Source organism: Citrus clementina, unplaced genomic scaffold (genome assembly GCF_000493195.1).
Source record: "Citrus clementina cultivar Clemenules unplaced genomic scaffold, Citrus_clementina_v1.0 scaffold_2, whole genome shotgun sequence".
Classification (NCBI taxonomy): domain Eukaryota; kingdom Viridiplantae; phylum Streptophyta; class Magnoliopsida; order Sapindales; family Rutaceae; genus Citrus; species Citrus x clementina.
Window position 1 is genome coordinate 34,134,247 of NW_006262688.1, and position 141,811 is coordinate 34,276,057.

Below are 141,811 nucleotides of genomic sequence, written 5' to 3' on the forward strand. Positions count from 1 at the left end.
ATGTCATTACCAGCCATAAATGTCTTAAACACAAGAAATGAATCCATGAATGGTGATGTTTGTGCCATCATCTACTCTGCTTCTCGACTTCTATCCTATTATGAGTCAATGACCTTGTCTTACTTCAGTGGTTTTGCCCTGATGGGAAGACAACATTACTAGCTCAGAGACTCCTATGGTCTATGGCTGACAACTGCTGATTTTTGAGTTTGAATCCTAAATAAATCGATTGGGCTTTTTCTATATTCAAATGGCGTAGAACCTTGTCATATGATGAGTATAGAGCAAACATATTTACATAACTTTTCTCCTTCTTAGATGTGTATGCTTGGTGATCCCTTCTTTTTTTCTCCTTTTGAGAAGAGTGCATTCTTGTGCGATCTCAGTCAAATTATCTTTATAATTCATTCAGTAGTAAGAATTGAACTCAGTATCCTTCCCATCACATTGTTCTTTTTTTATTGCACTTTGACAACAATAAAATAGCATAAATTCCCAAAAAACAAAGCCCCCAATTTATGGATCATGGTCTGCAGAGCAAAATTAGGCAAGTTCTGTTAGGTTAGGGTACTATACTAGAGTATAGGCTAGTTCTCTCCCTCCACCTCATCTCACTGTCCTCTCCTTTCTTTCGTTGCTTTTACAGGCAGGGGAAAACAGATATTAGCACTCTAGCCAATAGGCTTTATTTATTTTAGGCCTGATGTCATGAGATAGTGCAATTGCTGTCATTTTAACTAAAGTTCTTGATGTGTGGGAAAGAATGAAACAAACACAAAGGAGCAAGCTCCTAAAATAATTCTCTCTTGTGTTGCAGGGTCAGGGAGCATATTTGAGACCTTACGGCATGGTAAACCTTTGATAGTGGTGGTGAATGAAGACTTAATGGACAATCATCAGAGTGAGCTAGCAGAAGAACTAGCAGCGAGGAAGCATTTATATTGTGCTCATCCTCAATCCCTTCATCAGGTTATAGCTGGTATGGATTTGGAGTCTCTCCTACCATACCAACCTGGTGATGCCACACCAGTTGCCAAGCTTATAAACAGATTTCTAGGTTTCCCTGATGATTGACGAGATTACAGAATTAATGTTGATTAGAGAAACAACTAGGCAGGTGTTATACTTTTTTTTTTAATCTTTTTCTCCTCACCATACACTGAATTATGTGATGAGGTTTACACAGTGTTGTAGGGCAATTCAATATCCTATAACATTATTTAATGAGTGTCTCCCCTTGGAATTGTACAGAATTTTTCTACAACTAAATTCTTTTAATAGATGTTGTAGATCCATATTGATGGATCAATTAAATAGCCAGAATAAATGTTCGGTTAAGTTTATCGTTAGGTAGGTGAAGATAACATGATATCATATCTTGATGACATGCACATATGATAGAGAGGCTTTAACATGAGATTGTATAAGGAGTATTTTTGCCATCAGTCTGAAGTTGGCCCTGCTTGAAGTTAATTTCTGTGCCAGTCCAAATCTATTAGTACCAAAATGCAACTGCCACTTGACCTGTGTGGCTATCAGATGAGCAATTACATAATTTCACCCCTCAGAGGAGCGGTTTGGATGAGAAATTATAGATAGAGCTGAGAGATAGTGTCCTATCCCACAAGAAATTGACATTTTACTGACAAGTCTATGCAATGTCACTCTCATCTGTGCTAAAGTGAAACAGGGGAGATGAAGTTCATAACTTCATTTATAATTGGGATGAAATGGTAGATAGGTTAAGGACAACATTGTGGACTAATATAGATTATTTCATGATTATATTTTGGCTTAAGCTGAACTTGTGTCACCATCATTGTGGCAGATTCTCTAGTGAAAATTTTTCTTACTTGAAGTGATTAGAGGATTGAAATCTTCACTCATTGGGAGGAAACTTCCCATGTCGTAAGGGGTTTTTGTCTGGACTCATTTGGTTAAAAAAGGCACCCCATATTAGCAAAGGGGTAATTGCTCCTTTTGCAATTGTCGTGGTTTCGACAGTAAAGTAAAAAACTATGCTATGCTTTTGTAGTTTAATTAATGTTAATCTGGACTTGAGATTTATTTAAAATATAACAGCCGATTTTGCTGCTGAAATTCTAATGTGTAAGTTGACAGGTTTTGCTCCATGTGAAATTTGCATACTTGTCTCTTCCAGCTAAATTACAATGACAAGGATTGAACTTCTCTAAGCCTTGTACAAACATAATAATGTAGACAACGGAAACGGAGGCGAAAGCTTAGAAGCTAGAAAACCTAAAATGGGAGAGATTTTTGAAGTGTGCAACGCTCCAAAGTTGTATGAGTCCTAGTTTCTAAGCAACAAAACTGAAGTTGAGTGTCAAGCGGACAAGCAGGTAGAGGCCAAAAAATATTAAATGAGCTGGTGCCCGATAAGATTATCAATTTGACAAAATGGGTTTGGTCGTTCGGGGACTAGTAGCAGCTCATGTGAAGTTAAGTGCTCCCTCAATAAATGCAGCCATGGATTTTACAAAAACAACAATTTTTGTGAGCTTTCCGGTGAATGGATTTCAGTTATCCTCTTCTCTTATCAGAAAATTTTCCAATCGTGATGATGAGAATGGATAGTACTGCATATCAAACTTTTTATAATTTTTAAAATTTACTTGACAGATGAATATAAGTTGATTCAGTTAATAAAGTTTTTCTAGTGCAATAGATTTTGTCATCAAATTCTACTCATATCAAGATTAAGATGTGGGATATGATTGGATGATCAATTTTTACCCTTTGGAATCTGATTAGATTAGTATCTGAACAGAAGTGATAATATAATCAGAAATTTATGCATCATTCAACGGCAGATGTAGGAAATGTTTCCTTTCCAGAATCTGTATGTGGAGAGAGGCAAAAGCGTAAAAGAGTTAGTGAACTTGATTGGGAAGACTTTATTATAGAAACCCTCCTGCTGCATCAGGTGCAAGAAGTGGAAATTGAGACAGGACATTGCAAGGCCTTGCTGGACTTGCATGTGTTTTAACTCTGGGGTCATGTGAATATTTGAGCTTGGGGATCAAATTTTTCCCTTTTTTTGTTCAAGCAATCATTTATTTTTACTTCTGATAAGGGAGCATCGTGTAAAGTACTTATGTTAACGACTGCTTTTTTGAAGAGATTTTAGGGAACAATTGCAGTTGTAAACTTTTGCAGCTACGAGAATGTCAAATGTAAAAGTAATTAATATAATTACAAATCTAATTATTTCTAAGGCCATTAATATCTGATTCAAGTCATTTAACTTAGTATATTGAGCAGCTAATCAAAGATTGGCCATACACAGCAGCCCAGAAATATCAATAATCGGTTAACTTGCATTTCTAGATTGTTCTGGACAAACCAATTTGAGTATAGAAGGAAAGAGAGGAATTATTCTGGAAATTCCGGTGAGGTATTGAGGTAAATCTTTTCGGGCTGCTGAATTCTATTGCATCGTAAAACTATCATCAGTGAATCTTATTTGTTTTGCTAACACTGACATCAGAAATTTCAACAATCTTTGACGACAATTGTAAAATAGAAATGAAATGTAGAAGTGACAAAAGGATAGCTGTCAGGCTAGCTAAGCTGTAAATAACTGAAAGCACGAGAACTTTCTCCGGCATTTGATAGCAAGCATCATTGGCCTGCGGCAAATGCTTCAATTGGGAAAGTCTTGGTGATCCCAGCGAGGCTCTTGAAGTGAATTTTCCCAGTGGGTGGATCATCAACTTTGATCTCACTGACCGGAGGCCAGAGCATAAGCTCCTTAGCCTTCACTCCCTTGAGCTTCTTGATCACATTCTTGTTAACATAACCAGTTATTTCAGTATCATAGCTCACAAGTTTTTTGACCATTTTGAAACTATGCTCCACCTTTTTCTTCTGCAGGATCCACATGTAGCCAGTAGTCTGGACGAAACCAACTTCAATCACATCAGCAAGAGGAAGAAGTCCCAGTGGCAGCCCAAACTCTTCAAGGAGAGAAGAAGCCATTTTCATCCCCTCTTCATGGCCCTTCTTGACAACACCTCCTTCCTTCTCTGACATGGTCAGGTTTTAGCTAATTTACTTCTTTGTTTTGCCTAAATTTGATACGAGCTTCTTTGAAGATAAAGTGCTATTTATGCTGAGTGAAACATGCATTATGACAAATTTGACGGAAAAACTTATGCGAAAATCTTTGTATAACTCCCCCAAAATTTTGTCAACCGGCCCTTGTATTCTTTTCAAACACAATTTTCCATGCATTCTCTCTCTCTCTTTTGGCTTATAATGGTAACATTTAGTATGCATGCGCGGTAATGAATAGAACAAAGTGCCCATAGGTTGTTAGTCGGACCCTGAAGAATCATAAGACAGCTCTGCTGCAGAACTTCATACGTTTTCGTTTCATTTTCTAAATGTAGCTTACGGAGACGTGGCGCATTCGGCGTATGTATAATGTACGTATATTTTTCTTTTTTGTTTATGCTTTTTCTTCTTTTCCTCTTCTGAAGAAACATGATTGCTTTTCGGACCAGCCGCGATTTTTATGCGGAAGATGAATCATATTCATTCATCTATGTGATCTGTACTGGCTGCAAAAGCAAGATCATGAAGGCCTCTGCAAAAAACTACTCACGGTAATTGGTAAATCCTCTTCCAGCATTTAATTTTTCCTAAATTTTTTTTATGAAACAAATGATTTATTAGCTCCAAGGTTTATAATTATATAATAATTTCGTTTATTCACAAAGACAAGAATTAGGTTGCATGCAAGGTAACTAATTTAAAAATTAAAAAAAAAAAAAACAAATTTTCTTACTAAACTGAAATTGAACCAACCATACGACAACAACAGCCTTAACGATTGACCATGGCGCCATTGTCAGCATTGACCGCTCAACGATTCCCAACTCTCTGCACCTAGCCAAATTGGCCAACCGAAGTAAATGACCGAAAACACCCTTACTTGATCAAACATAAAAACAAGGTCCGATTGGTTGGTCACCAGTCACCACACACACGTGTATCTTCTTCTCTCAGACTCTCCCTCATGGACGCGCCAACAGCAAACAACATTATTTTATTTTATTCACACCCGAAGATTTTTCTTGCCTCAAGTGTGTAACTGTCACATATATCTCTACCCTCTCTTGCTCGAACTTTTTTAGCTGAGCAGTGCTAAGAAAAATAAAATTAAAAATAATAAATATAAGTGTCCCAAAAGCAACGGGAGTGACCCGAAAGGGAAAGGAGAAAATTACAAAATGGGCAGAGCATGGGCTGCTGGCTGCTGCTATGTGGTACTACTACCGCTATGATTGATTTCGAAATTATAAAATTACGTTATGGCCACTGAATAGCATCGCATTGGGAACCGAGATTTTCGAATTTCTGTTATTTTACTCTTTTTTTTTTTTTTTCACTTTGCCCGTTCTCACTACATATATATTAATGGCAACGGCTTCTTTGATTCACGCTTCTTGTGGTTATTCTCTGAGACTTGGTGGTAGTAATAACAGAAATGGAGCTCACGGTCCTCTAGGCTCTTCGACGTCGTTTTCGTGTTCTTGTTGTTCTTCCACCAATTTGAATTTCTCTTCCGGTAATTGATCTCTTTCATCATTACGCTGCTCTTTCCTTTTTTCTTTTTTCATCCTTAATTAGAAAGATCTCTAATTCGAACTGAAGCTGGAAATTCAGTGCGGTTTTGCTTTTAAGCTTTTGGAATTGAAAATCTCAAATTTATAGTTGTCTTTGTGACGGTTTGATGTTTGAATGCCGGTTTTGATTTAACTAAGTAATAGAAATGAAGAAACGAAGGACCTTAGCTTCTTATTATTATCGTTATTATTAAGATGGGTAACGTTCATAGAATTTTATACCGTGGAAGCAAATAATTGGATGACTTAGTCCGTACTGAGAAAAAGTCTACTGCTGTAAGCTTATAGTCATAATTAACCAGAGAAATTGAGGTGTACAAGGGAACTGTTTCTGATGTTGAAAAGAAGCATGCTGAAGTTATGGCCTTGGTGGGGTGGTTGTAGGGAATTGTAGTTTAATTGATGCATTTTCCATCTTTTTTAGGAAATTAGATGTCACTCTTGTTATCATAGATGCTAAGATGTGCAAATCAATAAAGCTTCCTTATTTGCATTTGCCACTTTTGTTAGACTCTTGACCTTATCATCTATGTGGGCTGCATAGCCTGTCTCTAAAATTAAATTAAAGCCTTTGGTCTCTTATGTCAGGCTCTCATTACCGTAGAGTTATGTGCTGACTGGATCATTTTGCTTGTCCGAACACTGACTTGTGACATCTCTTGACATTGCTTATCTAAGTGTCTGCCTAGCGTACATCCTCTGTCCCACTAATAGTTCTGACTTTGAAGAAGCTGAATTTCTGGAGTGAAGCATTTCATAATTGACATCTTATATGTGATATGCTAATAAATACCAATATCACCTTCTTTTGAATGTGGAGGAGACAGTTCCAAGAAATATTCAGAAAATTATTTATAGGCAGTATTTTTCAAAAATAAAGGAAAAAAATAATGATTGAAAAAGAAAAGTAGCAGATAATGCAGAAAACTGAAAGAAAGTTAATATCCTGACTCATTGATAATGTGCACACAGTTGGATCAAAATGGAATATAAGAAGCTCTTTCTGATGGAGGGGTTATTATTTGCGATGCATTAGGAAGTAAATATAGCTGTTAACTTTTTATCATTATTCCTTTTTTTTTCTTGATTATGTGAGATGAACTTGGGCAGGGATCAATAATTGGAAACAGCAAGGTCTTAAAGCTCAAACAATGGGTACAACCACTCAGGAAAGTTTTGCATCGTCCAGGGGAACTTTGAATGGGAAAAATAAGCCTGATCATCTTCTTGTTCTTGTTCATGGCATCTTGGCTAGGTATATGTCAATCATATTCCTTTAACAATATAGTTAGTGCCCAGATAAAGAAGTAAAATCTTGAATAATGGAAGAAAGTAGTGAAAGAATTAGTTTCATGCTTTAACCATAGGTCTTGTTAATATTATGTATTCATTTGTTGTTAGTTTTTGGTTATTATAGATTATTTAAACATTAGATTTAATGTGCAAGGCAGCAAGTGTCATACGCTCATTATTGTCACAAAACATTAGAACTTGATGGGATGAGTACCACATTTACGAAGTTTACTGACAGTGCTGTTGCATAATTTAATCCCTCCCCTACGACTTCAAAATATTACGCTTTAAACAGAGTAATGTCATGGTTATTATTCTTCCAGCTTTTATTTTGGGTTGATACCTCTCTTCAAAATGCAGCCCAAGTGATTGGACATATGCAGAAGCTGAGTTAAAAAGACGTCTTGGAAGTAACTTTTTAATATATGGTACGTTTATCTTCTTTATTTTAGCATTCTCCGTTTTCAAAAAGAAAACCTAATTTTTGTTTTTTTAGGGGCGGTTATGAACATCCCATTTAGAGGAAGTATTTGTAACAACTGATCGAGAGATCTTGGCAATCCACTTAGAAGCATTTTGTATTTATTTGAATGTTTTGATGAAGGATGGATTGACTAGAAAGAATGGAGGTGGGGTTATTTTGATTAACCCAATTTATAACTCTTTGACTGAGAGACCTAATTCTCTATGAACCACAAAAAGGTTATATATCTGATGACACAAAATTGAGAGCCAAGGTGTTAGAAACAATGATAGTGGCTTGTTTGTGTATTGATTGTTTTAATTTCTTATTTTGTTGTTTGGGATTTTAAAGTTTTCATTTTCTTGATATGTGCAGCAAGTTCATCTAACACCTACACTAGAACCTTTTCTGGTATTGATGGGGCTGGAAAGCGATTAGCAAATGAAGTGAGTAGTGATATGCATGCAAGATTGTGTTTCATTTTTATTTCTGGGCTTGCAGCTTTGTTGGGAATGACCAGTGTGTTAGTTACATAATTGATGCTCTCTTTTCTCAATCAAAAGGTTATGGAAGTAGTGAAAAAGACAGATAGCCTCAAAAGGATCTCCTTCTTAGCCCATTCTCTTGGAGGGTTATTTGCAAGATATGCAGTTGCTGTCCTTTATTCATCAACTGCAGAAGAAAGTGGTGAACCTGTTGATCTTGCTGATTCAATGAGAGAAAATTCGCTAACTATGTGCTCTTCAAGACGAGGTACGATTGCTGGACTGGAGCCAGTCAATTTTATTACCTTGGCAACTCCTCATCTTGGGGTGAGAGGGAAAAAGCAGGTTTGTTCTGGAGGGTATTGGTTTTCATGCTTGTTTTATATTGTATAATTACTATCCGGTATAGAATGTTATTGTATTTCACTCACTAAGAATACTTGTACATGCTCATTATATGCATCTCAGAACTTTTCTGATTGAAAGGATAAAGCTACATGTCATTGTTGCTTGCTGCTTGTTAGAAAGCTAAAGATCATTCAGATTTTAAGGTACAAATTATGTACAGTAAATATGGGAATGCACCTTGTCTCTAAATGGTTTGAATTTTGAAGTCCAAAGTGAAAAATTGAGTTCTCTGACATTGATCTCGGTATTTGACAGCTAGTGTGTTACATCTTCTTTCTCAATTGTTTTACTAGTTTCAAAGCTAGGCCTTTCATTTCTCTTACTAACTCATCAAGCAATCAGACTCAGACGTATCGGAATCAAGGAAGTCATGCTGTAGCATTTCACAAATACTAGACTCCTACTTATGGTTCATTTGAGAACTCTAATGGCTGTGAAATCTTAGGGAATGCTCTCAGCGTAAAGGAATAAAATGATGAAGACCAATAGTGTTTTGAATAAATGGAAAATGACGAGGGCCAATAGTGCTTTGAATAAATGGAAAGGGTCATTCTATTGTCCGTTTTAAGATATATTATGCTCTTGTCAGGTCATCTGCATCTATTTCACTAGATGTCGTATCTGGTTATTATGCATGCAGATATTTGAAAGCAGGTTTTAAACTCCTTCGGTTGTGATGATTGAATAGGGTATATGGCTCTTACAGTGTGCATGCCACCAAACTCCTGCATATAACAATTGCAGATATATTTTTGTGCCCGTTGATGGTTGCATCTTTGTTGTATTGATATTTCTTTTTTGTGCTTTTATCTGATTGTTAAAATAACCAGCTGCATGAGAATCAGGTTCATGGATGATGAAAGTAAAGAATTTTGTTCTGTTTCTTTTCCTCATGTTACCTTCTTTGCATACGTTTAAGATCAAATCCATTCAAATAACTGTTCAATGAATCCTCTATTAGTGGCTGTGAATGACTCATTTAATTGATTACCTTCTTTTAGCATTTATATATTCTTATATGTTCATTTGTTTAAGAGGAAAAAAAGGGGGTTGGGGGGGCGGGGGGGGGAGGGGAAATTCAACCACAGCAGAACTATCACAACTGTGGCTTAATTCCTGCTTCCTGAATCTTCTTGTATGTACAAATATGATAATTGGTGATTAATGAGAAGTGACTTCTGCATGGTTCACTCACTAAATCTGACTATTGTTTTTCAGCTTCCATTTCTATTCGGAGTCTCCTTTCTAGAGAAACTTGCTCTACCACTGGCTCCAATTCTTGTTGGCCAGACTGGTAGTCAGCTGTTTCTCATGGATGGTAGACCCGATAAACCACCTCTGCTTTTGAGAATGGCATCTGATTGTGAAGATGGGAAGTTCTTGTAAGTGAACTGCATTACAGTAATTGGGGTATACTCTCTGGGCAAGCAAACTAATGGAATTAATGTGTTTTGTCTTATAGATCCGCTCTTGGTGCATTTAGATGCCGCATTGTTTATGCAAATGTATCTTATGATCGTATCCTACAGCGTATTAGTTCTTTGGTCTATGTTTCTTAAATCCAAGTATTTAGCTCTCTCAACCTTTTCGTTAGTAGTCATCACTTTCTCCGTGAAGTCAGTTTCTTTGACAAGAAAAAGATATGGTTGGTTGGCGCACATCCTCCATAAGGAGGGAAACAGAACTTGTGAAGGTGAGATGATTTTTTTCTTCAAATGCACCATTTGCTGATTCATCCGTCTTCTTCGACCCATTACTGGAAATGCATGCATTAAAGAAACACATTTTGAAGATTATTAACTGGAAGACTTAATAGGGTTGTCGTGAGTATTGCTTTTTCTCTTTGTGTATACATTCTCAGGCATATGCTTGCTCACGTGCATGCTAATAGCATATTTATGTTTTTTTTTTGGGAAAGGGCATATTTATGTTTTGTATACAAGTTTAAGTTTCTGGACTAGTTCTCAGGCATCTGCACCAGTAGTCATAATAATCATCCCTTGTAAGAAAGACATTATAATTTAGATTCTTTCGAACTATTTGTTTATTAAGTGGCATGCTTCAAAATATCTAGGTCAATAGTTTTATACTAGTAGAATGAGCTGTAAAAAATTGCAATTATTAAGCAAACCACCAAACCCTATGGCTGAAATTTTAAAAATCAAGTCAAGAATGTGTTTTACTTTGATGCATAATTTTGATATTTGGTAGTTAATGGACAGCCTCCTCGTCGATCTTTGGATGGTTACAAGCACGTTGTAGATGTGGAGTATTGTCCGCCAGTTTCATCTGACGGGCCCCATTTTACTTCAGAAGCAATCAAAGCTAAGGAAGCTGCACAAAATGAACCCAATGCACAAAATACATCAGAATATCATGTAATTATGGAAGGTAGTTCTTTACGGCAATGGTAGCTGAACATGTAGTAATTTTTCAATTAAAGTCTGTGTGAGCAGAGTGTTAACAGTTTCATTTTGTCAACAGAGGAAATGATACGTGGTTTACAGCGGTTGGGATGGAAAAAGGTCGATGTCAGCTTTCATTCGGCATTCTGGCCCTTCTTTGCCCATAACAATATACACGTACTGACCCTTTTCCATTTGCATTTAGAGTTGAAGCTCCTTTGTTTCAGTGTTTAATATGTTCTTTGTGTTGGTGATTTAGGTGAAAAATGAATGGCTTCACAATGCTGGTACCGGCGTGATTGCTCATGTTGCAGACAGTCTCAGGCAACAGGAATCATCGTCATTCATTGCCGCTAGCTTATAGTCATTTTGCTGAAATAGGTTGTATAATAAACGAACAAGATTTCTGACTCATTTCAAATGGCAATGGAAGAAAAGAAAATATTTTTTTGCTGGTCATCTTTTTCTCCCTCACCAGTCACCAAGTGGTAGCTGGAATTTGAAAATTATAACTGCATCTTCTCTGTCAATTTGGACTGGCTAACGTGAAGGCACTCCACTATATATTTCTCTCAAGCATAAAATATATTTTGCTTCGGCTTACGGGCCTCATTTCAGAAACTTTCTGCTAAGGTTTTGCCAGCTATCAAAGGAGACCTAACCATTATGATCTCTAAATAGAAATTTTATCTTACAGATAAAATCTGCTGTCTTATGGAATTTAATTCATTTTGATATTTCCTATTTCTGAGAGGTAAGAAAAGAGTTCGGTACAATGATTTGTTAGTTACCATCTGCAACTCTTGCACAATTAGTAGAGTTGAGGATAAAGACGAAATTATTGATAAATAACTTGCAATTAGGGTTTGTAAACGCATAAACTCTGCAAGCTTATCATCAGAGCTAGTTTCACAGCGTATTAAAAGAGTCCTGGATGAAATAAAATAAAATTCAAGAGCCAAAAAAAAGGAAAGAAAAGGCACGGTTAATATAACTAAAGTTGGATGATGTGAGTGGTTTGTTATTTTCACTCTTTAAGTTTCGCTCTCGTATACAGTCATCACTTTGACCAATAATTTATTCTTTACGGATTGATCCGGTGCGAGCGAGAATTAATTCGTATTATGATACGAATTTAAAAATGACTCGTACAGTTGGAGCCCACTCAAAACTACCTCGTGGTTCAGATAAAAAAAAAAAGAAAAAAAAGACACGATTAATATATAAAATTTATGAGTTAAATATTTTTTAAATTCTTTAATTTTATATGAGGTTGTATGTATGATAGTACTTGTAGGCGAGTGCGAGTTACCGGGAAAAAAAAGAAAAAAAGTTACGGAGTACACAGCGCAACAGGTTGGTACACAATTAATAAACCATAATGCTGACTTGGCATCATCATTTCTGCCAATCCAATCGCATTCTAAATCCAATCCCGTGTGCATCACCCCCCAATCAATCAATCAATCAAAAACTTTACCTTCCGCCCTTCCAATTGAAAGTGCAATAAACATTACAAATCTCGCGCGTGTGAATAACTTTTCCAAACATCAGCCGGCCTGTCGTGTCCTGTCCCCACGCTCTCCACTTTTGGCCCCCCGTCACTCGCAAACGAAAAAGGTAAAGAAAAAGCTCACACGCTTTGAAAGAGAAGAGAAACAGCATCTTTTCCTCTCCTTCTGAGTTCTCAGTTCTCAGTTCTCACATTACAGTACTGCTGTAAAAGCAAAAGATTCGCCATGGACAAAGATCGTGAAAACTTCGTTTACATCGCCAAGCTTGCTGAACAGGCTGAACGATACGACGGTTGGTCAACCAAATTTTATATTTTTGTTCTTTTTTGGAATCACAACTTATTTATTCAGCTGTAATTTGCTTAATACTCTCGGTTTTGTCTATGCGCAAAGAGTTTTTTAAGCTAGATCTGATGATTGAGTAAGCAAATCTGGTGATTTTTGGTTTTTAACGGTTAATTATTCACAGAAATGGTTGATGCAATGAAAAAGGTAGCGAATCTTGACGTGGAACTGACTGTGGAGGAGAGAAACTTACTCTCGGTTGGATATAAGAATGTGATTGGTGCACGTAGAGCATCATGGAGGATTCTTTCGTCGATAGAGCAGAAAGAAGAGGCCAGAGGGAATGAACTTAATGTGAAAAGAATTAAAGAGTATAGGCAAAAGGTAGAAGCTGAGCTGTCGAAGATCAGCACTGATATTATGCAAGTCATTGATGAGCATTTGATCCCTTCCTGCACCGGAGGTGAATCCACTGTGTTTTACTATAAAATGTGAGTTGTCTCTTTTGCTGGTTGTGGGAAAGGTTTATTTCCATAGATATAAAATAAAAAACTTCTTTAGAAAAATATACCCTTTTATTTGATTTAGATTTTAATTTTTGTGAGTTTGTTTGGTTTCATGTTGTGGGTGCAGGAAAGGTGATTATTATCGGTACTTGGCAGAGTTTAAGACTGGTGATGAAAGGAAAGATGTTGCTGATCTGTCAATGAAAGCCTATCAGGTTTGTGATGGTCTTTGATAATGCTTTTGATTTTGATTTACATTCTCTCTTTGATTGATGAGCTTAAGTTTTCAAGCTTGATCAACCAAAATTACATTTAAGGTCGGAAGAATTGATTCTGGAGTTTATATTGGTTTTTGTTTTGGCTTGTGAAAGGAAATATCATATTAATTTAAAACTCCTACCTTTTTCCTATGCTTGAATGCTGAGAAAGTAAAGGTTATATCATCGTAGAAACAGAAAATGACATTTTTCACAATACTCATGTTGGCACATAATAGTTTGTTTGGTTTCAAACTTAATTTGGATTTTGAGTTTACTTAATGCTATGATTCCTCATCATAAAGCACCAGAATTTCATGACCTGTACCTTGAGCATTTTATTATATATTCTAGCTTTCAATTTCAGTATATGATGTTTGTCTTAATAATTTAATAAGATAGACAGTGTGTGAATCATAAATTGATTTCTGATCCTTCAAAGATATCTTCATGGACATATAGGCATGATGTGCCCCATAGCTGCTACTGGATTATGTTTGCTTTTAAGACAGAGCATACCCGTGTAAGTTTTGACCTCATTGTTCGGGATTGAACCTGTGATCCCTTTATGCATGGTTTGTGATCCGTGTTCTTCAGTTGTGTGTATGTGCTGAAAACTGTCATGTTTCTTCATCTTCTTGATCTTCTTGATCTTCAATTTCTTGATACAATTAATCATTCCTTATTCTTTGGGTTCTTATCATTTAATTATAAGCTTACTGGATGGTTGTGAAGCCGAGAGTGTTCAGAGATAGTTTAATACTCTGAAGTGCCATGATAGCACAACCAGTCTTAATTATATGCCAGCATGACTGGGAGTTTCATCACTGGTTTTCAGGACATATAGCTCAATTCTCCCACTAAACTTGTGGTTGTTTTGGTCAAGTTGTCATTTGCTTGTCCAATAATGGTTTTTTGTCAATTCTGCTCACCTATAGTACTATTTGTTTGCAGGCAGCTTCTACTACCGCAGAAGCTGAATTGTCTCCTACCCACCCCATCCGACTTGGTTTGGCCTTGAACTTCTCAGTTTTTTACTATGAGATTATGAACTCTCCTGAAAGGTACACATACCATTATATTTGTTGGGCCTTATGAGTTCTATCAATTCTCTTTTATTCTTTTGATGACCCATGTGGACATGGGAACATGCACTTCAGGGCATGCCACCTTGCAAAGCAGGCCTTTGATGAAGCCATCTCAGAATTGGATACATTAAGTGAGGAATCTTACAAAGACAGCACGTTGATAATGCAGCTATTGAGGGACAACCTCACTCTTTGGACTTCTGACATACCAGAGGATGGAGGTAACTCATTTATTTGAACCTGAGAATAATAGAGGTGGTCTTTTTCCTCTTGATAAATGCATCTAGGGACTAGTTGCATTAATTTTTTCCTCCTATTAGTTCTGCAACGAAGCCTGCAAATTAATGTCCAAAGATCAAATGTTGTTGAATTACTCAATGTTCCCATGTGTCATTCTGGCACATGACTAGCCAACCATGTATTATCAACTTTTAGGAAGTGTGGTTCAATTACTGTTCTTGCACATTTCTTGGCTCTGCTTCTTTTGGATAGGATACCGATTGTCATTTTTGTGCTGTTACATGGGATCAACGACATTGGAAGCAAGTTGTATTCAATTCAGTGTCGTGTTTAGGCCCTTCTAGATGCCAATTACAGAGGCAATTTTATGCCTGTAAGGTTGTGTTTACTTGCTGGAGTGGGAGTGAGGAGTGTGGATTCCTCCCACTCCAGCGTTTACTTGCTTAAAATGGCCACGGATTGGGAATCTCACTCCGTGGGCCCCACTCATTTTTGGAGTAGGGAGTGGGAGTGGGACTCCCCCTTTTTACCCTTTCATTTAATTTAATTTAATTTAATATTTTATAATTAATAAAATAAAATAAAATAAATAATATTTATTTGAATAATAATATTATATTTAACTAAATAATAATTTACATTGATTCTAAGTTAAAATTATTTTAAAATAATACTATTACATTAATAGAGAATTAATAAATATAATATTATTATATTTATTTTAAAAATAATAGTACTATATTTATTTAATATTAATAATAATAAATAGTTTATTCTAAGAAAATATTAATTTTGTACTAAATAATATTATATTATTATTTTATATAATAATAAATTTAATATAATTATATTAAATAAAATAAAATAAGGTTTCATTTTATATTAAAATTAATAATTTATTGTTCATAATTAAGAATATTAATAATTATAATAAATTTATAAATATAATAAAATAAATATTATTCATTAAATATATTTTTATTAGTTTTGTAATTAAAAACTATAATTCTTTAAATAAGGATAAAATTGTAATTTGAAACTATTTACTCCCAATCCAAGACAAAGTAAACACATAAATTGGATTCTGATCTCTATTCCATGCTTCCATTCTAGTGTAAGTAAACAACCTACTCCCACTCCCATTCCACACTCCTAATCCAAGGATTCCCACTCCTCAGGATTCCCACTCCAATCCAAAAAGTAAACGCAGCATAAATGAATAACATGGTAATCACTAAATAGTATAGGTCAATTTATGTTATGCCGGGTTCGTGATGAGTTGAGGTATATGATTTGCATGTCAAATATGTAGTCCACTGCTTTTCCAAATTGCCGTTTGAATGGCTGTTTTTCAATCTTGTTCAAAATATTTCTCTGTTGCACATAATGAGCAACCAATCTCCTACTTTTGATTTCCTTATGAAGAGATATATGCAGAAATGGCCATGTCTTGAAGTTGGTTTTTGAAGTATTCTCCTTATGCATAGCTAAAGTTCTATATCTCAAAGTCCATTTCATTTTCTCAATTCTGTAGTATCGTCATTATTGCCACCTTTCTGTCTTGTTTGTGTGTGTGTGTGTATAAAACCAGTTACGTTTTTTATGTGATTGGTATTCTAGGTGATGAAGCCCAGAAAATGGACATCTCTGCTAAAGATGGTGAAGGCGAAGATTGAAGAAGCAGAGGTGGGTTTGTTTTCCTATTTTGGAGCAGAGTTGCAATCTTTGTTAGTTCTTTTATAACATTCATAGATCTACACAGTTGTTTTCTGTCCTCAGTGAACCAGCCAGGAGCTTGGGAGCTCTAGCATATGATAGCAAGGAAGCTGCAATACCTTTATGACTCCCGGTGTTTTTCTTAGTTTACAAGAGACACTCAAGTACTGTTATTGTGCTGTTCCTATAATGTGGGTGTTATCTTCACTGTCAAGAGTTTCATGATTGGACTGCTTGTATCATTTGCATCCCAGAATCTTTTATATCTGCTGCTGCTGATCAATTTGGACTTAGTGTTAAGACCATTTTGCACTTTATTTGCCGTTTACTTCACAACATTTTTAATTAATTAATTATTTTTTTCATTTAAACTCTTGCAAAAACCTTTCCTTTACTTCTCCCTGTGTTTTCTTAAATAGCGGCGGCTTCCATTGAAAAACAAAAATGCTAATAAGCCGCTAATTGATGAGAATAAGGTTAGCATTTATTCGGGTCTCTGTTATTTTTCGTTTTTCTTTAATTCGTGCAACAAACACTAGAACCTATGTGAATGGATCAAAGATGGTGAATTGTTTAAACATGCTATTTTATGAACTAAATAAGAGCCCTTCAATGGCATGAGTATGAAATTTCAACATACTTCACTCATTTGCACGAATTCCTCCAGTCCTGAACAAACTCTAAACTTGCGGTATGCTCGTCACTACTTGTCATGAATTGTTTGAAACAAAGAGAGACGGAAGCGGCTCCAAAGTATCGTTTAAACCAATAGTAAACAAACGGCTGATGTCAACCTTACAAAGCACAACTAATACAAGGCACATATACATAATGTAACAAATTCTGCAATATTAAGTTTTTGAAAATCCCTCTTATATAAAGAAGCCTCACCATAGTCCTCTGAAACAATTCTCCATCCAAATATTAAGAAAAAAATACTTTAAAAAAAAAAAGAACCAATGGCTGCGTCTCCCAAGACTCGCATCATCCGGGCCCTTGCTTATTGCCTCTTATCTTTCCTTGGCTGTAGCCCATGGCGGGGTCTCAACTCAAAGTGGTGGGCACAGTTTACTGCGACACCTGTCGTACCCAGTTCTTGACTCATGTCAGCAAGATGATCCCAGGTGAGGTACTTGGCTTACATTACATATGTGACAACAATTTTTATGAGTGCAATATGGTTTAGCGATATGATGATATTGTTACAGATGATGCAAAGGTGCGGTTGGAATGCAGAAAGCGGAAAGAAGGTAAAGTGACCCACTCACTTGGTTGAGGGTGAAACGAATCACTCTGGAAGATACAGCCTTGCGGTGCAAGGAGAGCGTGGAAATGAGCTTTGCGAAATTGTTCTCGTAAAATAAAGCAAACCAGATTGCCAAGAGATCAACAGAAATGCCTTCCCATAAGAAGTACTGACAAAGAACAATGGCATTGCCTCTTCGGCACGCATGGCCAATCCTCTTGTCTTTATGAAGAACGAACCTATTCCTGAATGCAAGGAGATCCTAAAGGAACTTGGAATCCTTCCAAATAGACATTTTTAAGGAGGGAAATCAATTAGATAACTTAGCAGATTTAATTAATTTTTTCCCTTTTTCCCTCTCCGTTTTTTTTTTTCTTTTTCTTTCTAGTTAGGAATATTCCTCATAATCCAAGCAATTTTTTCAAGTGCTAAGGGATTTTAATGGTTCTTCGTGTATGTTCAGTTGGCTTGGGTTTGGTTGGTTTTTGTCATTAATGAAATGGCATTATTATTTTGACAAATGTCTTGTATTCTCTTAAAGTCTTCTGCATAACTTCATAAATTCATCTTCTATGTACTATGCAATTACATCATAAATCCTATTAAATAATTCCATTATATCTCACAAGTATCCGAAGTGCCCATTCACCTTCTTTTTTGGTTGTTGCTGCTGCTATTATTATTTTTGCAATATTTAATCCCTGTTTTAAATATTAGTAAGCATTAAAATTTAGCTAATATACTATCAATATCCCGTTTAAAGGAAAGTCGGAACACAAAAGATCAAAGAAACAATATTTACAATGTCGAGGTGGCATTGATCAGACGGCTAGAAATCAACAGGATGAGTTTAAAACTTATAAGTCCTAAAGCAAAAAGGTCTCAAATTTCCAAGGAGAAACTTTCCTCTAAACCTCTCAAGAAACCCCACAACGAGAACAGAAATTTCACTGACGACTATCTCTCACATTTAAAACTCAAAAGAATTAAAACAATGTCTTATGCTCACAAAGAAACAGTAGAGATATGCAAGAAACAAGAAGGGCTTGTGAGCTCGTACTACACGGCCACTGTTCTTGCGGCAATAGCTAGAACCAAGTATCTAGTTCGATACGAGACTCGTTTTTCTGAAGACAGAACAAGATTGTTAGTCGAGTCTGTTGATGAAGCCGACATCAGGCCACTGCCGCCGCCAAATCTTGAAGTTGCTGAAAAGGTTGATGCTTATGTTAATGACGCTTGGTGGGTTGGAAAGATTGTGAGAAAAGTTGATCCTAACTACTATGTCAAGTTGGATAGTACTGGTACTGTGGTGCATTGTCCTTTTTATAAAGTCAGGGTTCATCTTGAATGGGAACATGGCAAGTGGGTTTATCCTCCAATTAAGTATGTGCTTCTCGTTTAAAGTTTTGATTTTTTTTTTCTATTTTCCTTTTTGGGGGTCAATTTGAAATATTTGTTAATTCCTTGCTTTTATGACTCTTCTCCATTCATGTTTGTTTTGCAATTCGGAATTTTAGTTGTGAGTCCACATTGTGACTTCTGGTGGAAAATATATTTTCTATTACGGACCTTTTTTCTTATCAAAAATTCTTTCTTGCTCTGCTGGATGAAGAAACTGGAGGTTACTTTATTTTCAAGAAGATTCTATCTTGTGAGGGGTAGTTTAGTTTTCTGCGTTGGGTTCTCTCTTTCTTGTTATGTTAGTGGCAATTAAGTTCTTCAGGCAACTTAGTTGGGGGTTATACATAGGCGAGCTTGCATTTTGAATACAGTAGTTGGATTCAAAGGTCTTATAATTACTGCTGGCTTAAAGTCATTAATTTGAGTGGTTTGTGTTTGTTCCCATAGAGTTTGGGGCTCAGTTCCTCAGGTCATTTATGTTGAAAAGCCACTACTTTCTACCAAATATTTGAAGGTTATTCAGTGATGATTTTTCTAAGTGGGTTCTGGAATATGAAAAGAAATGTCATTTTGCAAGCTAACTTTGGATGCATATGATGGAATATGGACGGACTCTTATCCAAATCCATGTGCACTCTTTGAACCCTATGAGCTTGAAACTTAAAGCTACTTTACCCACCAGAAAGACTAATCCAATCCACAATGATGTACCAGAAAATGCGACATTTTTGTTACTCGACCAACCATCCGGAGAAGCAAATACAACGGGTACACTAATCAGTAAGATTGATGAACTAGGAACTAAGTTCCCACTAGACCAACAAACACATAGACCTGCCCTAGTTATTGGAACCCACAAATCTTGAATATGAAACAAAAGTAGTCAAATTTTCCCTGCGAGTCAAGTTGACGACTCAAAAGATATTCTTCTGTCCTTTCTATATGTGTCATTTATGCTCCTTTTGGCTATTACTATGCAATTCAAAGTCTCTAATGTGCATTGTACCGTCACCTCTGTTTTTAGTTAAGAATCATAACCTCTTTGAGCTCTCATCTAACGTGACTCCATTGTTTTGGTTTTTGGTAGGCCTCAAACTGACGAAGACCAATCAAATGCAATCTGAGCAGGGAACCTAGTTAGGATTCAATAATATCTTGGGGTAAAGACAGCGTAGCTTTTACTGTAATTTCAAGGCACATAACGCATTAGCATTGGTGAAGAAATTAGGCCCTGACCATTCGGAGAGCATCAGTTTCACAGGACCTGGAGTTTGACACACTGCATCTTTTTCCTTATTCTGATTGGCAAGATGCATAGAAAGGCATTATATTTTTCACTTTCTGGTTTGCAATTCTTCTGCTTCAAGCAGCCAAACATACGGACATAATTCTCGGATAATAATAGAAAATGACTAACTTGTGTACTTATGACTAGGAAAACATATTGGAAATAACCCAACTTATCTTTTGCTTCATATATTATGCTTGATCTATCGGCTGACGCACAATGCACACGTATTAGTTATTCTAATCCTTTTATCTCAGCCAACCCCCCAACATATTCTTCTGCCTTAAAGTGGCATCATTTTGTTCTTTGGTTCTCAATTTTTAGTCAGCAATCCAATGCAAGGCTCAATTCATGCGTGCACTAGGACCTGTCCCTGTCACAAATTTTTTTTTTTTTTTTTTTAACCGAAGAACTAAAATGCAATTCTAAGAGCAGAGAGTGTGCAGAATCAACTTTTTGGAGTTATTGTTCTACTTATTTTAAAATTATGAACTGGTTTCTATTACTGTTGTTGCAGAATAACGAATGTGGGCATGGATATTATGTAGTATGTATGCCACCATATCACATTTTCTTTACCTTAAAGATTTTATTTTTTGACTAAACCATACAACACATTTACAAGAAGAGAATTCAATTATCAAGGCATCTAGAAGCTTAGTTTATGAGGGCATAAAGATAAGATTTTTTTTCTCCGCAATACACATGCTTCTATTTTTGCCCAACTGAAAAAGCAAAGAATATAACAAATAAAATACAAATTCCAGAGGGTTAATTTCTTTCATTCCCTGTTCTGGACTCTGAGAAAGAAAAGAACTATCAACATCTCTAAAGATCGTCCAGACAGGACGGTGTCGCATTAAGTTTACTGGGAGGAAATTTAGTGACCGTCCTCATCATCTAAAATTATTTATCAGCGCCAATGTACGTAGTTTGCGCAAATACATGTATGAAAAAACTCATATTAAATAATCCTGATCTATCTTTGATCAAGATTTGTGTTACTCACTCGATCTGTTTCCAATCCAAAGATTATCTACACGACGTTTGATCTTATCAGTTGAATTAGGGTAATTTTTAGGGACCTCCCCTGAGGTTTAGTGTATTGACAGTCGGATGGAAAATATTACAGGGACTTCCCCTGACGTTAATACAAAAATACGTATAATGTTATCATGAAGGGTAAATACGTAAAAATAAATTTAAAATTTAAACAAAAACAAAATTCAAACAAACACAACTGAATGGAACAATGGCAGCCCCTTCTCCACGGGAAGAAAACGTATACAACCCCTTCTCCGTGATTAAGGAGGATAGATCGAAGATCAAGGCCAAGTTGATGAAGATCTATAGCGGGATCTTGAAATTATTGGACCAGAAATTGGTTCCCGCCGCTGCCACTGCCGATTCCAAGGTGTTTTATTTAAAGATGAAGGGAGATTATCATAGGTACTTGGTCGAGTTTAATCTATTTGCACTATGTTTATTATTTTTTTATTACTTTGAGATTATCAGCTCTGATCTCCCTCACGCAGCAATAGCCTTGTCTCCGACAACTGCCGTAATCGTCTTGTTAAGGCAACTCGTGTAGGACATTGTGCGGTTTATGAGTTGACTGTTAAGGAGTTGAAGCTCATTGTCCTGTAATTGCAGCCTTCGTGAAATCTCATCTTTAGTATGTGAGCTTTCTAGTCTCAGTAACTTGAACCTTGCTGACAATCTCTTTAACCAGCCTATAGCCCTATACCTTTACATCTTTCTCAGTGTAGCTTTTTGGAGACTTTGAATCTTAGTAATAATCTCATTTGGGGTACTATCCCAGATCAAATTTCTCAATTTGGTTCTTTGAAAGTTCTTGATTTGAGCAGAAACCATATTGAAGGAAAAATCCCAGAGAGCATCGACTCATTGGTGAATCTTTAGGTTCTCAACTTGGGAAGCAACTTGCTTTCGGGTAGTGTGCCTTTTGTTTTTGGGAATTTTAGTGAGCTTGTTGTTCTTGATTTGTCACAAAATGCCTATTTGATGAGTGAAATTCCTGCCTTTTGTTTTTTAGGAAAGTTTATCCTGTAATTGCAGCCTCTATGTTTATTTGTTTCAAAGAAAGAGAGAGGGGGAGTGAGGGAGCAAAGTGCTTGAAACGAACCGAGATTTGTTGCGTGAGGGAGAACAAAGGGTAGACTTGTTGTGTGGTAAGGGATAACGGCAAGGGCATTTTTGGAATTTCAACGGTCAACTGACAGTCCACTTAACGGAATACTAACGTCAGGAGAGGTCCCTGTAATTACATGAATACTTTCTATCTAATTGTCAATACATTAAACCTCATGGGAGGTCCCTGAAAAAAACCCAGTTGAATTAATCACAGCCTCTTGACTAAACACTGAATTCCGCTGTCCGCAGGAACCTCAATGATCATTCAGCGTGGCATAGAAACATTATTTCTTACAGCAGCCAGGCATGAGTAACCATTTATCATAGGGAACATGAATTATCCGAGCCAACTTATTTATTCTTTTATTATTATTTATTATATGCGTATACATACATACTGGTTAAGAGTGACTTATAAGTTAGAAGACTTTCTAATTTAATTGAAAACCAGCTGGCATCATATATGTACATACATCACTACGATCAAAATCAATATATAAATGATAATACATATATATATATATATATATATATATATATATATTTGGGTTAATATCAAATTATAGTTATCTCAAACGGATGGTTAAATGAAGAAATAACAAAATCAAAATCAACAAAGTTGACCACCTGAGTTGCTCCGTCGCCGCTTCACGGGGAAAGCATTTTGCAAACCTCCGTAGCCGTGGGCAGCTGCTGCCGGGTGCCAGTCCTCCACGAACACCCCCTCTAAATCAAACTGATCAAGCTGGTGGTGCAGTAGCTGATGATGATGATCACCAGAGGCGACGTCATACAAGCAACCATCCGGGAGGCCTCGACCGGGAGGCTTGGTCTTGCGGCGGCCGGCACCGACGGGGACATTGCGGAGGGCCCCGCCAGCAGTCCAGTATCTCTGACAGCCCTTGCAGAAATGCCTAGGCTGGTTAACGTTGTAGTTGTTGAAGTAACAAAATTTTGTCTCCATGCTCTTGCATCTAGGGCATGGTATGATCTTGTCTGGTCTTTTATCAACAACCGCTTGTGGCTGATCACTTCCTCTTTGGTTTGGTTCTTCTTTAACTTGACGTCCGTGCAACGTAATTGTTTTCCCAAACAGCTTGATTCCTTGTTCTTCTTCATCGTTCCCCATGATTAATTTAATTATTTAAGAAATTAAAAAGGAAAGATAATTAAACAACTGATAAAGAAACAGAGTGAGAAAGAGTTGCTGATGATTTTGTGAGAAATGTTTTTGTGTGTGTGTTATACATATATATGTATATCATATGGAGCCAGAGAGAGAGAGAAAGAGAGAGAGAGAGAGAGAGAGAGAGAGGATTCAAAGCTGAAAAAGTGCAAGCAAGAAATTAAATTTTGGGATCAGGGACTGAAAATTATAAATGAATAAAATATCCCTCACTATTAATTAAGGAATTAATTGTTACTGCTGATAATTATTATTATAATAGGTGGCGTGAAAAAGCTGAAGAAGTGCTTTTTGTCGACGTCAAATATTTCAATTCCTTCTCGCTGTGGAATCTGGATCGATCCCCCAATACGTGAATGATGAATGAAAAAAACGCATTCGCATTTGCATGGCTTTGAAAGTCCAAAAAGTGGGGCCTATTACAGCGAGGTCGCGTAGTACAAAGTGTCAATGACACTGCGGGAGCAAGCATCATCCACCCATAAAGTTGTCTTTGTTCTAATCAATTTTTCCTATTCACTTTTTCTAAAAAATGCCCTAACCCCATGGAAAGAAAAAAGATTAAAGATAAAGATAAAGATAAAGCTTTCGATCGTGTTTCGCTTTGAAAAGTTCTTAAATTATATTACTTTGCCACATCACAGACCAAAATGTTAACTGTATTGGCCGTGAAGGCCATGATAACTCTCAATTCAATTTCATTGGAATATTATAAGTAAGTGGGTTTAACTAATTCATCTTTTTTTAAAATAATAATAATAATAAGAGGAAGAAGAAGAGATAGAAAGATCCGGACATGATCTCGGAGGTGCTATTGCAAAAGTCGTCACTTTACAAAAGGTAAAGATTTGTTTAGTTCTTATATTTTAAATTAAGCGTGTTTAGTAATTATATTTAAAAGATACCTCAAAACACCCTTAGTAATTATATTATGATCATACCTTTATTTTTCTTTATTTTTATAATAATACTCTTGTAGCAATATTCTTAGAGATGGTAACGAAAATAAAAGAATATAAATTTATCAAATTAGTCTTAAAAGTAAAATAAAAATTAGTTGTTATTATTTTACTTTTAAGATTAATTTGATAAATTAATTTTTTTACAAAAAAAAAATACATTAGTGAGATTGTTGGTTGCAATGATATTAAACATTACTTTAAATTGGTTTATATTAATTTATTTATGAATAATAATTAGTAAGATTACTACATTGGTATAAAAAATTCAGTTGTTTCATGCTGATATTTATTTCTTAATTTGCTAATAATTAATTATTGGTTAACGTATTAAATAACTTTTTAATGGATCAACAATTAATGTAAAAAATATTATTGCAGGGGTATTATTGTAAAAGTAAAGACAAAGTAAGGGTAAGAGTTTAACATATGAATGTGGTTATTTGAATCCACCAAATTCCTGCCTACACCCATTTTAAAAAATAAATTCATTATTGAAAATTTAATATTTAAAGATCTCAAAATTGTCCTTTACTAATCTCTTTTTGTCTCTACCTTTAAATTGTATATTCTCCATCTGTTCTCACATTCTATAAATTAAACATTCAATTTCATTTTTTTTTAATTTTTTTCTTTTTTCTTTCTTATTAGATCATGATCTTTATTTCATACTTTTTATATACAATAATTTTTTTTTCTTTGATATTCATTAACTTTTATGGTGACAAAAATTTATTGATGTTAAATTTTAAATACTGGGTTTTGTCCTCATAATTTGTGGTATCAATTATTTACAACTAAAAGAATATATCTGAATTAATTAATAAAAATTTGAAAAATTGAGATGAGAAAGAGAAAAAAATGGTTAATTAAGTAATTTTATTAAAAATTATTTAGATAATAAAATTCTTAATTAGAAAAAGGGTATAGAGAGGAAATTGGTGGGTGTAAATAGTCCTACCCTTAACTTATTTAATAGTAAAGATATTTTGAAACATTTTTTCAATATATAAAAACTAACAGACACTTAAATTAAAATATTGTGCTAAAGGAATATATTATCCCTTTGAAAATTATGGTTAACGTGTGCTTTTAGAGAGGAAAAGGCTTGTAATTGAATGATCTAATAGATGCCATATATATTTCTGACTAACAGGATATGCAAATGCAAATATTCATTAACTTCCAATCTTATTTGCACCACGAAGCCAACAGCAGCGAGCCGGCAACCCTGCTCGTGACATTGCCATCTACTTATTATTCTTAATTATCAAATTACTAAAGTATATTTAAAAGATACTAATATTCGTACCAACCATCACAAGTACAAATTCTTTCAGATAAAGAAAGATGACAAATTTCTACTAGTTATTTATAATTGCCAATATGACTTTCGTTTTCTTGTAATTTTTTAAAAGAAATCGTACTATTTTCCACATCCAATTAGCTCCATTCAGGCTTTCAGGTAATTTTTATGGATCGTGTTATCTAATTTTACCCGTATTCTTTAGGTTCAAATTTTATATGTAAGCTAATAATTAAACTAGAATTACTGTTAATAATAGTAGTCTAGAAGATCATTTGACAACTATAAGAGCTAGTTCGGTATTCTATAGTTTTTAAAATAATTGTCGTTAGTTGTTCTTTAAGAATAATCAGTTATAAAAAGAATCAATTTAATAGTTAGTAAAATTTATTTTCAAAAGTGCTAAGAATTTTAAAAATAGTCGAATGCGTTTGATAAATCTTATTGATAAGATGTTATAAGAATGCTAATGACTGAAATGGAGATAATATTGAATAAATTTGTTTAAACATTTATAAATATGTGTAAGTAATATTCTTTATTGTGTTTATATAATGATTGACAACTAAAATAAATATTTTCATTTATTAATTTTTTTATTTTTTTATTTCAATCTAATTGATAATAATAATAATAATAATAATAATAATAATAATAATAATAATAATAATTCTCTATAAATTTAATGATTTTATTTCCTAAATGAATAAGGATAATTTTGGATTTTTATAGTATGTGTGAGGATATATATATGAAATTATTTTAAGTATAAAAATAATTCTAAAAATCATATTTTGAAAAGTTAACCTTTCCATACATTTTAAAATCTATTGTAGGATAGAGCGGTTTTGTTAATTTTTTTAAAAAATTATCAGAGACCAAAATTAATTTTTAGCTTTTCAAAATTACTTTTAAACCTCTCAAAAGTAATATGAAATTGGTCATAAGTTGTATTTGGAAGCGTTGGTACCTTAAATGTCAACAATATCCATTAGAAGGTTCATTTTTTTCCTGGTTAGCTTGTTTATACTATTTTACACACACAACATATGAAATATAGAGCGATGATAGAGGTATAAACTCTTTGTACAAATAAAATTTGTATAACTTGATATGGTATAACTTTATTAGTTGAATGAAAATATAAAATAATAAAAATAAATCATATAAGTCAATAGAAATTTAATCCAACCAATTTAATCATATCACATCAATTTATATATATATATATATATATAAAATTATGAAGAGATTGTAATCCTATCATCACTCATGCATAATAGAGAAATTAACTTATAAACTTAACATCAGTGATCGTAGTTACTCTACGGATTCTCTGTATTTAGGTAGTGTTTACTTTCTGAAGTGGGAGTGTGGAGTGTGGATTCCTCCCACTCCAGTGTTTACTTACCATTTTTAAGCGAGGAGTGGGATTCTCACTCCGTGGGTTCCACCCAATTTTGGAGTGGGGAGTGGGATTCCCACTCCCATGGGAGGAGGTGGGAGTGGGAATCCACTCCCCCCTCTTTCCTTTTTACCCTCATAATTAAAATAAATAAATAATATCATATTTATTAAAAATAATTATTATAACATATTTATTTTATTAAATTTAATAAAATAAAAATAAATAAATATTATATTTAAATTAATAATATTAAACATTAATTTTAATAAATATTAATTAATTATTTAATTAATAATAATAAATATTTTATTCTAAAAAATATTAATTTTGTACTATATTATCAATAATAATGTTTCATTTGTGTTGCTATTATTAATAATTTTTATTCACATAATTTAAATTAAAATTAATAAAAAATTATGATTTACATAATTAAGAATATTATTAAGTTATAAATATAATAAAATATTTATTTTATTTTCCAAATATATTTTTTATTAATTTTTTAATTACAAATTATAATTCTTTACATAAGGATAAAATTATAATTTAAAACAATTTACTCCCAATCCAAGACAAAGTAAACAAATAATTGGGATTCTAATTGATAATCCGTACTTTTATTTAGTTTAAGTAAACACCCTACTCTCACTCCCACTCCACACTCTTAATCCAAAGATTTCCACTCCTCAGGATTCCCACACCAATCTAAAAAGTAAACGCGGCATAGTTACTGGTCCTATCAGATTCCACCAGATGGCTATATATGTATAACTTGTTCCCTGGCAGGTGATGGACGTCACTTGCATTTACTCATATATGCAAAATCACTTTGTGAGAAAAGAAAAAGGAGAATGTGGGTCATAACCTAATTAGTATTTATAATCAAACAGGATAATTAAAGGGGATGTTGATATCTAAAGTTGGATGCTGTTATATTACTTTTTTGCTTCTTGCCACAATCTTTTCATGTTTCAGTGAATTTGATGCATAATAACCTTTGTTGCATGCCTAAAATTATTGATTGGGTGTTCATGGGTAGCTTTCAATTGCAAATGTAGTGGAAAGTAGTTTTTTTTTTTAATATGGGATTTGTTTAATATCTTTACTTTAATAAAGGAATCTAATTTGATTAATGCATGCAAAAGTAAGTTCATTTCCAAAGAAACATTTTCTTCTTTATTTTATTTGGAAAGCGCGGTGCACTTTTTCTTTAGGATGCTTTATTAGAATTTAGAAGTCTCTTTTTGATTAAGATACTATAAAGTACACAGTCATTTGCATGAGTGCACACTTTTTGATTTGTGGAGCGCCCCATCTTATTGATTAGCAGAAGCTCGATTTCCAAGTGCCATAGTGTATACAATATGTATACGATCATTTGATGTGATAAATTCTGATAGATGATTATTAGGTGTTAAAACAATGATTGATACCCACTTAAAGATTCTAGTACCGTTCTCATTATCAGGAACAGATGGCTAAGGGGTTTGTTGGTTTAGTTGGTTCATTGTTGCTGTTGACAAGTAGCTAAAGAAGTGCTCTAATCAAATTATGTTAAGTAATTAAACACGAAAAAAAAAAAAAGATTTAAGTGGCATGTTGCTTGCTGGTGGAGCAAATTGCTTTATTAAAATGAAAGCAAAAAAGTCTAAACTTTCCTCTTTGTTTGTTATGCCAGCCCAAAACCAGAGATTAAGCTGTAGAGATATGATTGAATAAATTAAAGAAGTATTGTTTCTAGATGCATGCATTTTTGGTGTGGCCATTATGTTTCAATATGGCTGCTACAATAATGTCCCATCCCACTGGGTTATGTGTCTCTCTGTGTTTGTGTGTATATATATTTAGGTCGTTTCTATTTCGAAAACAGAAGGAAAAAGTTTACCACGTGGCAAGGAAGGTGAAGTGATCAAGGTACAAGAGCATAAAATCATTTTGCATATGAAATTGCTGTCACCCTCCCCTTCCATAGGAGAATTGAACAAGCACACGAAAATCCTGCTTGCCTCTGTAAATTAAATTTGAAGCATAAGTTTTGTTCCTTTAAACATACAATTTCTTATTTAACACATAAAATCTCAAAGTATGAGATTGAATTCTACTCCCACCAAAAAGAGCTTTTGGAAATTGAATTGCACTCCCACCAAAAAGAGGGTTTAGAAATTATGATTTCTTGGTATTCTACATATTAAGAAAGGAAAAAAAAATTGTTTTTGGTATACATTTATTGAAGAGTAAATTTTGGATTATCTTCTCGTGAATTGATTATTTTCAAATCACCTCATTATTTTTGAAAATATTAAATTACCTCCTAAAAGTAATTAACTTTAACGATTGACTACCGCTGACTTGTTAAAATACGAAACTAATATTTTTTAATAGTTTTTGTTAACTAAAAATTTCAACATTAAAAAAATACTTTTTTAATTAATAAAACAACAAAATACAAATGATTTGAGTTCCTTAAAATTTATCAAAAAAAAAGTCTTCTTAACGTCATCTCCACAAAGTTAGAACCACTATAAACCCTAAGTGAAATACCCATAAGTTATCCCATGATTTTAATTGGTTGGCATGGTCTCGGATCAATACAAATGATTTGGGTCTTAAAATTCCAAAAAAAAAATGTCTTCTTAACGTCATCTCCACAAAGTCAGAACCACACTAAACCCTAATTGAAATACCCATAATTTATCCCATGATTTTAATGGCTGGCATGGTCTCGAATTCGGTTCCATGGCCACGATTTGGTTTCCATTTGGTATCCATGAGTGGGGTTTGGTTGCCTTTGAGTTCTTAGAATCTTCTCAACCATGGTAGGTAACTGTAATTGATAACTATTCAGGGTATTCAAATCTGAAATATTGACTTCAAAACTAATTGGGTTATTGTAAAATTTGTTTAGATTTTATAGTTAACTTAATTTTTATTTATGGGTAGTTGTTGAGTACTGGAGAATACATATTTATAAAAGGTAAAATTATCATTTTGTACTTCAAGTCTCACTATCATTTATATTTTTATGAGTTTAAATCCTCTAAACTTTAATAGTGTTTGTTTTATTATAATTTATGTATTTTAAGGGTATTTTGGCCATTTCAAAATTAATGAGAAGTCGGAAAGCAAAACGGATGGCATTTTTGAGCTTGAAACAGTTGAAAGCCTTAGAAGGAACATAAAATGATATATGATATTGTTCATATATACGGCATTGTTCACATATATGCTACTATTCATGTTTATCGTATTGTTCGCATTCATGGTATGATAACATGACATTATCTAATGATGTGACAGTATCCTATTGGATCAATAATGTGACATTTGATTGATGACGTTGTTAACATAAATATGTTAATAATATTGATTTTGATGATAACAAATTTTAAATGTATTTTGACATAAATATTGGAGCTATTTCTTAATAAACGAAAACTCTTTTATATTCACATTTCTCAATTTGGCCATACATGTAGGGGGAGCACATATTAAGGGGGAGCTAAACATTGAATGAAATTTGTCATCATCAAAAAGGGGGAGATTGTTAACATAAATATGTTAATAATATTGATTTTGATGATAACAAATTTTAAATGTATTTTGACATAAATATTGGAGCTATTTCTTAATAAACGAAAACTCTTTTAATCATTGCCTTATTTCTTCATAAAAGATGGTTTTTCAAATTAGAAAGAAATTCTCTGCAAAAACATGTTTAAAATTGCAATTCTGGTTATAAACGGTGAACCGGTTATTTTAAACGGTTAACCGATTATAGGCAGAGAGTAACACATTTCCTAAACCTCTAACCGTTTATGAAAAACCGAAAACACAATGGATAGGGAGGTTACTGGAAATTAACGGTAAACCGTTTGCTTTTAAACGGTTAACCGATTATCACCAGAGAGCAACATATTTGCCTAAGCTCTAGCCGTTTATGCTTAACGAAAACACCCAAGATGGGAAGGCTACTGGACACTAACGGTGAACCGTTTATTTTAAACGGTTAACCGATAACGTCCAGAATTGAAGGTTGTCCTCCTCTGGCATTGATTAACGAAAACTGATAAGGCTAATTTATTGTGCAGGTTACTGGAGACAAACGGCAAACCGTTTATTTTTAAACGGTCAACCGATAACACCCAGAGAAGCCACTTTATGCAAACCCTTAACCGCTAAATGAAAACGGATTAACTGATGTTCATTGTGCAGGTCTCTGGAAGTTAACGGCGAAAGGGCAATTCTAAACGGCAAACCGTTTATTTGAAATCTGGCTCAACGGTAACTTTGACCAGCCTAAACGGTTAACCGTTAATGGCTAACGGCGAACCGTTTTCTGTCCGACAGTTTGTAACGGCTAGATTTTCAGCTCCAAATATAAATAAGCTCATTCAAATTCAAAGAAGATTGATCACAACACAATCATTGAGCTTATATTCGAGAATACAATCTTCATTGAGCTTTAAACACATTCTCTCTTCATCTATTCACACATTGGGCATTGATTTGTAATCTTAAATATTGTGTGAGAGAAAAATAATTTGTAATCTTCTACTTTGAGTGATTGTAAGTGTTGGGATACACTTGGGTTAAGAGATTGGGGATAATCTCTTGTTGTAAAGGTCCATTGACACCTTGGAAGTCAATTGTAAGCGTTTGAAGCCTTGGGAGGCTAGCTTAGTGAAATCCTCAAGCCCGGTGAGCTTGGAGGCGTGGACGTAGGCGGGGATTGCCGAACCACGTAAAAATCTTTGTGTTTGTTTTCTCTTCCCTTACTCTTTTAATATTGTGCATGATTGAATTTATTGTTTTCAATTTGATTAAGGCAATAGATTAAATTGTTGAGAGAATTGTATTGCATAATTTTAAAATCCCAATTCACCCCCCCTCTTGGGTTGCATACTTGTATTTCAGACGTGACATTGACTGATGATGTGTTACATCCAATAAAAACTTGTCACATGGCACAATCTTAAGTGTCCGAATTGTTTTCATCCGATAGCTATAATTTACTCATTGTATTTATAAGTAGGGGACTTTCCCTAAATTCAAGACCCCTGAATTTATTTTTAAGCTCATTTTTCTGTAATTCTCTCTTTATATTATATTTTCTACAATTTTGACAAAATTTTCATTTTGTCCCTATTTCAAAAATGAATATCTAATTTAGTTTTAAGCTTGGGTTAAAAGTGAAGCCTCAATATGATTTATGAGTTTAATTTAGTAAGTTTGTTTACTCTATCTCTTTGATTTATTGTGGTTGTTTTAACTCATCGTCGACAGACAATGTATTTTAACTAGATTTTGCACAGTATACCGGCTCTTTATTGAAAGATCGTTACTGTCTGGCACTATAAATACTTAACACCATATTTATTAGAGAGAAATTTTCCTCTAATATTTTGTGGGTCGTCTTGACTTTGTGTCGACAGAGAGTACATCTAAACTATTTAGCAGACGGTTTTGCCATGTTGTCGATAGAAAAATTATTATCATCTAGCACAACTTGTTCTTGAACCACGCTTAGTAGAGATCATTATCCTCTGGTATATTGAGCGCTTGATATCATATTTATTAAAGTAAGGATTATGTGGAGTGGAAATATCCCCTCATAAATTAATTAAAACAAAAAAAAATATTAAGCTGATGATGAGATATTGAGTTTTGAATCCAGAGACTCAAGATAGGGATGACAATTTGACTTGGTCTGAATTTTAGCCCGATTGACCTGACCTAAATTTTTTCGGGTTCTAACCCGAATTTTTGGGTTTTGGGTCGGGCTCAGGTAAAAAAATTAATGCTCGATCAAATTTGGATCAAGGTCGGGCCCTAGTCAACTCAGCCCAACCCGAAATTAGAAAAACAATTATGATTTTTTAGTTTTATGGAGGATATATTTACATATGCACATATATAAGAGTAATTTTGGGTGCAATGCATATGAAAATTATTATTATTATTATTATTACTATTTTATGTTGAGTTGTGTAATTGAATTGGGGAATTATGTGTTTTTATTTGTATAAGACATTAATTTTTTTCTTTTTATGAAAAATTATGGACATATAAATATATAATAGTTCTAGAACAAAGCAATTTTGTTTTACATCATTGACAAATGAAGCAAAAATGGACAAAGCAAAGTAAAATCAGACAAAACAAAACAAAATATTTTAGGTGAGAAAGAAAGCACTATGCAGTCTTGAAAAAAACTCAACATGACCTTGACCCAAATCAGAGTCGGGCCTTCAATTTCAGTAATCAAGTCGGGTCGAGCTCGGGCTTGGCCATTCCTAACTCAAGCGCTTTATTTGTATTGTTTCATCTATAATTTATTCCCGTCATTTTATTTTTAATCTTAAGATTAAAAAAAAAAACCACTTCAAACTAATTCACATACACACTTAGAAAATTAATTCTACACATAATAAATCTAACTTCTCATGAGATCGACACTTATTACCATAAATTTATTTTACAATAGATTCGTGCACTTGTAAATACTATAAAATTTGCACAATAGTAGTACAATTGCATTTACCTATAAAAGAAGGTGAGTTTTATTATATGAGGATGGATGTACAGCGAGAACGTGTAACTTTTATTAAAAGGTGAATGAAAAATAACAAATGAATTCTGAGAATTTTGACTTTTTGGAATTAGATTAAAATTTATATTAAAGTACATTTTTATCCTCCAAAATATAAGTAAGAGGTGATACTCATTGTATCTAATAATAAATATATAAGAGTGAAAAAAATAAAAAGGTTTGACTTCTTTCAGTTAACTGACCTTTGAAAATATTTTTACCCCTTTCACGGTTTCGCTGTTAAAATTGACTTAAAGATAACATATTTTAGAATTAATTTAATTATTTTAATAATAAGAGTGATGATTTAAAAATAATAAATTCACAAAAAAAAACTCTCAAATTTACCCTTCATTTAAGTTGCGAGCTACTTGTAAATAAATAAAAATTAATAATACTGGGTCTCGGTTTTCCTCAGAGAACTGGTGGCTTAGGTTCCACTATCCTAGAAGTTGAAGACTAACAGAACAAGGCTCACATCATTACGTCGAACTTTTATTTGGCAATTTCTTTATTCATTCATATTTGTCCTTCATCCCTTGATTCTTGTAAACATCAACCTTTGTCACACTAAACTACCTACATAGGAAGAAATTAATTAGTACCAAATTTGTTTTATGCCATTATCTTTAATTTTTCCTTAAGAGCTAGCTACTTCAACTTACGGTTTGCTTTATTTATTCATTTTTTTTTGTAAATCATGATTTTGACAACATTGATGATTAAGAGTGAAGAAAGGTATCACAACATACAGCTTGACAAACAATTCAGATGTGAAAATAACAAAAGATATTTAAATTCCATCCTGCGCGTTACAACCTCAGGCAGTGACTTGTATAATACATCGATGGACAACGATGGAGGTAAATTTATTCTTTAAAGCACATTCTTGAATAATCTTGGACATTTCAATAAATAATCGCCTCAAAGATAAGATTACATATCATGTCAGAACTAATCTCATTGTTTACAACATAAATTTTAAACTCAAGAAATTAATGAAACAATTGCAAATAGATACAGGAAGAGCCCTACAAATTAGTTACAAAAAGAAACTGGGATTATGCACATATGTATAACAGCATTGCCCAATGGCCAACATCACAGAGCCAGAACAATAAGAAGATTGGATTCTCTTACCGAAGTTATGGCATCCCAAAATTATCAAGTATCACTCCAGTTATCATCGTCCTCACCATCATCGCTAGCCACAGCCTGCAAGTCCCGCAGTTATTAATTTTATAGTCTGATGCTCTGATTCATGGGAAGGGAACAAAAGAAAACAAATTTTGATGGAAATTGGGGGAATACATGATGAGAAAAGAAGAAGACAAATTATAAACCTGTCGGATTGCATTTGCTTTCTCTAAAATTGCAGTGACTTTGACGTTTGCACCGGGAGCTGGAGAGAAGGTTGGCCTTGCTGCTACTGTTGGCCTCAGGCTGAATGACTGATAAAAAAAAACAGAAGACAACAAAAGTCTTAGATAGATTAACATACATTATTTTACACCTTTTTTTGCGGGAATTAGGACCACCTTGATTTATTTATTTTTAATTAAAACCGAAGTACTAATTCACTGATATATATTTTGAACTCTTCAGTCCTTTTGTTCTTGTTTACATTTCACTTCTGTCCTTTTCTTCTATTGTTTTAATTAGAAAGAAATTCAATCACATGAGTTATATGATCATTATCATTTTCGCAATTTGTCCATAGATATGTTGTTATCATTTTCGGAATCTATCCATAGATAAAAGTAAATTGAGAAAGTATTCCTTATCTACTTACTTTTGTTCTGATTTGATGCAAAAAGTCCTCTTTTTCATCCATCCCCTTGCCATTTGCACTCTGATTAACTTCCTTCTTCCCATTCAACTTCTGCTGGTCCTCCAGCTGCACTCAGAGAATTCCATAAGTTTGTAAATTGGCAGTTCTGACTTCCCAATATGTTCTATGGAATATGAGAAATGAAAAGTTAAAAAAAAAAAAAAATTCAGCAATGCTTCCATGATACCTTGCTCTCTCTTATGTGTGCAACAACCTCCTTGTTAGTCAATTGTTGATCACCAGGGCCTGACTCACGTTCCTGAGACATGGTACATCCTGAAAGTTCCTGGTCCAATGCATGTCTCAGGGCATCTGATACATGATATTGTTTTTCAGAATATTGTTTGTGTTCTGCCACATATGAATGGGGTTTCGAGAGGCGCCATTGCATTGGAGGGAGAGGTGGTGGCAATGGGCTAGACTCTGTATGATTTGGATCAGAGTCAGTTTTTATTTCTCCCTGTAGTGCAGGGTTAATAGCATCCAAGCTTGGGAGAGCAGGTTCTGCACCATTCTCAGTATGTGTACTCTGAAATCCGCTGTGAGCAGGCATGCCAATTTTCGGTGCTCTTTCTACCTGCACGGTGCTTGAAACAGATTCCAAGGATGACATTCGACGTAAAGCATCATAAAGCTCATGGTCGTTGCTTCCTCCAGGAGATGATTCCCACTGCTCTGAATTTGACTCAGAGTGATGGCTGGCACAGTCATCTGACATATATGGAGATGATCTACAGAAAGTGTCGTCATCAGAATCAGAAACATAGTCACGCAGAGGAATAGCAGGCTCAGGGACCAACTGAAACGAAGGAAACGTGTCTCTAACGCTTTCAGGGCACTGACTCCCATCAGGAAATTTCAGTTTTAGTTTGGAAGTCTCAGAGCTATCTACAGGGTTGAAAGATATTTTCATATGTTCAAGTGGTGGTGAAGAAGTAAGTGAACCTAGAGGAGATCCGCATCCAAACCTCTCCATGAAGGCTGTCTTCGAAATTGTCTGATATGCATCATGGTGGTGCCCACTTCCCCCATCAAATACACCAGTCTTTAGAGAGCTAACTGCTTCAGACTTGTCATCATGCACAAGTGACAACTTTTTATGGAAACCGTTTATAAGTAACCTATGGCCAAATCCAAACACCAGAGATGAGTTACTATCATTCTCCTCATTTGCTCCAGTAGATGTGGCCTTGACATCTGATGCCAGCTCAGTCCCAGATGCAGCTGCAGCAGTTAGACTCAAACCACCTCGATGACCATGCTCGAATTTGTTGCTATGAGAACCAGTGGGTTTTTCAAGTTCGGAATCAGAATCAGCAAATGAAACTGGAACCTTTCCAACACTAGCACTTGAAGCCTTCTCATAACTTTTAGCATTCACATCAAGCTTTTCATTCTGCCCTTCAACCTTCGGAGAGGTGGTATCTGGAGTACCAGAATTACCTCTGACCACAACATTCAGACTATTGCCATTTGATACAGCAAAATCAGGAGGCTTTGAAGGCTGAAGTCCCAATAGGCCACCATTTGTCCAGAATTTAACAGAATGAACACTGTGAAATTCATCAAGAGATTCTTGAGAGTCACAAAAACTACTTGTGGTTCTTTCTCCTGATTGTTCATGTAAATTGGACATTCTGGAGAGAGAGGATGATGGGTCACTGAGAACAGACTCCACTTTTGGACCATCAGTGATGACCGGTTCTACTTTTGAACTATCAAGACAATCAACACTTGCATAGATATCAGTGCCTGGTGAATGGTCTGAATCAGAAGATTTTGCTGATATTTGAGGTGTTTGTTCATGGACAATACTGACTGAGGGAACTGAGTCAGGTAAATTACCAGTCAATCCATTACTTGAAGGACCACCCAATACAGTTTGAGATTCAATGCTAGAAGAATATTGGACAGAACTATGTTCAATAAGCTCTTCAATTCCATCTTCTGTTTTGCAATTGTTAACACTGGAGTAACATTCCTCCACTTCCCATTTCGTTTGACAATCAAGGTCATTTTCAGATTCCGATTCTATAGTGTTAAGGGCATCCATGTAGTTGTCTGTTTCACTTTCTACTTCATCAAGCTGGTCTCCATTGGATATAGATTTTTGAATGTCTTCATCAGCAGGAAGGATATCCATTTGATCAACATTTTCAAGGATGGCAGTTCCTCTTTCCTGAGTATCTGAGTCAAAATTAGCTGAAAGCACCTCCTGATACTCTCTATCAAGCAAGATATCCCTTTGGTCAACACTTCTAAGGTAGGCAGTTCCTCTGTTCTGTGTATCTGTGTCAAAACTTGCTGAAAGCATCTCCGGAGGCTCGCTATCAAGCATGATATCCATTCCATCAACATTTGTATGGTTGGCAGTTCCTCCATCCTGCGTATTTATGTCAAAATTTGCTGAAATCGCCCCTGGAACTTCATCGCTATCACATTGCTGACTCTTAGGCTCCACTATTTCTTCTTTTTCATCCCAGGTAACACAAAATGAACTAGGGATAGTTTGTTCTGGTGAGGAACTGTGTGGTCTGTCATCAACCATTTGATTTGATTCAACACAAAAACCTGAATCAAGTGTATCAATATGCTGCATCAACCTAGAAGAGGATTCCTCGGACCCTTGTTCTCCAGGTTGCAAGGAGGAACCCAGATTGAAAACACAATCTATATAACCCGACCCAGTTCTGGAATCAAAAGACTTTGAACGGTCTCCGAAGTCAGATTTCAGTGTCATGTCAACGATGGAGGGAGTTTGAGAAGAAGTCTGCCCATTAACGCCTGGAGAAGTCAGATGCATTCTGCATTGCATGAAATCACAAATGTCACACACATTTCAATTTCATCAAAGGGAATTGAAGACGTTTGGTGTTCATAATATAGATTATAGATAGAGATTACCTGCGACTGTGATTAGATATCGATGCAACACGTGATATTTCTCCATTTCTTTGAGATGACCTTTTCTTCTGTCCATTAAGACATTTTACATTTAGACATAATCAGAAAAACAGCAATATATATATATGTTCCGTAAGAAAGTATGTCCCCACGTTTCCATTAAAAATGTCTCGGAGGCAACTATATCCACTATTATAACTCATTTAAAATTCATTTGTGGAATAAAATAATTTCATGAACATGATTACATGAATTTGTGAGGCACATCACATGACTGGCAAGACAAAATCATTATGGTTGCAATTCTCATCTCAGTTCATCTAAATGGTACCTTTTTACGAGCCTTCTTTTCTCTTTGGATTTTATCGGCAGTTGCATCAATGGTGCTACCGGATACTCTTCTAAAGAAGGTTGGATCTGAATACCTCTTCAGACAAGATCCTGGACCCCCTGCATCAAATCTGATAGGCAAAGCAGAGAAATAAGTATCTAAAATCAATTTTTAAACCTGATTATCTGATTACAATGGTTGTCAACTTAAATAAAGAGTAATTAAAAAATGAAACATACCTATCAAGCAAGTGCAAACGAGGAGCATTGTGACATTCTTCATAGGAATCCATAATAAATCGTGGCAAGTCATTGCAGATGAAATGATTTTGCTCATTTTGAATGCGAGGATGCCACTCAGAACCTGCAAAGCAACTGCTCTCCGTAAAGACTGGAATTATTTGTAAATCAACATAGCACATAAGATATTAGCGAATAGGCAAAATAAACTTCCATGAGTTGGCTCAAAGCAGTGGACCAAGAGCCATACCAGCTGTGTAGGCAAAATGTATGTGGCTTGTTTGAGCCAATACAGCCTTCTCAAGGGGAGGAAGTGCAGCCTCAATGCGTTGCACACGAACTGTCAACTTATGGCTTCTAGAAGCAGTAGCCATCACTTGCTCCTGTAAGCCATGAAAAACCTCAGCTGCAAATCTACAACATGTGAAAGACACTCCATCGTTTAGAATATTCTACAACTGTTTAGATGCACAATAAAAACTAAAAACTAAAAAGAAAAAGAAATGGATACTAGGAAAGAAAAATTAAGGGTTAGCAAACCAGATAAGTTGTCAAAATTATGTTTTGGAAATCCATGTCAAGTTGTTAAAATGTTAACAGAATCAGGCTGGTGATTTACTTACAATTTCTCCAGCATTATGCTTTCGAACGTGGAATGCATTAGTAATCTAAAAATAGTGACATAACCTCCTCACTATGGTGGAATTTCTCACCACTGTTTTCACTTTCACATGATATTAAACATATTCAATTCAAAGTTATTCCTCCAGTTTAGAGTTTACACTTGCTAGGATCCCTTTCGCCCTAGCTCATCTCTCAAAAAACATCAGAAATTGTAAATTACCAAATACAGACAACTCAAGAGATCAGAGTTACACTGAAGCTAATTTTTTTGAAAAAGATGAACATAATTGCACAGTAAATAAATATTGTTTTCGTCCTAATAGAACACTAAATATGAAATACAGTATGGTAACACAATTCGTTCTCTCCTTGAATAAAATGAAATTAGGGAATGAGCAAAGTGAATGTAGTAGATACATAAACGAATGAAGAAATTAAGCAACACGAAACAACATACTCAGCAAGATCGCCTAATTGACGCAAGATCCCAACGAGGCCGGCCACGGCGACGCCGTCAAGCACGGCTTTCGGATCTTCTTTGTTCGCCTCTTTGTACAGCTCCGGCTGGCCAAGGCCGTACTCGTTTCTCACTCCAAACCTCACCAACGGCATCGTTGTACTGTCTTCTCTGAAACTTGTGTGTAAGTTTTAAGAGGGACGGATGCATACATGTAGATGCCGTGTTATTGTGAGTAAATACTAATGCAGATGAATGAATGGAGTTAATGAGTGAACAGTACTAAATAAATGAGAAGAGAGAATTCTTGTTTTGTTTTTATAATTTTTCATTTAATTGAAAAAAAAAAAAAAGAGGGAGAGAAAGGGGGAGTAGAGTAGGTGGTTAGATTGGAGCAGCTTAACTGCCGAGAGAGAGAGTGTGTTCATGGCCTTGAGGCTTAGCTGCTGAAGACGACATTGCCAACACTGCAAGCCATTCTCTCTCTTGTCTCTCTCAAAACACAGTGATTTAACACCTAGAGACGATATTACCCTGATTTGTTCACTTAATGACTGTGGTGCCATCTCGTGAAATGACAATTTTGGGTTTCGCTTTCCTGCGATGTTGGCAGAGGATGGAACGTGGGTACCATTACTGATTACTTTGACTTTGGTTGCTTGCCAAATTAGTCTGGTTTTTTGGAAACAAAAGGGTTAAGTTATTCCAACTTAAATTTTTAATTTAAAATTTTTATAAAAATCCTAAGTTATTGATTTTAAGAAATTTAGTAGTGTATGAACAGTTATGATTCGATGTTATTTCCTCAATCAACTGAGACCCAAATGTTTTATTAGACCATGTGAAAGGTTGTAACTAAAATAAAGGTGGGTGTAAGGCCGTAGACATGGGGAATGCCACGTTGATCCCACGATCTCCTTGTTCTTGATTTCCTGTTGAAGACAATCTTAAAACTTCTCTGAAGCTACTACACTATCGAAGCTGGCTTTGCTTGTTTTGGTTACTGGTCGGGCTTTTGGCTAGCGATGGGAGATTAGTTAGCGGAAGAACTTGCAGGCTTGCTCCTTCAAAAGCTCATGCAGTGCGTCTCCCCCGATGGACGAGTGCTTAGGTTGCTGATAGGGGGGCCCTACTGTCCCTCCCCAATCTCAGTCTCGTGGAGAGAAAGACTTTATAAAGCCAAAATCAAGTGCAAACACTTCCTGATCATTAAAAAAATCGAAAGCTGAAACTTAACAGCAAAAGCAGCAACAACTCGACGATCTCAAGCGTATCTTCCCCAAGAGTCCACATGCATTTGAGGTCCAACGAAATTTCCGAATTGAGTTGTGTTTAATTTGACTAGTTAGGATTAGAAATTTAATTAGGCTGTCGTCAGTTTAGCAAAGTAAACTATGTCATTTGTTGCTCAATTAAAAACTTAATTAAACAATTACGAATAATGTTAAACTAATTGCAAGTGACATAAAGTAACATGAGAGCAAAGGTCAGCGATATCCCCGTCTAATAAGTCATAGAAAGTCATCGATCTGGACGATAAAATCTCTCATTCAAGGAAACGACAGCCTGGTAGATGATACTACTGCGTATGCAAACAGTTGGGGTTCTGTTTTTCAGTTTTCCTGTCGTTTTCAGTTTTAATAAATTACCCTTTTATCAAAGGCTTACTTAGTTAACAAATATTTGTGATTGATATTATGAAAGCGATTTGGAGGAAATATTAATGCCAAGAATTGACATCTCTCGTAGCCCTTTGGTAGGAGTAGGACTACCATCAGCTCACTCATCAATAATGTAGATCTAACTTTTATTCTTAAGTGCACAATTCTCACAAAATTAGATGTGTAATAATCATAGCTTAATTTAGAAATGATACCCAAAAATACATCTAAATTCTAATAAAAAGAGTTTGATTGCTGTGGCAGAAGATGGGCAGCTCCGATTCATGGAAACAAACATCGCTGTATTCAAACAAAAAAGTTATAATGATAGGAAAGACTAGCGAAGAAGGAAACATTTTGTAATTATATAATCACAAGAAGGATATTTTCATAAAAGCTTTTAGTGCTTGTCTTAATTTTATTGAAGATCACACTTTCATCTCATATGGGATAAATAAGTATGCTTTTTCTCTCTCTCTTTTTTGCCTTGTAAATTGTATCTCGGCTTAGATTTTGTTTGGGAAATTGGAATCCTGCAAAATCCTGCTTTGACCTTTTTGGTCATTTTATTCCTTCTAAACTTTTGTTGGTAATCTTTGTCTCCTTTCTTTTCTTTCGGCACTACAAAAAAATAAAAACAAAAAGGAAAAGACGGGACAGGTCACAGGAGGGAGAGACGAGCGCAATCATGCACAAACTAAGAAGTTAAAAAATGGGTTCCTAAATTATATCATTTATTGAGATGGGCCACCTCATCAGCATCACATGAATTGCGATTTTGTGACCACGAACGGTAAGAGATTAAGGTCCAAGTCCGACGATATCTGTCCGTCAAATCGTTGACCAGCTCCCATATGTTGACCCAGAGGGAATGCCTAAATTACATAAAATAAAACTGAAAATAATGAATGTACACATAATAATAAAATGTGCATAATAATTTCGCATTAAAATACCCAATAATAAAGGACAAATCTGTGGTACCACTGTTGTATGGTACCATAGATGGATCCAACCATTGGATCTAGCCCACAGTTGTCACCAGAGCTAGATCCAATGGTTGGATCCAGCTGTGGTACCATACAACTGTGGCACCATAGCTGGATCCAATAATAAATGTTGTGTACAGAAAAATTGCAAGTTTATTCACAAATTAAGACGGCTTAATGATGGACCCACCACGCACAAGTACAGAATCTTAGTTAGCTTAGCTCTCACCAAATCCAATATTATTTATTAATGCGAGATCTGAATTTGATTAATAAAATCGACCATTTCAATTACTGATAAATTTTTTGTTTCCTTTTTTTAATGTAGGTAAGTATAAACTTATCAGTTAATGTTTCGTACTTCATAAAAAATATTTTAATTTTTTTTTTTTGTAACTTTCCACTTAAAGTTTATATAGTGTATCATTTTTTTTAATTAATATCGTCGAAAGATTTGACAAAATATTAAAAAAATGCGTATGTTACCTCTACCTCTAAATGAAAAAAAGAATATTTATTTGTTGTTATTTTGGTAAGAATGTATTATTATTTTTAAATTGATGGGAATAAACTAATAATTCTAAGTTCTCCATAACTGATTTTATATTGTTATTCTTTTATTGACAGACACAAACTATAATACTCACAATTTCTCATAACTAATTTCATGATTATTTTGAATAATTATGACTGTTTTTATTTACTGGCGTTGATGAAGATATGTTATTTATGATAGATTATACGAGCGGAGGTTGTAGTTTAATGTTGTAAATGAGATAAAAATTAGTTAAGATACTTATTATAGTGATTTTATATCTTTAAATCAACAAATTTAATTAATTTATATAGCTAATTGTATAGCCAGTATGCGATTACAAAATGAAATTTTTTTGTCATTTAAATATGATTATTATTTTTTTCATATTTATAAATAAAATAATTATTTTTTTCATATTTATAAATAAAATAATTATTTTTTTCATATTTATAAATAAAATAATTATTTTTTTCATATTTATAAATAAAATAATTATTTTATCAATGTTCTGTTAAATTATCTAACAATGTCAATAACACAAATAAAAAAGAGATACAATTTGTAAATTTTAGATAAATAATCGAAAAAAAATTGATAATTTTTTTTATAAAGTGTTGGCATGAGGCTGTGGCTCTTACAACCTAACTTAGCAAAAGCCGACAGCCCAATCCGTCAGTGAACAATAATGACCATGAAAAAAAAGGACATTCAAATCAATTATTACTGTTCAACCATTATTGAGATATATAATATATCTATTATATATCTTTAGGAATCTCAGTAATATGATAAATTAATAAAGCAATCCCTATCTTACATGCACGTAAGATACATCTCTCTCATATAAATAGTGTATGTGTGGAACTCATATATTATTCATGTGAGAAGAATGTATCTTACATGCACGTAAGATAGAAGGACCCAATTAATAAATGTCTTGAAATTTACAAGCTGTAACTGTATAACTTTCAATATTTTTGTTTTTTCTAAGCTTGGGTTAGGGTCTCCAACTGCGTGGCAGACCAAGTACGTTGTTGGATCAAAACGTGCCTGTTTGCTAATTGCAACCGTTATTTAAAAATTATTATTATTCCTAGGACACCTAGTTTGACAATTAAAGCTTAATTAACTATCAATTTGGACGGTATCGTATATGTCCAAATTGATATATCACATATATATACATATAGGCTTTGGCTAAGTTACGTTAAACGTAACTTATGTCAGATACAGCAACAGTGCTAGTGATGGGACTTGTCACTGTTGCTGTGCCTGGCGTAAGTTACGTTTAACGTAACTTAGCCGGCTCCATACATATAAACATATATTCAATTTGGACACGTAAATTATTAAAAAATTGTGGGGCAAGTGAAGTCCATAATGAGATCCAAAGTCTAATAAGCTCTTAAGAACTAAATAACATAAAGCAGTTCCCAATGAATTAGTAAACTATCAACGGATTTGAGTGAGGACTTTTTTTTTATTACATATTTATGTCACACAATTATAACTCTACTTATATTTATATGAGATATTTATTGAGATTATTTAGATTAAGTTTTTTTATTATATAGCCTAATTTCTACTCTTATAAATATTAGAGGAATATCCATTCCATCCACAAACAAATAGAAGACATATTTATCCCTACTTAACTAAGGGTATTTGCTCTACCCATAACCCAGTAGAAAAACTACCTACCTCCGTCCAATTCTTAATTGGGAGTTGAATAAAGAAGTCCCCGACGGACACTCGGCCATCGGTCACTAGGCCTGAGTGAGGTCTTTCATTTGGTTAAAAGCTCGAAGCCATTATTAAAGCTTGCGCTGACTCTTTTTTTGTCTTGTAGGGTAATCTATTATCAAATATTGGGATTAGATACAGTCGCAAGTTTTTAATAAGGTTCGTAGCCTGAAGAGAAGTTCGACTTCAATCCAATGAGCATGAGCAACATTGGTTGGGTGGGATAAAGGAGAGTTCAATGAATGCTTGCTTTACGGTGGTGTTGTAAAGCCAATTATCAAATAGACGGTGGGGCAAATTCTTAACGTGAGCCAAGCCAACGACCATCCATTTGCAGCCCTCAGGCTCAGTACATATAAATGTGCTAATCATGAGCATAGGAAGGACTAAGGAGAACTGATGAGATGCACATTTGTCTTGTCTAAACGAGCTGCAGACAGTGCGGCCCATAACTGCGTCCAATCAAGTTTAGTGCATGAGGTGACCAGTGCGGTGACCACTGAGCGGAGAAATAAATGACGAGGCCAAGTCGAATCATTCTGAACCTAACACCTTACACGGGCTAACGGCTAGGCCCATCTTCAAAATCATAATAGATTTGGCCATTCGGCCGATTGAAAACCTCTTCAACTTCCTCCTCTTAAGAGTATTTAGGCTTGCTCGCTTTTGCCAAGTTACATTGGCAGCCAACTTGCAGCTTGTTAAATTAGTGAAAATATAGGCGACGATGGAGGTCACCTTCTATTCTAATATGGCTTGATGGCAAGTTACAGAAAATGCAACTTAGCATGAGCCTTCTTTTAATACAGTTAATGATGGGTTGTCACTCTGATAGGGGTGCTTCTGTTTGTGGATCCACGGCAGATTTTCTTTCAATTATTTGGACTAAGATGGGGTGTTTTGAGCTCAAATTTCCCGGCCCAATATAATCTTTTATCGTAAAACAAAAGAATCGTACAACTTAGTTAAAGCATAACAAATTGTCTTTTTTTTTGTATATACAATCAGAGATCAACTCTCCTAAATAATTTTATTACAACACAATTTAAAAGTTAACCCTCAATTAAAGCTGTGGAGAGATCTACACTCACTGTTAACATTGAAGAGAAATCGATTCTACTCCAATATGAAGAGATAAATAAATCTTTATTACAGAGAGAGTCGAGTCTCAATATTGTGCTACCGTTAATTGTAATATATCAATGTATATATATATAAAAAAAAAAAAAAAAGTGCAGGGACTAATTCAATAAAAATAAAAAAAAGGGTGTGGGGACTAATTCAGTATCTGCAGAAACTGTCAAATGAAATGAATGAAGGAGAGGCCTCATAAATGATGAATCCTAGATAGAGATTGAAGAAGATGGAGAGCACGTGGGGACCTCAACGAATTAAAAAAAAAAGGAGAAATAACGCAATAAGAGCAATATTTTTTGTGAGATCTTATTCAGTACGGCATTATACACGTGTCGAGATCTGAGGGGGGAAACTGTGCAGTGGCCGGAGGGCTCACAGGCCCTTCGCTCAGATCTCGACAGGCAGGACGCACACAGGTGCGCACCAAATCGTTTCTCTTAACTTCTTGTGGGGAAATAGAGAAGCAGAGGGCCCTATCTATTGAGGTAGAAGCTGGAGACTGAGAGACAAAATGGAGAAGGCGGAATGGGGCCAGTATTCACGTGGGCTGAGTTTGAGTGGGGTCTCTCGATTTCTGTTGTTTTGTTAGGGGAAATTGAAAGCATTCGTCAATAAAAGCGTGGAAATTGCATTTGCACTGGCTGGCTGGCTTGAAATGTACTGTTAACCCACTTACCACTAACATTATTATTATTATTCAAACACTATCCCAATAAAAGTGACTTCATTTTCAGCGCATCACTAATTTTTGTTACCCTTTGCTTTTTCTTTGAATGACTAAATCACTGCAATTTTCCTTCTAACCCGGGCCCCTTTGTTTCCTCATTTCACAATCATACATCACATATCAACCCCATTTGCAATAATACTTTTCTTTTTCTTTTTTTGGTTGCCTTCATTTATTTCAATTTTTAAAATTTGTAATACTCTCTCTTTTTGAAAACAACCAAAAGAAAAGAAAAATATTTGGTCCGGTTGACAAATAATGGAGCGTATATATCATGTTATGAAAGAGAACCAGATTCTGAAGGAATTTGTTTAAATTTGAAAAAAAGAAAGCAAGATGAGAAAGAACGTGAAAGGAATATGCTGCAATTCCAAAAAGTTCCCACATTCATACATAATTTACATAAGTTTGCTAGTAAATTGTACAGTTGACATATTGTTCCAAAGAGGTCTCTTAAATTCTTCTCTTCCCTTTTGGTTCTTTGTGTTGCCTCCCTCGCGATGTATTTTCAATTTTGTAAGATTCATACACATAAATGCAAATATTAATACTACGAATTATAGAAAGTTTCTATGCTATTTGTTGATAATATAGATAACTATAAATAAATCAATTAAGGGTTATTTTTACATACCTCCCCTGAGGTTTCACGTAATAACAATTTAATAGAAAGTATGATGGTATTATTACATCCCTCCCATGTTGTTAGTATTTCTATCAGTATAATATCAGTATATAAGGTTTAAATTGTAAAAGCGCATTTAAAATTTAAAAAACTCAAAAAGTTAGCTGTAGTGGCATTGGTAAGTGTGAAATACCTACTGCATCACCCCATTTCCCAGTCCATTTCATTACCCAAAAGAAAAATCTCTTGACGAAAGTGTAAATTTTATGCAAAATGATGTACACTCATGCAACATTCACCCCTCAGCAGCTTAAGTGTGAAAACAAGCGAGTATTATTGAGTTTGAGGATCAAGAATCATCACCATTTTGAACTTACCCATGAAGAAGACAAGCTTCTATGCTGATAGAAGACTGTCGAGGAGCGAGTTTCCGCGGCTTTTCACGGCTCCAATACCAGTCAAGGTGGCATTTTTCCTCTCTCTCCCCGTGAGCCGAGAAGATGCTGATAGAAGACTGCCGACGAGCGAGGTCCGTGGCCAATCGAGGAGGCGTTTCCGCGGCTTCTCACTGCTTTGATCGGTGGCTTTCCAAACGCTTTCCGGCGGCAAGGACGGCATGGAGATGACCAGCGGCTCAAGGGCTTCCGATCGGTACCAAGCTCGACCGAAACGGTGGCCCGAAATCGGAGATCCGACCAGATCACGGTCACGGGTTGGGTTGGATCCGGTTCTTTTTCCTCTCTCTCCCCGTGAGCTTCTCTATTTTCTTTTTTTTTTCTCTCTATATAAAGGGCTGGGCAAAAGTCAAAGAAAATAGGGTGTGGATGTTTGTACTCGAAATTCACTTGTAGTCATACCCGAATGATTAGAAAAATTGGTGTTGCCATGTTGTGGATGTTTGTTGTAAAAGATTAATGGGTTTCGATGTATGTTGAATTTGCAGAAAAAATATTTTATATTAATTGATTTAATTTTATTCCATGGCTTCTGCACTCCCCATTCTCCTGTGCAATGAACAATGAGCGAGAGATTTAGAGGAGAAGAGGAATCTCTGTCCTTCATGACCAACAAGAACAATCTTTTTTTTTTTCCTTTTCTAATTAGGGTTACTTTTTCAGCCTTGAAACTTAAAAGGGTATTTTTGTCATTTTGTCAGTCCACAAACGGTCAACCGATGGAAATACTAACGGCGGGGGAGAGATATAAAAATACTGTCATATTTTCTATTAAATTGTTATTACGTAAAACCTCAGGGGAGGTATGTAAAAATAACCCAATCAATTAATATATATATTCATGAAAGCGCAAGACGGGAAGTCATCTAACATCGAGTAACTCTTTAAATGATCTCATAACATCATACACGTTGTGAAAATAAATAGGAAAAACTTCAATAATTGTTTGGTACGATGTAGACATAATTGAAACATTGGGGGTACAACACGATGGCCAAATTTCAATAGGTCAGCAAGGACCCCTCACTCGACCTCCTCTCATTCTTAATTTCTAATACATTTTGGGAGGCTAAGATAACAAAATATACACCGAACAACTCGAATGTAAATAATACTTTTGAAATAAAGATCAAACACACACAACACAGAGTCATGAAAAGATTGCCATTTTGTTGCTACCATGCTTCAGGAACGTTTTTATATTATGCACATGTTTATTTTTTAATTTTCTGCTCTTTGAGGAAGTGGGAATATTTTCGGTTCTGTAATAAGAGTCAAACTAAATGCAATCCGTTTGAGTTTATAACTTGTACACGTACATGGGGCATTTGTCACAGTGTCTCTAGCATACAAAGCTATATGTTATTTGATGGAACTGATCATGAAGTGAGTCGTGGAACTGTGTGATTCTCAAAATGACAAAGAAACAACAGGGAGCATGAAACTGTAATTGTACGAATACTGGCACCAAACCAGGAATCGAACAATTTTGCAAAAGAATTCAGTAGCACTTCTGCACCGATGAAACACAATTGTTCTTCGTTTTATGCCAAACACATGATCCCACAACCCACGTGTCATGGTGGAAATTCATCATATAAAAATTAAAGAAACCTGTCCCACACAAGATCTTCAAAATATATTTTCTATGTGGGCATGGCATTGCGTAATTAATCACGTAACTAGCTAGTTTCCAAGGCCAACACGCTAATACAAATTTTGTGCAAAATCCCTATCACCATCGATTTCCACAATGAAACCAGCGCATGGTGGCTGCAGCACTACTTATGAACTACAAGGTGATGCATCAACCTTCCTCTGTCTAACGGATTCAACGGTTTTTTAATTTTCTTATCAATTTAGCCCTCAATGATCGGGTTTCTTATTTTATTTATGTGTCTTTGAGAATTTAGTAATCTGCGCAAGACTCCACAGGTCAAATGACCCAGAATGCGGAAACAATTAAAACGACATTGCATTTAGCTAGACAGTGCTCTTTGGCTGCCTCTATAGGCTGTAGTTTTACGTTTGATTTTGCTTCGTGCTATGACTATTGCCGTAGCTAGAAAGAAAGCTAGCGTAAAAGTTTTTGAGATGGGGAAGGGTAGAAGAGGATATATATAGATTGATTTAACCTAGAAAGGGCAAATCAATAAATCTCCGACAAACAGTACCTTCATACGGTCATTTCTTTTCTTTAGCAGCATTATTTGCGTACGGGATTTAATTCACTTTAGAACCGGACACTTGTATTGTTTAAGCTGTTGATGACAGCATATATGTTATCCTTATAAATGAAATTTTCGCTTAAAGTCTTCTTATTGAATTGAATAAGTTTATTGCTGATCATATGTCTTTCAATTAACGTCAATCATAAAACTGTAACTTTTAAAATAATTACTATTAGTTGTGTTATTAAAATAATTAATAGTGAAGAGAATCGGTCAAATGTTCAAATATTGAACATAAAAGTTATTAGTTGTGTTTAAGCTGTTGATGACAGCATATATGTTATCCTTATAAATGAAATTTTCGCTTAAAGTCTTCTTATTGAATTGAATAAGTTTATTGCTGATGATATGTCTTTCAATTAATGTCAATCATAAAACTGTAATTTTTAAAATAATTACTATTAGTTGTGTTATTAAAATAATTAATACGTAATATTTAAAAATTTAGGAAAAATGACCCTTTAGGTAGTATTTGGTTGTAAGGAGAGGAGGAGGAAAGTAGTTTGAATTGCTTTCTCGTTTTCATTGCCTGGAAGATCATAATTTATAAAAATTTAATTTTCATTAAAATTTAATAACCATCATAATGTAGAATTTAGATTCTAAACTAAAGAGTGAAAGTTTTAAAATTTTCTTTTATTGGAAATCAAAACTTCCAAAATTACCCAGTCAGTCTTTTTTTTTTTTATGTTATCGAAAACTAAATTTTATATTATTTAAATTTAAATTAATGTTTTAAACAAATTAAAAAATAACTTTATTTAATTAATTAATTTTAAAAAATTTTAAAATCACAAGTTTATCATATTCTCGCCAAATCATTGTCAGACTGTCGTCACTGCTATTGTCGATAGCACGTGGAATGTCATCGCCAGTACTATTGGATTCACTAATCAAAAAACAACACCATTTTGGCGTCATTGAGGTGAAAAAAAAAATGAATGTGTTGTATTCAAATTCGGTTCCTAGCATTTGGATACTTTTTTACCTTATCATATTCGGACAATTATCAATTTTTTTCGGCCAAATAAGTTACTCCACTGTAGAGATCGTCAATTTCTAATCAATTTAATGTCATTTACAAGATGAGATGAGATAGTCGGCGGTGGTTTTGGTGGTAGCTCCATTTCCTTTTCTTGGGATTTTTAAAATGAATTTTAAAATTATAATATATTGATTTTATATAAATTATAATTTATTTCAAAAAAATTAAATTAAATATAATTCACTAAATTACTAAAATAATGCTATAAATTTTTTAAATAAAATTTCATTACACATATAACAAGCAAATCATCTAAAATAATTTTTATTAGTTACTTATGTAGTACATTAAATAATTTTACTGTTAAATTTGTTGAATTATGTTTATGATAAACATTGAAAATTTAATACTAAATGGTAAACAGTCCAAAAACAAAGGAATTTTATTTAACTCTATAATTCTATAATAAACTAGACATTATAAAATAATTTCACTTCATTTCCCTCCTTTTGTCTCCTCTCATTTGCTTACATTTTTTCAAACTAAGCACCATTTAGTTTTTACTCCCTATAGTTTGGACCAATTACCCAATTAGTTCATATATTTTCAAAAATTATCCAAAACATCCTTATATATAGTAACTTTCATATCTATTCAATCTAGTTGTTCAAGGATACAATAGTATTTTTGTCAAATATACCTTGAAATTTAAAGAAATCTAATACGCCGAGGTTGAAAAATAGATAATAATTAAATATATTTTAACGCAAACATTATTCAACATGGACTTTTTGGTATTTTTGAAAATATAAGGCCTAAATTTAGAGAAACTCTAGCTTAAACTAAAGGGACTAAAAAAGTATTTACCCAAAAATTCACTATGATGATGTCAAAGAATGATGTACTAGCTAGTCCAATCTAACTTGTAACAACACACAAGAGAAATCAAATATCAAAATAAATTTAATATATAGCTAAAATATTTGTGAAAGTAAAGTTCTATTTCTTCAAATTCTTAATTAGCCATATAGCTAGAGTGATATTATTTATGAAGCTCAAATAGGCAAGTATATATATGTATATGTGCGCGTGTGTGTGTGTGTGTGTCTATATAATGAATGCTCAACAACGAGTACAAATAAAGACACCAATCTTGCAATGAAACTCCAATTAAACAGCATTATATTAAGCATCACAGGCATATATACCAAGAGATGGACCCATCTCGCAAAGATGTCTCGTAAATTTTTATTATGTCGCTCCATCAATTCTTCTTTTCAGTGTCTTATATTTTCAACTCACAAATTTGTGTAAAGAGACCATATTATTGACCATGAAAATTAGAATAAATTTTTTTTCACCTTTATCTTGCTAAAAATGGAAATTTTTGGTATCCCAATATATTCTGCATCAGACAAAGAGACCATATTGTATAAAGAACCTGTGCAGAAATTTTGATGTAGAGCATATTGATCTTTTGTGGCTTTCACTTGAGACCTGTTCTAATATAATGGTCAAATATTAATTATTATCGGTCCAGTTGAGGTTCAGTGGTTAATTGAAATATCACAAGCGTACTGTAGCGGCGCGCTTAGTTGATTCAATTGAAAATAACACATTCCATTAATTAATTTTTGGGCCCCACGTGATCGGATTCTCGTTTGGAAGCAGTAAATCATGGCGATCCTGAAAATCTTGTACATAAAATTGTCATCATATTATGTCATGCAGGCACTGTCATTTCATTTCCTTGTCTTTCATATGCATGCACATGCACTCAATCAAAAACCTTCATTTTTCCAAGAAGAATTTAAGGGTATCACCAACCCAGCCTGATTAATAATCTATAAGCCAAGTCAAGTAAAGTCCAAATTGTAAAACTTTTCAAAAAGAAAAAATATCGCCGACAAGCAACTCAGGCAGCGATTATATTTTAAATTGGAGAACATGTGCCTCTCAATTTGAGTGGAGACTTTTAGTCTGGGTTGTGGTACGAGTTTAAAGGTGTCTCTTACAGTTGGGACCCTCCCCAGGATACATTATAGTCAAAACAAAAAAATATATTTTAAATTGGAGTGGGAATCTTAGAATTAGGAGTGTACAGTGGAAGTGAGAGTAGATTATTTATTTATATTATAATGGAAGCATGAAATAGAGATTATAATCCAATTTATGTGTTAACTTTGTCTTAAATTGAGAGTAAATAATTTTTAATTAAAATTTTATCCTTATTTGAAGAATTGTAGTTTTTAATTACAAAGTTAATAAAAAAATATATTTGATGAATAAATATTTATTTTATTATATTTGTAAATTTATAATAATAATAATAATTAATATTCTTAATTATATACATCATAATTTTTTATTAATTTTAATTTTAATTATGTAAATTAAAAATTATTGATAAGGGCAATATAAATGAAACATTTTTACTATTAACATAGTACGAAATTAATATTTTCTTAAAATAAACTATTTATTATTATTAATTATTAATATTAAATAAATATAATACTATTATTTTTAAATAAATATAATAATATTATATTTGTAAAAATATAATATTATTTAAAATTTCAAATAAAAATAATATATAATAATATTATTAATTCTCTATTAATATAATAATATTATTTTTCAATAATTTTAACTTAGAATCAATACAAATTATTATTTAGTTAAATATAATAATATTATTTAAATAAATATTATTTTATTAAATTTAATAAAGGAGGGTAGAAAAGAAAGAGGTGGGAGTGGATTCCCACTCCCACTCTCTACTCCAAAAGTATGTGGAGCCCATGGAGTGGAATTTCCAATCCAATCCCCTTAAAATATGCAAGTAAACACCGAATTAGGAGGAATTTATACTCCTCACTCTCACTCTAAAAAGTAAAAACAACATGATCATCGTATACAATTCGTCATGAGAAGTGGAGAAAATGGTGATAGTAAGATTTCTTAGGCGTGATGTGAATTTTTGCATATCAAAAACCCCATATCTTCTCGAATCCGATTCATTCACACACTTTACAGACTGACTGATCAACTCTTTGCTGGAAGATAGTTAGTTAATTAATTAATTAATTAACAAGCTAGGTATATATCACGTCACAGTGGGCAGTCAAAATAAATGAAAACGAGTGCAACAATGCAAGTGTATGAGTGCGCATATTAATCCAGTAGGCAGTACTGTGATGACCAATGATCATGATTAATTGAATGAAAATGCGATAATGCATGATTGTATTGATGATGGTATACAAATAATTATTTATAATTAGATTAAAAAAATATATTTAGTGCAAATAGTGTGAAATTAAAAAAAAAAAAAAAGAAAGAAAGAAAAATTAAAGAGGGAACAAAAGCAACTTATATAGGGCCCCATTAAATGTCTCCTCAGTAGACCCTAAGATGTGAATTTCATCTTTTCTTTCTGCATTCGCAATTTCACTATTCTTTCACCTCCTCTAATTTTAATTTCTCTGCCGTTTTTTTGGTTATTTCTTGCCAAGAATTAGATTAAAGGATATAATTAATTATTAACCATCGATTACCATGTCTGGCGCTGGTGGTGTAGCTAAAGCTTGTGCTGCAGCTGCGGCTGAAGGGTCGTCACGATCCAGTACTGGTACTACTATTTGTAGCGGCGATCGTCATCATCAGCCGCAGCCGCAGCCCCAGCCGCATCCGGTTCCTTTGAGCCGATACGAGTCGCAGAAGCGGCGAGATTGGAACACTTTTGGGCAGTACTTGAAGAACCAAAGGCCTCCAGTTTCACTCTCACAGTGCAGCTGTAACCACGTACTTGATTTTCTCAGGTATCTCGATCAATTTGGCAAGACCAAGGTTCATCTACATGGATGTGTCTTTTTTGGACAACCCGACCCGCCTGCTCCGTGTACTTGTCCCCTCAGGCAGGCTTGGGGAAGCCTTGATGCGTTGATCGGACGGCTACGAGCTGCTTATGAGGAACACGGTGGATCACCGGAGACTAACCCCTTCGGTAACGGAGCTATTCGGGTTTATTTGCGGGAAGTGAGGGAGTGTCAAGCTAAGGCTAGAGGGATTCCTTACAAGAAGAAAAAGAAGAAGAAGTATCATCAAATCAAGCCCAATAACGATGAGCCTGCTAAGTCTTCCAGACAATCAACTTAATTACAATTTGCTACTAGCCCTCTACCTCTGCTTCTTCAAATAAATGGTAATTAAATTTTACTTTATTTATATATATACTTTTAATTTCCAACTCCGCTGCTAGCTTCTTATATGAAAATATATATATATATATAGCCAGTATATATATAAACTGATGAACCTCATCATCATGAATTCATTATTAGAATTAATATAATTCAAGAATAAATTATCAGAGAGATAATTGAAACAAACATTTATTCCCCATATTTTGCCTTACAGGAACAGCTAACTGCAAACTGGACATTAATGATCGGTATATATATATATAGTAAGATCTAACGATGCTTAATCACTGTACGCTGATATTAAGCCAATTCTAGGTAAAACCCTAAACCCACATGGCGAAACCCTAGTCTGGGTACTGCCTTGGAAGCCTAGATGAAATGAAACGAACAATTCTTTCTACGTAAGAATTAAAATTTTTACTATTACAAGAGTAGATGCCTTGATTAGACTAGTGTAAGAAATTGTCAGTACGTTTGTCTCTGTCTCTCTTTCTCATCATGCAAAAAACACTGTACATGTATGTGGTGGTTCCCTAATTTAATATATCTATATATGGAATTGATTACTTTTTTCCTTTGTTTTTTGTTTGGGCTCTTTTGCGATTCTGTACGATTTTGTGCTCCCCATGAATGACCATGTGATATACGCATACGTTGCATGTGAATTTCATCAGCATTGACGTGCGTATTTATATATGCATTCCCATTAGTTTAACAGCAAATAATCTTGGATGACATTTTCTAGCAGAGGTACCGTAAAATAATTTAATGTTTTTGTTCTGGTGGAACTGTAATCTTCTATATATATATATGACGTGTGTTTGTTTCTGATCACTGTCAACAATCAGCGGTTTAACTGTTCGATTATGCTATATATATGTATACTTGATTGCTTCTCAGTATCGGCATTAATGCTAATCAGAGGTGTGTGTTTGGATGATTCATTCTAATAACAATCTCTGTTGTTTCTGGTTAAATTAACTTGAACCAAGTGTTACAGTGTCAGCACATTGATGTTAATTAGGATCTTCCAGTGTCAGCACTTAGTATATTGGTTATTTTGTTTCTCTATATAGTTCTCAACAACTAAAAATTGAGATCTACCAAAGAGCATAAGATTTGGAGTCAATGTAGAGAATGTTTGCTTGCAGATATTAAATGAAGATAGCAAAAGACCTGTAATTGGTCATTGACAATAAAATCATGAATATTTTCTTCACTTAAGGGTACCTAGGATCATGGGAACTTTTTAACGATGGTTTGTTTCCAATATTTTGTATAGCATAGCTGCTAACTTTGGCATTAATTCATCAGTTTACCACGGAACGTTCCCCTCATTTTCGTTTACCGATAATTATAGCACGTTTTGGCAATTGTCTTCTATCAAGTGACCTTTTTTTTTTCAGTATCATTATTAATTTCTTCGATCAAAAATTAATTTCCACTTAATTTGTTCTACTGAAAATTTTTGCTTAATTCATCAGTATAGTTAGGGTCTGGGAACGTTCCATGGAATGTTTGTTTCCCAGAAAAAGAAGGGGGAAGGCTATTTGATAGTTGGATCAATCCAAAAGGTGAGTGATACTAAAAGTGTTACATGTTTATAGGTATATTATATGTGAATTTAGTTACTATTGTGTAATTAGTATTATTTTACTGTGTCTTAAAAGTTATAGCTATTATGAATTAATGTTAGTGTTTGGTTAATATAGTTTTTAAAAAAATAATTTTGACAAATATAGTAAAATAAGTTTTTCATCAAACAATTGGTGGATAAAATCATATTACTTTTTTTATATTATTATCTAAAAGGTAGGGATGGCAAAGCCTAAATTGATTTTTTAGCCCCTACCTTGTTAAGAATGTTATTCTACATTGATTAAAAATAGTTATCAAGCCAATAATATAAGCTTGAGGCAACCTTTAACTCTTAAGATAGCTACTGAGTATTAGTTAAGCTCATGAACTTCAATATACTTTCCCCAAGATTTGATATCATGATTCAAATATAGGTGGTTAGCCAAAGAAAACTACTTGATCAAGCTCATTACCTTCCAAATAATAGTGATACGTGTTTACAAAAAATTGTAAATAGTTTAAAAGCCACACATTCTATTAACAGTGTTAGCCAAATAAAACTGTCTGAAAATTACTCAATCAAACTCTTAGAGACAAAATCACATTACCTTCTAAATAGTAGTTGCAAGTGTTTACTAAAAATATTAAATAGTTTAAAAGTCACATATATTAATAGAGTGTTAGCCAAAGAAAACTATCTATTTAAAAATTGTTCAACTAAGCTTCAAGGCAAAATTATATTACCTTCTAAAATGTCCTGATAAAAAGTAAGTTGTTTATAATTGTTTTTTTATGCCTTTTCTCAAAATTTTGTTTTGTTTTTTGTTTGTTTGTTTGTTTTTTTTTTTTTGGGCAAAGTAAGATTGTTAAAACTATTTCTAGATTTATAATTTTTTTAGTGTAACAATTTTAAGAGCTGAGGTAGCAGGATCAAATTGCAATGACGCGCGATAAGAGTTTTTAGTTGTTACCATTAATGAATTTGCAAATGACTTATTTCGTCATCAATTAATTGGACTGTTGATTCTTGGTACTTCTAATATGTATACGAATTCTGTGGTCGAATGTTTAAATATACACTCTATAATAATCAGATATTGGAATATTTTATAAATTTATAGGATGTGCCATACTAAAGTAAGTCTATATATATCTAGCTCTTGGGCCAATGGGATACCAAACGGCTAAGGCAATCCGATAGAAAGATGCCGTTCTTTTGTGCTCTATCCACAGAACCCGAGGGAAAGAGCTCATCGGCATGCAAGTCGATGCACAAACAAATATATAAAGTAATCTTAGTCTATTGATTTCTTATCTATGCTCTATGTATGTAGAAAGGATTAGGGTTTTAAACTGTTAGATGCAAATGTCAAATCATTTAAAAATGCATGTCTGAGTGTAGACAACATTGTCTGGCTATAAAATGTTAAATTATAGCTAGACTAGGAAAAGAATCAGTACTATAATTACTTATGGCTGAGAGTGTTTCTTGCTAATAAGCTTACAACTATATACTTTGTGCGAGAGATTGGTGTCTCTTTTACTTTAGTATATTCAATGCCGGCCATAGGATGATAATGTACAGCGTCGTAGTTGATGCTTACCAAAATCTACAATGTCTTGTGCTGAACTAGGTAGGTTAGAATGCATCGCATGCATTTGCACATATGCGTGGCAAGATGCATTTGAGAGCTTCACACTATTGAAATATATTTGTGTGTGTTCCCTAACTGTTGTTTCTTTAGATTGTGCTTGTGCTTCCACTATTTTAATCTATATATGAGCGAATTTTCATGTTTAAGTTGCAAAAATAAGTTGTTGTGTATATTACAACCACCTAAGAAATTTGATGACCCTTGTGTCCTCTAAATAACTTCAATTTACATAAATCATAACATTTTGACATTTGGATTTTGCATTTTCTTTCGCAGGTCTCGAAACATGATGGGAAGGGCATATAGATAAAGGCAAATTAATGTTCAAAGTCGTGCTTATGATATATCTGGAATCTTGCCTTCTTGATAAGTACGCAGCTGCTTATGGAGAAGTTCTGAATAATGCAGTTATTCTATATATATTTATACAGCATTAGCAATGTGGTCTTAAGCCACCTCTATGTAGTAATTAATTACCAATTTCCTATTACATCCTACCTATATATATATAGATATATACACATACAAGTATGTATGTATGTATTTCAAATTAGCTCTATAAGTACTCTTGCGCAGTAACCAAAATGGTTCTCTTACAGTCGAAATTGCATTTGGTTTCTGAGAACGACTCAACTATTTTCGTCGCTTTAAATTGAGTAGTGATTTTTCATGAAACCCATTTAAATGGTTTGTTTAATAATGTATGCACAGTGATAACACTAGAATTTCATTAAACCCTAACCGTCTTGGATCATCATTAAATACAATCCAGGTCTTCATATTCATTGCAAAATCGTTAAATACGACTCATCAATATCCACGAGTACATATTAGAATGCATTTTTCACTGCACTGTTACGATCTTTTTATTGATTATCGCCCGTGTAAAGTTCTAAAACATTAGTAACTTCCTTTAATGGGCTCGGTAATAAAAGGAGAGCTCAGGAGCTGAATGCTCGCAAATTTCCAGAATGGATGTTTGGCTGGTTTGCTTTAGAGGAACATCAAATGTGAGAAATTAAAAGCAAAGCAAACGCTTAACGAATGCAATACCTTGGAGAGTATGAAATTCAACTTGTGAGATTTTAGAGTAACTATGTTGTACTATATCCGCTTAGTGCATGTATGACATGCATGTATGAATTAAATATAGCTACCAGTTACATGATAATTTTTCAAAAAAAATGGACGTAGGTCATACATACATTAAGTAGATATAGACAATGGAGATACTTTAAAATCTCTCTTAATCCATATATATTAAGGTAGCATTTACTTTTCGAATTGGAAGGCGAGTGAGAGTATGTTGTTTATTTACACTGGAATGAGATGCAGAATAGGAATTAAAATCTCATTTATGTGTTTACTTTATCTTGAATTAGGAGTGAATTGTTTTAAATTATAATCTTACACTTATTTAAAGAATTGTGGGTTTTTATTACAAAGTGAATAAAAAAATATATTTTTAAAATAAATTATTTATTTTAATTATATAAATTAATAATAATTAATAATATTCTTAATTATGTAAATCACAATTTTTTACTAATTTTAATTTTAATTATATAAATTAAAACATTATTGGTAAGAGTAACACAAATGACGCATTATTATTAAAGATATAGTACAAAAATAATATTTTCTTAGAATAAACTATTTATTATTATTAATTATTAATATTAGATAATATATATTATATTAAAATTAAATAAAAATAATATTATTATATTCTCAAATAAAGAAAATATATAGTAATATTATTAATTCTCCATGAAAATAATAATAATAATAATAATAATATATTTAAATAAGTTTAATATTATTATTTTTAAATAAATGTAGCATTATTTTATTTTAATAAATATAATTATATAATATTTAATAAGAGAAGGGTACAAAAGGATAAGATGGAAATCCTCACTTTAAAATTGAGTAAAAACCACGGAGCGTGACTCCTACTCCCCTTTGTAATTCACATTTCCCGCTCCCACTCTAGTAACTAAACATAACATAAGTTGGAGTAGCAAATCCCTTTTCTATTGTTTGTTAGATTACTCACAAAATCTATGTTTTATTAGTAATTGCTGGAATATATGCTCCTAATGGAATAATGAAATAAGAGATTGATAGTGAATTATGTGACAAAGTTCTGGCAACGAAGTGGATAAGATTGTTTTCAGGGTTTTTTTTCTACCGGAGCTGATTTTATTCTTTTATCGAACGAACCAATGAATTAATCTAGAAAAAAGTATAAAAAGAAAATTGGTTCAATGATTATTTATAATTTCATGTGTACAAATGATGCTTTACTAAGAAACTGCGGAAAAAATAAAAGCCAAAAACTTAGGAAATTCATCGTCAACATTCCAGGATAAACAAAATGCCATATCACACCAAAATGAAACATGGGAGACTACATTTCTAATTTAGAAGTCTAACCGCCACAACTTTGATGAGCATGGGATGGGAGTCCTTTATTTTTAAAAGACAAAAAAAGACAAAACACACACCATTGAATGCTACAGAAAAGAAAGAAATCCTGGCGCAAATGCTTTTATTGAAAATATTTGGTGCTTTTCTATGTGAAAAGCACATGATAGCTACTTCGTTGAAAAGCTCGTGAAATGTTTGTCTTTAAAGAAATCACTTGCACACACTTTTGACTAAATCAAACCCTTAATGCGGGCGGGGGGGGGGATGGGGAGGGGGAAAGCACGGCCAGAAACACCAGTAATAATAACATCGACCCATTCACAGATCATGTTCAGGATACTCCCAACATATATAGATGCATAGCATCGGACGAGAACAATTGAGAAAAAACCTAGTGTTGTACATTGCAAGACAAATTCAAATTACTAAGTTAGATATTCAAGTCATGAGTTTACCTTACCACTAGAATCAGACAAGAGGGCCAAACTTTGGCCATTACCAAAAAGCTGAGTAAATTATGACAAATAAAACTAAATAAAAAGAGGATGAAATATTTGAAACAGCAACATCCTGATCCTGACAACAGCTTGGTAGTATTAGCTGGAACTATATGTACTTTGTAGGGGTGAGTATAATATAATCAATTCTTCAAATGTTTCCGCCACATAAACACAGTCACCTCTCCCCAATATGGCTAGCTATACATATCTGCAAACAATAACCATGAAGTTATTCTCAGAGTCAAGGCAACATGACAATTCACAAAATAAAGAAGAAACTGCAGAGCACATACATCTAGCATTACTTTGTTCCCCTATTTGCTGAAGCAAGCAGCAACTAATAAATATGATTGCAAAGTCTTACCTAGGTTTTTAGTTCCTTACAAATATTTCAAATGCCACTAAATTGAATTTGTGAAAATCAATAAAACACTTAATTGTCAGAAAAATAAATAACATCTTCCTCCATGTTCTTTGATGATGGCAACTATCCTATCAATACAACAAAGGCTCATAAGTCATAACCTGTACCAGACTTACCATGAAACCACATAACAATTTATACATGGAAGTACAATATAGTACTTATCATTTGTCAGAATATATTCTTTGCTCTCTCCATCATTAAACAAAAATCCACTTAAGTCCCACTGATCAAATCATAACAAGATTTAAACAATTATGAACATAAAGATTTAGCATTGTACCACTCATACCCATTTCTTAACACGTATAGAGATAACCAAATTTCGTTAATCTATATGAAGAGAACAGTAGAGAATTAAGAGAATGAAAGAAATGCAGGAAATATCAACCCAGAAAAAAGTCATCATAAATGAAACAAAAAGGAAACAGCATTCACCATTTCATCTGACAACTGACTATGCAACTAATATAAAATACCTTTCCTCTTATAGTCATCATAAATGAAACAAAAAGGAAACAGCATTCACCATTTCATCTGACAACTGACTATGCAACTAATATAAAATACCTTTCCTCTTATACAAGTCCCCGCATAGTCTCCAAAAATCGGTGCTTAAAACTGATTCACAACAATGAACACATAAGCTAAAAGAGGTGGTATTTCCTTCAACAGGGTCAGGGTGAGCAATTTGTCTATGTTCAAGCTTCTAATATGTTACTCAATATATTCTAGGTCCAGTAAAAGCATAATGTAAAGACAAAAGACCATGGTACTTATACACTACTTCAAAAACCATGAATCCACACCCTTCTGACAAAAGATAAAGAAATAAAAAAGTCCCAAAATTATCATAACAGAGAAAATCACATTGTGCCAGAAGCAATACAAGCTCAAACTTCTATATAATACTTCAAACCCTCTAGAGTGACTGTAACAAATAAGCGCTTCATTGACATAACACCAAAGTTGAATGGGGATATAACAATTGCAGAGGTAAATTCAAGCTTTTTCACTGACAAGTCATAAAAGATTCCACTTAAATATTGACAATATCAAGCATTTCTTAAAAATATGCAACCTTTGTAGATATCTGCACAACACATTGAAAAAACTAATGCCGATGTAATTTTGTTTATTCAATTCAATATCCCAAAACACGGACACAATCCTGAAAATTCAATCACAGAAAACATCTAATGGATGAGCTCGGCATAATAAAACATGAAGAGCCATCTTGTTCAAAGACATAAATAACATAAAACCATTAATAGTTAATATATATCCTAATAAAATAATCAATAATATATCTCACCATTGGAGCCAGACCGCTTAGTGCGCTTGTTCCTCTCCAACTGAACCTGCATCTCAGTAAACATTCTCAGCCTCTGCATCTCCAAATCACTAGCAAATTGCATTCTCTGCTTCTCCAACTCCACCATCTGCCTCAACTTCTCCGCTTCCACTCTCTCATACACCTCTCCAAACCTCTCAATGGCTTTTGCCAATCTCTTAACTCCACTGTTCTCTTCATTTACATTATCATTCTCCTCCTCCTCGGCCTCCTCCTCCGCCTCTTCATCCTCACTCTCCGCAGCCGCCGCAGCAGCCGCAACGGCTGAATAATTCCTATAAAACCCCTCGCTGTTATAACCTCTCTTCTGCGGCAAAGCAACAGCCGTCGCTGTAGGAATTGGCGCCAACGCAAGGCTATTGCTGTTGTTATTGTTATTAATGTTATTGATGTTACTGTTATTAACGGAGACCGATTTCCGGTAAGCAAGCGGAACGGCAACGGGAGGAGATTGCGATTGAGACAATTTAGGCGAGAAATTAGAGGAAGGTTTAACGTTGTTTCCAATCAAGGTATCCATGCGTTCAAAGAACGGCCATGACGAGGTTAGGGTTCCGTTAGAGGAGACGACACGAGCCTTCTCGATCTTGTACTTTTTCTTGATCGTATCGATCCGATTCTTGCACTGAACGTCTGTACGATGCGTTTTCTTAGAGTGAGCATGGAGAGCGTTGACGGCGTCGGCCACGTCTTGCCAGTCTTTCTGACGGAGATTTCCGCGGTTGAGTTCCAGATAACGACGGCCCCACGCATCAACGAGAGTGGACGTAGCCTCTTCGCTCCAGCAGTCTTCACGGACGGGTAACGGACGTGAGTACGGGGTGGTGCTAGTCGGGGTGGTGGTTGTTGTTGACGGCGTCAGGGATTCCGTTAGATCGCCCATCTAAATCTAAATCTGAATCTGAAAACACAAAATGTTCAAATTCTTCTCGTTTATGTGGCAATGTCAAAGAATTAATACAAACAAAAAGAGAGAGAGATTTGGAAAAGATATTAAGAAAGTGAGAGGTCGGTGCGGCGATGACGCGCCGGGAGCGTGGGGGGAGGAAGAGTTTAAGCGAAGGGGAAGGGGAAGGGAAAGGGGATGAATAAGAGAAGGGTCGCCGGGATGAGGGTAAGCGCGTGGATGGGAAGCATTGGATTGGACGCTTGGGTGTCATCGGATTCGGCTCGGCTACGGTCAGAGCTGGCAATTACGTTACGTTTCTTACTAGTAATATTATTATCACTCTATAATCGACATTGCCCTTAACTGCTAGTGGTAGGTTAGGTTGGACTTTGTAATTTGGAGGATCTTATTAAAAGGGTTAAAAATTTTGTTAAACTCTTAATTTTATTTTATTTTATTTTTGGTGGGGGGGAAATTAATTGCATAATTGATGTTTGAAAAGCTTTAATTTTTTTTTCAATTTTCAAAAAATTAAAAACCTTTAATATTTTATAAATTTCCTTATTATTTCATGCAACTTAAAACTTTGCATGCATTTTGTCTTGAAACTTACCAAATCAAGTAACTAGTCTTTTTTTTTAATAATGACAATAAAAAGTATTTAGACATTAGAAATACACAATATTAGCAATTATTTACTGAAATTTGTTTGTTTTATGATTTTAACTAGTTGATACAAAGATTCAAGTAAGAAAAATAATGACCCGATGAAAATTTATCTATAAAACATGAAAAAATAAATAAACAAAGGTTTACTATTAATACTTTTATAACAATTTAAAAAAAATGTAACATTACAAAATTATTGATATTTACAAGTAGATCAACTATTCAATCCCAGGGACCATGTAACAGTGAAAAATCTATTGCCAAAATATTACTGTTGAATCTACTTTTAATATCTATTTCTAAAATAGTTGAAAAAAATCCAACACTGATTAGTGTTTTTTTTTTCCGCTTAATATTTCAATTTCACAAGGTATAATATTGATAATTTTGTCAATTAATTATTTTAAATATATAAAATAATCATTTGAAAAAAAGTATTATTTCTTTGATATAATTAATTTTATATTTTTTTAATTTAGAGGATTAAATTACACTTATATAGTTTAAGGGTAAAATAGACGTTTGCTCTAATTTCTTTTAAAAACTCTATCAACTTTAATGGTTTGGCGGCAAAATAATAAAAATTAAGTGAAAAATTAATTATAAAAAAAATTAATGGTAAAGAGATATTTCAAAAAATATTAGGTTATAAAATGATAATGTCCCTAGAAAAATGTATATATTGATATAATTGGATAATAGATAATAAGTAATGTTCCAATGAGGATTATTCAACATTGATTTTATATTGGCATAATTGAATAATAGATCAGATAAGAAAAATATATATTTTAATCTATTGTATTTTGTGTTTTAATTTAACCAATAAAATAAAAAAATTCTTATTAAATAAGGACTTAGTAAATAATAAAGCAACTAACATACTATGTACAAGTAGTTATTATTTCACTAATAACATTAGAGTTGGAAAACATATCACTGGGTCATGTTCGTACTATGTCAGCTTCGTATCGCGTCAAATTTAGGTTGACTCTAATACGACTCATTTAATAATTATATCAAAATGTTGATATTTTAACACAAAACGAAAAATTATTAGGTTATCCAATAATATTGACATCATAAAATATACATACCTATCAAAATATTACATGTATACACTATTGAAGTTTTAAAACTATATAAAATATTATCAATAGAACATTGTATATATGTTCATCTTTATAAAAAAAATAAAAATAAAAATAAAAGGAAAGAATAATGTCTAATATTTGAGCCGGACACGGTGTATCTAATAATCGTGTCAAATTTGACAATATATGAAAAAAAAAAATTGTGTTGATCCGAACACGGTGTATCTAATAATCGTGTTAAATTTGACAATATATTTCCATTTATTCATGTCGTTTTTGTCTCGAATAATTAAGTTGTATCAAATTTTATTAGGTTTAGATAACATGTCATATGGTATAAAAAATTATATATTCAATTATGAAAGTAGAAATGTAGAATTATTGAAAAAAAGAAGAAGAAGAAGAAGAAGAAGAAGAAGAAATTTATGCGAATGAAGTAGTTACAGGAAAGGGGTTGGATGGGTGTTGCCAGGATAATGACTTTTAAGGGTTTTCTTGGAGTTGTGCGTGGATTTTAGATTTTTAGTGGACTTAGAAGGGGCAAAAGATGAAGGCGATTGGGCGGCTGCGTCAATGTGGGGGATGCTTCGCTATTCTATGTTGATGAGCGGCAATGATGCGCCGGCTGTCTGACAGACGCGTCGTACGATTTTGGCTTCTTGCGTCAGCGCGGGGGTTGGGGTTCGGCTCGGCTCACAGCTCGCTCGAGCCTGCTCACAGCAGCTGGCTCACCCACACGTCGGTGTACTTTCTTGTGAATTTTGCAGGTTTATATTCATTCGTTATGCCTTTGACCGGGAACGGAACCGGGGGCAGCAGGGGCCTCGCTTTGCTTGTTCAATTGTTTTTGTGGGCTTTCTTCCGTTCCGGAGTTGGACTGAAACTCGATGTCGACGGGCCCAATTTCTCTGACTCAATTAAAGGCCCATTGGGATTCGTTTACTTTGTAAGCTGGGCCCAGTGGATTTTAAAAAGAGTTATCTATGCCGGGGACTCATCTCATCATTCAATCGCCCAGATGTAATAAGGATGGGTGTGAGGACAAATTTTCGCGATTCAATTTCTTGAACCAAATTTATCCGAAGATAAAAGATAGATATAACATGCCGATTTTTATTCAAAGCAAAAGAGAAAAAGATTTGAGATGCAAGAACACATGCACATCGTAATTTCATATTTGTGTTTGAAGAAAACAAATCATAGAAAAGTTGGAGATGGCGACATTTTAACCATTACAAGTTGATGCAAAGCAAGTGGCGCCGCTTGAATTATTGTAATTCATTCACTTATATTTTAAAGAAAAGAAAAGTTCCCACTTCAAGCGTTGTCCAGCACAAGCTGATTAAAATAAGCTCTGCCTTTAATTTCATTAGACTCTTGGGCCAATCACAGAATGAGTAGGACCCAATAAAATGAGGTGCTTTCATTGGAAGGAAAAAACTATTTACTCCAATTCTGGCCCTGAATTTGTACCCCGAAAATCAAAACGCACCATTTGGTTTGGTTTCATTTGCTTTTCACTTTCCCTTACCAAATCAAACGGTGCGTTTTAGCTTTCGGGGTGCAAATTCAGGGCCAAAATTCGGGATAAATAACAGCACTCTTCATGGAAAATCTATATTTTATTGCTTACTGGTAGGATGATGCGATATTATTTCTGAAGTACCAACAAACGGGTTTTTATTTATTTTTCCCTAAATTGGGGTGGGATTTAAATTTCTAAGAAGATTTTATTTGCAGACTTGTTGGGATTTTATTTGCATAAAACATGCAAGGTTATTTGGATGATTCTTCTGCATGCCTTGAAGCCTAAATACCGTATAAACACTAGCTTGTTGATTAAATGGGAATCTATACTACAATTGTATTAAGTTTTATATTACATATGAATTGAATACATATCTTATGCAATCTTACTCATGATTCTAGCTATTACCGTATTTTGTTTTCTTATGAATATGATTGTGTGGTTCATTTATTTTTATATCAACGTAATGGCCCAGCCAATGAACTGGATAAGTCCAATCAAAGTATCAATCCTCCCATGATGCGGCCTCTAACCTCTGTCGGCTACCCGTCAAAGATTATTGCAAAAATGTATGGCTGTAACATGCATGGTGATTTTAGTCGGCAAAAGCACTGGCCCGAATTTGTGTTACTATCGGGATCTGTTTACATAACTACTTCATATTATTACATGACACATGTGAGTACTTCTCTCGCACGGGCATTTTTATTTTTTGAAAATACAAATTCAACATTTTACTATATCGTAAAATATTTTCACAACTTAGTAAAATAATTTTTTAGCTGTTTACAACATTACAAAAACTTTTTACTATGTTGTAAAATTTTAAATTCACATTTTAAAAAATAAGACCGCTCGTGCCTGAGAATGATTAGACATTATAATGTGAATGTTTGAATTTAAAATGGCCAAATTTATTTATAAATTAATAATTAAAAGAAAAATCTCCATATATACAGCATTGAAAACTCAAGGGGAATTTGAACGTTGTTCCGCCATGTGAAATGTGAACGATTTATCATCCTATCCTACTACTGAAGCTTGTTAGGCAAAAACAAGCAGATGGAATTAAATTTAACTGAGGCTTCTACTACTCTGCAAAGCCGGGGAATCAAGTGGGTGCGCGAGAATAGAATTCAATGATTAAAAAAAAAAAAAAGAAACTTGAGTTATCTTTTTGATGATCCCAGATGGTGGGACTCAATTTTTTTTTTTTTTTTTTTGGGGCATCATTTGCACGTACGTATAGGAGGATAAGAACATGGGCGTGTTGAAGGCTCAACCATTTGGTATCCAGCAAATACAAAGGTCAAACTCAACTGTAATTGCCTTTACAGATGCTGTTGGCACTGGCACCATAAGATAATGATGATGATGATTTATGATAAATTTAAGAGAACAAAATACTTAAAAGACATGCCCAAGCAGCCAACCCACACTTTGTTAGTGCAAGCTAGAAATGCATTACTATTATTATTCTATGGTGGAAAGTTTTGTGGGGACTATTATTCCATACACCTTAAAAAAAAAGTTGAGAGAAATAAATATGATGGATATATGCACATAGAGAGAATTAAATATAATTTATATATTCATATATGTGAAAAGATCCTTCAAAATTTAGATAAGTTCAGATCATAAGAGAATTTAATTCTTTATCAACCTCAAAAAACTCTAATTAATTAGATTAGCATTCAATTGCCGCTAATTGTTGCCCTCACCAATCATATATATAATTAATAAGTGTTTGATAATTATGATATAAAAGTAAATTTTAAATTGTAATTAATTATGCCACGAATCAACACAATAAAATTTTCAATAATTTCAAAACTGGTAAAGGCAAAGTAAATTAGACAGCAGCTACCTTGATCACATCAACAATGTTGTTGATCTCATCACTAATAGATTCCACTACTTATGGTGCGTTTGGAATTGAGGTATTGTAATTTTTAAGCTACATCTATTATGGAAAAAAAAGAAGCTATAATTATGAAATAAAAGTTAGTAATATATAGGAAATATAAATTTTAAATAATAATTTTGATAAAATTATAAATTTTCCATTATACAAGTGAAAAATCATATCAACATAACTTCCACGCTATAGCAGTTACTGTTTACTAAACATTTTAGTGCTGTAACTTTTAAGTTACAGCTGTCCAACCTCAATCCCAAACGCACTCTTAAATTGATGAATACAGATCAGTGATCTGTCAATCGCAATTACTCCATCGATGAGTGATATAAGAATTGCATCATCGGAGATAAGCGAATAGTGGCCTACACCATGTCTTATCAAATTTTTATCTCATTGAAACATGGGCAAAATAGTAATCACACAGACGCAATCGTACAATGGTAGATTACTATCACGATCATATCAAAATGATCACCTTCCAATTTTTATTAATGACAACAGTAGAGCAAAATTACTGGACATTATACAGTACTAGGAGTGGAATCTCAGACGACTCTATCAATAATAATCAAAACAACATAGCATTAATTATTGATAAATCTAGTGGAGATCAGAGCAATAATCCGGCCAGTAATTTTTTTACCCGAAATCTAAAACCAACTGTTCGAGATCATAACGTGAAACGATTTTCAAGCCATGATATATAAGAGTTTTAAAATTATTATCTTTTGTTCTCTAATCCTATATATACACCAAAAAGGAAGTAAAAGAAAAATAACGGACGTTGTAGGTTTTGAAACCCTAATGGATGTTGAATCTCTAAAAATGAATCATATGAAGAAGAAGAAGAAGGATAAAATTTGAAACCCGCCATAATTATTAAACATCACTTGGTGACTCACATATGCTTTCCAAATGAGGCCTCCAAACACCAACCCGACCTCTTCTTCGATCTCTTTGCGTTGACAGCTTCTCCGACAGTATCTCACTCAAATACTGATCAGAAACAAGAAGATTTGTTGTCATAGAAATGCTGTTAACATTGTTCGTGTTATTATTTGCGTTGCTTTGAGATTGCTCTCTTCTTTTCTTCTTAGTGGATGATGATCTTGATCGAGACTTTTGATGATCACCTGTTGTTGCGGGGACTGGAATGAGAAAATAAATCTTCCCACGTTGAAGCTCAGCATCCGGTGGTACAACAACGATCTTCGGAACCACCCCGTCATCGGACGATGGCGATGAGGGTTTCTTTAGAACATGCTTTGGGTGAGCTTTCATGATCTCTCTTGCTTTGATCGTGCCACTGATTTCTTCCACGCGTCCGTTAGAGTGTATTATTCGAATAACATCAAGAGCTCCGCATGGTAGAATGCAAGAGATGCAGCACCTGATTGTGTTTTTCATGGCTAGCTAAATGCTAATAGCTCCTTAATTTCTCTCTCTCTATAGTCTCTCATAGAGAGAGAGAGAGATAAAAGAGATAAGAAGTGAAAGAGAGGAGTCTTTTCTTTTGCTCTCTAATGAGAGTGGGGAAGGAATCAATCACTTAAAAAAAAAAAGTACCAAATGATGATTTTATTATAGCTCTTTTTCTCTTATTTATTTATTTTATTTTATTTTCGAGAGGAAGGGAAGAATTTTTCACTCGTAGCTTAGGATGAAATTCATGGCATTAATAATTGCACCTCACTTGCGTACTTTGCCTTTTGGATTCATCATTCAGGTCCCTCCATTCCCCTTGCCTACTACACTGTGTTCAATAATTTGGGTTCGTTTTGCAAGGCTACCTTATGGGTGACACATATTAGTGCATGATTGGGACTGCCAAGTAAGCAAAAACAAGAGCCTCTGGCCGGGGGTTGCCTTCGGGCACGTGTTTCAATGAAGTTGTGACGCGTGTCAATGTGACAATGAATCAGCCATTAAGATTAGGTAAGGAGGTTATGTTTATGGGGTCATTTGGGAAAGCAAAGAGAGAGAAGATGGTATTGTTTGTAGCGAATTGAGCATTGGGTGAAGGGCGGGTGGGAAAATGGGGCATAGAGAAATCTTCTTTTGAGAGAGAGTTATGATCTTTCAATATCCCCAAGCAAGATCATATGGGCTGTGGCTTTCATTGGAAAGTGAGGTGTGACGTAGACTTCTTTTACTCTTTATCTATCAATCTCTTATGGTTTTAGGGTTTTCCAAGTGTTTTCACTCTAAGAGATTGTAATTATCTGCTAACTCTATAGCTTGCACATGTTGCTCATGATATTCCTCAAAATAGTCCACAGACAAACAGTCTATACTTTCTTGAACTTTTCTTTGTTTACTAATTTGACTCTTATAAGTACATAAGAGATCAATTCTTTCGCAGGAAAATCAAAAAAATTCAAAAGCGAGATCATGACTCCAAGAAAATTCTTCATTCTAATCTCTTAAAGGCATGGATCTTGGTTGCTTGATTAGATTTTATCTATGTAGTTTCATATCGATCATCAATTAATGAGCCCACATGGAGATTTTTGCTATAAGAAGACAAGGTAGTTAAAACTGTTTAATCTGTTTGATTGCCCGTTAATTTGAGTAATGTCCCATCCGAACATGAATGTGGCCATCTCATTTAATGGTTGTGATGTAGATGTTAGTGGGCAGCATGTGAAGTATGGAGGAGGAGGGTCCATGGTGGGGTTTTGGGAATTTATTTTCTTTCAATTAATTAATTTTGAATTAATACTAATTTATAAGCTCAATAACTCGCACCATCATGAAAAAATTCAATCGTAGCATATGGACAACCAGAACTATCAATTCCGTCATGTACAATTCGACAAATGAGTTGTTCCACTGTGGGAACCCTAAGCTGCATCTCTATCACAAAAGCTAGCTCTGGGGTAGGGATGAAACAAATTCAGTGAAAGTTCCGAATATTTATTGTACGATTAAATTAAACTTGTTGTTACTCATTTTTACTCCATCTTACCCGTTGGCCTCGTATCGATAAAAACGAGAAAAAAGTTTTGAGATTTTTGTTTACGGTCACGTGGAAGTGTAGACAAACGAAAATGAAGTCACAGTCACTTGTATTATTGCATCTAAACAACTATGAAATTGGAAAGAATCAAGACGTTACTAACGATGCTGATTGAGAAGCCTCCAAATTGGCCAGTTTGAATCCAACCCCCCCGCATTCTGAAAGCCACAAGATGAGTGCACAGAGCTAGTTATAATGATAAAATGATCCTACATTCTAGTGCTTTACGGTAAATGCAAAATCAACGAAAATTCAACTTCGGTTCAATTCTTTGAGCCCAACAGAAGAGAACGTAGTAATGGGCTTCCCACTAGAAAACGGTTTGTTAACCGCCAAGCGTTTTCGCTTGTGGGCACTACCATTTATTCGCATACTGTTTTGGACTTGGACATGATCCAATCCATGTGATTCTCTGATGATATCATAATATTTATAATTTATAGTAATAATATAGTTTTCGAAGGCAACTTTCCACGAGTTCCGTCCACCATTCGGCGGTCGGCAATTTGGGATGGAAATTAGAGGGGAGAAAATTTAACTTGAAAGAAAAAGAGAAGAAAAACAAATTATATTTCTCCATTTCATGTTATAGAATTTAGATGGTGATTAGAAAAGAAGCTATTTTATTTTGTTGTTAAATGCTTGACGCATTATCTTTATTTTGGGGTGTTGTTTTAATTGATTTTCTCGTACATCCACGACGTGTATCAGTGTATGGTCGTTGTTTTCCCCAGACCCCAGTCATCATGTATATATTTTAGGAGAATATTAATTAAAAATTAATATATTATTTTCGGATGAATATTGAATAATAATATATTTATATGTCGCAAATGACATGTCACTAATAAAAAATAGCCGTATGTTTGATAATAATTATCTTTTTCTTCCATTATTTATGAAATAATTTTATAACATTAATAAATAAATGACACATCATGTGTTATATTATTTAAAACACAAATTTTGTAATTCAGATTTGTAAATTATATCACTACTCTATTTTGAATAAGACTTTTACTTGTGGGTTATAAATTGAGAACTGACAAAACAAATGAATCTATTTCTCATTTTTTTTCTTGTAAGGAATTGAAAGATTATAATTTAAGTACTTAACCTTTTATAATTCTTTTTCTTCAAATGAATGCATGGTATGTTTATGTATAATAATAATAATAATTAGCCCCAATTATTAACTACGATAAGCCAATACTTAACTAAAACTTAATTATCAGTGAGGAGTATTATATAAATGTTAAATGGAATTGAAAAAAAAAATTAACAAGAAATAGAAAAATTATGTCCCTCGATAATAAAAGATTGAAACGTAGGAATATAAATGAAAAAAAAATTAAAAAAAAAAGTAGCCATGGGGAGTCGTAATTTCATTGAAATCCGAAAAATCTCTCATCCGAGATCCGACGACCATCATAGTATGATCAGATCATCCATAATTATGCATACCCCACTCAAACGCTCAAACTGACAACAACACGATACACACTAGTAGCACCAGATGAAACTTTAGTGCAGATAACTCCGTCAACTCCACCGGCGAATAACAACACCAAAGATGCCCGTCTTCAAAACCCCATTTAACGGCTACTCCGTCAAATTCTCTCCCTTCTACGAGTCCCGTCTCGCCGTTGCCACCGCCCAAAACTTCGGAATCCTCGGTAATGGCCGCGTCCACGTCCTCGACCTCTCCCCCGCCGCTCCCGCTCTCACCGAACTAGTCGCCTTCGACACTGCCGACGGTGTTTACGACCTCGCATGGTCCGAATCCCACGACTCCCTCCTAATCGCCGCCGTCGCCGATGGATCCGTTAAAATCTACGACACGGCCCTCCCGCCAACGGCCAATCCCATCCGCTCCCTCCACGAGCACACTCGCGAAGTCCACTCGGCCGATTATAACCCCACTCGACGTGATTCTTTCATCACATCGTCCTGGGATGACACGGTTAAACTCTGGACCGTTGACCGGCCTACCAGTGTGCGAACATTTAAAGAACACGCGTATTGCGTGTACAACGCCACGTGGAACCCGCGTCACAGCGACGTGTTCTGTTCCGCGAGTGGGGACTGCACTCTTCGAATTTGGGATGTGAGAGAGATGGGCAGCACGATGATAATTCCGGCCCACGAGTTTGAAATTTTAGCTTGTGATTGGAACAAGTACGATGACTGTTTAATTGCGAGTGCTTCAGTTGATAAGAGTATTAAAATTTGGGATGTGAGGAACTATAGAGTTCCAATTGCTGTATTAAATGGACATGGCTATGCCGTGAGGAAAGTGAAATTTTCACCGCACAGGAGGAATTTGTTAGCGTCTTGTTCGTATGACATGACTGTGTGCTTATGGGATTTCATGGTGGAGGATGCTTTGGTTGGGAGGTATGATCATCACACTGAGTTTGCCGTTGGGGTTGATATGAGTGTACTTGTTGAGGGATTGTTGGCCAGTACTGGATGGGATGAGCTTGTCTATGTGTGGCAGCAAGGAATGGATCCCAGAGCGGTTTGATACTTGTTAGGAAGGGATTTTTCTTTTCTTCTTTTTTATTTTCTCCTGTTTTTAAATTTTTATTTTTGTTGTCGTTACAGTTATACATGATGATCATAATTTTATAAACTGGTTGAATGTGATGCTTATTGGGAGATTGGCACACTTTTGGACATAAGTATGAATGTTGCTGGAAAGTTGTCATGTGAAAAATGTTAATAATGTTCTTGATTCGATTTTTGTTGTATAAACATAAGTTGGTGAATGTGAAAGCCATTGATTGTTGGATTTTTTCAAGTCACGAAGTGCCACCAGAGTTTTTGTTTAACTATCTTCATTGCTTTGTTTGAGCAATGACATTGTTGTATTATCTACATTGTCACTTTCTTTAGAGGTAGTTGTTTGTTTGTAGTTCACTAATTTGGCGGCACATCTTTTGTTCAAGTTTACAAATGTGCCTCACATCTATTTGTGTTTGAGCTCTCAGTTTTAATTCCAGTTTCTTTATTTTACAGATTTTAAAGGTGGGAGAAGTTGCAATATATAAAAGCTAGTAATTAGTTGTTTTCTGAAGAAGTCAATTTTAGCTCATTTGTTTAAGTGCATACTTAAAGATGTTTTTAGTTCATTTTATCTCCTTAATATTGGTTTTCTCTTGTTTGTAGATGTATTTAGCTGCTGCAATGGATATTTAGTTTGTATCTTATGCTTGTTTTGTAAGGTTAGAGCTTAGTGACTTCCTTAAGTTTGTGCCAATTTGCTGAATGAGTAGACCTACCCATTAGTTTCCTGATCCAATCACTGTAGAACCGAATACCATTTTAATGAATGGGTTTAAGTTGGGCTTACAAGTCTCCTTAAGGTAATGCTTTGTGATATTCGAAGTTCATTTAGTTCTTTATGCTGTAGTTGGAATTCTTTTGTACCAGCCGCTTCCCTTTCCTAGTGTGCGGCGGTCTGTCAACTTCTACATTAGTGTGTAATGATGGAGAGATTTTGTAATTTATTTTATGCTAGCAGAAGAAACTTGTCGTTTTATGTGTGGTGGGTGACTGTAATGTTGTCTAGAACATAAAGTATTACTCCAGTCATAAATTAAATGTTGGTTACAAAATTATGTTGCCTTAATTTCTATTTGCTTTCTCTTGTGACCTCTAATCATAATATCTGTAGGAGAGCCCTAGGATAGTTGACAAAGTTTCATTGGTTGAATTTTATACTTGAATGTTTTTTTCTTGAGGAAAGCTTTTGTAACCAATGTGCTATGGCTTAGTGGTATTTGGGAGGCTTGTTAAGCGACATCAGGTTAGTAATAGAGAGTTTTAAGTCCACACAAGTACTGGTGCTTTGCTTGGATGATCTTTTAAAACATTGTGACATGCTACATTTTAAATATTTGAAGGTTAGCCCTAGCCCAACCATTCTTTATTTTACATGGATAAGGGGGGAGAGAGAGAGGGGGATACGTTCAATTGGAACTTCAAAGAGCCAGAAGCGCAAATTGCAGTAGATACAACAAAGCCTGAAATGCTTAACAGAGAGATCTCCTGTAGAATGGGAGTGAGAGAGGGAGGTGATGGTGGGGACTGGGAGTAGGGCTGCAGACTCTGTTGATATTAATTGCATGATTTTCATTTTTCTGGTCCCAATGGTTGCGTTTAAGTTTGCCTCATTTCAAAAAGGAAAAAAAGGGTTGTATTTATGTTTGGTTTATCATTTGCACTTTCTGAAAGGTTTTGGAGCTATGGTCTCTGTTTCTGTGTTGAGCTACTACAAATAAGAGGTCATTGGTGATGTCTTTTGTCCCTTCCTAGTCCCAAAAAAATAGTTGGTAGCTTGCGCGTTACTGCTTGATACCTTCCATCATCCAATTTGGAAGAGACAGTATTCTTGTATGCTAATGGTTGAACTCTGATATCGACAATTGGATTACGCAATGATTTTGAAATATGGGCTTGATCGTTCTCACGTGGTGCTCGATTATTGCCTTAATTAAAAGGTTGGTTGGATGTAGATGATTAGACACTTTCTTCGTCTATAATGGAGATTGGGAAATCTAATAGGGAGTTTGGCCTCGTTCATCCATTCGATCTCTGCCATCTGGGTGCCTCGTTCATCCATTCGATCTCTGCCATCTGGGTAACAATCGAAGAATTCCCCTTCAAAATTAAAAAAAAAAAATCATGAAATCTTTTCTGCGTATGATTCTTTTAGGGCGTAATAATCAAAATCCGGTTTCTCTCTTTTCAGGCTAGTGGAAGTGTTACTGTGGAAGATAAGGTCTCATTCAAATCTTACCATAAAGTTACCTGCAGTGTTAATGAATCATTGGCATTCGGCCATCCACTTGTCGAGTTTTAGACAATTTTGCGGTGTCAAGCGCTCGTTATTTAGTACTGCTAACTTTAAAAATTTTGGCTGCTGTCAGCACTCAGCAGTTATATCCCCTGCGCCCCAAGTTCAAGCGGTGAGCCTGCCAGATCAACTTTTTAGAAGTCACCAAGTCTAAAAAATTAACGCGCACAGAGATACATTACCCTTGAAATTCTGTCAACTCACTATGGGCTTGGGAAATATAGAGAAGTTGTGGCAATAAGGGAAGATTATCAAATCAAAATCTTAACAAAGAACCAATTATATAAGCCCTAAAGAAAATGATTCGCAAGGCTCTGCTTCTGTCCTGTCAATGAGTCTCTTTACAATTTTGTAATCACACTCACTTACACGAAAAAAATATGGAGAAAATTTATATTATTTCATTTGTAGGTCTCACTTATAGGACCATTAGATCTATCAAATGATAAAATTCTTAATGGATGTGTATGTCCCACATAAATTTCTCTCCTATCTTTTATTTTTCTTCGTTATTAATCAATTAGTGGCATGTAAGCTTTAACTTTTCTTTTTGAGTCACTTTTGTAGAAGTTGCTTGTGAGTTGTGTCAACTATAATTAGATCTAGCAAAATGTGTTATGAATCATGTTCGTATCGTATCAAATTTAAGTTGATTCAAACCCAATCTATTTAATAATTATGTCAAAATATTAAAATTTGAACCTGACATAAAAAATAAATAAGTGACTTAGTACAATTATTTAATAATCAAGTAAATGTGTCACCCAATATGACATAATCCAATAACCCGCTTAATACACATTTAACAAGATTTATATCAAAACATTACAACCTATTTGACACAAATTATACTCGTTTATATATCTAAATAATATTATGTATTGATATCATAAAATATACATATCTACCAAAATATTATACATTTATATGAATGTTATATAAGCCCTAAAGAAAATGATTTGTAGGGCTTTGCTTTTGTCCTGCCAATAGAATGATTTTCTTTATAATTTTGTAATCACACTCACTTGAATGAAAAAATCAAGAGAAAATTCATATTATTACATTTGTAGGTCTTACTCACAGGACCATCAGATCTGTCAAATGATAAGATCTTTAAGGGGTGGATTTGTCCCACACAAATTTCTCTCCTATCTTTTATCTTTCTTCATTATTTATTAATTAAGCTTTAACTTTTCTTTTGAGTCACTTTTGTAGGAGTTGCATGAACTATAATTAGACATAACAAAATAAGTCATTCAGTCATATTTATGTCATATCAAATTTAGGTTGACCCAAACTTAATTTATTTAATAATCATGTCAAAATTTTGAAATCAGAATCCGACATAAAAAATAAATGGGTGACTCGATATAACTCATTTAATAATCAGGTAATCGTGTCACCCAATAGGACATAATCGGTTATTGAGTCATATTCATGTCATGTCAAATTTAGGCTAACTCAAACTCAATCTATTTAATAATCATGTCAAAACATTGAAATCAGAACCCGGCATAAAAAATAAATGGGTGACTTGGTATAACTCATTTAATAATCAAGTAATCGTGTCACCAAGTAAGACATAATCGGTCATTGAGTCATATTCGTATCATGTCAAATTTAGGCTAACCCAAACTCAATCTATTTAATAATCATGTCAAAATATTGAAGTCAAAACCTGACATGAAAAATAAATGGGTGACTCGGTATAACTCATTTAATAATCAGGTAATCGTGTCACCCAACATGACATAATCCAATAACCGGCTTAATAGCTATTTAACAAGATTTACATCAAACTTATACACTCATTTTAACACAAATTACACTCATTTATATATCTAAATATTATTACGTATTGATATTATAAAAAATACATATTTAACAAAATATTATACATTTATACCATTGAAGTTTTAAATCTATATAGAATATTGTAAAATAAAACATAGTATGAATGTTTATTCTTCACCAAAAAAAGAGAGAGAATCATGTCGAAATTTTGAATTTTGATGCAAATTAATTAAAATAGAAAACATAAGTTGTATATTTATAATCCTATCATTAACTAAGTGAATAAAAAACTGAACTTAACCCGACAAAAGAAAAAAATATTAACCCAAATATAATTTATTTAAATTCATGTTAATTTTTATGATCTGTGTATAAAATTAAAAAAATGCACACGAGTTTATTTTGTAGCGAAAATAGTTTGCCTTTAGTGTTTTTTCGATTTCTATGTCAAATTTTTTGTGCATTTATTAATTTTGTAGCAAAAATAGTTCGCCTTTTGTTTTCAACAGATTTTGGGGTAAGAAAAGCCAAACCAGTCTAGAACAATAAATTTATATTTTTGGGGGAGATGGGGTACCTTACTAGTTTATTGTGTGCGGTGCGGTGTATCTGAAGTTCGGGGGAGGTGAGAAGGGGGGAGAGAGTGATAACAGTGGTGAAAGGTTTAGAACTAAGAGAGGTGTCCTTAAAAATGAGCTACACGCCTGCAAAACAATGAAATAAAGGTTAGAGGTGAAGCCGGGGTACTCCGGCGTTCACACTCCGACGCTCAAGTTAGCAAACTCAAGCTTTTATGGTAAAGAGAGCTGGTTAGCCCTCTGTAAATTAGGATTTTAAGGTTGAAGAAAACATATTTTTCGGAGTGTGAGTGTTTTAGGGTGAATGAGAGCATGATGGAGAATGAAACCTAGGCACCTTTATATATGGAGTACCTCAGCTGCCACGTGGCGTACCCTTTTTGGCTAACGTCTTTTTACCTCTTTATGATTTTTTGGGCCGTTATTTGCATGTTCGCGGCGTATCTCATCTTTTGGAAACGTGGCGCGCGCTGGCGAGTGGTCCGGGGTACCTCTGCAGTAGCTGTCGGGTAGGCAGCTGGGGACCACTGTCCTTGGGACAGTGTCCTTCACTTTTGGCAGAGGTAGCAGACGGCTGTCCCCCGCTTTTGATACGACGTTCTTAATTCCTAATTCTGACAAAATCAAATAATATCTTTTAGGAGGCGGAAACGTTTCTCATGGCGGATATTTTCGGTGGATTCTCTTGCATCTGTTTTGCCGGGTACCTCGAGTTACGTGGGGTACCCCTATTTGTATGGGGTACCCCTATTTGTATGGGGTACCCCTATTTGTATGGGGTACCTCTAATTGTGCAGGGTACCTCTATTTATACGGGGTACCTCAAATCATGTCAGGCACCTCGGATTGTGCAGGGTACCTCCGATTGTGCTGAAATCATTCCATTGGTTGACACGTGGCGCTCTATTGCCTTTCCTATTTTTCTCTCAAACACCTTTATTTATTTTTTTTAAGTTTTATGTCAAATTTTTTGTTCACATATCAATCATTACTCAACTTTTTATATATACTTTCATCAATTTCTTCTTTTCATATATTCTTTGCTGCTGCAGCAGCTGCATGTTTCATGTTTATATATAAGATAGTTGAATTGCCAGACATCAAAATCTTGTTACAATTTCTCGATAATGAACTAATTAGCTTATTATATTCCTTTTTGAACTTTAATTTATCATGTTACATTCAATAGGTGCGGAGGATCATTTAGTGCTGAAATTTGTTGTAAAAATTTTTATTTCGCATAGTCTACACTAAGGTCCTCTCCTGATTTGAATATTTTTTATTTGAGTAATATAATATAAATAGGGGCAAAACTATGGTACCACAGTGGTATCATACCACAGCTAGATCCAGCCGTCGGATCCAGCCCACTGTAGTCCCCATAGCTAGATCTAATGGCTGGATCCAGCTGTGGCATGGTACCACTGTGGTACTATAGCTGGACCCTATAAATAGGAATTACTTTCTTTATAGTTTAAATTTATTAAACATCTATCAATGTGTCAGTTTTTACTAAAGAGAAGTTCAAATCGAGAGATGATCTTAATCAAGTTTAATTATCCAAAAGTTTTGTAACTTAAAATCAAAAGAGAATTAGTCCAACTTTATAATAATAAGCCATCAATAACAGAACTTAAATTTTTAACTACCCTTCAAATAAGAGTGTGTGTTTGTATGCGCTCGTAAGAAAAACAATATTGGAACAATGTCACTTAGTCACTCTTTCAAGAGAAAAAAATTCCACTTTAAGGCATAATCATGAGAAGTTATCTATCAACAATATCAAAGTAATCAGAAGCGAATAGTAAAATAATTAATTTTAATCATACGCGATGAAAATATCGTAAATGTAACAGTAAATTTTTATTAAAGTTAAGAAGAGAGCACTTATCTCTCTTATAGTCATCTGACTATCTTAACGAAAAAGTAATAAAATGAATGTTTTATAAAGTTATAGTAGTAAAAATTTAGGAAACAATACTTATTGTAGTAATTTGATATTTTGTAATTTTTGAGGTAGTGAAATGATAATTATTCTATTTTAAATTTTAAAAGTCGATGTCAATTTTTTTTTTAAATAATTTTTTGAAGCATGATGGACTTACGCATTCTAATTCGGGGTGTAACTATCCTCACCCTTTTTCGAATTTAAAAACTTCCAAATTCTTAGCTTAAATTATTTTTATACTTATTACACATTCTATCAGATGTCATCCTCGCACAAATATAAATAATTAGTTTAGTTAATGTCCAAATTATACCTGGAGCATTTTATTGGTTAGTAAGAATTTATGACAAAATTGTAACTAAAAGATTTAAATTAATATATTTAAACCTACAGCTAGCAAAAATATTATTCCAAAAAGAAAAAGAGAAGTTGAAACTTGAAATATCTAGTAAAGGTCAAAAAGGGGGGAAAGATGAAATGAAAAAGAGGAAGAATAAAAGGGGTAGTGGATGATGATCAATAAGAGCAGCCCGCAAGCCAAGTGGCAGCCCACTGCCCACCAACCGGTAGTACCTTTCATGCTAATTGCCAAGCTGGGCAGCTACAGAATGTCTGTATCTTTATCTTGTACGCTAACTATTCGACCAAGAGCAAACCATCAGTTTCTTTCACTGTATCTTTATCTTCATCCTCAGACTCCCAGCCGCTTGCCATAAAAGCATATATTTCTTCTTTCTTCTATTAAAGCCACCAGTTCCCACTTCCCACACATTTTGAATACTCTCGCAAGTCTTAAGCCACCAGTTTTTGATATAGTGTATCTTTATCTTCATTCTTAGAGCTCCATCTCATATATCTATGCATGCAAATTTCTCCTCTCTAGCCACCAGTACTTTCCGCTATTATTATCGCATATCTTTATAACTTCATCTTGTCACCTTTGCGCTAATTAGATTCTCTCTTTCTCCCCCCCCCCCCCCCCCCCCCCCCCCCCCCTCATAAGCCACCAGTCTGGTGATACTTTTCATCTTCACCCTCACTTAATGATCGATCCCTTCTTAGTTTCTTTTGTATCTACCTTTACGTACACCACATATATAAAACATTTAGGGACATCACCACCATATCCATCTGTTTCTCTCTCTCCCCACATGCCACCCGTTTCCATTCTTGAATCTTTATCTTCGTTTTCATTCCTCACCACCTTGCTGTGTATAAATAGCATACGATTCAGGTTTCATTTGTTTATTATATATCTATATTCAACCCGCCAGGGCGGCCATCAAATATCTATCTCTGATCTTTTCCTCTCGTTCAATGTTCTTAACTTATTATTAGATATTAGAGGGAGGTAGGCATATAGTAAAAATATATGCAATAATATATGGCTGCCACAACTGTTAGCAAAGTTCCAAATTTTCACGATATGCTACCAGATGCCATTATGTCAAACATATTCAGCTTAGTTACAGACACTCGTACGCGCAACGCCATGTCCCTTGTGTGCCTTAAATGGTGCAAGCTAGAGCGGTCAACACGCAAATCCCTCGCTCTCCGAGGAAATATCCGCGATCTTAATCAAGTCCCTGTTTGCTTTCAAGCAATCAACAATCTTGATCTTTCATGTCTCTCCCCTTGGGGACACCCTCTTTTAGAATCCTCATCAAACCCTTCTCTTCTTGCTAAACTCCTCAGCCATGCCTTTCCTTCTGTTGTGTCTCTAACTATTTATGCCAGAAGCCCTTTAACTCTTCACTTTCTTGCCCCCGAGTGGCCTAAATTAAGCCACGTTAAGCTTGTTCGCTGGCACCAGCGTTTCAATGCTCCTATTGGTTATGACTTTTTTGCATTATTTGAGCACTGCCCTTCACTCTCTTCAATTGATCTCTCTCATTTCTATTGCTGGACCGAAGATTTACCTACAGCATTTGAATTATACCCTTCTATTGCAGCTTCTCTTTCACATCTTAATCTCCTCGTCGGTCATTCTTTCACCGAGGGTTATAAATCTCATGAGCTTTTATCCATCACTTCTGCTTGTCCAAATCTGAGCCAATTACTTGCAACCTGTGTATTTGACCACAGATTCCTTGGCTTTGTTGGGGATGAAACTTTGCTTTCTATTGCTTCAAACTGCCCCCGTCTTTCCCTTCTTCACCTCGCTGATTCTACAGCCTTATCATCCAATTCCAGCAGGGCTGATCCTAACAAAAACGATGAAGGTTACGCGTCTGAAGATGCTAGGATCAGTCCTACTGCACTCGGAGACTTTTTTGAAAGCCTTCCATTGCTTGAAGAGTTGGTTCTTGATGTTGGTAACAATGTTAGAGATACTTGGCCAGCACTAGAGTTGCTTAATTCCAAGTGCCCGCGGCTTAAATCTTTGAAGCTGGGGCAACTCCATGGAATTTGCAGAGAGATTGATTCTTCTATGCCAGCTGCTGGGGTTGCTCTCTGGAAAGGTCTGGAATCCTTGTCCATTAAAAACTCTGCTGATTTAACTGATTCTGCCTTGATTGCTATTTCTCTTGGCTGTTCAAACCTCACCAAATTCGAGGTTCAAGGTTGCAATAAGATCACAAAAATGGGGATGCAGATCTTTGCTCGTGTTCTACAGAAAACTTTGGTTGATGTGAGGATATCTTCTTGCAAATATCTCAACACCGTGTGCTCACTGCAGGCTTTGGAGCCAATCCGAGATCGGATACAACGGCTACATGTAGATTGTGTGTGGGAGAGTGTTGAGCAATATTCACAGGATCATGAAATTCGAGGAGAAAGTAGCAGTTCAAGTCATGAAGCTTGTGGATTCAAGGATTTTCAAACAGAAAAGCGAATCATGATGTCGGAAGAAGAAGCAAGCTTGAAAAAGAAAGCCAAGTGCTGCGACGGAAGCGGTAATGGTTTCTCTTCTTGTAGTGATACTTGGACCAAGCTAAAATATCTTTCTCTGTGGATTGCCGCTGGTGAGCTGCTGAATCCAATACGTTTAGCAGGGCTAGAGAATTGTCCTATCCTTGAAGAAATACAAATAAAAGTTGTTGGTGATTGCAGAAATCAACAGAAACCTGTTTTCATGGCTGAATTTGGGCTAAATTCTTTAGTAAATTATCCTCAACTTTCGAGGATGCATTTTGATTGTGGTGACGCCATAGGATTTGCACTTACTGCGCCTAGAGGATATGCAGATTTGAGCCTGTGGGAGCGTTTTTATTTGAATGGAATTGAGAATTTGAATCTAAAGGAGCTCAATTATTGGCCTCCGCAAGACATGGATGTGCACCAGAGAAGCCTTTCTCTGCCAGCTGCCGGATTGCTTTCGCAATGTCGAAGTCTGAGGAAACTTTTCATTCATGGGACTGCAAATGAACATTTCATGTCGTTTTTTCTCAAGATACCAACTCTCAGGGATGTGCAACTCAGAGAAGATTATTATCCTGCTCCCGAAAATGATACCACCTCAGAAATGAGAGTTGATTCTTGCTATCGATTTCAGGATGCCCTCAACAGGCGTCACATTCCTGACTAGTAAATTAATTCAAGCTATATATATATATATGAGCTAGCTGTAAGTTCTACTCTCTTTGTTCATACACATAAATGGTGAAACATGCATGCAAGCAGGAACATAAAAAATAAAAAAAGTTGAAATTCCCCATATTCCAGCCAAATTTCTGTGGCCTTGGAATAAATTTATGAAACGTAACGTTCTACTGTAGCTTTTCAATCTAAAGAAAAGAACACAAAATTTTTGGATCAGGACTGAGAATCACAAGTCATAAAGTTTGCGAGAATCTCCAGAAAGATCGGTTCAGCTTTCTCAACCCTTCAATTTGGAACAATGATTTAATATTAGTATTTATTATATTAATATATTTATTGATTACAATGTTCAATCTTGGATGATTACAAAACTAACTAGCTAACTAAACCCGCTTCATTTGATTGCGAATGTACAATGTTCATATCAATTGCCGTTAGGAACGGGATGCTCTAGTTGAAAAATAAAAATGGTAAGTCATCAATTAACCATCTATTTTACCAAACAATTGATAACTATTAGACAATAATATCAAATGCAGCCTAATTCAAATTAATTCACATTATGTTGTGTTTATTTTCTGGAGTGAAACTGAAGAATGTGGATTCCTTCTACTCTAGTGTTTACTTACAAATTTTATTCCCACTCCCCCCTCTTCCCTTTTTACCCTTATATTTAATAAAATAAATAAATAATATTTTATAAAATAATATTTTATAAATTACATTTATTAAAAATAATAAGATTAAACATATTTAAATAAAATATTATTATATTTATTTAAAAATAATAGTATTATATTTATTTAATATTAGTAATTAATAATAATAATAATAATAATAATAATAATAAATATTTTATTCTAAGAAAATATTAATTTTGTACTATATTATTAATAATAATGTTTCATTTGTGTTGCTCTTATTAATAATTTTCTATTTACATAATTAAAATTAAAATTAATAAAAATTTGTGATTTATATAATTAAGAATATTAATAATTATAATTAATTTACAAATATAATAAAATAATTATTTTATTTTTCAAATATATTTTTATTAATTTTGTAATTAAAAAACTATAATTTTTTAAATAAGGGTAAAACCGTAGTTTAAAATCATTTACTCCCAATTTAAGACAATGTAAACACATAAATTGGATTCTGATTTCAATTTCACACTCTCATTCCAGTGTAAATAAACAACCTACTCTCACTCCCACTCCGCACTTCTAATCTCAGGATTCTCACTCCAAACCAAAATATAAACGTTATCTTAATGTATTGAGGCGACTATCTTGAGAAGATTCTCCATTTAATCGTGTCTAGAATTAATTATGGGACAAAAAAGCAACTTAATCCTACTTTGGGACTTAGCTATCAGCTATGGTGCAACTGTGGTACCATTCCACAGCTGCACTTAGCCATTGAATCCCTCACCATAGCTGGATCCAATGACTAGGTGGAGCTTAGCTGGACCCCCTACTTTAGGTATCTTCTGGTCCAATTATACTAGAGTCCATGTTGTTTATAATAAAATTAAAAGAAGTTAGAGTTTAAAAATTTTAACATTTAAGTCCTCTTTGTTTTAGTTTGTATAAACCCTTCATTGTACTTGATGATTAGGGAGTAAGTGAAATTATTTAAGCCATCAAAATATTTTATAAACCTACTTGTTAGTTAATAAGATTTATTACTAAAATGCCTAAAATATAAATTTCTAATATGGCCCAGGTAAAAAAAATTAAATGGAAGTGTTTTGTTAGAAAATGAATTCTTTATGTTGACTTATTTAAAATTTATTTCTAATTTCATGTAATATTCTAAACTTCTAAAAATTAAAAATAGTTGTGGTCTTTATACCATTTCTAGTTGTATATCTTTTGTTAAAACTTCTCTCAATTTTCTTGTAGTGACAATAATGTAAAGGATTATATAATGATTTTTAGTTTTATATGAATGTTGGGTCATTTAAATTTGACCATAAAAATTTCTTCATTCAAATATAGTTGAACAAATTATATTTGTTTGGTTTGTGGTGACTGAATTACAGTTTGATAATAATTTGATAAAAAAAAGTTATTATTGTAATTTGATAGAAATTATTACACAATTTAATGGGTTTTGATCAGTCAAGATTATGTTAGGTATTTACTTAGGTTTATAGTGTATAAGAAATTGGAAACAATGCGGATTTAAATGTCAAAATTGTGCAACCTTTACTTTTCTGATTCCTTTCATAAACAATGGGGATTATATTGTAAATAACTAAACAAAGACATTCCTGAAAGCACAAAATGACAAACATGGAAGTACCTTGCAACCGGTGCCAGATAGCCGAATCCTTAATCATGAGCAAAGTAGATACTGCAATTTCTTTCGCACTCATGGAAAAGAAAAAGAGAGGGAAAATGGAACCAGTAAGTTGCATGAAAAATTAGATCAAGAATCTCAAAATTAAAAAAAGAGAGAAATTCCACCTCGAAGATTGATGCAAAATTACATTTATGAAAAAACACTGGGCCTCCAATAAATTGAGTCCACTATACCAACTTCGCTCTTTTTTTTTCGTCTTATTTTTTCTTGAAGTAATTGAAAAAACACTATGCCTCTGCCTCCAAGTTAATTAAGATAACATTTACATTTTTATAATAAAGTAGAAATTTTGAAGAGTGGAAATCTTACGATTGAGAGTATGGAGTGGGAGTGATAGTAGTTGTTGAATGAGAGTATGAAATTATAATCAGAATTAAATTTATGTGTTTACTTTATCACGTGTTCATGTGTTGGGAGTTAATAGTTTTAAATTATAGTTTTACCCTTATTTAAAGAATTTTAGTTTTTAATTACAAAATTAATAAAAATATTTTTAAAATAAAATATTATATTTTTAAATTAATAATAATTATTAATATTCTTAATTATATAAATCATAATTTTTTATTAGTTTAATTTTAATTATGTAAATTAAAAACTATTGGTAAGAGCAACACAAATGAAACATTACTATTAATAATATAGTACAAAATTAATATTTTATTAGAATAAACTATTAATTATTATTAATTATGAATATTAAATAAATATAGCACTATTATTTTTAAATAAATATAATAATATTATAATTTCAAATAAAAATAGTATATAGTAATATTATTAATTGACTATGAATATAAAAATATTATTTTTAAATAATTTTAACTTAAAATCAATGTAAATTATGATTTTTAATTAAATATAATAATATTATTTAAATAAATATGATATTATTTATTTTATTTTATGATATCATTTAGTTTATTAAATATAATTATGTCAACTTTTTTTTTAAAAAAAGAAAGAATCCAGTCTCACCTCTTCTATGGAGTGAGAATTCTACTCCCCATTCTAAAAATAAGTGGGACTCACGGGATTAAATTTCCAGTCTTTTCTTAAACTATGCAAATAAATACTAGAGTGGGAGAAGTCCATACTCTTTACTTTTATTTCAATAAGTAAATATAGCATAATTTAATATATAATTGGTCTGCGTGACAAGGGAAAGACAATATATTGGATAAATAAATGATGCCAGATCCACCTACTCTTGGGACGTTTTCTATTGTCATTCATGAAGTTCAAATTTTCAAGTCAAAAATATTGTATGCTCATAGTATGCGTACTTATCATAGAACGTCCAATTTATAGCAATTTGGTCCGAACTTCACATAGATCGCTTCAAAAGCTGTCATCATATATTTCATCTTTAACCGATGATGGGTATGCGAATCACTCATGACCTTTAACAATATTGTAGAAATAATATATATATATATATATAAAAAAAAGAATGTGGCAACCGGCAAACTGGGCAGCAGAGGCAAGCGGTCGTTGGTTAGCATGAGAAAATTTGAGGGATGGTATATTCTAATTTCTAAAAGCATATGGCAAATTGGCCAACATTAGCCTCCAAATTTTATAGATGACAGGCAGGCTGCGGCTGATCCAAAGATAAAAAAAAAAGATGATATACACAATACATGCCTTGAACTTGAAGTTCAAATACCAGTTTCGAGAAAAGGCAATATATTATATAATTTTATGTGGAAAAAAGCCAAACCTTTTCAATCAAAAGTATCCATCTACACAAACCCAATCTCTAAGACTCTTAACTAACTTTAGCACTATCGGATATCCATCGATCTTTTAGCAATTATGACGACAACATATTCCACAGACATTTTTCATTTCTTTTTTTTTTTTTTTTTTTTAATTCCGGTCCTCCTCGTCGTCGTCCTCTATATACCGCGCCAAATTTCTATTGCACGTACATTTAAAAAAAAAAAAAAAGAATTAAAAATTTAAATTAAATTAAACCCACCATGAACATGAAGCAGAGTGTCTCATCGGATTCAAACCATAGACGCACCACTCCCGTAGGTATGGTCCATACTGATACTGCGTCGTTTCGGCAACCCACAGGCTAGTTGCAACCTGCGGGCTGGCCCCCGGGAAGGGTGATGGTATTCTCGGGGTTAGCAGCAGAAAGAAGCACGAAGAGGCTGGACCAGCTTGATGATGAGTTGCATGTGACGATCATTGGTGAGAATTGATATTAATTTGCATGAAATTAGCAAAGAGGACACCTGCACTTTTGCTGATCTGATTAGCAGCAATTAATATTAATATTAATTTTGGTTTTGTTTTTTTGTCTTTTGTGATGATTATTTTGTTAATCAAGATGACGATTTATTTCTTAAATTTAATTTATTCGAGAACGGTTGAATGCTAAAAGCCCAGTCTACACGAAATATAGTGAAATGTGGTCCTCCAAACCGAAAAACAAGATCGAGGTCTTCCAAAATAGGACTACGAGCCCGGCTCCTGGCACCCCTTCAAGATCCTTTGAAATATCCCTTTGCTAAATACACCCAACAGAAATAAACGAAGAATTTAATGACTTTAAAAAAACACAGTTTTTTATTCCACAACTAACCTTTCTCATAAACCTAGTGAAATAAGATTTTCTGAAATTTTTTTTCACAATTATCACATATTCGAGTAACAATCCCTTGAAAAGGATGGAATAGAAATATAACCATGATTTTCTTATATTTAACTTCGTCTCTCCTTTCAAACTTCTCTTTCAGTCTAGTTGTAATACTTAAAAATTTCCTTCATGTTTTTCTTAACTTTATTAATAGTGTTTCCCTTTCATTATTAGATTCTCTCTCAATTTTTTTTTTTTTTTTACTAAAAGCTCCCTCTAATCTTTTATTTGTTTATTTCATCGTTTGATAGATCAAAATGTGAAAGTTTTAAAATTTTAACTCATCCACGTATTTTGACATCTACAACCGCAGCCAACAACTATATTCTCATTATATGAATTAAAAATTAGAAATGATATAAGAGTGAAGGGGTGTATATAATTTTATGGTTAAAAAAGTAAATACAAGTAAAAGGTGTTTTATAAATTTGAAAGGGTGCCAATACCTCCACTCTAGGACTATATGTGCATGAAAATATTTGCCAATAAATTAAAAAAAAAAAAGATTATTATAACTGCATTTTGAATTTTTATTTTTATTTTCCCAATGAATACATTGCTGGGTTTAACTCCTGGTGATCCAACTCAATTGCATAGCAAAATTATTTCGGATTAAGAAGAGCGTGGGCTCCAAAATCTCGATGTTGAGGTTGAGGCCTTTCTTTGACTGTTAGATAATTAGAGTTCTCATCTCTGAGCATCTATTCACCCTACTCAACGGTCAAACTATCTGAATGGTAGAAGCAGACCAAACACCAAACTAATTTGGTTCTAACAAGGTTCTCTCCAAGAAAGAAATAAATTTCCAACAAAAGAAAAATACTTTTTTTCATTGAATAACGGAAGAGATACTTTAGAATATTTAAAGATTAAAATTTCAATAATTAATAGCGATCCCATTAGTCTTTTTATATATACTACGAAAATTAAAAACTCACAAATGGGTAACTGCAACTGCAGAAATACCCTGGCTCGGATCATTATTTTGGTCACCTTCAATTTGTTATTTTTGTCTCTATGAAACACAAAATTTGATTTTAATTTTAATTTTCTCTGTATAATCGAAAATGGAATGGTGGGAACAAGAAATACAAACGTCATTGTTTATTGAGTTTGACTGGTAGGCTTGAAGCTGCTACCAATTCCTAACCATATAAATCATCAGCACACAAAAGCAATGAAGAAAGTATGAAGATCAATCACTGACTTAGCAACCCTTTTGAGCAAATGGGATTTCAACTGGTTATTCTTTTCTTGATTTTGGCTTCGGCTACTAGCCTCCCTAGTGAACACTCCATCATTGGTCATGACTTTAATGAGTTTGTTTCAGAGGAGCGGGTATTCGAGTTATTTCAACGATGGAAAGATAAGCATGGCAAGGCGTACAAGCATACAGAAGAGGCAGAAAGGAGGTTCAGAAATTTTAAGAATAACTTGGAGTATGTTGTTGAAAAGAAAAATAATCCTGGTGGGCATGTTGTTGGGTTGAACAAGTTTGCTGACATGAGCAATGAGGAGTTTCGAGAAATTTATTTGAAAAAGATTCAAAAGCCTATTGGCAAAGCGATTGGTAATGCAAAGAGTAACTTGCACAAGACGGTACAATCATGCGAAGCACCATCGAGCTTGGATTGGAGGAAAAGGGGAATCGTTACTCCTGTTAAGGACCAAGGAAGCTGTGGTACGTCTTGTTCTTCTTTTTTGACCTGATCACTAAATAATAGTACTTTTAGCGTTTTCACCAGTCACAAATTGTTATATTCTATAGTTTCTTGACTGTGTGTGTAATTTTTGTTAACAGGAAGTTGTTGGTCGTTCTCTACGACTGGAGCCATTGAAGGAATAAATGCCTTGGTCACTGGAGACCTCATTAGCCTTTCGGAACAAGAACTCGTGGATTGTGATACCACAAGCTGTGGATGTGATGGAGGCTACATGGATTATGCATTTGAATGGGTTATTAACAACGGTGGAATCGACACAGAATCTGATTATCCTTACACCGGTGTCGATGGTACCTGCAATATCACCAAGGTTTGGCCAAATACTAATAAAACTTGATACATGAACGTTTGAGGACCATTAAAATTTCATCTGGTTTTACTTTGATCAGGAGGAAACCAAAGTTGTATCTATTGATGGTTATAAAGATGTAGAGCCATCCGATAGTGCACTGCTATGTGCTGCAGTTCAACAACCGATTAGCGTTGGCATGGTTGGCTCTGCAATTGATTTTCAGCTATATACAAGTGTTAAGTTCCAGGTGCCTTGACTTCTTCATCAAACATATTTTCAAAATTTTTTAGTGACATGAAAATTTTGTGATGTGATCTGATCAGGGAATTTACAATGGTGACTGTTCCAACGACCCATATTACATTGATCATGCGGTTTTGATAGTTGGTTATGGCTCTGAAAATGGTGAAGATTATTGGATTGTAAAGAATTCTTGGGGAACAAGTTGGGGAATTGACGGATACTTTTACATAACAAGGGACACCAGTTTAGAATATGGTAAATGTGCCATCAATGCTATGGCTTCTTATCCAATCAAAGAATCCTATGCACCATCTCCCTATTCACCGCCATCCGAGCCACCCCCGCTACCGTCACCGCCACCACCACCACCTCCATCTCCATCACCAAGTCAATGCGGAGACTTTTCCTATTGTCCAAGTGGTGAAACATGTTGTTGCATTTTTGGGTTCTTGGATTTTTGCTGGATCTATGGCTGCTGTCCCTATGAGAATGCTGTTTGCTGCGCTGGAACTCAAGACTGCTGCCCTGCTGATTATCCTATTTGTGATATTGAAGAAGGGCTCTGCCTCAAGGTATGCGAATTCTACTTCATGAATTTCAGGATTAAGGCATAAATAGTTGAATTTCTAATGTTTCTTTTTCTTAACTATATTAGTTGTTAACATTTGTTGTACAGAAGTACAGAGATTACCTGGGAGTAGCGGCAAAGAGCCGAATGCTGGCTAAGCATAAGTTGCCATGGACTAAAATTGAGGAAACAGAGAAGATGTACCAATCTCATCAGTGGAAGAGGAACCCATTTGCTGCAATACGCTAAATAAATGAGCAACATTCATTTATCGTCTCATTGAGTGTGAACTTTGAACTTTGAAGGTTGCCTTCACTCTTGCTATGTCGCTTTTTTTCTCTCATGGGTCACGGGTGCATCCTCTACTTTCAATTGGGCATATGTGTTCTTCTAAATAGTTTCTGGGAAACAGCCCTTAAAATTTTTGTCCATATCTCATGGCTTGAAAGGTTGTTCAAATTGAAGCCACTTTAGCATCGTAATCCAGGCCTCGTTGTCATATGGGGTTTTATCACAATAAATGACTTATTCTGCGGTTTGTTTTGTATAATTTAAATGCAGTTTCTATTTATTTTTTTATAATTTGGATACAATTTATGAAAATAGCTGAAACCTTCTTGAAGGTCTTCTTAGTTGCAACAAGATTCCTTTTCAATCATCCAAGAATTTTGTCACTATAACCCTTGATCTGATAAACTGATATAAGCTATTATAACACTTTCGAATCTTGGTTCCACCATTATGTACATTGGCAACTTTTGTCTGCCAACAATATCAGCGATGAATGATGATGATGCTGCTGGTTTGCCAGACAGCCACTCCATCAAAATTTAAGCTTCCGTTGCTTTTAAATACCATTGAAGCTACCATAATGCTATAGTCTTTTAACATTACAAAGTTGTAGAACTAGAACTGTAGAAGATGAAATTCGTTCGTCTGCAGCCTGCACAACAGAGAGTTTATTTATAACTGAAGATGAGAATGGTTGCTCAATTTTACAAATCCCATGATTAAGAAAGGAAAATTCAATCCTTGTTATGTGTATGTTTCAACTTATTATAAAGATATACACACACATGGTAAATAGTAAATAGATAAGAAATAATATTTTTAAAACACCAAAAATCTTCTCTTAAAAAAATGGGTGTCCACAAAGTATGATATTAAATGAAATCAATTTCATTTCAAGCACTTTTTTATTTATATAAAGATAAAGAAAACTCATTTTGTGGACCACTAACTCTGTAATCCCTCTTGTGCTCTTGGACGATTTGGCTCAAAGTCGTCGAAATATCGTGTGTGCCACTCTTTACGGTTCCCTTGTTCTTGTGTTTGAATTTTGATATTACGAATAGGCATGTTTTTCCTTTAAAATATGCCAATATATTAAATTTATAGTCAAATGATATGAAATTATTTTATTAGCTCAAGTAACAATGAGTTATTAAATTTTATCATTTCTCATTTAAATGTTGATACAAATTAAGTATCTGAACCGAATAGATATCATATAATTTATTGTTGTTACAAGCAGTTATAAAATCTTAAAAGTTATGTTTTAGCCAATAAATAAGTAAATAAGTTTTATATATTTAAACAATATGTTGGATACATGAATTGTGGTGACAAGGGTTCCAACTTCTAAGATTTTCTTCAATTATTAAGTAGGATAAAGTTTTATTTCAAATGTTTGATTAGTAAAAGTAAATCTACAAATTAGAACAGTAGCGCGACTATCCAATGAAAAAGATACTATCAAATAAATATGCTTCCACGTAATGTCATTGGCATCTATGTTTCAAGTTTATTATGTGATCTAATCACGACTTATTAAGCGTACGACTGAGCTATTTAGTTTAAGTAAAAAAATTGTTAAAATTAATTAATTGTAGCACAGAGACAACAAGAATGGCAGACCACGCCAAAATCACGAGAGATAATCTCCATTCATCGACGCACCTACGGGCTTAAAATCTGAAGCCACGTTAGAATTACATGATACCCCCGCAAATTAAGGGAGATTTAGACCAAGAAGAAATGCCGGACGAAAGATTTCTATTTGTTTATTCAAAGTGTTTGGTGTAATTGGAACAAAATTTTCAATTAGTTTATTTAAAATGTAAGATTTCAATTAGATTGCCAAAAATTTTGTCGCATTCAAGACACATAACTTTGAGTAGCTTAATATATTTCATGCCACGTTTGCTTTATGCGATTGGGTGCATTGAAACAGTGATAAGAGCAAATAATATTACATTTATATGGTTATAATTTTAAGATACAGAATAAATTTGCAAGGATGACTACATCATAATGTTTTTCATTCTCCATTGATTACTGTAAAATCTCTGTTACGCACACAATTCTTCAGTTGTAGACAACTCAATTTTTTACATTGTACATAATATGTTATAAATCAGGGGTCAAAAACCAAATTAGATAATCAATAATAATAATAATTTTAAAAAAGTAACATAAAGTTTGAAGTTTCGTAAATTAAGAGTTTTGGGTCTATATTACAAAATGAATTTATCATGAATGAGATTAGGGATGACAATTTTTTCCGATGGGATGAGATACTGCGGGATCCCATCCCATTTAGGACGGGATTGAGACATATTTTTGTCTAACAAAAAAATTTAAGGACGGAATTGAGACATTTTTTTATCCCAATTAGATATGCGGGACGGGAGTTGGGATTGATAAATTCCGTCCTATCCCCTCTCATTACTGATTAAGAATGGAAATTTTTCCAATTAGGATGGGATCCTGCAGGATCCCATCTCTTTTGGGACGGGATTGGAACATATTTTTGTCCCAAAAAAAATATAGGGACGGGATTGAGACGTTTTTTCATCCCATTTGTATATACAGGATGAGACTGAAATTGGTAAATCACATCCCATCCCGTCCCATTGCCAACCCTAAATGAGATGTTAGTAGTTTTTTAATTTTTTTTTAAGAGTAACTTCTTATTGTCAATTGTTCATGTGCTGCGATTCTTGTAAACAACAACGAATGCACGTCAATTATTACACATAACTTTAAAATATAAGCGATTCTTGTAAACAACAACGAATGCACGTCAATTATTACACATAACTTTAAAATATAAATTGTAATATATCTGAATTGCTTAATTGTAGCAGTAGTTTAATCATTGTCTCTAAGATAATTTATACAACAATATCAATATCATGGTAGAAAATTACTGGTTGCCTACATCATGATTTGAAAAAAAAAAAGAAAAAGAAGGGGGGAGGGGGGGAATTTGGTCGTGGATGGCCCAATCTAACCACCTGCCGAATTAAGGACACTTGGCTTAACAACCATCAAGTCAAATCGAATTTCCTCATCTGTAAGCCCGTGACCACTCCTCCCCATTTCTGCCGCGGCATGTTCAATTATTACCATCATTATGGCAAAAGCGTTCTTAATTCTTTAATTTCAAATTTTCCTAGGCTCTAAATTAAGTCTTACCGTACATGCGTATTACTTTGCATCAAAACTCTTGACATAGTTTACTAGAATAATTAAGCTCACATGTAGTTTGTAAATTACAACTAGTTAAGGGTGCGTTTGTGATTGAGGTATTGTAATTTTTAAGATACAATTGTTGTGAAAAAAAAATTGTAATTATGAAATAAAAGTTTGTAATATATAGTAAATATAAATTTTAAATAATAATTTTAATAAAATTATTATATTGAAAAATTATCAACATAGCTTCCAAGTTACATCAACTAGTGTTTACCAAATACTTTAGTACGGTAACTTTTAAGTTACAACTACCCAACCTCAATCTCAAACACACCCTAAATTTGTTCAATACAATTGATTACATAAGAGACATTATGTTAAATTAGCATGGATAAATAAGCATAATTCATGGGATGAGTATTTTGAATAATATATCCATGCGACACTTAGACAATCTTACTCGAAAGTTGCTTAAGTAGACCTTGAGCTTCTTATTAGCTAAACTTGAACAAAGAGTTAGAGAGAAAGAATAACTAAGAAGCAATTGAAGTGAAGAGAGTAATTTTATTCACCAGAGAGTAGCCTTACAATGCTTGAGAGCTTGCTTGGAATTACATTGAGTTGCTTGAATAAAATACTAAGTGTCAAGCTCTAGCTTAATAAAAGAGGTTTGCCTAACTTCACCAAATTGTAAAGTCTTCCGATTTAGAGAATTCTCATTTCTAGCAAGATCCCGAGACTTATACATACAAGTTGTTAGAGAGTTTACATTCTACCACGCTCTATAAAAATTCTAGACATTTACGGTCAAGAAAAGTGCAAGACATGGAATATTTTTAGAATCAAGCCAGGCCAGTATTAGCTTCCTCGGCTCAAAATTTGCGCGGCCCGGGCCGGTAACAATAAGCAAAATGGAATATTTTTAGAATCAAGCCAAGCCAATATTAGCTCCCTCGGCGTAAAATTTGAGCGGCCCGGGCCGGTAACAACAAGCAGGGATAATTTCAAGAATATTGTACTACAAGGTCACGTGCGACAACGAAAAAGAATTGGTTGGTTGGTTGCCGAATTTAGTTAAGGGGCAAAAACGTAATCTGAAGCGAAGATTTCAAGATGAACAGTGAAGGGGCAAGAGCAGACAAGACAGGTAAATTCTTGGCGCGTGAAAACCGCAACTGAAACTGGGGAAAAGGCACGGTAGTGGTACGTTTCTTCGTCTACGCCCGTCGCATTCGCACTTTCACACTCACACAGTAACACTTACTCTACTCTCTTGACTCCTCTTCCCTTCCATTCATTCAGTCAAGAGTATACTACTAATACAAAGCGCTCTCTCTCTCTCCTTTTTTACTTTTCTTTAGTTTCACTCATTCCCTAAACTTTAGCAGCAGCGACAATCGCTCCCGCTCACGCTCACAGGTATAACTTCTCTTCTCTTCTTTTCTTTAAACCACTGATCGTTTCAAGAAACCTGTCGTCGTCCATGTTCTTTTCTCGGTAAGTCCTTCTTCTTGGCAATGCCACTTTTTTAATCTATCGGATGCCTCATTTAATGGATTTGTAATTGCACTGCACATTGTACTCACTTCGATTTCTACTTTCTCTTTTTAATAATTTAATTCCAATTTCATTATTATTGAAATTTTGTTACATGATTAATTTTGGATCTATATTTTGATCTAATTTAAAATATCTAGTGTGTTAAAATATTTTCCATAGCAACCGACAATGCTTGATTCTGTTAATCCGCTGTCAGATCCCCCCCCCCAATCATGAGCAAGAGCAACCAAGAATTTGGAAACAGTTGTTATTATGTTGCCGTACAAGTTGTTATACAATTGCTTGCTTTTTTTTTTTTTTTTGGTTGTTTGCTCTTTAATTGCTTTTATGTCATTTCTGGCTGATGTACTGTATTTCCAGTTTGGATTGATCAGTTGTTGAGATTATGAAAATTTTTCATTTCGTGGACTTTGAATAGAGACTGTGCGGAGAATTTACTCTGTTGTTGAACGATATGGACGAGAGGAAATTAAATTTCAATGCACCTCTTCTATCTGTGAGGCGATACTCTACAACAGCGGTGGCATCTTCAGACGGAGAGAATGGGAAGATGGTTGAGAGTTCTGCATCCAGCAGACGATATAGTATTCCATTTTATAGAACAGACCTGAATTTGGAACAAGTCACAGAACCTGCTGCTGTTCCATTTATGTGGGAGCAGATCCCTGGAAGACCCAAGGATGGTGGACCTGAGCTTGAACACTCCGAGGACGCTCCCGTTACTCCAAGGCTCACACCACTGAAAGCTTTGAATATTATTAAATATCCCTTGGCAAAGGAATTTGATGATTTGCCACGAGTTGAGTCGCGTTCTTTGAATGAGAATATGTGCACATTGGACTCCCCAAATGAGGCAAATGACTGGAAACAGCAATTAGATACAGATGATGATGTTTATTCTGATGCACTCGACACACTGTCCTCAACCGATTCATATTCCATAAATTGTAGTCTTAGTGGTCTGAGCGGATCTGATGGGCAGGTGGTGAAGCGGTCGGGAACATTCTCTACGGATCCCCAAACTCGAGATTTTATGATGAGGCGTTTCTTGCCTGCAGCTAAGGCAATGGCTTTGGAGCCACCTCAGTATGCTTCAAGGAAGCAACCTGTCACAATTGAGCAACCAAGACAGGTTATTAAGGTGGTTAGTGAAGATCGGAGACCTCTTGTTAATAAATCTATTTTCATACCTCATTATGGGGAGGATGTAGAAGAAGAAGAAGAAGAAGAAGAAGAAGAAGAAGAAGAAGAAGAAGAAGAAACTGAAGATGAAGTCGATGAGTATGACGATTCTGGCAATTTATCCAGAAAAGCTTGTGGGCTGCTTCCTCGGTTATGCCTTAATAAGTCTTTGTGCCTCTTAAATCCAATGCCAGGGTTGAAAGCTAGAACCCACTCTTCAGTCTCTTCCAGCTCTGATGTCAGAAACTTGGGCAAAGCTGCTTATACTGAATCTCGTAACCAAACAGTGAAGAAGGTACCACAGAACTCGCTTTTCCTTTAATTAACATACAATGTTCTTGCTACTAGTAATGAAGATTGCTTCTGATTGCCTTACATGGTTATTCTTATATATTCTCAGCATGTCCGGGATGCTGTTTATAAGCATCAAGCAGAGAGTGGAGTTCAGTCACCAAAGCTACTGGGGATTGAAAATAAGATGACCTGTGGCTCTAAACAGTTTGCTTGCTTAAGTGACCAGCAGATGGCAGGCAGGTCATCTCCTTACAGGCGCGGCATTTCTCCCTATCGTAATGAAAGGCCTCAGTCTCCATTCCGTGGAGGAGGGTTTCTTGGTGTGCCCAAAGAAGCTGAAAATGTGAGAGCCAATAAGTTGAATCCTTATAACAGAGCTGGTAGCAAGTCTCAGGAATTATTTCCCCATCATAGCTTTAAAAAAAGGTTTGGCTCATTGAGCCCCGCAGTTGAAAAAACACTGTATGTAGATACTGTAAATTTTTCCAAAATATCAGATACCATGGGACAGATGGAAAGTGAAGGGAGAGAACGCATTGCAAGTGTAGATACAGCGAAAGATGAGAGTAGATCAGAAACTAAAGTATCAGTGTCCATTGAAGCCAGTCGATCTTCTTCCTCTGAGAAGATAATGCACCCTGCAGGTCAAGGAGATATGGAGCATTGCTTGGGACTACATGGAGAACTTAATCAGGAATGTAAGTCTTTGGTATGTACAAATGTTACTGCTGATGAAACTCTAAATAGCATCTGTCAGCATAAGTCTGAAGCAGACGATCTTGGATGTATTAACAGTGGGTCTGAACAGTCTCCTCTCCCCCTACCATTACCAAAAAAACCTACTGAGTCCTGGCTTTGGCGTACCTTGCCTTCAGTTTCCTCACGAAACTCTTTTTCAAATCCAAATGTTGGCACCCGATTTAATCCTAAAAAGCAGGATCCTAAAACACCCTTGACTACTACCAAGTGGGAAACCATTGTAAAAACTTCTTATGCTCACCATGATCACATACGTTACTCAGAGGTAATCTACCTCAAATTTTGTTTTGTAATAGACGGTTTAGTGATGGAAAACAAGAAGAGCTAACCCTTCTATCCGTTTTGCAGGAATTAACGTCTCACTTTTCTCAGCAATCCAAACTTAAAATGTGAGAGCCCCCATCACGAAATGGTCATGGGTACTTAAAAATCTTCCAGCCCTATTTTTGTCCCTGGAAGATAATCCTCCAATTGATTCTTCCCCGATGAACAAGTAGGCTAATGTAGTATGGGATGCTTGGTTCTTGTTATTGTATGAGCTTGTAAGTTGCTATTTGTGTTTCTTTTACATTGCTTTGTGTTGAGGCAGTAGATATGTCCGGTCAAATTCATTTCCTTCCAATGACTGCAAGTATTTGGAAGATTGATTCTCATGTATTGGGCTTTTAAGATATCTGTATTGCAATGAAAGTCATTATTCACCGGCCTATTTGGAATTGAATGGAGAGATTCAGCAGTGCAGCTTGCTTGCTTGATAGTAGCATATATTTGGTGCTAAAGGGTTACTGAAAAAAGGACTTGAATTTGCTTGAGCTGCATTTGAGCAGTTTTGAACCGTTGTAGTCTTGTTGATCATGTAGATTGTTGCTCATTTTTCCTTTTCTTTTTTTTTTAATTTTTAAATATTTTTATACGGAGGTACATACTGATGCAGAAAAGGTTTGTGGGCTAAAACTGCGGTAGTGGGCCTGCTCGAGCTACCTAAACGAAGAATGGGAATTAGTCCCCCTTCACAATCTTCATAGAACCCCTCTCCTATAACTCTTACATTTTCTCTCTTAAGTTACCGTTCCTAACTCTTCACAGTTTACACCCATATAATCACGCTAATGCTTTTCATATTTTTCTCGTTTCCTCACAAACGCATTGCATGCACTAATCAATATGATTACACTTATTTACAATATACAAACGCACACATTTTTATAATTTTTCTTAGATATGAGTTTTTTTCGTGGAAGAAGATGATATTTTAAGAATTAAAGTAGGTCTTGATTAAAGACGGGTTTTAAAAGGAAACTATAGTGTGTTAGTACTCCTACTCGTACGCCAAGGGGATGTTTGGTATCATTTTACACGGGCGTTTTCATTTTTGTTTTATGGATTTGAGTGAAATAACTATTCGACGAGTGTTTTTATAGAACATAACTATAAAACACATAAAATGACAGGCCTTTCTATAACTATAAAACACATAAAATGACAGGCCTTTAACGTGCCTTTGGCGGTAACAAATTACAAAACATATACATGTTTTACTTATTTTATAACAAAAATGGTAAAATAAATTACAAAACAATAAACATAAGTTGTCTTCATCCATCTCGGATACATCATCTATTATCACTGACCTTATCCCTTATCTCCAATTTTTACCATCTTTGAATTGCTAAAATATGGATTTTGTGCGGATGGAGCTAAAAGACAAGAAAACATATATTTTAATGAGTTATTTTTTGTTCTCCTCTAGTATCCGGAATTCCATGTCTTTTTTGTCTTTTAGCTCCATCCACACAAGATCCGTAATTTAGCGTTTGTACCTAAGAAGCTCTAATTTGAACTAAATCCCCATCTCCAGTTCTCTTTCCTTTTCCTTTTCCCTTCTTTTCTTCTTACTTTGATTTTTTCTTCTTGTTATTCATTTCAAAATTTTTCTATTTTCCCAAAGAGACTAATAAACTCTCTAGAATAGATGTGAAATAAGCATTAAATTAATCCACAAATTCAATGAATAAAAAAGAGATTGATCACGAAATCATTCGAACACTCCTAACAATATCAACACAACAATTCCCAACGACTTCATTTATATACATATATATGCAGGTCCCTCATTTTTTCATGCGGATACACTTTTAAATTGGTCTAATAGAGTCAGTTTTAAAATTATTAAACCACACGACTTTATAGTATATTAAAAATTAACTCTATTAAGTCACATAATCCAATTGCAATTTACGAATTGATGACCACAATTAATAAATATAAATTGCAAAAACAGAAATAAAATGAGCAACCACAAGACGCATTATATTTACGAGGAAATCTTTTATCCTCGTGATCTAAGGTAAAAACCTCGATATGTGATCATGTGCATGTGTAGAAGAAACAATTTACCATGAAAATAATGTGTGTTTACAACGGATCAATAACACTTACAAAGCATAGTACTCGTTCATACCTAAATCCTATTACATCGATCCTTATGATCTCAAAATTTTACTTTGCATTAATCGAGTGCCAAAATCTCCTCACGAGATAAGGCAAAAAGATAAAACTGGATATAGGAGTATCCATCTCAAATTTGACAATACCAATTTCAAAGAAATTACATCTATGATCTTGACCGATCTAAAAGTAAGAGAAGAAAATTGAAGCTTATTTAATTCTTGGTGTTTAAAAATAAAATAGGTTGCACAATCAGCAAAAAACTAAATTTCAAATATTAGCCTCGAACCCTAAGGAAAATATTTCTCTAAAAATCTAGGGCTAAAATATAAATTTTAGGGAAACAAAAATATTAAGTCACTTACTAAATCTTCTCCCCTCCTTAAAAAAAAAGTCCAAACTTCCATAGTATCTCCTCTTCAAAAAATTTTTGGCCTTAGCACTAGTTTTCTGCTTGGTGAAAGTTAGCTTCCATAGGTGGTAAAAGGTGCCCCTTAAAAACCTAGAAGTAATGATGGGCGTTCGGATCAAATTAGATGTTATGAGGATTTTGGGTGTGAAAAAATTAATAGAATGATTGTAATAATTCTTCGTATAGTGGATTTTTCTCTCCTTGTCCTTGGTGGCTATAATTCTCTATAGTATATGAGTTTTCTGTGTAAGTTTTTGTGTTGTGTGATTGGTTTTATTTTTTTATCTATATTACACAAGGAAAGTAATTAAGGGCAACGTAAACCTTATTTCCATCAATGGAAACTCATAGAGGTATATGGATAATCAAGATACTTTAAAAATCTATTATTAGAACGGAGCATGTTCAATTAGTAGTTCTAAATTAGTAAATGGAGATACTGATAGTGTCAACTGGCAATGTGTCTTTTAAATAGAAATCCTCTTGAGTAAGAAAATAGATTAAGAAATATTCTAACAATTAGTCCTTATTTAAACATATTCCTTAACAATATCTACCTTGGCAAATGTTTTTAGTTAGGTGACAAAACATGATCCACCATGTATCTATACAGCCATGTTTTCTTCACCTTCTTTATTTTACCAAAACTACACTCATAAAGATCTTATGAAGATCACTTCATCATGGGTAAAATCTTGTCCTCTATCCAATAGTAATAATTCTCTACACCAAGAATTATCATATTCTACGTTATCAAGAGTAAACATATTTAGCACATGTCGATCATCTTATTGAAAATATCCATTCTCATGTTTGCCTTCTTAAAGAGTCCTTAGCCATTAACATAAAATTTCCACCATACATCTTTCATAAATGTTAAATCATGCATTGTGTGCAGATCTTGCGGAGCTGCTTGCAGTAACTCCTCATTTTCCATGGCATGCTAAAAAAAGATAAAACAATCTCTCATGCAAAGAGGTACATTGCTAGCTGATACTATTAGTATCTCCACCTACTAATTTAGAGATACTTGTCAAACACACTTCATTATAAAAATCTTCTTTAAGATATCTTGATTGTCCATAAACCCCCATAAGCTTTCACTAGTAGGAATATGGTTTAAAATAGATTGGATCAACACATATCATTAGCTTCAACCGGTCTCAAGATTAAATTTATTCTCCAATCAAACTTTGTATTTATTGATTGTTTGGTATTCTCTCTTACAAGATCTTAAGAGGGATTAAAAATCCTTAATAGAGAGAATATTAATAAATTTCTTTAGAATAAAACACAAATTCAGTTATTGTTGTTGATGCTTCCATACAATTATATAATTTCTAATGGTCATCCAACAACCATTCTCATTTAAGAAAATGCATGCGTAAATGTAAATAAAATATAGCAATTCAATGTTATTACACCAAATTATTAAAGGCCTAAAGGCTTATGAAAAAAATAAGCTCAATAAAATCTTTGAACATAAAATGATTTAGATTCATTCTCTACAAGAATGACTTAGGTACTTAAAATTAACTCAGGTACTTAAAATTATATGTAAAGTGTCTAAAAAAAATGTAAATAACATGTTGTGATATTTAAAAATAGCCTAAGTTCGTTTTTTTATAAAAATGTCCTAGATATATAGAAAATATTTTAAATAAAGTGCCTAACAAGAAGTATCGACAAAATAATGATTTATCTATTATCATTTAATGATAATATCTAATGTCATCAAAAGTAAGATTTAATAATGTCAATTATTTATCTATTATTAGAGAACATAAAATAAATGACTCAAAGTTACAAAATAGGTCCACTTTCGAATAAAATTTCCTTAAATTAATATGATTAAATGCACTATGGATGTCGAAATAATTTAACGAGCATAAATCGAGGAAACGATTCAATCACCAACCTTTCTAGTGTTCATTATCATGCAAAAACTGACTACGTCAAAAATTAACAGACATAAACAAAAACTTGTGGTGAGTCGGAGATAAGTACTAAGAAGATCTCACTCCAATGGGCTAGCTACAAGTCTTTTATTCTTACAGTAAAGTCAGATCTTTAAGTACTCAGCTTTATGGCCTCGATGCAAATCTATATTTGTGTATACTAGGTTTTAGTTTGGAGAATCTTAATGAATTAATTATAACGTCACTCACTCTCGCTCTTGAGTCTCTCTCTCTCTCTCTCTCTATAAATTACAGTCTTGCGCTAAGATAGTGAAAGCTTGAGTTTAGTGCTAATTTCTCGAGGGTTACAATGAGACTTGGCGTCATCAATTCCAACTCTTTGGCTCATCAGTCTCAGTTGTAAGTCCGGCAACCACTCCTTTTCCTTGATCAACATTTCATCTCGATTTAACTGCATAAATAAAGTTAAAGCAGCTAGCAATTACTAATTTTCCAGATTAAATGCATAATTAATTTAATTTCACAATAACTATCAGTCCGGATTGGCAATTAAAAATTTACCTCAAGGCGAAATGGATGTTCAAAGCTATTGAATTTGGCTGCAGAATCATGGGAGTTCGATAGAAATTGCGTAATCATAGCGTGGGTTCCAACAGGCCTTGTACCGTAGGTGTAGGGTTCCCTTTCCCCAAGGGGAGTAGGTTGATGTGCAGCTTGAGGTTGAAAGCATCTGGTGGTGATCTTGTCATTCTTAAGATTATTATATCTATTGCTGTTAGCAGCAGCCTTCCATCGACCGATGTTGATCATTTCAAAAGGAGGCCACCTCTTTTCCTCAAGAAACCGGGTGGGTCTCATTGGCCCCATCCCCATTGCATTTGCATGAACATTAATATTGGAAGAGTGAGCCTTACCTTGTAAATGGATGGCAGTTGATGATTTCAACAATACATTATCTTGTCCATGATCATCTTTGCCTACTAGAGAACCCGTTGGCCTTATCATGTCAATGTCATCACATTTCCTTCAATAATTAAGTTGCAGAAAGATAAACATGATCGTCAGATGTCACTATCTATATGTGTGAGAGTGAGTGTGTGTTAATATATTAATTATTATTAACTTGTTTATGGTGAAATATGCTTGTACGTTACCTTGAAAATGTGGATTTGAAATCTAATGGCCGTTGCGAGATAGGAGACTGCAAAATATTGCGAGTGATGCTATTTTCATGAAAATTATTGCTGGCAAGAACAATTCCACCGTTCTCCAATCTGAAGTGGTGATGAGGACTGGTTATAACCGGCTGGTGATAAATGCCTCGAATGTGATCTCTTCCATGGATCGATCTATATGCATGACTTAGCACTACAAAACACAAATCCAAATTAATATTTGGGCTTATTTTTACTGATACAGTTAATCAATTCTAATTCTACGAAGCTTTTTTTAATTATTAATTAAGGAAATCTGTAATTTATCCCCTACTATTTCTACTTAATGGGATAATGAAAAAAGAAATGAAATCTGATAAATATTTTCGGTTCATATAAACTACTATTATATAGTTTCAACTTTTTTTCAGAAAAATATATACATAATAGTGATTGAGCTTTTACTGGATATTGCGACTAGCACCACTTAATCAGAATAATAACCTAAAACAATTATATCATCACTTCTTCTTGCATGCGTTTACAGACCTATTTAGTTAGGTCTAGGTAGAAACAATTAAATTTTATTCAATTTATATCCATATAAATTACTTTGATGAGAAGTCTAAACTATAATTTTTTATTTTTATATATTAATATTATAATAAAAACTCTACTAATATTTACAATTAGAAATTGATCAGGACTCTCTTTGATAATTCTACTACGCCATAATCTAAAGTTTGACTATCACTTAACACTAGAGGGATATCTAATATACTCTAAATGATGGGGAGATAAGTATATTTCTATCCAATTTTATTGGAGGGAATCAAGCCGGAGCATTGTTGGAACTCGAACCCTGCACTCAAGAAACCTTAAGTCTATGGGTTGCCAATGGGCTCATGACCCCTTGTCAAACATATAAAATATTTTGAGTGAGAAGTCTAGATTTTTTTTTTTAACACATAGATTCCGGTTATAATTGTTTCATCAAATAGGAGAGAGTAGATTATTCTATTCTATTGAGGAGAGAAGCAAATTTCACCTTGTCCAGCTTCATCAAGCTTCTTACTTCGGTACATCTGATGCATAATGCACATGTCACAGATAAAATGAGTTAGGAAAACGAAAAATACTGACAAAGAAAATCATGAAACCCTATGTAATAATTGATTTTGCAAATTTTCCAGAATCAAAGTCTGGACCGATTTACACAGTAAATCCGTCCGGGATATATATATATATATAGACACACATACACACGCGCGCGCACACACCACACCCCTATCTATTAAGTGAGAGATGGGTGAAAAAGAGCATTTGGAAGGTGTGTGTGTATATATATATATTATTTTCCAGTACCTGCAAGTGACTCTTAACGTGGGCAATGCTAAGTCCTCGGACATTCATCAACTGAAGCACCAGTTTAGGAGTTGCTTCTGCAACAATTAATTTAAAGAGATCATTAAGACAAAATTAGACGCATGAATGATCATGAATTGAAATTGTGAAGTTAATGAAGCACGCATACTCTCTTGTCCACCAAGGCGTTCAACAGCATGCACAAAAGAGAGATGGAGATCAGGAGTCCAACGGAGCCGTGGCATTTTTGACCGAACATATTGTCTCACCGTTGACCTTCTTTCGTTATTATTAGTACTACAGGAAGTACTCCCCTCTAAATGATCTGTTCTTTTGTCGTCATCTTCAGCAGCGTTGGCAAGAACATCATCCTCTTCGCTGCAGCTGGCTTCTTCATTCAAATTCAAATCAAAGCACGACCATTTTTGGGGGGATACTACTGATGTGTTCTCAGCTTGCTCTTCACTTCTGTCGCTCTTTTCTTGACGGCATTGTATCTCTAAGTCTGTTCTCATTTCCTTGAGGTCAAATTCTTCTACAATTACCTAGATCGATCTGCTAATATATATAATTGGGAAAATCATATAATTATGTGAAATTGCACTAGGAAATTTGGAGAGAGAAAATATGGCACAAATTTAATTGATTTCATAGCGTGATGAAATTACTCTTTTGATACATGCAATATGACCATGGCTCCAAGTGTTGTGTTGAGTATATTATCCCACGTGGGTTAAGAATAATTGTTAGTCTAATAATATAAGTTTGAGACAATCTTCGACTCTTGGATTAACTTTTAAATATGAGTTAGGTATATGAACTTCTATATGTTTGACTTAAAGTAAGAAGAATTTACCCGAGAACTGAAAACTTAACCCTGATAGTAATTATTAGTTAATTAACAATTTAGACCATACCTAACCATTGAAAACTCAAAAACTTAGACTTGCACAGCATTGATTTATGAAACTTCTTATGTAATAACATATCAAACCTAGCAATATCTGAATGGAAGCTGTCTCAAATTAGAGAAATTTGTTCAGAGGAATTGTATTTTGCCTTTGCATACTTGTTAGAATTAATGAATGTAAGTCACCAAATCTTTGTTCATTAATACTGAAAAGAGAAACAAACAAGAAAAGCTCGCACGATCGAACTCAATCTCAATGCTTAACTCTTTCAAGGAAAAAGAACACAGAGATGGAACACAATAAAATTTAACTAGAGTAAGATCAAGCCAAAACTTACATGTTTATTCAATTATTGTGGGACAGATTTGATCCAACCACTCCGTTTACACTCAGTCTGTAGTTGTTCTGCGATATTCGTTGGAGTTACAAGATTCAAAAGCACGTCAATAGTTTAAATTATTAAACAAAAAATCATCAACACATTTGCTAGTGACAAGATGAGTATTTTCATCAATCTATTGCATAATATATGTGGAATTGATCAGCTTCATTTGACCTATATATATATATATATTTGGGAGTGTCATTTTAGAACAGAATAAAACATCAATAAAGCTTGAGACACATCAAATTCTTACATAAATTATTTTCCACAAAAAATCATATATACGAATCTAGCAACGTAGTATTACTTTTACATAGTTATATATATGCAATGGAATTTACAGAAATTGTGATTCTTGGATTGCTTTTAACTGCTGAAACCAAGGTTCATACTATCTTTTTCATTTTCAGGAATCCATTAGAGATTATGAGAATAATGTCTTGAATGCATAATTGTAGTTTTACATACATAACATACGGAAACAGCCGTTGATTATCAAACAAATAATTTGGATTGTAGATATAATTTAATTTAATTTCTTGATTTTTGACCGTCACAAAAATATTATGAAGCTGACTTTCAGAAGTTAATGGCAATTCGAATGAGATAAACTTCATCTTATTAGAAACTAGCACAAGATCTTGAGTATAAGTTTAGCATTAAAACCCACAAAACACTGCAAAAAAAATTTCACAAGAAAGAAAGAGATAGAGCGAGAAAAGAATTTAGGTTTTTGCTTTCCTCTTATACAAACCATTGATGATCATAAACAAATCTTCCACTTTCCAAGCTGCTGATCAAACAAACTATATCTCTGCTGGATTCAAACATGTCGCAAAACCATATCCCTTGATGCCCGCTACAGTGGAGATATATATCGGAAAAATACGCTTTAAAACAAATGAGAGGAAAGAGAGAAAAAGAAAGGATCAAGGAGAGGTAGCAGGTAATGTTTTTGTCTTGGGTTTCGGGGATGTTTTGTTTCATTGAATCGTGGAATTGAAGTCATCAAAATTCAAGATATTCTGAAGACTTTCATGGGTTATAAAAATCAACCAAGTTTCTGACGCAACCACTTGAGCTCTTAAAATTAATATATATGTTTATTGAAATTTATATATATATATATATATATATATATATATATGTATGTATATATAGGGAGAGATACACACACACTCGGCGTTATGGATGCAGATGCGACTGTTGGATATCATGTGACTACACTCGATCCTTTTCTTCCTTTGCCCTACTTTGACAGTTGTCATGCAAAATCTTTCTCTCTCACTCGTGATTATCTTAATTGTTTGACCTATGTTATGTTACAAACTCCTCTCATTGTTAATTTTGTGATTAGCAAAATTTTGTTTTGTCCGTTAAGTTTAATTAATGTCAACATGGTCCTTGTAAGAAAGGTAGTGGGCCATTTCCTTTCAATCAACATATCAATTCTTCTTACCTAAACAAAGACTTTCTTCCTATATCATTGCACTGTTTTTCCTGTCCACATGTTCTTATTTTTATAACGTCATGTCTTGTTGCTAGGACTTTCCTGTATTGGTCCAAATCCAAAAATCAGTCGTCCATTTTTTTGGGCTGCAAATTGTATGAGGAATCTAGAGGATTTTTCAATTTTGGTAGACTTGTGCATTTAAATACAAGTGGCATCGATCATTTTACAAGCTTTTCCTATTGCAAATGGTAAGAAATCAATTTCATGGACAGGCATGTATGACAAAATTAAGTTATTTGTTTAATATTTATCAATTGAATAAGATTAATTTTATTATACCTTGACTTCAATTGGCAGATTTTATTGGGAAAGAAAGTGGCGAATGCATTGAACTGTTTATATTTTTATTTCAATCTATTATATATATATATATATATTGATGCTACAAATAGAAACTGTGCAGCATATAGATCTCGAGTCAAAACGATATTTTGGACAACGTTGGAGCAAGAATTTAACATCCATAATTTGACAACCCTAAAAGTTTTAATGCTATTCAAAAGATGCTGAATTTGAGGTATAATAGTTTAATTACCAGCTGCCTTCTTGTTAGACACTAAATATTTTTCCTTCCTCCTGCTGCCCTTTGTACGACTGTACAAGGGAGAATAATTACCACTTAATGCCAACAAATATTTCTTAAATTATTTTCTACAAGCAGGTGAAGCTAATAAAATTAATTTACAACTGACTCTTCAAAATGCAGGGGCGACATTTTTTTTTTAAATTTTGTTTTATCAACCTCAACTTAGAGAGGGATTTTATGAAAAAAAAAGGGTTATTCCCCTGTTGTTTAATTTGAAGAAATTGAGTGAAACTTCTCTCATATTTTAAAATAAGTTTAAACTCCTTTAATGTTTTAATAGTGTTAACTTTGTATATCATTTTGCTATTTTAGCCTTAGTCTTGATATCAGCCGTAAAATTTAGATTTTTTGAAACTGTGAATCAAGCAAAAATGACATATACCCTTAATGATTAGATTAATTGAGTAATAATATAACTACAAACTCTTATACAATTTTTTTTTTGTACAAACTGATGTGGCATGATTTAATTGTTGGATTAAATATCTCTTGGTCCACATGATTTGTGTTTATTATTTTGTATTTTTATAAACTAATAAGTTAATGCCAAATCAGTTTGTACAAAATAAATTTGTATAAGAGTTTGTGATTGTATCATCACTCTCATTAATTTAGTGACAAAGTGTAAATTATGGAGAAAAATTAGTTGGCATAACATTAAATGAAGTTAATAGCCAATGCAACAAAAAAGTTAATGCCCACACCAATAGGCAAGCCAAATTTTTGGGAATAATTAAATCATCTTTTTATAAGATTCAAACATATATATTGCAATGGACACATATGACCAAATGTTATTGTAATTATATATATGAGTATATTATAATTATATTTGCCTCCTCTTTATAGAGTACTATAATTTATGAGGGAGCTCCAATGGTCATTTATAGCTAATTGTTTTTGCAATTTAAATGAATAATTTATACAACTATGAGGGGTATTTATGATTTTTCCCAGGTACTTGTAAATTTTCTCTATAATTTATAATGTATTATTAAATTATTCTAATCATTAAGAGTATATCAATCATTTTGCTTGATTTATATTTTAAAAATATTTAAGTTTTATTGCTAACATCAAGAATGAGGATAGAATAGCAAAATAATATAGAAATTTATACTTTTATAATTACAGGGGGATTTGTACCTATTTTAAAACATGAGAAGAGGTTTCTCTCTTAGTTTCTCCAAACAAAAGGGGGTAATCCTCATTTTCTAGGGATTTTATTAATGAAAAATAGAAGCCAAAACACTAAGTTAGGGAACATAATGAGTCTTACCCCTAAGTAAAAAAATAATAATAACAATATTTGGGATAAAAAGATAAACAAAACAAGAATAAATTAAAAGAAATGATATTTTGGAAAGTCATTGGCGTCTTGAGATAAGAATTATTGAATATTTATAGGGGAACATTCCACAAAAAAATGCTCTTCATGATCAAGACCCAAATTTACAATGTTGTTCTTCATAAAAGTATGAGAGCAATGGAAAAATGGCAAATAGTTTCATCTTCCAATTCTCAACTAATATAATTCCCATCGAAAAGGGTTTAGTTTAGACTAGATAAAGAACAATTATCAGCTCATATCGGAGAAAAACTTCTGGATACACAAAAGTACAGTTAATGATAATAAGAGAAACATAACTTCATTTAATGTACTTAATTAGATTCTTATTATTTTTAAAAAATATGGAGTGGGAAAAACCTAAATCTTATTTGTAGTATCTTACATTACATCCCTAGGATTTGAATTCGAATGGCCAATTTAATAGAGCTACGTCAAGACCACTTGATCGAGCTTTTGGGGCCAATATAATTACCAACGTGTCTAATAGTTTTTTTTTTTAATGAAATATACACACGACAATAGACTGCCAGAATGTTGTTCAATCAATGACACGGTATCTTTGATATATAGAAGATTTTTCCTTATACTACCGATGGATCTGGTCAGCGTCCATTAGAACTACAATTTTCTGGGCACAATATTTACTAAAGTACAAGATGGGACTTATCATGGTGATGCTGAAGAATTGAAAATGCTGAGCATTATTAAACAGATATGTGCAAGAACAAGGAGGACAAAATATATGAACAGGAAATGGATGTAATGAAACCAATGCATCCTTTGTTTATCATTTGCTTAGAATCCAAAAGGTTTCGTTTCCAAGGTTCATTAGAGAGAATGAATTCGGATTGTTTTGTCTCTACAAGACAACGAGGGTCTCTTCTCTTCTCTTCATAGTCTTTGGGAAAGAAGAGGAATCACTTCAAGGGGTTTAGGTTTTAGCATCAAGACACCCAAAACTGGCTCGTTATGTGTGACAGGTGCATACTTTTTTGTTGCTAGAGAGAAAAGACAGATGTTCCAAGTATTAAAATAAGATGTTTTAGCAGAAAACACTAGTATTATAATATATTTGCTAAAGAAAATGAGACACTCCTAACCCTACGTACATATAAAACACTTCATGCTTTGTCTTGTTCGTGCATGGGGAGTTGACATCCATTTTATTTGTTTATAGCGTAAGAATCTTTCCAAGAATTGCTTCTTTTTTTTGTATGAATTCATAGATCAAGACATCCAACCAAGCATTAGTATATGATGTACATTTTATATGTTAATCGAAAAAATGACTTAAGGATAATATTATAAATAGCTTAAGAGACCTAAAGTAGAATCATGTCTGTCTCTGATAATTAACTCTATTAATTGTCAAATCATTTCTAGGTATAATTCCTTTTATTCTTATATATGAATTTTAGTTGTTTGGACCCTAATATTTCTCTCAATTTGGAGCTCTTGCGAATACTGATTCGATTGGTGCAATTAATGAAGTGAACCGGCTGGCCAAATGTTTCCTGTGTCCCTATGTTAATTATATATATATATGGGTTGATGGTCTAAATTTGGCAGACATATCATAAGCATAATTTCATAAGATTTAGATTGTAAAATAAGAGAGATGATCAGCTAACTTATAAATGGCCGGTCACCAATATAGTGCTATGCAAACTGAGTTATATGTTGACTTAATATTACCAATCTGGGGCTTGCTTCCAGAGTAATATTGCCTTTTTGACAGTTTTTCAGTTAGTCAACAACAACATGTAATGGAAAAATAAAAATAAATTTATCCCATATGCCACTTCTTAACAATTACGTGCGTACTTCAACCTAGGGATGACAAAATCCTTCACGGGTTTGGGGATCCATGGAGCCCCACTCTAAATGGAAAAAAATTTAAATAATTTTTGGGGAATGGGGTGGGAGTGGGGGGAAAATAATCCCTAAATTCTTAATGGGGTGGGGTTTGGTTTTGTACTCCTCACCCCACCCCCACCTCAATCCCCATTATATATAAATATGTTTTTAATTCTTATTTAATAATTTTTATTTTATCAATTATAATGTCAATTAATAATTTTTTTTAATTTTTATGCAATATAAACAAGATATGAATGAAAGAAAATCCTATAATATTTTTCAACTCTGAAATATTATTATATTTTCTTTTCTCTTTTAAGGTGCTACGCTCTTTAAATATTTTTCACTTTTAATATCATTTTAAGATATTGTTTTAAACTTTTAGATATTTTTTTAAAAGAATTTAAATACTTTATAATATGATGATGATTTTATTTTAAGTCTCTAATTTTTAATTTACTAAAATAATATATTTATGCATATTATAAAATAGATAAATAGGGAATGGGGTGGGGATGGGGAAATCATTCCCCACATGTGGATTCTCCATCCCCACCCCACTAAATATATTGGGGAATGAGGTGGGGAATGGAGGTAAAAATTTCTAACGGGGTAGGCCTCCCCACTCTCACCCCACCCTATTGCCATCCCTACTTCAACCTTGAACCCCAAAAAAAAGAAAAAAAGAAAAAGAAAAAAAAAGTAACCATTGAGAATTGGCCCCAGATATTTTTTCCCTTTCTTTTTTAACTTTTGATTTGGGATGTTTATCTCTTTTAAACTGATGCAGGCATAATAGCCGCGGCCAGCAAGGGCACCTTATCAGAGAGATCTTTATACGTCTACTTTATAAGTAGATAGGTTATTTAAGTAAATTTTTATTTACTAATTTGGGTCTAGCTGTAAGTATATTCACATCTGTAATAAGTCACCAGAATTCTTGTTGTGTTGTTTATAGTTGGAATACAGAAGAGGCGTGTGAAGCAAGTGATTACTATACTGTGCAAGGAAAGAAAATGGCTTAGACCTAATAATTCCTCCGGAACTACCTCTGTTCTGTAACCAATGAAGATTGAACAGAGTATTAATTAATATGCCATCCTGTTGCGGTGTCCTAATCATTTATAACTGAGAATACAAAGTAAAGTAGTTACGCAGTACCCGTCGACCTCGAATTTGAATTAACTCCCCGTATTAAGACTTTCCAGTTCTCCTTTAATTTTCATAAACTTTGATTTTACATCTTCACCCAACTCTTTTTAAGGATGATTGTGTATCTGTGTGAACCGTTGATTTATGCTATTCATGTCTTGTCTCTATTCTTTCACTTTCTTTACCAATTAACGCCTCCAAGATCAGTACTCTTTTAGCACTTACGATCCATAATTGGCATGGCCGGTGTAAATAAAAAGTCGCATATGGCCAAGGTATATTGAATTCGCAGATTAAATGCATTTTATATTGTGAGGAATTCCCATGTATTGCAATTACCTGTCAAATAATGAAAGAGTGGCCAACTACCAAGCAATATTATCAGAAAGAAGGAACATGTGTTCTATACTTGTGTTTGTTAAAATTAGGAAAACAAAATTTTCATCCTTAGAGTTTTATGCAATAACACATTTCATCCCTACTTTTTAAATAATAGTCCAAAATATCATTCTGCCAACTCACTATTAGTTTAATGCCGTTAACTAGTAATTCATTGAAGGCAAAATAAGTTTTTTTTTTATTAAAGTGGTACAAATTATATTAAAATAAATTTTTTACACAATTAAATAACACTACAAAATATACAAAATTCATTAATTTTTTCTTAAATGAAATCAACGAAAAAATAGTTTGATATAGCCACTGAATAATCGTCATAAACAACAAATTGTAATTAGCACAATATTTTTAAATCATTGTCTCCCCATGTATTGCAATTACCTGTCAAATAATGAAAGAGTGGCCAACTACCAAGCAATATTATCAGAAAGAAGGAACATGTGTTCTGTACTTGTGTTTGTTAAAATTAGGAAAACAAAATTTTCATTCTTAGAGTTTTATGCAATAACACATTTCATCCATATTTTTTAAATAATAGTCCAAAACATCATTCCGCCAACTCACCATTAGTTTAATATCGTTAACTAGTAATTAATTGAAGGCAAAATATGTTTTTTTTATTAAAGTGGTACAAACTATATTAAAATAAATTTTTTACACAATTAAATAACACTACAAAATATGCAAAATTTATTAATTTTTTCTTAAATGAAATCAACGAAAAAATAGTTTGATATAGCCACTGAATAATCATCATAAACAACAAATTGTAATTAGCACAATATTTTTAAATCATTGGAAAAAAAATTCAAGAATACAGCAAATTTTTATGTGCTTGCATGTGTTGAAAATGTTCTTAATTTTCAACCAATTTTTATTTTGAACTTTGCCACCACTCTTCTTTGACCATTATTTTCTCCCCAAATCCTTACCACTGTCTCCCCAAGTCAGCTCACAATCCGATTAGAGAGTATACTTATACGAATATGAAAATTGTGATTATTTTTTGTAATTAAATATAGGGTTTATGGGGCTTTCATGCTGCCAAAATAGAGAGAAGTGCAAAATAATTGCTTGACATAGAAGTTTTCATCTTTTTCAATATTTATTGTTTAATGGGATTAGATAAACATCATTTTTAGTTATATGTCAACTTTTATTTATTTTTTCTAATTTTCTCTTTAATGAAAAATCATTTTTTACTCTCAATAAATAACTAACAAACGACATTTAACTAACTGTGAGTTAATAAAATGATGTTTTGAGTTATTATTTAAAAAATAGAGATAAAATAAGCTACTGCATGAAACTCTAAGGTTGAATAGATTTTTCCCTTAAAACTATTACGTCGCATATTTGTCTTCGTTTCAAGGCCCAAGATTGTTGGATTTTCTAGGGAGATCATCAGCCCAATTAATCCTAAGAGCCCAGCTAACGTAGGGAAACACCGTATTTAGTTGCTATTTGAGTTAAGAACATAAATTTATGAAAATCAATTTAAGGGAGTTGGCAACACAGGAGCTGTCCCGTTGGCCAACGTTTGCTGAGTGGCATGCTAGGTTTGATCATTATCAGGAATAAAGATTAGTCAGAACTCAGTAGAAGGGTACAGCATCAGCATCTCTTACCCATATGCCAGCGCATATTTGTAAACTTGTATAATGTCTCGCATATCTGACAGAACTAATTAATTATTGCAGGGCGGTTGACAGCTAATATTCCAGCATATCAACTCGATGACTCCGTAATTTCTGGAGCCAAAATCTAATATGTAAATGTAGGACTTGACTAGGTTACAGAATCTGTAAGCTACAGACTGCAGCATCAGCCGTTGGATGTGGTTGGATGTGGAGTGAGAAACTAAACAATAGAAAATCGGATGGTGGGATGACTGTAATATGCTAAAATAGTGTTGGAACGCATTTTAACGTCTAATGTTAGGGCCTTTGTAAAGCCCCCTTTGCATCACAAAGCTTTCTGGCGGTTGAATCTCTTCCAAACATCAAAGCATGCCACTTGTGCCGGGCTTATACCACACGCTTCACCCTCATCAACACCTTGTCTGCAACACACTTCATCAACACTTACATTCAGAAATTCAAAGACAAAAATAAAAAGAACAAAGAGAAAGAAAAGAAAAGAAAATTCACCATCTAGGTCTCTCCTAGTCCTAGGAATCATCCGGTAATATGAGCAGTGTCGCCCGTCCTCTGAGCACTACGGAGGTGAAAGAACGTCAAAGAGAGCACGGGGAGTTACAGCTTTGAAACAATGAATGTTGCCACCACACTAGTTGGGTAAAGAATTGTTGTCCCACATGGTGCTGTCATTTCACAATCTCTAACAAGTTTTGCAGGTCTTGCAGTAAAATTTCCAACAACCGAAAAATGCCTATTCACTAAGACATTCAACATGTGCCGAAAACATATTACTCCAGAGATAGGCAACATCAACTACAGACTGTCTTAGTTTCAGTAAACTTGTAGGCCAGCTGATTCATAAATCCCATCAGCAAAATAGTCTTAATAAAGGATAATAATTAGTTCTAGGATCTTTTAGGAAATGCTCGAGCTGCTATAAATCCTCCTATACTAGCAAACCATGCAACCATCAAACGCATCAGCAGACAAGTGCATTGATCTGGTTAAAATTCTTCACAAGTGCGTTGAGACAGACAACAGAATCTGAAACAACATTAAGGATTTCCCATTGCATTAAACTCAAAAGAATACCAGGACCATTTGCACTCCCTCTAAAAAGGCCAAGAAGTTAACAGCCCAACATCATCAGCAGAGTAACCAATTGACTTGGCAGTGGTACAGTGAGCACTATCCAATTAGAGTTACCGTAACAACCAAAAGCTTAGCATTAGTTAGACACATAACCATCATTGCCAAGTTCCACTGTTGGCATCATTTTACAACATTAAGAAACAAAATTGCAGACAAGACAAATATAAAATGTAATTATTCTTTGATTACACGCTCGTATTGGCTTCGATTGCAAACTTTTTACACCTCACTTATAAATCTTAAATTTTATTCTAAAACAGTAACTCATCAAGCTCAAGCGGCCAATTTTCTTGTATTTTGCAAAATCTCTTTTGTGGAATTTCACAATAAATTTGATTATTAAAGAGTTCAAAATTTTATGAAGTCGTAAGATTTTTAAATCCTCTGAAACATGTCGTATGAGTAGTTACTTATTGTCAAAATCGTTGCATCCAACACTTTCTATTTCTAAATCAGAAATTAACATAATGCAAATATTGTTGTTGGATTTTGCGATTTTTTTTTTTTGGTAATTCAATAAATTGATCAATTAATATAAGAAACTTGTGTAAATGAGTGTAAGAAGAGTGACCGACAGAGCAACAAAACTTTTATTAATGGGATTTGACCCTTTTTGCAACAAGAGAATTTTTTTAACCAACTGAGCAACAAAACTTTTATTAATGGGATTTGATCCTTTTTGCAACAAGATAATTTTTTTTTTAAAAAAAATTATCCATATTTTAACTATCACTAATATTTGAGAGACACTTATTTCACTCACATGTCATAAATGAAAAAAGTGGCTCCACTCAATTTTATTCATAATCAAAGAAAGAAATTAAATGCCCATAACTACTTTTACGGAGGGTTCAAACACTTACTCTTACACATTTTAGGAATAAATGCTCTCTTATTAGGCCAAACACATATTTGTTGCAACAAGAAAATTTAAGAAAGAGCAAACTATCATATTAGGGTTCTCATGAAGTTAGAATAAGTTCGATATCTAGGGTTATTTTTGGAATTAATTTGGTGATGAAAGAAATTAATCAAATTTTGTAAATTTTTAATAGAGTGGGTATATTTGAACCCACTAATTTACTCTCTACACTCTTTTTTTATCTAAAAATTTTATTATCTAAATAACTTATGATCAAATTACTTAATTAACCTTTTTTTTTTCTTTTTCGGGAAATTTGTAACCTACCCCCAAATAAATTGACATTTTGCACCGCGTCCCCAACAAATTTGACTTGTTGCACTGCGCACCCAAAAAAATTGACATTTTTGCACCACGCCTCCAATTCCGTTATTTTCTCAGTTAAGTTTAACGGCTCCGTTTAACTTTTGATTGAATGACAAAAATGCCCCTCTATGTAAAAAAACAAAATTTTTAGCTCATTTAATTTTTTAAGGTTTTTTTTTCAATTGCAATAAAAAAAAAAAACAATTCTTCTTACATGTTCATTGTCACCACTATTATTTTTTCTTTAATTTTTTAAAGATTTTTTTTCAATTTTAATAAAAAAAATTCTTGTTACATGTACATTTGTCACCACTATTATTTTCCTTTAATTTTTTTAAAGATCTTTATTTCAATTGCAATAAAAAAATTTTCTTATTACACGTACATTGTCACCACTATTATTTTTTCTTTAATTTTTTAAAGATTTTTATTTCAATTTTAATAAAAAAAATTCTTGTTACATGTACATTTATCACCACTATTATTTTCCTTTAATTTTTTAAAGATTTTTATTTTAATTGTAATAAAAAAATTTCTTGTTACATGTACATTGTCACCACTATTATTTTTCCTTTAATTTTTTAAAGATTTTTATTTTAATTACAATAAAGAGAATTCTCATTAAAATTAATTTAAGGAATAAACTTCCAATTTTACCCCTCCACCGTTAAACTTAACTGAGAAAATAACGGAATTGGGGGCGTGGTGCAAAAATGTCAATTTTTTTGGGTGCGCAGTGCAACAAGTCAAATTTGTTGGGGACGCGATGCAAAATGTCAATTTATTTGGGGGTAGGTTACAAATTTCCCTTCTTTTTCTCTTCTCAATTTTACAAAGTCTCATCAATTTATTCATATAAATTATTTCAGCCACAAATAATTGGTATTACTAACTAAGAGAAACAAAACGCACCATTTGAAAATGAACATTAACAAAATTTATTGCCCATGAAAATTAATAAATATTAAGAAATTAATTTTTACCGAACGCAAAAACTAATAAATATAAAAAAAATAATTATATATAGAAAATATGAAGTATTGATCATGATATACTAAGAAACGTTTTAAAAAAAGAAATTTAAAAAAGAGTGAAATTGAGTATTTATTTCACAATATATGAAAGTATAGGGAGAATATGAAATTGTATTAGAGAGAGAAAATGATCAATGAAGGGTAGTTTTGATATTTTAATATTTTTAGATTTTAATAATGAATTTATATCTTAAAAATAGATGTAGAGATGAATTTGGTGAGTTTAAATAGTCCCACCCTTTCTAATATTTTTAAAGAGGTTTAATAAGAAAAAAGGATTTTAAAAGGATAAAAGAAGGGTGATAATAATTTCACATTTTCACTAGTGATTTATCACCACACAGACTAATAGATGATTGGATGGTTTCTATTTCAAGTGAAAAAAAATTCCTTAGCTTCAATTTAGTTTTATTATTTTTTAAATAAGAAAAGTAATACACATTTGATTATTATACATAAATCTTATATAAATTAATATTTTTTATATCACATGAAGCTGAAAATTCACCCAAAAAAAAAAAAAATCATGCTTCATTGTAACGCAGAAGAAACCCAATTCACGTGAAATCTTTACAATTCAGTTTAGTAGACTTTTAAACCAAATAATAATAATAATAACAATAATAATAATAATAAATCAAACAATACTTATACTTTCATACAGTGCAAAATTTGTATGAAAAATGATGAAGCATATGTCGTTAGTCGGTGATTGTTTTTGTAATTGATGACTTTATTAAGTACTACATCAATTGAATAAAAATTATATATTCAAACTATATAATATATTATGATAGTATGCTTACAAAATTTACATCTTAAATAATACAGTACTTATATGTCATTCATTGGTATTTAAAAATTATCATAAATGATAGTATAAAAATCATTTGTGATACAAATTTTTTATTCTAACTCACAGAGTACGTACTCATTGAAAGCTCACTGCCCTTGGAAAAAAAGATAAAATTATTGCATTAGATTTGAAAAGAGAATAACAGAGAGATTTCAGTGGTGGTTGCTAGGCCAGCTGTGCAAAAAAATGGAATTAGATTTTCAACTGCAGAGTAGACAGGTCAATTGATTCATTGGCAGTTACAATGACGAAAATGTCCTTGAATATGATGAGATGGCAAAACATGAGTGGTCGAATTGAATATCTAAATATCGTAATTAAAATTGGTAGGAGCGGGACGCACGAACTCAGAACACAGAACAAACAACGGGTTGGAGACATATAGTGGGCCCGGTCAACGGTTAAAAAATAAATTAAAAAACGCGTCCGATCACAACGGAAGTGGGGGCCCCCAACACCATCCAATTCCAAACTATACCCTCCGCCTTCCGACGATTAACCCGTTGGTTAATTACCCGCCGAACCGAACATCGTCCGCGCCGCGGGAATCAGAGCCTCACAAAACCATTCAAAGTTTGCATATCCCTCATCGCTCATTTTAGAATAATTACCTGTTAAAAACATATATATTTTTTTTCTTTTTACGCGGGTCCCTGCATTGTAGATTCCCGTAAAACAAATAAATTAATTTGGAATCTGAAATGTGTATTAAAAAAAAAAAAAAAAACAAATGATACAAAGTTTGAACAACATACACTTCCTTAGAGGCCTAGCCTAGACAAATCCATTTGTCTTAAATGATTCTTTAGTGTGCATTTTTTTTATTTGTATAATTTTTTCCACAAATATTATTTCCAATGAAAAATATTCCCAACTATGTTGATTTATAATTTTGCTGAAAATCCAGAAATTATTTCTCTTAAGAAAACTTAATTCACCACAATTAAATTGTTGATGGTAACTTAAACACTATAGTCTAAAGGAAAATAATTAAAAAAAAATATCGGAAACCCACATAACTTAATAAAAAATGAAATAAAAAAAATGGAAAACAAAAATAGAACGTAAGCTGTAGAGAGACAGAGAGAGAGGAAAAACAAATTTTAAAAAAAGAAAAAAAAAAAAACAAAGACAAGGGTTGAAAAAAGGGGGGGAAAAAAAACAAACAAACAAGACAGAATTTGGGATAGAGGAAAAAAGAGCGAGTCTTTGTCATGATAGAGACAGAAATGAGGGTCGGAGATAGGAAGACCCTCTGAGATCATCCTGCAAGAGGGCAGTAATTGAAAAAAATTAATAATTTTGTTCAAACATTTCTACGATTATTTGTTTATTATTAATTTTTCTTTGCTGCCTTTGGAGTTTCCAACTCATCACCACCTTTTACACTTTCATCACCTTAACAACATATTTATGTCATTTTATGTCAATTTTCTTTCTGTTCATTTCTACTGACGAGAGAGATCTTGCATTGTCAGCAACATCAGGAAAGATTGATTCTTTTGTACCCTTTTGGTCTAATCGTTTTATGGTAATATATATTCTTGTCTCAGTTTCTGTTCTGTTTCACTTTCTTTTTTAATTTTTAATTTTCCTGTCACGTTGCTTGCTCTGGAGGGCATTCTCATTCTTTGCCTTTGCCATTCTTGAAATGCTTGCAGCCTAATAGCCTATTTTCCGTAGAGAAAAAATAATAGGAAGCTGAGATTTTTGAGCCAGGTCATGATCATTTCAGCGAAAAGGGTGCTGTGAAATTATTGTAAAATAAGCCATGAGAGACCCTGATATGATCACCAACAAACGCCGAGTCTTCGAGTTTGCATTTGCTTGTAATGTAGTCTTTGCACGGTAGTCATTTTCCAATTTCACATCTCAAAAAACCAAAAGTTAAAAAAACGAAAACATAGTTGTTGTTTTATGCATTGGTTTGAAGGGGTTGTTTTGTATAGAAAAACCTGGCGATTTTTTATAGCGTGTTGACTGTTGGAAGATATCGTCGCTACCTCCACCACTGCAGCATTTGGTTCTTAAAGCAATGGGGGGTAGATGGAATTCAATTGGATTCCAATTCTTCTGCTTCTTGGTTTTGATCAACAACCTCGAAAATCAAGGCTGTTGGTCTCTCAATTTGGAGGGTAAGTTCTCAATTATACACAATTATGTGGTTTACAGGAATTGCGATATGAATATAATTGGTCGATCTTTGATGTTGTGGAAAATGCAGGAATGGCTTTGTTGGAATTCCGGACACGTGTGATTTCGGATCCTTTTGGTGTTTTCTCAAATTGGAATAAGAATGATAGCACTCCTTGCTTGTGGTCAGGCGTTCGTTGTCTGAACGGTAAAGTGCAAATGCTGTAAGTCCCTATAATGTGCAATCTGTAATGTGATTCTTTCTGATGTTGATGGGTTGATATGTTTTAGTTATTGAGGTTTTGATCCTGGATGTTTTTATTTACTTCTGCTTGTAGGGATATGAAAGAGCGTTCTTTGGAAGGAACATTGGCACCTGACCTTGGAAAGCTTAGTGACTTAAGATTTCTGTAAGAATTCACATTTCTTGAATGTCTTCATTGTTAAAATTCGGGTATTGATATTATGGTGGAATTTCTGATTAACTTAGTTGATTATGTTTTCTTTAACTCACTGGTTTTTTTGGTTTTCACTTTTCAATAATGTAATGCTTACCAAATAACTTCCTATAAAAGCCATTTGTTACAGTACAAAAAAGCACTCTGAACTTTGAACATTGTCTAAATCCATGTTCATATCCGACCAGAGAAGGAATCAAATGCTGTTAGCCTATATTAAGTTAGTGTTTGATTTATGAGGTAGCAAGATCTTAACTCATTTATTATGGTCAAGGATGCATAATTATCACTTCTTCATTTGCATTAACAGGGTACTCCAGAAAAACCATTTCTCCGGAGTAATTCCTAAAGAGCTTGGAGAGCTTACCAAACTGGAGCTACTGGATTTAAGCAACAATAAGTTGAGCGGAATTATTCCAGTGGAGATAAGCCGGTTGCCATCACTAAAACGCTTGTGAGTTATCTGTTTATGGATCTATATATATATATATATATATATATGATGCCTAGGCCTTATGGGTTCTGGGACTAACTCATACTTTACCCTAGGTTGCTTGGCAATAATAAATTTGAAGGCAGCATCCCTCTGGAACTCAGTAGGTTCACCTTACTTTCAGAATTGCAATTTGATGACTACCTTACATCTGCTGAGGTCGCAGGAATCCGAAGTGTAAACAGAAAGTTTGGCCAGTATGGGTAAGCATTTTACTCATATTAATGAGCTTGACATATATCTACCAATGCTCTGTTAACTTCATATACAGACCTCCATGTAAAAAGACAGTGTCACGCAGAAAAGTTCTTAGCTATGGAAGCTTGACATTCTTTATCAACTTATCTTTAGGAGAAGTTCTTTAAGTGCCTAGCATTTGGAATTTTATTGCACCAAGTTATACTTGAATTGGCCACATGAATTATCTCCCTGATAATTTGATTGATTATGCCTTGTCTAATAGTATAGTCCCTTTTCACTGAGCAGAGTATTCCTTATATCTTTTGCAATATTACCAATCAATGAAGGAGATTTGTAGATATCTAGTTTTCTGATACTTTAATTGTTTTGGACAGTATCTGGTATAGAAGTTTGAAGCCACTGTATAAGGCAAAATTCTTCATTACTCCAATTAAAGGAGTTTTCACCAATTACCTCGCTGCTTTTGCTATATAACTTTGGTAAAAATATTTGCCTTGTTCTTTCATCTTTTTCGCTTAGTTGAAATTGCTTGTCCTTCTTGCAAGGTTCAAGATAGGAGAGGACTCTCTGCATACCAATGGTGACCATAGTTGTGCTAATCTGCCTGGTGAGTAGGAATACTTTTTAACATCTTTGTGTTGGACATTAATGTTTATGATTCTGATAGAAAATTTGACCTAGTATTTTGCATTAAGCAGGATCCTCTGAGACACACTTGGTTCAGCATTCGCAGAATCTCATCAATGTTGCACGTCGTGAGCTGCTTGAACAGTCCAGTAACCTTGCTGCTGAACCTGCTACTGTTGGTTCTTCCTCTGATCAGGTCATTGCCCTTCCAACTTCTAGAAGTAGTGGGACATTCCCTGCTATACCGACTGCCACGAAAAAACATTTTCCTGGACCTGCAGCTTCACCACCTATTGTTTCAGCAGTGCAAGGCAGTATTAGCAAGTTTAACAAAAGCTCCAAGCCAACTAGTCCAGCACCTTCAGATTCTAGTGAAAGCATATGGAAGTATTTTCTTATCATTCCCGGTTTGTTTGCTGTGCTTATAATTGCCGCCGCTGCATTCTTCACATGCCAAACCCGTGCAGTTAGAACCATACGTCCTTGGAGGACTGGACTGAGTGGACAGTTGCAGAAAGCATTTGTTACAGGTGATCTTCTGAGGAGTAATAAGACTTCAATTCATTATTTTATTGCATTTTAACCCTGTAATGAGTTGGCTGGTATAAATTTAATTTAAAACCTAATGTGGGCTGCTAAACGTTCGTGTTAGTCTTGATCAAAATGGTCTTTTTGACTAGGCTGAACTGAGTAGTTGAAATGAGAAATCAACTCTGGGTGTACTTTATTCAAAAAATGACTGAATGCTGATACAGCATTTAAAGAAACAACTACTAGTTAATTTAAAGATTTGAATTGTACCAATGGCTTTCATTGCTGTTATGTCCTAGTTGATAGGATGGAATTTGGCTTCATATGCTGTGCAATGCATAATCTTCCCGTGATTCGACGGAGATCATCTAGGTTACTAGTGTTGTGTATAACAAGATTTTTGGGTCGGACTCTGGGAACTCTTAAAATCTGCATTTTGTTCATGGAGACGCATGTGTCTTTGTATATTTATGATCCCAAAAAATATATCAGCTGCTATGTTTAATTGACTGACTGTTGTAGGATAACCACAGAGAGGACAGAAAATGAAAAAAAAAAATGCATCTCCCTTTAATTCTTTTAATATTTATTTTTCATAGTTCAGTGAAAACTAAATATTATTATTATATAAAATGAAGGTGTCCCCAAGCTGAATCGGTTGGAACTGGATACAGCCTGTGAAGATTTTAGCAATATAATTGACACTCAAAGTGGCTGCACTATATACAAGGGAACACTTTCCAGTGGAGTTGAGATTGCTGTTGCAGCAACTGCTATCACGTCTTCCAAGGACTGGTTAAAGAGCCAAGAGATGGCCTACCGGAAACAGGTTTGTTGCTTTGGTGATCACTGGCAATGATATACTTGCATGTTTTTCAGTACTCTTTCCCAGTTTCATTATATTTACTTGTTTTGGCTACTGTAGGTTGACACATTGTCACGGATTAATCATAAAAACTTTGTCAATCTTATTGGCTATTGTGAGGACGATGAACCTTTTAATAGGATGATGGTGTTCGAATATGCTCCTAATGGCACAGTCTTTGAGCATTTGCATAGTAATGTTCTAACTTACACATGCTTCTTGTGGTGTGACATTCAAGTTGTGGGCTTATCATTTTAGAGGCTAAAATATTCTTTGTTTCTAATTTCAGTCAAAGAAATGGATCATCTTGACTGGAATGCAAGAATGAGGATCATTATGGGAACAGCATATTGTCTTCAGTATATGCACCATGAACTCAATCCACCCGTAGCACATTCTAACTTGTCTTCTCATTGTATCTATTTAACAGATGATTATGCTGCAAAGGTGCGCCACTTGGGCACTTCCTCTAAGAATTTGACTGGCTTCCTTACAACTTTGATCATTTCCATTGTGTATAATCCTCCTGTCTCTCTTGCTTTCCCAGGTTGCAGAGATCTGTTTCACTACGATTGCTTTACCCAAGTCAAAGGTCTCAGATGACATAGAGAATTCTGTATTACCCCCTCTTGCTGATCCAGAAACCAATACATACAGCTTTGGTATATTGATGCTCGAAATCATTTCTGGAAAGCTTCCCTACTGCGAAGAAAAAGAGTTGTCCATTGAGAAATGGGTAAGTTCACTTTTGCAGGAGAAGTAATTTTAGCGCTATGAATATATTGTTGCACCTTCTTTTCTTTTTAGTTAATAAACAATATCAAACTTTGCAGGCTGCTGATTATTTGAACGAACCCCGGAACTTCAGCTGCATGATTGACCCGAGCCTCAAGTCATTCAAACAAAACGAGCTAGAAGCCATCTGTGAAGTAATCAAAGAATGTATTAAGACAGATCTAAGGCAGAGACCAACAATGAATGACATCGTAGTCCAATTGAGGCAAGTGATTAACATTTCGCCTGAACAAGCCGTTCCAAGACTTTCTCCTCTCTGGTGGGCAGAGCTCGAAATCTTGTCTGCTGAAACAACTTAAAAAAATCAAGTTGTCTCTGACTCTCTTCTCTGTGTAAGTCAAAAAGTTTTTCTATTATTTTGTGTGTCTAATGCAAAGAAATAGCTTCTCTACTCTATATATCCCGCCAATCACTTGTTTTTCTAAATTTGTTCTTTTTGATCTCTTCGTTTTCATATTATCTCCTATGATTGATTCATGATATTTCTTTATTGTATATTGCATTCCACCACAGAAAAGAATTATGTTATGGTGTTGTATAACTGAGGCTGTGTAACTATGTTTTCTTTTTAATAATAGCCTTATGTGAATTGATGTAAAGAACTAATTAACTTATCACTGGGATATAGTCCTTGTGAATATATATTCATTTGTGAACTTTTCTCTCTGAATGATAAATAGGCAGACGAGCAATTTCGGGGGAAAAAAAAACTCCAATTTTCACGTTATGAGATGATGGGATCAGTTATGACTCCGCATGATTTATAGATGTAGATGATGCTGAAGTCAGTTTGCAACGGTGCTGCACGCACGCTCCAGAGAATCTACTGATGCAAAAACATCATCGTTCGCTTGACTGCATTTTTCTGAAGGAAAATAATGGCCGCCCTCGCGGGCGTGACGCTGATGAATAAATAATAGGCTACGGTACGTAAGACGACGGAATACCGTTTGCGTAACATAATATTCAATCATTTAAAAGTGAATACGAATTATTGTTCCATCATTTTATGAATTATTGATCAATCATTTCAACCATGGCATGCGCCGACTCCATATTCAGTTCTAAATTAACCTGTGTCATGATCAGAAAGCTAAGTATCAGTCATGAATAGCTGGATTTCATGCTATTTTATGGGTTTTGTAATTCATCAATAAATTTGCATTATGGATAAAGAAGTTACCAATACGGTGGATGCAGCAATAATCACTTAAGCACCAAAATGTAGAGAGGCAAACGGACAATATGGAACAGGACTAAATCTATCGTTACTTTGTAAAAGCAAAAAACACCATGCATGAAGAGAATTTTAAGGGGAAAAACAAGCGCGCGCGCACATCAAAATGAATTAAGGTATGGTTTCATGCAAGCTAATTAACAAACAAATTAAATTTTTGAAAAGAAGATAGCTAGTTACTAGTGTTCACATAGGCCTGCACTCTTTTTGTGCCCCGTATGCTCATCTGAGTCTGAAGAATAGAAGTCCCCGCCAAGAAATCCACACTTTGCTTTGTGCTCAAAACGTCGAGAATTCCTTTCAGCGTCTTGAGCCTCACACAGTCTGCAGCTTTCATAACTTTCTCCAGTCCGCTCAACAAACCTTTCAATGCGACCTCCACCAACCCATCAACTTCCCCATTACTGAGTCGGCTCGTTAACCTGGCCAACTCAACCATCTTCCTGTCAGCCAATGCCACCTGTTGCCTCTCCATCTCTCTCTCAACTTTCTCCTCCTCTAGCCTTATCTTCAGTCTCAACTCCTCTATTTTCCTAAGTTGTTGCTCTGTCAACTCAGCAAGACTCCCTGCACCTGGGACCATGGTCTTCCTCAACGAGTCAACGAGTCGAAAAATGATAGAGGGTTTCCACCCAGTGACCCATGAACAAGCCATCTCAAAGGTACTGACCCAAACTGGACAGTAAAAGACGAGCACATCTTCATGAGCTAAAGCCCACTTCACGGTGTAATATTCCTTGTAATGGGATGTCAATTTCGAAACCAGAGCCTGTTGCTCCGCTTCACTGGAGCTCTCCTTGGAAATCCTAATGAGTTGTTGTGAATAATCATCAAGTTGACAAACCCACTTCTCGAAGAACTCTGCGAACTTCTCCTCAACTTGGTTTTTCATTTTTCTTTTTTCTTCTTGGCAGCGAAGCGGAAGGGTGGAATTAATATTATTCTTATTATTCTAAAATCAAAAGTAAATAAGTGGCAGCGCAGTTGGTTTGGTTGAGATCGTGAGAGATCAATGCATGTAATATATTATTAAGGGCGTGTTGTGTGTGTGTGTGTATCTGCATCAAGAGAGGATACAAAAGAGTGAACGAATTGAATGAATAATAAATAATAAAGGGGGGAGGGCGATCGAGTGAACAGACGTACAGATGGAAGGTGGATTTAAGGCCACGGAGAGAGACGCGAGAGAGGGTTTTGTGCATGGCTTACGCGCAGCAGAAAGCTAGTTGTGAATGAGTGACGCTTTGCAGATGTGAGAGAGAAGGGACATGAAATGAGTGATGAGTCCATTGGTTATGGATTGCAGTTCAGCTTCAACCTTTGACTGTGTCTAGGAGTCATCGATCCACCACCTGGTATTCTACCTTTTTCAATATACGTGTCAGCTCCGAACGCCATCTGTTTTTCTACGTGGAACATGCCTAGCCTCTACATGCTTCTCTGTTTCCTAGGGTTCCACTCCGCTCTTACCTCCTATGTATGACTCGGTTAATTTTGGACCTTGACATGATTCCCTCCCTAGTCCCTCTATTTCTCCTCTAAAATCTTTCATTAATTAATTTGGTTTGATTTTGAGAGAAATTGAAACTCAATTGATTTTGACCTTTTGACTTTGTCGACAAATGACAACAAAATAAGGTATGCCAAGTGAGGGAACTAACAATTTACAAACTTTTAGATCCCTGCAATTCATTTACCTTTATCGTTGAGAGATGACGACTCTATACTATGCATAATTCTCTATAAACATGTTTTAACTAAGAATTGTGAACGTAAATGATATCATTCATCCTCATTCTAATGATCAATGCTATAATTGGGAGTAGAAGTAAAAATATTTGGGGTATGCTTAATTAAATTGGTGAAATAATTTATAAAAGAAGAAAATTGCTTTGATAGATAAAATTAGAGAGAAATTGTCAGAGATTGTACTGTTAATAAATCTATTATTTACATTTTACTCTTTGTTATACTATGTTTATTATAATTGATAACATGAGGAAAGAAAAACTATTTGTATAGAAAATAATTAGATAATTTAAAAATCTCCGAAACAACAACTTTCATCATTACCTTCACCTCCTCCAAATTGGAGTATAATTAAATTGATGAAAATGGGTTTTCTGATTAAATCTGCCCCAGTTCCACCGAAATACGAAATTTACATTCCACTATCACATTTTCATTTTATGTACATATGCCTGAAACAAGTGACGAGGGACAAGTTAAAAGATATTTCACAAAACACTTTTCTTCGTATCCTCTTCAAAGGAAACACCGTCAACAACAGGTCATCATTTTATCTCCTCATTATTTCATTCGCACTTCCAATATTATGTTTTGATAAATATAAACTCATAAAACAACTTAATTATGAACACACACATGTGCAAATTAGATATAGTGATTTAAGTTTTTTTTTGGGTCGCTTCTTTCTTATTTTCTAATGAGTAGAAAAAGAATTCAGAAATAAGTTGAGTATGAAGTCAAGAAAACTCAATATGAAGTCGATTATATCAAGGAAAATGATGTTCTTACAACACTTTGCACAAGACTTTGCACAAAACGGTTCGTTTTGTGTAAAGTATAAAAGCCACTTTTTGCTGCAACAAAACTCACGTGCAGAAGTCTCCTTTCTTCCTCCATTTTTCCTCACGAGATAGCTCCGATCTCTTTCTCTCCGTCCTCCTTTCTTCCTTACGAGAGAGCTCGGGTCTCTCTCTCCGACCTCCTTTCTCTCTCACAAGACAGTTCGGGTCTCTCTCTCCAGTCTCCACGCCGCTAATAGTCCCAGTTCTATCCTCTCTCGCCGCGCAACAACCATAAGATCTCTCTCTCACCCATTTCAATTCATTGCTCTAATTGAAATCTTTAACTCGTTTAAGACATTGTGCTGAATTACCTATGGATGGTGGTGGTCTTCTGCTTGAGTGTTGTAAATTAGAATCAAATTATGCAAAACCCAATGCCTTTGGGAATCATGTTTATTTCAAGCTTTCATGTTGTAATTTGATTGTTTGATGAAGCACCTGGAAAATGTAGTTTGCTCTCTCAAATTATTTTACTCTGTTGAATAAATTGTATTTGCCATTATTTGAAAAGAATTTTAAAAAAAAAATTACAGCCCCTAAACATTGAGCTTATGCTATAATTTATGTGTCTCCCCAGTTTATAGCACATTTTGTTCATCATTTACGCGACAAGGGAGAACGGAGATGAGACTGTTATTGGCGTGGGGATGAGAGAGAAAGATCTGAGCTGTTTGATGAGGTTTCGTGAGGGAGAAAGGAGATGGGAGAGAGAGACGCTGAGTTTTGTTCCCCTCACGTGTGTGTGTTTGGTGTTAAAACTTTGCAGCAAAAAGTGGGTTTTATACTTTGCATAAAATGCACCGTTTTGTGCAAAATTTTGTACAAAGTGTTGTAAGAATATCGGCACCTTTATATCAAATACTAAATCAAGAAAATCGAAATCGAGAAAATTCAAGTACCGAACCGTATTGCATCATTGGGCCCCACGTATTAGATATTTGGTGCACATCTAAGGGTAAATTTCATCTCTCCCCATTAATAAAGACATTTCTCCATGTGCCCCTTATATTATTGCATGTCATCAACACGGCCCAATAATGTGATATTCATTAATTGGATAGTAAGACAACACATTCAATTTACTTGAACTTTATTGACCGTGGTTGATCAACAAAATTATAATATATATATACATACATATCTTTTTATCATAGAATAAAAATACTTCAAAATATGTAAAAATAGAATTTTAACACAATTTAAACATTTAATTAAAATTTATTTCCGTAGAATCATGATCTTACAAGCCAAAATTTTCTCTTACAATCAACAAATCAAACCCTAATTTTCAAGAGCAAACATAACGACACACACACACACACACCACCTATGAACGGTTGCGACTCCAATAATGATGGTTACCAATTGGTTTTAAAAGAATAGGTAAGGAGAAATATATATATAGGAAGGATCCTTATCTTTTAGTGATGGTTACGAATGATAATTAAAAAAATAAAATAAAAAAGCAAATCAAACCCTTGATCAATTTTTATTTATCTAAGTCTTACAACAACAACAAAAATAGAAACATTTCAACTGTGTAAAATATATAACAGCATAAATTAATGGTCGGGTGTGTGTTGATGACTTAAAATAATACTGCGGTAGGTTAATGAATACCAATACTAATGGGAGTGCAGTGAAATTTATCCTATACTTATTATACGCCGCAAGTTCGAGCCACTATAAAAAGAGGAAGTTGAAAGTTGAAATTAACCACGCTTATGTCTTTTGTGAGCACTAAACATTTGCAATTTCAATGGCAAGTAGTCATAAACTCCGGTCACGGTGTTGCTTCAACGAATGGATGCACGTTCAAGAGCAAGAGCTGAATGAACTCCTTCATGCCCAAACCTTAACCACGAAAACTGAAAACTCAGAAAATTTATGCATTCGACTGACTAAAAAGATCATTAAAAACTATGAAGAATATATGGAAAAACGATCCCAGTTGTTCCATGAGGAAGCATCAGGTTTTTTTGCACCACGTTGGTGCAGTTCCTTGGAGAACTCATCTCACTGGATGGGAGGCTGTAGACCCTCATCGTTTATCAGGCTTCTTTACGCGCAAAGTGGTTCAAAAGTTACTGTTAATAGTTAATCAACTTTTAACATCTAACATGCAAAACCAATGAGCATGAACAGTGACACATGCAACAATTTAAGTACATCAACAATCCATGCCACAAGGTACTGTTAATTTTTATTTATTATTATTATTGTGGATAAATAAATGGTCATTGATCCTACCTTTTAGTGATCATCCTCGTCTTGCATAGTATATAACATCAATGATACGAATACGGAATGGCCTCGTGACAGAACTTCAATTTCAACTTCAACTTCAAAGCTTAGGGATTTGTTTACATAACCCATCAATATATATTATTATTAGCCAAAACATAAATATGTTTGTCGGCAAAAGTATATCAGTTACAGATCACGGGGGAAAAATCATGGGATTTGATTTCGATAAATCACCTGATTTTATTTGATCTCATGTCAGTCCATGATTTGGTTCATGCAGAAGTAAAGGACAATATGCTGATTAGTTCGGTGAGAAAATTCGATCGAAGTAAGAGCACCAAATTGAATTTTCCAAACAAAAAACCTATCCACATGCTGACATGCATGCAATTTATGAAAAAATTCAGTAATAGTTGTTTAATTATGCAAATTCATATGATTTTAACTCGTGCCTTTTAGAAAAAAAAAAAAGTTGTTTCTATCATTACAATTCAAAAGCGGACACTTACATGTCTTCAAATGTATAAACTTCTGCCACCCGCCGTCACGTAAGAAGCGACACGAGAGTGAGGACATGCAAGCAGTGCTAAAGAAATCTTCTATCCGCAACCTTTTCCTTTTCACGGTTGGTTGTATGGGATAAGAATAAATAATAAGGTTGATGGAAACAAATTAATCAATTAAAGTACTTTAATTATTGACTAAAAAATAATATATATAAATACACATAGAGACTCAAACATTTAATCTAAAAAATAAGAAGATCCATCACTCAAGTAAATAAGAACAAAATAAGGTCCACCACTCAACTAAAGAGTTGCTAACCGTTGACAACATTAATTAATTTAAAATACTCTCTAGTTTTTTACAAACACTTGGTACTGTAATTTAAAATTTAAGTTGATATATATTTTATATTTATATGATGAATATCCAATAACATCTTTATTAATTTTTATTTAATTTATTGTTTAAAAATCATATTTATTACATATTATTAACTTTATATACGTGTGTGTGTTTTCCCACGATAGCGTGAGTTTTAATCCACACAGCACCTCTCAGCTCCAAACACCACCTCAGTCGGTCTAGCATTTGCGGTGACTGAACTGTAGACGTCTTCAAATGCTCGCCAGTAGAATTTATACAGTTGAAAAGAAAAAATAATGCCCTAATGTATAGGACTGATAGCCTGATACTTCCCTTATCGCATACAAGCTAAAAGCTTGATTTTGACAGCTCGTGCTAGCTTCCTGGGTGTTCAATATCATCCATGTTTTAAGAATTTGTCGGTACAATTCCACGGAAAAAACCAGAAAATGGATAATAATATCTGGATCCCTAATTTGTTAGGTTTTGCAAAAATAAGGATGTAATTTTATATTTAAAAAAAAAAGGGTCATCAATCTCAATTGAAAAGACGTTTTCCTTTTTTTTTCCTTGAATTGCATTATAAACCTACAAATATTTATAGTTAGAAATCTATTTAAATTTTTTTGGATTGATAGAATTGTCTGAATATTTAAATTAAGACTAGGTTGAATCAACTTTCAAATTATTTAGAAGAAAAAATTAATTTCATAGTACTCAGGAGAATACTCTAATACATTCCAGTAATAAGGAAGGTAGCTAGGTACCACTGGACTTTAAGGTCAAGCTAGTTGTAAAAATAAATCGTAAGTTATATAATCTTATGTATGGACATGTTTGGTACAAAATGAACTATATCAATTTTTGAGAAAACAAAGAACTTAAAAGTCGGGATGTCATTCCCCACTGCATCATACATGTGGGTCTATGTAGATCATATTAATTGGCATTTGGAAGACGAAGAAAGACATTATCAACTTGCATGAGTGATTCTTGTGCAATTCTCGAAGCCATACGTGGCCAGCCATGCATCACCTCATTTAAAAAGAAGATAAAGATGCCCTGCTCATCAGGTCATTCCCTTAGAGTCACTCACATTTTGCCTTAATTTTTGCCTTAATTTAGGGAGGTGCTGATGGCCCTGTTTGATTTCCTCGGGCTATAGCCACATACCAATATTATTTTCTCTTTCCAGAATTCACATCACGAAATATGTGGCTAATATGAGCAAACATGGGTCAGTTAATCGCAAAGCACCCACCCGCATGACATGGGCAGGCCACATGCGGTCGATCACTCAGCTACAGGCCCTCGTCGTCTCTAATATCAACGTCGAAGCCCACTTAAGCATTTACATTTTTCATCTGTTTATGGAGCTTACGTGGGTTACTGTGGGGTCGGTGAAGATTCCAAATTCCCAATCAAACAATCGACCTTATGAGCGTTGACCGAAATCTGGAGTTGCCACCTAATGAAAATATCATCTATTTATAACGCTAATAATTTCATTTATTAATAGCTTTTGTCATTGAAAGCGTCATATTCAAGTTCAACATATATGCTACAATTCGTTGACAACATCATTATTACCAGCTCAAAATATTGATAGCCATCTGATTTTCTAAATAAGATCCAAAATATCAGCCGATACATATATTTATTACCTTACATAGAGTGCCAGTGAGTAACGGCCAATCCTCGAGCGAAAACACCAACCCAACATTTCAATTACTATAATTATGCTTCTTAATTTTGGGCAGATTTGGTTTTCCTCTTAGCTGAAATTAGTGAAGGGTGATGTGGTTGGTTTTATAGAATAAACTTTTGTTTTGTTGCATTTTTCTCCAATCACCAGGGATTTTTCTGGCCCTGCCGGCAGGCAAGGTTTGAGCGTCCTTTGTCCTGAATAGCCAGCCAGCCAGCACTGTGTCCCTCCATATCCTTTCCTTTCATGTAGAATAATAACAAATGACGTGATTAAATAACAATTCGAGTATTGGTGTTCTGTGTGCACATTTTTTCCATCCATTTTCTCTTGTTATAAAGAAGAGAAAATGGAGAAGAAAGCGGGAATTTTGATGAACAAGTATGAGCTAGGGCGACTGCTTGGACAAGGGACTTTCGCCAAGGTTTACCATGGGAGAAACCTCAAAACAGGGCAAAGCGTGGCCATTAAGATTGTTGATAAGGAAAAGATCCTGAGAGTTGGTTTGATTGATCAAATCAAGCGAGAAATCTCCGTGATGCGCCTTGTTAGGCACCCCAACATTGTTCAGCTCTACGAGGTCATGGCAAGCAAGACCAAGATCTATTTTGCCATGGAGTATGTCAGAGGCGGTGAACTCTTCAACAAAGTTGCCAAAGGGAAGCTCAGAGAAGAAGTAGCTCGAAAATATTTTCAGCAACTGGTAGACGCTGTTGAGTTCTGCCATAGCCGTGGTGTGTATCACCGCGATCTCAAGCCAGAGAATCTGCTTCTTGATGAAAATGGTGACTTGAAAATTTCAGATTTTGGGCTGAGTGCGTTGCAAGAATCAACCAGGCAAGATGGCTTGCTTCACACGACATGTGGAACTCCAGCTTATGTTGCCCCCGAAGTTATTAACAAGAGAGGCTATGATGGAGCTAAAGCTGATATTTGGTCGTGCGGGGTTGTTCTTTTTGTTCTCTTGGCAGGTAACCTCCCATTCTATGATTCAAACTTGATGGAACTGTACAAGAAGATAACAAGAGCAGAGTTCAAGTGTCCGAATTGGTTTCCACCAGAAGTCAGGAAGCTACTTTCCAGGATTCTTGACCCCAATCCAAGCACGAGAGTGACCATGGCTAAGCTCATGGAGAATTATTGGTTTAGGAAGGGGTATAAAAAAATTGAAACCCCGGAATCCCCTCGAGGTCAAGATAGAAACAAGTTAATTAGCGACATTCATGCAGTTTTTGAGTGTGAGAGTAGTAGTTCCCGAGACACAGACCCACCAACAAATTCATGCAGAAGCCCTGTTAGGCCATCTTCGTTCAATGCCTTCGACATCATATCTCTCTCGAAAGGATTCAATTTATCAGGTTTGTTTGAAGGCGATGCCAATAGTAAACTAGAAGCAAGATTTACAACAACGAAACCTGCCTCAGCTATCGTGTCGAAATTTGAAGAAATAGCAGTGACAGAAAGCTGTAAGTTCAACAAGAAGGATGGAACAGTGAAGTTACAGCACAACAGGCAAGGAAGAAAAGGGCAGCTTGCAGTAGATGCTGAAATTTTTGAGGTTACGCCGGCATTTCATGTGGTGGAGTTGAAGAAAGCTGCGGGGGACACAATGGAATATAAAGATTTCTGCAACCAAGGATTAAGGCCTTCTCTCAAGGACATTGTATGGACTTGGCAAGGAAATGATGAGCAGTAAAACACCCACGTACCCTCCCCCCTCTCCTCCTAAGAGAAAAAAAAGGGGGGGAAAGGATAGGCATGTGACATGTTTTAGGTTTTTCGTATAGTATAGGCGAAGAATATGTTTCTATGCTCTCTCTTTTGCAGCAAAATGTGCCTCTTTTACATGCTGCTAACTTTCTAGCCTTCCATATTAGTTGAAATTCTTTTCCATTTTTGAAATTCCTTTTCGCATTTTTCAATTTGGTCTTATGCGGAATCAACAACGGAGCAGGAGGCAGGCATGCGAGGACCAATGATTAGACATTTGAGTGCAGCGTGGCGGCCCGCCGAAATGAAATGTAGGGTGTCCAGAGCTATCTCAAGCGCATTTCTGGATCCAGCCCATTGCTTACACAAAATGAAATTGTCTATCTTAAGAAGCCAACTTCTTCTTACCTAAGTTGGTCAGTAGCGTTTAACTTTCCTTTTGAGTGTGTTATATTTACCTACAAGTGCTGAATTGGGCTTCAAGTTCTGCATATTGTGCTGTGTTTTATTAGTTAGAAACAAAAAAAAAACAAAAATGTCTCGTCTTTAGAAAGCTTACAGTTATTAGTTACTAAAATTTGGAACATATATAAAACAATTAGAGATCCCACACTTTATTAAAGAGATAAATTAAAAGATTAAAAAAAAATACATATTTCAATGCATTGTATTTTATCTTCTAGTATATTGGAGTGTGTGTGTGTTTTTTTTTAAGGGATCCCTCATTTTAATAAAGTATGAGATCTTTCGTTGGAACATTACTCATATATTCTATGTGAGCGAGGTTTTAATCAGAATTTCTTAACCATATTCAAGTAGAGATAAGATAAAAGGTTAAAAAAATTACATAATTCAATATATTATGCTGCATTGGAGCTTTTTTGTATGTGTGTGTTTTTTTTTAATCATTTAGTTTGTCCTAACTTTAAGTCAAGATCTCTGATGAGAAAATTATTCTATATGTATATATAGTACAATTTGGAATTTTGCTTACATTGTTGCTAAGCCGGACAAAAGTTCATACAACCCATTGACACGACACAAACCCACACAATAAAAATGATTGTTAGTTCAATTTTTGTTGGGTCTAGTCATTAATAGGTTAACCCATTAAAACTCATTCCATAAAGAGTTGAGTTTGGGTTTAATATCAAAAGCTCATTTTAGTCATTACCAGTTAACATTTAATATTATTAATTTCATAAAACTTATAACTTAAATGATAAAATTTTAAAGAAAAAAATTGATTTTAAATTGACTACTTATGTAAACGATGAACCTTAAAACTCCTTCAGTATTTATTCTAAAATTTGTGACTATCATTATACATTTATATCTTCTCATATAATGCAATTCTCTTTTTATAATTTTATCTCCTAAGATTTTGATCAATGATATATGTGCCTAAAACTAAATAGTGAATACTTTTAACATTATTTGATGATGTTAAACATGAAGAATATTAATATCTTTTGTTTGGTGTTATAAAAAGTTTTTTTTTTTTTTTTTTTTTACAAATTGCATTTCTTTTTAAATTTTGTACAAAAGATATAAGACTAAAAATAACAGGTTTAAGTAAATCAGTTCGAATACACGATTATGATAACGAATGAGTTAAAATTCTCATTTTTTTTAACTAATAAATTAATCGGTGAATTTAAATACATGTAATTTAAGACGATATCATAAGACATAACATAAAACCGCTTAAACACAACACAGGCTTAATTGTTGCACGATTCGTTAATCTTTAATTGGAAAATGCTAAGGATTCAGGATGGTCAATAGAACAGAACCAGTTGAAAATAATGCATCGATCAACCTGACCCCGCCAGTGGTCCAGCTTAACCCCACAACATCAATTAAGAGAAGAAAGCAAGAACCAAACTTGAAGCGAAAAGACAACTTGGAAAGTAGAAAAATACAAGGGCAAGGGGAAGTTGCAGCCAGTGACCTGAATCCGGTGCTTATATTTAAGCAACTAAGGCAGATTCTCAATTTTTCCCAGATGGGTCTAGATTTTTACCTACATTTATTATTATTATTATTATCATTATTAATTTTTTTCATATAGCATTCTTTAGTGTTTCTGTTCTTGTTGTATAAGAGAGGACCATGTGCCATTTGCTTCTTTTCAACAAAAATCTAAATTTAAACAACATCAAACTCTCAGCAGTTACGATTGAAAAATGCATGACCCCATCCCTGTATTTCACATTCCCTTTCCTCTTAACATGTGACATGTAAATGTGTTAATCAAAACCTGACGACAAGTCAAACATCTAAAAAACTCATTTCATATATTCCCACGTGTAAAATGTGTTAAACCATCGAGAGCAACCTATTCTCCCTCTGATTGACAAATGGATGAAACAGATGCCAGAAATACTCAAAAATTAGTAATGTAATTAACTCACAACACTGTAAGACTGAGACTTCAGAGACGAAGATTAATCATCAAACTGGTACCCAGAATTTTTGCATCACAAACTCATTTTTAAGATTCCAAGAATGACTTTTAATATCAGCAAGTAAGGACTTCTTAACAACAGACGAGGAGTAAGCATGCTACACATGCCAAATAGAGGATAAACTTGTGAAGAAAACTTCTTATTTCTTTTCAAGATTGTGATGCTTCAAAAATATGTGATCAAAGATTGTGATGTCTCTCGAACACATGTTTCTAACATAAGTCTTTAATACCTTTCAAGAAAAAGAAAGGAACCAAAAAAAAAACAAAAAAAGTAAGTCTCCAATCTATGATGGCTAATCAAATTGGCAGGCTCACATGCAGTGACCTGAAACAAAGAGGCAAGAGTGTGCGAAACCACAACCACGGCAAGAACATGAACAATTTAATCATAAGGATTCTGGCTCCACACAATTTAACTTTGAGCCAACATCATGAACAATCTAATTGAACGCAGCAAAAGTGAAAGGTAGTAAATGTTACAACAAGGGAAAAATTGGGAAAATGTTCATGCACAGAATCCAGCAGTTGCCAGGTGGGGAGGTGTTGGGCTGGGAAATTAAGCAGAAATTTCTTTTCCCCCCGGAAATGAAGCAGAAAAGCAAAGGCAGTAATTAGATAAATCATAAATGACAGCCCTGAATGATCAATTTTTGCACACCAATTTTCTCTTCCCCTAGGCCTATATATTCTAGAAAAGAAAAACCTAGCTTGGTAGAAGTATGCATCTCCCTTTGTCTCATTATGCACAAACATCAGCGTTCCTTCTGCCTTCCAAACAGAAAAGAAGAGAAAAAATGAAATAGAGAGAGAAGAAGACTACAATATGAAACCTCTGTCTTAACGGCTTAAATGGTCCCATGAGTCTTGGCTTCTGCCACTTAACCCATTTATCCACAAATAAACACTCTGGAGAACTAATCAAACCCTCAGGGTTGGTTTTGCAAGTTATCGAAATAGAAATTTTGTCATTGTTTATACAATGTCACAAGTTGCAACTAACTGACAGACAAGAAATTCAACACGTAGCAGTTATCCATTAATATAAATCCAATTGA

The 141,811-nt window shown here is 34.1% G+C and overlaps 20 protein-coding genes across 27 annotated transcripts in view; 12 read left to right on the forward strand and 8 right to left on the reverse strand.

Annotated features, from left to right (window-relative positions):
- LOC18052815 (UDP-N-acetylglucosamine transferase subunit ALG13 homolog) overlaps positions 1-1,314 on the forward strand; it is a 4,509-nt gene extending 3,195 nt beyond the window's left edge. Inside the window, exon 4 of the mRNA XM_006449431.2 lies at positions 818-1,314. Within this exon, the coding sequence (XP_006449494.1) occupies positions 818-1,074 (257 nt within the window). The 3' untranslated portion in view covers positions 1,075-1,314. The remainder of the gene's footprint in view (positions 1-817) is intronic.
- Positions 1,315-3,642: 2,328 nt separating this feature from the next.
- On the reverse strand, positions 3,643-4,053 carry LOC18052816. The gene has a single exon (XM_006449432.1). It carries the CDS (start codon positions 4,051-4,053, stop codon positions 3,643-3,645), a length of 411 nt encoding a protein of 136 aa, XP_006449495.1.
- A 940-nt stretch (positions 4,054-4,993) lies between these two features.
- LOC18052818 lies at positions 4,994-11,164 on the forward strand. Its single transcript, XM_006449433.2, has 11 exons — positions 4,994-5,593; positions 6,762-6,906; positions 7,305-7,372; positions 7,783-7,853; positions 7,971-8,237; positions 9,519-9,682; positions 9,763-9,818; positions 9,941-9,993; positions 10,523-10,691; positions 10,785-10,882; positions 10,965-11,164. The coding sequence occupies exons 1-11, from the start codon at positions 5,443-5,445 to the stop codon at positions 11,067-11,069; spliced, it is 1,347 nt and encodes a 448-aa protein (XP_006449496.1). The 5' UTR covers positions 4,994-5,442; the 3' UTR covers positions 11,070-11,164.
- Positions 11,165-12,314: 1,150 nt separating this feature from the next.
- On the forward strand, positions 12,315-16,600 carry LOC18052819 (14-3-3-like protein D). 3 transcript variants are annotated; one of them, XM_024191083.1, is made up of 7 exons: positions 12,315-12,511; positions 12,689-12,995; positions 13,138-13,225; positions 14,222-14,331; positions 14,428-14,576; positions 16,216-16,281; positions 16,358-16,600. In XM_024191083.1, the coding sequence occupies exons 1-6, from the start codon at positions 12,445-12,447 to the stop codon at positions 16,269-16,271; spliced, it is 777 nt and encodes a 258-aa protein (XP_024046851.1). In that variant the 5' UTR covers positions 12,315-12,444; the 3' UTR covers positions 16,272-16,281; positions 16,358-16,600. The 3 variants fall into 3 exon arrangements, 2 of the variants coding, with proteins under 2 accessions (XP_024046851.1, XP_006449499.1); XR_002907130.1 differs by having other exon boundaries at positions 12,316-12,511; positions 16,216-16,323; XM_006449436.2 differs by having other exon boundaries at positions 12,316-12,511; positions 16,375-16,594.
- Positions 16,601-16,710: 110 nt separating this feature from the next.
- On the forward strand, positions 16,711-17,906 carry LOC18052820 (olee1-like protein). Its single transcript, XM_024191084.1, is given in 4 exon segments — positions 16,711-16,787; positions 17,342-17,435; positions 17,520-17,578; positions 17,580-17,906. Coding segments are annotated over 3 exon segments (429 nt in total). The 5' UTR covers positions 16,711-16,787; positions 17,342-17,344; the 3' UTR covers positions 17,859-17,906.
- Positions 17,907-18,469: 563 nt separating this feature from the next.
- On the forward strand, positions 18,470-20,252 carry LOC112101190 (DUF724 domain-containing protein 2-like). The gene is made up of 2 exons (XM_024191885.1): positions 18,470-18,943; positions 20,049-20,252. The coding sequence occupies exons 1-2, from the start codon at positions 18,552-18,554 to the stop codon at positions 20,083-20,085; spliced, it is 429 nt and encodes a 142-aa protein (XP_024047653.1). The 5' UTR covers positions 18,470-18,551; the 3' UTR covers positions 20,086-20,252.
- Positions 20,253-22,957: 2,705 nt separating this feature from the next.
- On the reverse strand, positions 22,958-23,646 carry LOC18052821 (dof zinc finger protein DOF1.5). The gene has a single exon (XM_006449438.2). It carries the CDS (start codon positions 23,530-23,532, stop codon positions 23,014-23,016), a length of 519 nt encoding a protein of 172 aa, XP_006449501.1. The 5' UTR covers positions 23,533-23,646; the 3' UTR covers positions 22,958-23,013.
- A 10,567-nt stretch (positions 23,647-34,213) lies between these two features.
- LOC18052822 (protein SCAR1) lies at positions 34,214-40,726 on the reverse strand. Of its 5 annotated transcripts, XM_024190531.1 has the most exons (10): positions 40,241-40,726; positions 39,410-39,573; positions 39,160-39,310; positions 38,921-39,050; positions 38,590-38,657; positions 35,873-38,489; positions 35,647-35,751; positions 35,198-35,305; positions 34,995-35,069; positions 34,214-34,433 (listed from the first exon to the last, which is right to left on the reverse strand). In XM_024190531.1, the coding sequence occupies exons 1-9, from the start codon at positions 40,393-40,395 to the stop codon at positions 35,019-35,021; spliced, it is 3,549 nt and encodes a 1,182-aa protein (XP_024046299.1). In that variant the 5' UTR covers positions 40,396-40,726; the 3' UTR covers positions 34,214-34,433; positions 34,995-35,018. The 5 variants fall into 5 exon arrangements, with proteins under 5 accessions (XP_024046299.1, XP_006449502.1, XP_024046300.1 ...); XM_006449439.2 differs by lacking the exon at positions 34,214-34,433 and having other exon boundaries at positions 34,744-35,069; positions 39,160-39,283; XM_024190532.1 differs by lacking the exon at positions 34,214-34,433 and having other exon boundaries at positions 34,744-35,069; positions 38,590-38,654.
- A 14,001-nt stretch (positions 40,727-54,727) lies between these two features.
- Positions 54,728-59,410, forward strand: LOC18052823 (protein LIGHT-DEPENDENT SHORT HYPOCOTYLS 10). The gene is made up of 2 exons (XM_006449441.2): positions 54,728-55,538; positions 59,049-59,410. The coding sequence occupies exon 1, from the start codon at positions 54,893-54,895 to the stop codon at positions 55,490-55,492; it is 600 nt and encodes a 199-aa protein (XP_006449504.1). The 5' UTR covers positions 54,728-54,892; the 3' UTR covers positions 55,493-55,538; positions 59,049-59,410.
- A 2,174-nt stretch (positions 59,411-61,584) lies between these two features.
- LOC18052824 (trihelix transcription factor ASIL2) lies at positions 61,585-64,739 on the reverse strand. Its single transcript, XM_006449442.2, has 2 exons — positions 63,445-64,739; positions 61,585-61,913 (listed from the first exon to the last, which is right to left on the reverse strand). Exons 1-2 carry the CDS (start codon positions 64,364-64,366, stop codon positions 61,900-61,902), a joined length of 936 nt encoding a protein of 311 aa, XP_006449505.1. The 5' UTR covers positions 64,367-64,739; the 3' UTR covers positions 61,585-61,899.
- A 5,279-nt stretch (positions 64,740-70,018) lies between these two features.
- Positions 70,019-71,124, reverse strand: LOC18051232. Its single transcript, XM_006449443.2, has one exon. The coding sequence runs from the start codon at positions 70,989-70,991 to the stop codon at positions 70,464-70,466; it is 528 nt and encodes a 175-aa protein (XP_006449506.1). The 5' UTR covers positions 70,992-71,124; the 3' UTR covers positions 70,019-70,463.
- Positions 71,125-73,889: 2,765 nt separating this feature from the next.
- LOC18051233 (peroxisome biogenesis protein 7) lies at positions 73,890-75,587 on the forward strand. The gene has a single exon (XM_006449444.2). It carries the CDS (start codon positions 74,177-74,179, stop codon positions 75,128-75,130), a length of 954 nt encoding a protein of 317 aa, XP_006449507.1. The 5' UTR covers positions 73,890-74,176; the 3' UTR covers positions 75,131-75,587.
- A 7,581-nt stretch (positions 75,588-83,168) lies between these two features.
- LOC18051234 (F-box/LRR-repeat MAX2 homolog A) lies at positions 83,169-85,313 on the forward strand. The gene is made up of 2 exons (XM_024190988.1): positions 83,169-84,588; positions 84,643-85,313. Exons 1-2 carry the CDS (start codon positions 83,169-83,171, stop codon positions 85,311-85,313), a joined length of 2,091 nt encoding a protein of 696 aa, XP_024046756.1.
- A 6,239-nt stretch (positions 85,314-91,552) lies between these two features.
- Positions 91,553-93,730, forward strand: LOC18051235 (low-temperature-induced cysteine proteinase). Its single transcript, XM_006449446.2, has 5 exons — positions 91,553-92,034; positions 92,155-92,387; positions 92,467-92,604; positions 92,693-93,184; positions 93,289-93,730. Exons 1-5 carry the CDS (start codon positions 91,581-91,583, stop codon positions 93,427-93,429), a joined length of 1,458 nt encoding a protein of 485 aa, XP_006449509.1. The 5' UTR covers positions 91,553-91,580; the 3' UTR covers positions 93,430-93,730.
- A 4,169-nt stretch (positions 93,731-97,899) lies between these two features.
- Positions 97,900-101,191, forward strand: LOC18051236. Of its 2 annotated transcripts, none has more exons than XM_024191996.1 (4): positions 97,900-98,157; positions 98,639-99,697; positions 99,803-100,720; positions 100,804-101,191. In XM_024191996.1, exons 2-4 carry the CDS (start codon positions 98,675-98,677, stop codon positions 100,846-100,848), a joined length of 1,986 nt encoding a protein of 661 aa, XP_024047764.1. In that variant the 5' UTR covers positions 97,900-98,157; positions 98,639-98,674; the 3' UTR covers positions 100,849-101,191. The 2 variants fall into 2 exon arrangements, with proteins under 2 accessions (XP_024047764.1, XP_006449510.1); XM_006449447.2 differs by having other exon boundaries at positions 97,900-98,079.
- A 4,344-nt stretch (positions 101,192-105,535) lies between these two features.
- Positions 105,536-108,268, reverse strand: LOC18051238. Its single transcript, XM_006449449.2, has 6 exons — positions 107,923-108,268; positions 107,754-107,830; positions 107,437-107,473; positions 106,389-106,602; positions 105,796-106,258; positions 105,536-105,685 (listed from the first exon to the last, which is right to left on the reverse strand). The coding sequence occupies exons 1-6, from the start codon at positions 108,266-108,268 to the stop codon at positions 105,536-105,538; spliced, it is 1,287 nt and encodes a 428-aa protein (XP_006449512.2).
- A 15,153-nt stretch (positions 108,269-123,421) lies between these two features.
- Positions 123,422-128,279, forward strand: LOC18051239 (protein MALE DISCOVERER 2). Its single transcript, XM_024191222.1, has 12 exons — positions 123,422-123,955; positions 124,045-124,177; positions 124,292-124,363; positions 124,722-124,865; positions 124,961-125,107; positions 125,651-125,712; positions 125,804-126,262; positions 126,902-127,092; positions 127,189-127,321; positions 127,418-127,575; positions 127,676-127,864; positions 127,962-128,279. The coding sequence occupies exons 1-12, from the start codon at positions 123,856-123,858 to the stop codon at positions 128,220-128,222; spliced, it is 2,049 nt and encodes a 682-aa protein (XP_024046990.1). The 5' UTR covers positions 123,422-123,855; the 3' UTR covers positions 128,223-128,279.
- A 1,053-nt stretch (positions 128,280-129,332) lies between these two features.
- LOC18051240 (protein DOG1-like 4) lies at positions 129,333-130,052 on the reverse strand. Its single transcript, XM_006449451.1, has one exon. It carries the CDS (start codon positions 130,050-130,052, stop codon positions 129,333-129,335), a length of 720 nt encoding a protein of 239 aa, XP_006449514.1.
- A 6,447-nt stretch (positions 130,053-136,499) lies between these two features.
- Positions 136,500-138,667, forward strand: LOC18051242 (CBL-interacting serine/threonine-protein kinase 20). The gene has a single exon (XM_006449453.2). It carries the CDS (start codon positions 136,923-136,925, stop codon positions 138,267-138,269), a length of 1,347 nt encoding a protein of 448 aa, XP_006449516.1. The 5' UTR covers positions 136,500-136,922; the 3' UTR covers positions 138,270-138,667.
- A 3,083-nt stretch (positions 138,668-141,750) lies between these two features.
- Positions 141,751-141,811, reverse strand: part of LOC18051243 (CBL-interacting serine/threonine-protein kinase 12) — a 3,049-nt gene continuing 2,988 nt past the window's right edge. Inside the window, exon 2 of the mRNA XM_006449454.2 lies at positions 141,751-141,811. This exon is cut by the window's right edge and continues 218 nt beyond it. The gene's annotated coding sequence lies outside the window, so the exon portion shown is untranslated.

Excerpts from the sequence above, each read along its gene's own strand:
- LOC18052816 (XM_006449432.1), bottom strand. The coding sequence starts at position 4,053 with ATGTCAGAGAAGGAAGGAGGTGTTGTCAAGAAGGGCCATGAAGAGGGG.
- LOC18052818 (XM_006449433.2), top strand. The coding sequence starts at position 5,443 with ATGGCAACGGCTTCTTTGATTCACGCTTCTTGTGGTTATTCTCTGAGA. Across the intron at positions 6,907-7,304 it reads GTTCATGGCATCTTGGCTAG|CCCAAGTGATTGGACATATG; the intron begins GTATATGTCAAT and ends TTCAAAATGCAG. Across the intron at positions 9,819-9,940 it reads TGCAAATGTATCTTATGATC|ATATGGTTGGTTGGCGCACA; the intron begins GTATCCTACAGC and ends GACAAGAAAAAG.
- LOC18052819 (XM_024191083.1), top strand. The coding sequence starts at position 12,445 with ATGGACAAAGATCGTGAAAACTTCGTTTACATCGCCAAGCTTGCTGAA. Across the intron at positions 14,332-14,427 it reads ATTATGAACTCTCCTGAAAG|GGCATGCCACCTTGCAAAGC; the intron begins GTACACATACCA and ends CATGCACTTCAG. Across the intron at positions 14,577-16,215 it reads TGACATACCAGAGGATGGAG|GTGATGAAGCCCAGAAAATG; the intron begins GTAACTCATTTA and ends TTGGTATTCTAG.
- LOC112101190 (XM_024191885.1), top strand. The coding sequence starts at position 18,552 with ATGTCTTATGCTCACAAAGAAACAGTAGAGATATGCAAGAAACAAGAA. Across the intron at positions 18,944-20,048 it reads TGGGTTTATCCTCCAATTAA|GCCTCAAACTGACGAAGACC; the intron begins GTATGTGCTTCT and ends GGTTTTTGGTAG.
- LOC18052821 (XM_006449438.2), bottom strand. The coding sequence starts at position 23,532 with ATGGGGAACGATGAAGAAGAACAAGGAATCAAGCTGTTTGGGAAAACA.
- LOC18052822 (XM_024190531.1), bottom strand. The coding sequence starts at position 40,395 with ATGCCGTTGGTGAGGTTTGGAGTGAGAAACGAGTACGGCCTTGGCCAG. Across the intron at positions 39,311-39,409 it reads ACATTTTGCCTACACAGCTG|TCTTTACGGAGAGCAGTTGC; the intron begins GTATGGCTCTTG and ends AAATAATTCCAG. Across the intron at positions 35,752-35,872 it reads CACACATAAGAGAGAGCAAG|CTGGAGGACCAGCAGAAGTT; the intron begins GTATCATGGAAG and ends CTCTGAGTGCAG.
- LOC18052823 (XM_006449441.2), top strand. The coding sequence starts at position 54,893 with ATGTCTGGCGCTGGTGGTGTAGCTAAAGCTTGTGCTGCAGCTGCGGCT.
- LOC18052824 (XM_006449442.2), bottom strand. The coding sequence starts at position 64,366 with ATGGGCGATCTAACGGAATCCCTGACGCCGTCAACAACAACCACCACC.
- LOC18051232 (XM_006449443.2), bottom strand. The coding sequence starts at position 70,991 with ATGAAAAACACAATCAGGTGCTGCATCTCTTGCATTCTACCATGCGGA.
- LOC18051233 (XM_006449444.2), top strand. The coding sequence starts at position 74,177 with ATGCCCGTCTTCAAAACCCCATTTAACGGCTACTCCGTCAAATTCTCT.
- LOC18051234 (XM_024190988.1), top strand. The coding sequence starts at position 83,169 with ATGGCTGCCACAACTGTTAGCAAAGTTCCAAATTTTCACGATATGCTA. Across the intron at positions 84,589-84,642 it reads CAGTTCAAGTCATGAAGCTT|CAAGCTTGAAAAAGAAAGCC; the intron begins GTGGATTCAAGG and ends CGGAAGAAGAAG.
- LOC18051235 (XM_006449446.2), top strand. The coding sequence starts at position 91,581 with ATGGGATTTCAACTGGTTATTCTTTTCTTGATTTTGGCTTCGGCTACT. Across the intron at positions 92,388-92,466 it reads GTACCTGCAATATCACCAAG|GAGGAAACCAAAGTTGTATC; the intron begins GTTTGGCCAAAT and ends TACTTTGATCAG. Across the intron at positions 93,185-93,288 it reads AAGAAGGGCTCTGCCTCAAG|AAGTACAGAGATTACCTGGG; the intron begins GTATGCGAATTC and ends TTTGTTGTACAG.
- LOC18051236 (XM_024191996.1), top strand. The coding sequence starts at position 98,675 with ATGGACGAGAGGAAATTAAATTTCAATGCACCTCTTCTATCTGTGAGG. Across the intron at positions 99,698-99,802 it reads GTAACCAAACAGTGAAGAAG|CATGTCCGGGATGCTGTTTA; the intron begins GTACCACAGAAC and ends ATATATTCTCAG. Across the intron at positions 100,721-100,803 it reads ATCACATACGTTACTCAGAG|GAATTAACGTCTCACTTTTC; the intron begins GTAATCTACCTC and ends TCCGTTTTGCAG.
- LOC18051238 (XM_006449449.2), bottom strand. The coding sequence starts at position 108,268 with ATGAGAACAGACTTAGAGATACAATGCCGTCAAGAAAAGAGCGACAGA. Across the intron at positions 107,831-107,922 it reads ACGCCTTGGTGGACAAGAGA|AAGCAACTCCTAAACTGGTG; the intron begins GTATGCGTGCTT and ends TAATTGTTGCAG. Across the intron at positions 107,474-107,753 it reads ACGTTAAGAGTCACTTGCAG|ATGTACCGAAGTAAGAAGCT; the intron begins GTACTGGAAAAT and ends ATTATGCATCAG.
- LOC18051239 (XM_024191222.1), top strand. The coding sequence starts at position 123,856 with ATGGGGGGTAGATGGAATTCAATTGGATTCCAATTCTTCTGCTTCTTG. Across the intron at positions 124,866-124,960 it reads TTGCCATCACTAAAACGCTT|GTTGCTTGGCAATAATAAAT; the intron begins GTGAGTTATCTG and ends ACTTTACCCTAG. Across the intron at positions 127,322-127,417 it reads AGTCTTTGAGCATTTGCATA|TCAAAGAAATGGATCATCTT; the intron begins GTAATGTTCTAA and ends TTCTAATTTCAG.
- LOC18051240 (XM_006449451.1), bottom strand. The coding sequence starts at position 130,052 with ATGAAAAACCAAGTTGAGGAGAAGTTCGCAGAGTTCTTCGAGAAGTGG.
- LOC18051242 (XM_006449453.2), top strand. The coding sequence starts at position 136,923 with ATGGAGAAGAAAGCGGGAATTTTGATGAACAAGTATGAGCTAGGGCGA.